Genomic DNA, 144,179 nt, shown 5'->3' on the forward strand with positions numbered 1-144,179 from the left:
ACCATGAAGGGAAGCATGAAGCGCCACATGCTACAACAGCTAACAATAAAAACCAGATACCATGCAGGGAAGCATGAAGCACCACATGCTACAACAGCTAACAATAAAAACCAGATACCATGCAGGGAAGCATGAAGCGCCACATGCTACAACAGCTAACAATAAAAACTTGATACCAAGGAGGGAAGCATGAAGCGCCACATGCTACAACAGCTATCAATAAAAACCAGATACCATGCAGGGAAGCATGAAGCACCACATGCTACAACAGCTAACAACAAAAACCAGATACCATGCAGGGAAGCATGAAGCGCCACATGCTACAACAGCTAACAATAAAAACCATATATCATGGAGAGAAGCATGAAGCGCCACATGCTACAACAGCTAACAATAAAAACCATATATCATGGAGAGAAGCATGAAGCGCCACATGCTACAACAGCTAACAATAAAAACCACAGGTACCATGGAGGAAAGTATGAAACTTCACATGCTACAACAGTAACAATAAAAACACAGGTACCATGCAGGGAAGCATGGCTATCTGGCCTTTGTATTGCTGCTTCCAAGCCGTTTATGGTATTTGGAGTCACGTTTAGCATTGATGTTCGAGTTCCATTTTGTTACAACACATGCTATGTTACTCAAAACACTGATATATGTTTACATATATTTAGTACCATGCACACATAATACTGCAACTCATCAGAAGATGACCTAAGAAGGTCGAAACGTTGTTCTCTACTTTATTTTAATAAGAGTTTAATACCCATACCAGTCGTCTTCAAATACATAGGTTCACTTCTGAACTAATTAAAAAGATGACAGACCTTTACAAAGTTGAGATAAATCTTCTAGATACAATAGTGTCTTTACCAGTCCCTCTCGGTACTTTGTTCAGACCTACTCTTTTCATTGTACATTTTTTGTTCGGACCTGTTTTCTTCATTGTACTTACTTTCTTTTATTACAGACTTGCTCTATAGTATTTTCTGCTATTAAATCCATCTTTTTTCTTGTATCCTTTGGTCAGACCTGCTCAACTTATATTCTTTGTTAAGACCTTGTTTGTTTATTGTGTGTCCTTTGTTAAGACCTGTTCTTCTCTTTGTTTATTTTATGTCCTTCATTTAACCTAATTATCTTCGTTGTTCAGAGTTACACAATGCTTTGCTGTTGTTTGTTTTGGAATTTCGCACAAAGCTACTCGAGTTTATCTATGCTAGCCGTCCCTAATTTACCAGTGTAAGACTAGAGGGAAGGCAGCTAGTCATCACCACCCACCGCCAACTCTTAGGCTACTCTTTTACCAACGAAAAAGTGGGATTGACCGTCACATCATAACGTCCCCACGGCTGGGAGGGCGAGCATGTTTGGCGCGACTCGAGCGCGAACTCGCGCCCCTCAGATTACGAAGCGCACGCCTTAACGCGCTAGGCCATGCCAGGCCCAAATGCTTTGTGTTTCTTAGTGTATAGTGGTTATTTCACATAAAACTTCTTACATATTTCTAAAACTGAAGAAATAGGTGTACTCCTCCACTACCTCTATTATCGTTTAGTGGTTTCTTTATATCTGCGCTGTTAAAAGAGATACCTCTATTTTATATCTGTGCAGTTAAGACAGACCTTTCTATTTTATATCCGTACAGTTAAATCACAGACTTCTATACAAAATTAGCCGTTGCTTGTGTTTTGAAGTAAACAGTTACTCATTAATTTAATGTGTGATTTCTCCTTGTGATTAGTAATAACTGTACAATGACGTATAAGTCATAAACCTCTCCACTGTTATTACGTTCAAGAACATAATAAGCTCATCCATTGTTCTGACGCACTTCCTTGTCTGTATGCGCGTATCGTCTTAGTTTGTTTCACTCAGTTCCTTGTGAGTTAAGGTCCAATTGGTCCAATACTGAAAGTTCATTTGTTCTTTTTTTATATAAATGATTGTGACTAACTAGCGCGTCAGTTAACTAACGATAGACAATGACAATTCCCTCAAAAAGTAGGTCGAATTTGTTAACAGATTATTACTGTATGTGTCGTTAGCGTGTTCAGACTTTCATAATAAAGTTTTTGAACATTTAATATAACTTTTCCTAATCATATAAAAAAAAAAAAAAGGAGTTCCCTCCAAAACTCATGTTTGTGAAACTCAAATCGCAAGTAAAATAGCTAATTGTTTTCTGTTCGGACAGGCGACACCTACATAAAGTATGTTCCGATTGAGAAGATACCAACTTAAAGTAAAAATGTATTCTAAAGTCGGCTGATATGGGTATTAAAACGTTTATTAAAATAAAATACAGAATAACGCATCGACCTTCTTAGGTCATCTTCAGGTTAACAGGCTTTCCAACTTGCCGTTACTTAGGAGCATTTCTTAGGGACGAGAGTATAAACGGGTACGAAATTTTAGGGGGCGTTGCAGTTAAATGTTACGTTATTAATTAATATAGACATAATGGTGTTTCTTTACATTGGTTCAATTTTTTAACTGTTGTATAAGGAGGGATTCTTTGATGTTGCGTTTGTTTATATTTATTTCCTACTCAGTATGTTGATGTTTTCTATGGTTATGTTGTGTTTATTTGATTTGCGATGTCCAAAAACGTGCAAAGCTATTTTCTTGTGTTCTTTGATTCTGGTTTTCATTTTTATTTTTGTTTTGCAAAACCTATATACAAATGAATGGTATAAATATGGGCAATCCCGTGTCACCAGTTCTAGCCAACATTTTTATGATACAGATTGAATCTTAAGCGATAATTTCAGCCTCACACTCTCCACTATACTGGTACAGATATGTTGACGATACAATTACTAGATTCATATCTACAGAATGCACACACTTAGTTTTTTTCCACCACGTTAACTCCATACACCCCAACATTATGTTCATCTGTGAATAGGGAAAAACTAGCCAAATAACATTTATCAACCTCAACATCAAAAGAACCTATACAAAATTTAAAATAGGAATCCACAGAAAAAACAAAATCACCCATAGTAGACTATACATTTCCTGGGACTCAGCACATGAAATATAAGAAAAATTAAACATATTAGGAAACTAAGTAAACACAGCCACGAAACTATCTTCACCTGATAACACTAACGATGAAATCAACAAAATAAAACAACACTTCATCAACATCAACATATTTTCCCCAAAAACCGTTCAAAATTTAAACACATATCTAGACCAACAACAAACAAACAACAATAAATCTCAAGATAAAATAAACTATAAAATCTAACATTGCCGCATACCATATGTTCCCAATATTAGGGAAAAAATAACCAAAATTTGAAAACAAATTCTATATGGGAGAAACAAGCAGAAAAATGAAAACCAAATTCAAATAACACAGGAAAACAACTTCGTACGTTTTTGAACATTGCAGATCAAATAAACACGACATAACCACAGAAAACACCAAGATAGTGAGTAGAAAAACACAAACAAACGCAAAATCAAAGAAGCCCTACTTATACAAGAACTCAGACCAAAATTAATCCCGTATAAAGAAATATCTTTATACGTATGTTAATTAATAACCTAATATCTAACTGCAACGCTTCCTATAATCTCCTAACCGTTTACACTTGCTCGGCAACCGTTAGTTTCAGACTGTTTGTTAACCTGAAGATGATCAAAGCATATTGAAACGTCATTCTGTTTGTTTTCTTATAACAAAGCCACATCGGCTGTAAGCGTTGTGAATCCGTAGAGTTACCGCTGTATCAGCGGGGTACAACGTTGTTCTGTACTTCATTTTAATTAAAGTTCTAATACCCATACCAGCGGTCTTTCGAATACATTATTCTCGCTATATTCATTATACCACATGCTTGATAAATGCACTTTCTCTTGACACTAAGACCGCGCTTTGAAACACAGACATTTTTATATTTTATAAATAAAAAGTAGAAGTTACGTGAGATCTGAATTTTTGCCAGACACCTTACGCAATGTTGAAAGACCACACCCATTTTCAAGTCACACCCACAGTAACGTAACTTATAAGTTTCATATAGACGTTATTTGTTAAAAAAGGATGAGGTCCATTGTGTCGACGCCCTCTTCTGTCCTGCTATACGTATCACATAAATATTTTGCTTCGCGACTTTAATTATTTCGTGAAACTACACGTTGCTCTGACAGCTAATGAACACGAAACCTTTTAGTTTATCAAAACAATACTAATCGTTGATAAAATTAAATAAAATTCAAATTATAATCAGTGATGAGCCGTTTTTACATATATAAAATTCAAATTAACTTCTAAAGTTTGGTTAACCATATTAAATATTGAGTTTTGGCTTTATTCACCTTACGCTTGTCCACGCCTGTTTTTACTATTTAAAATGTTATTTTAAACTTCCAATATCAATGAGCTGAAGTTCGTCGCACTGAGAAAACGCAAGGGATCTATGGATGAAATGAAATACTTCGATCTTACCAGTATATGCTAGGTTTGGTGACAATCTGTTCTGTTAATCGTTTGTTACAAGTGTACTAACATAGGTTTGGTAAAACAGTGGTTTAAGACAAATTATTTGCTAATTTATATGTAGAATCAAAGTTGCTTACCTACTGCAAATGAAAGAATAATTTGTAACTTTAAAATATTTCTCAGTCTTTAAGATACTACCAATAAGTAACAGTTACAAACCTATAGTGATGATTTACTGCAAAGTTTACTTTTGAATTAAAGAAAAAGAATTTCTATTCCTGTTTCTAAATTTGATCTTTGTAGCTGTATACAGTGAAAATGTTTGCCCACAAAGATATGTTGTTGGAAAACGCGTCAAACTTTTCAAAGCTCTGTTACTTATTTCAGGGTATTCCATGGCTATTTGAATCAAAATTGTGTAATTTCTTCCTGCTGAAATTTTGTTTTTAGAGCATAATCAGTTGAAATTTCTATAAGCTGTTCTTTCTCTTTCAAAGGCAAATCATTGATATTTACAGAGTTAACAAAGGGATTTTGAATCCATAATAATTTTTCTAAATGAGGAGGGAAGTTCTCCCCAGTAGTTGTACACAAACCAGATATGTGCTGCAAGACTGAAACTTTTGCATCTTCACTTAAGGAAATTTCATTCGTAAGTAAAAAAAAACACTGAGATTTTCGAAACAATCAGATTTTTCCATAAGTATACATTCACCCCAAAGTTTTAGCTTACGTTGAAGCGCTTCCATTTTACTCTGAGCTTTGAAGTACGTAACTCTGCATTGTAGCATTCACTTCATTTAGATGGGTAAATATGTTTGAAAGGTAAACCAATTTCTGTATCCAGCATTTGTCCCTCAATTTGTAGGTAAGTTCAAAATAGCATTCAGATAAAAAGAAACCTATCTCCTCACGCAGTTGGTAAAACCGAGCAAGCACTTTCCCTGAGAAAACCATCAGACTTCAGTATGAAGCAGCATATTTTTATGCAAACTTCCCATATCCTCACAGAGTAAACTGAAGATCCTCGCATTGAGTGGTATTGATTTGATAAAATTAACTATTTTTACGACATCACCCAATACCTCTTTTAAGTCTTCTGACATTCGTTTCATTGCAAGTGCATGACAATGAGGACAGCAGTGGATACTCGTGACGTCTTGGTTTTTCTGTTATATCTGTACCACTGCACCAGAACATTTTCCAGTCAGAGCTGCAGCCCCATCAGTGTAAATACTTGGATCTCTTGTTCTTCCATAAATAAACCGATCACTTTAAGTTTTTCTTCGTCTGTTGTTGAGCAGACAAATGTTTGCAGATTAGCATATCTTCTTCAAAACTAGATTCGTGAATATAGCGAACAAACACAAGCAACGTCGCATAACCTGCGACATATGTTGATTCATCCATCCGAAACTAAAAAGTTGGACTCCTTCTACTCGCCTTGTTAACTTCGTTAAGCAATTTGCTGACATATCCTTGATTCTCTGAGAAACCGAGTTGTCAGAAAGGGGCACAGAATTAATGTTTTTAAGAAATTTCTCATCGATCATGCACTCTACCAAATCTTTTGCGTATAGTTTTATCACATCTTCTGCTATTGTATGAGGTTCACCTGCTTTTGCAATGCGGTAAATAACACAATATGAAGCAATAAGAGAACTTTTGTTGTCCTGATGGACAAACTAGCGAAATGTGGCTTTTCTTGTATTTAATTGCAAACACTTTCTCTTGAAATATTGGGAAGTTGGATTTTTTTATTGGGAGTGTTTGGTTTCTAGATGCCGTGTTAACTTTGCTGGATGCAAACTACTGCTACTGAACACTGTTCCACATTCAACACACAAGATTCATCTTCATTACCTGTACATGTAAAACTATATTAAATAAAACTTTCATCATACTTTGTTTTCTTTCTTGTTTCAGTACTTCTTGCTTCATCTTGCGTTGAAGTGCTTACAGACGACGATAACGCTGATTAATTCGTATTAGGCCAGTGGTTCTTAACCTTTTTCAGTGTTTGCACCCCTTTCAAATCAGTAATCATTTCTCGCACCCCCTGGAAACTTAAATATAAAAAAAGCTAAAAATATAAAGCATACTTATGTAAAATATAGATTTGCTTTAATTATTCATGGGCATTATAGTGTGGGCATTAAGAACCCCTGTATTAGGCCAAGGAAGACTTTTACTTATATCATATTTATTACTGATATTCAACCACTTATACATTATAAAGCTGACAACTAATTATTAATTTGTATCAATATATCTCTGGCATTTCAAAAATACTTTCACGGACTTAAAATAGCTTTTTAATGAAAACTCGTTGAATTTGTTTGTTTGTTTTGGAATTTCGCACAAAGCTACTCGAGGGCTATCTGTGCTAGCCGCCCCTAATTTAAAAGCATAAAACTAGAGGGAAGGCAACTAGTCATCACTACCCACCGCCAACTCTTGGGCTACTCTTTTACCAACGAATATGGAATTGACCGTCACATTATACACCCCCACGGCTGGGAGGGCGAGCATGTTCAGCGCGACACGGTCGCAAACCTCAGATTACGAGTCGCACGCCTTACGCGCTTGGCCATGCCAGGCCAACTCGTTGAAGCATTTGAGTTTTATCATTGTACACGCTGACCTAACATCAATGTTGCCATAACGAAATCAGAAATCACGATTTGTTAAAAAGAGGCTAGGTCGCTAGAATCATATACTTCTCTAAAGGAAAAAGTTAACCTGTTATGTTTACATTTTTTTTTTTTTCAACAGAAATTTAAAAAGCCCCAAAACAAAATATTAAATAAGATATGACGTACGTCTAAATCTCGAACGAAATAAAACATGTCATGTGGGCGTATGACGTCATAGAGCTCATTGGAACCAAGTTTGTCTAATTAAACCGCAACGAATCTAACCTAACCTAACAATTACCAATTATAATTATACTTTATATAAATATATTTTGAAATTGAAACATCTAATTGCATCACAATGTTTCAAAATTGGACTAGTTTCAGCTATGACGTCATGTTTCATTTCGTTTGGGATTTAGCCGCACATTCAGATCTGGTTTTAAAAAGACAGTTGACATCACTACCCAGGACTGACCAATGTTTCATACGAAAATCAGCAGGCTATCTTGCATCTCCAATGGCGCATGCGATCTTGAGATGGTGCCACTGTCGAAGTTAATTCAGATAGTAACACTTTCATCACGAGAACTTCCCCTAGGCTAAATAAAATCGTCTGGCGTTAGACAGAATAAAATATTAAAATGCTCAATACGCGATAAACGTGTTATATTAGATACATTTTACTTTTTTGTACAGTGTATTCTCATTCAATTTTTTAGTTTTAGGAAAAAATATGAACATTCTAAAATTTCCTCGCGGAGCCCTAGATAACTATGGCAGAGCCCTTGGGCTCCGCGGAGCATACTTTGAAAAACCGTGATTTGGGATGTCTAGTCCACTGCCAGATACGAAAATAACAAAGAAGTAATAGTGGCTCAGCTAGTTAAGAACCAGTATATTTAAAGCAACTATAACAGTTACCTCAAGTCCTGAAGTCTACGTTAAAACAAGGAAAGTTATACCAGTGATAAATCAATTCATTTTTATACTTTTATTTATCTAGTCTGTTAGGTAAACTCTTAAATGAAACACATTTATTTATTTAAAAAGGGGAGAATTATGGTAGATTTCTTGATGTAGACTAGCACATTTAAACAGACCTTTGATACTTTATCACCTGTTCAGGATTGGTTCTTGGAACTTCAAATGAACCGGAAAGATGTATTCTGGAAACCACTAAATTTAATAGGTATGAGTACCATAAAAAAAAAAACAACACTAAAATGCAAAAATAATGCAGGATTTTGCAGTTCTTTCAAACAATTAGTACCACAAATTTAAGGGCTAATCAGTATAAGATAATGGTAGTAGTTTAATAACTGTCAATATCTTATTAACAGTAACAAGCAGCATCCAAATTCAGCTGTTAAGATCTTCAGTTATGTATTTTTTGATGGCTAAATATGTATTTCCTGAGATTTTCCAACAGGAACTGAATAACTTAATATCAGTTTTCAAAAATGAATTGCTTCCCAAAATGTGTTCTCAAGTTTAATATTCAGAAGATGGTAAAAGTTTTGATTCCTTCATGGTTAAATTATGATGCCTCAAAACTGGTACTGTACTGGTGTTCACTCCATTCAAATGAAAACAAAAAAAAGGATGTGATTATAAGACGAGTTTATCCACAAACTGAACCAAAATGTTTAAACATTCCACTCAGATTCAATTCTTTTATTAATATATAATACGATGTATTTCTTAAAACATCTCGGGTGATTTATGAATTCCACTACCCACTATTCGAGGGGGTTATGTTTGTTACTCAATAGAAATACTACAGAAATGTATAAAAATATAAAATAAAATGAGGTCTAAAGACAACTGAAGTACTATTAAAGATGCACTACCCATTCATATTTATAGAATGAGATGTCGTTAAGATTAAAAAGAAACTTCTGATCTGGTACATCATGATGCTCCAGAGTGATTAATACTAAATTGTTTAAAATATGTTTTTTTAGATGTTGTGAGAATGATGCTGCTTTGCAGAAAAATTTGGATTATTTGGGTGAATAAATTATAAAAATTCAAGGTAATGCATATAGGTGTAGCATAATTTGAATTATAAGTATAATTTTGATGAGAATACTCTGAATAATAATACGAAAGAAACAGATATTGATGTTATAGTTCAAGCAACTTGCAAGTCTCCTGCTGGTACAGCTGCAAGTCTTCATATTTAGAATGCTAAAATCAGGGGTTTGATTCCTCTGGGTGGACTCAGCAAATAGCCCGATGTGGCTTTGATAAAACACACACACTCAAGCAACATACATGTTGCTGATAATAGAACAGCAACTAAAATTTTAGGTTGTATCTACAGAATACTTAGTATAAAAAAGTTATAACTTAATTGTTTAGATCAGTGGTCAGTTAAAATTTTGGCCACTGTGTTCAATTTGGGCTTCTTACTTTACAAAGGGCATCAAATTGTTGTAAAGGCTTAGAGGTTGTCATGCAAGAAGAGGATATGACCTCTGACATTATTTTCCCTTGGAAAAAAAGAAGAGTTAAAGGGAGATGTAATTAAAGTGTTTAAGAATGTTAAGAATATTGATAGTGTTTAAGAATGTTAAGAATATTGATAGTGTTTAAGAATGTTAAGAATGTTAATAGTGTTAAAACATTTCTTTCATACATAATGGTGTGAATGACAGGACAAGGGGACACAAATACTAAACAGTGAGATTGGTAGAACTAGGGGACACAAGTATTTAACAGTGAGAATGGTAGGAACAGGGGACACACATACATAAATTTTGGCAGTGCATTCGTCAACTTCAAGAATTTTTTCTAACCGGATGTTTGGCCTTTGGAATGGGTTTCCATTAAATGTGATGGATGCAGTAAATTTATTGTAGTTTAACAGAAGGCTTTATAAATATTTTAACAAGTGTTGGTTTTGTGTTTTATTTCCATTTTAATGTTTAGTTTAGTGTTTGGGATGGTCTTTATGAACAAATAGGTTCTTTGGTATGCTTAAATTTTGTGTTTATACACAGTTTAACCTGGAAGTTTATGGATTTTTCTAAAGTAAAAACACCTGTCACTAAGTGGTACTTTAACTTTACAGCACAGACAGTAAAAACATAAAATCTATTTTCAAATCACTGATTTTTTTTTTTTTGAAGGGGAAAGATGAATTTTCCCATTATTTCACAAGTAGCATCCATAAACATTAGCACATTGAAAATTGGTCTGGATACATTAATAATATCTTTTCTATTCAGTGTATTAGTTATAGTATGTTTTCTAGGAACTATAGCAATAAGGCTTCAGTTAATTTTCATTCTAACAGTTAAAATTTTCTCTTGTCTCTAGTATTTTTCCTTGAAACAAGCTTTCATGAAATTTAAACTTCATTAAAACAAAAAAAAGCACGACTCTAGAAGATAACAACTTTTTATGAAAGAAATCTTAAGACCCCTTTTCACAAAAAAAACAACCCCTCTAAGTATTGCACCAAATTTTGAAATAAAATATTATGTCTCCAAAGGCACTGATTGGTAGAAATAAACTACTTGGTTCTACTGCTCAGAATCTTTGTTCAGATTTTAAATATGTGAAGCATAATAAAGATACAACTATATATGGCAGTAATGGTTTTAGAGGTTTCAGCTTTCCATCTTGTCCAGAATCAATATTGTACACCTTTCTTTTTGTTAACCAATTTTGATCTCTCAGGTCACTTGTCCTTTTCATTACTGTTCTTTCTCCACTTCCAATTAATGATTTACTTTATTTGAACATGAATCCATAGATAAGTAACATTAACAAACACTAGTCTCCTTTCTTCCTACATGTATGTTCCTATCAAAACATTTTACAGGTTTTACTTACAAGTATATTTATTGAATCAGAAAAAGCTTTTATAGATTGCATTATTGGAGTACAGTTATACGTAGTTTGGCACCTCCAATTCATTTTCAGTTCTGATGTATTTTTCCTAATTTAGGTTAGTTTTTTTGCAACCAGGGGTCTTAAACACTTAATTTATATGCTAGTTACTAAAACTGTTAAAATTACAACTAGGTAAAACAGGAATTGAACGTTGAAGCACGAGTCCTTGTGCTGAACTTTTGTCACAACTTCTACAATCCTCCTATTAAAGCAACCAGAACACGCTTGTAATCCCCAGTAGTATCTTCCTGTTATAAGTTAAATATAAATTAATAACACAGTGTAATAATACACATTCAACAAATACTTGTACTTACAAAAATATTATATATAATAAAGAAATTATGGAAATTTGATGCCTAAAAGCACATTAACAAAGGAACATGTCCTAATTCAATGTTAAATCTAGCTACACTGCATCTGTGATATAGATACAAAGACTAGTAACTAATAATAAAGTTGGTAGAACTATTTAGTGTTTAAACTCTTTCACTTACTTGTTAAGAGACTGTGTAATTATTAAACAGTTTGTCTCCTGAACTACAAAACACTTGAACAGAAATAATGAATGACAAAACTAAAAAATTATTTTAATAATATTTGATGTTACATTTATTTTAAACTTTTAGTCATTTCTGATAAGTATCATTTACAGATATAATTAACACATTTACCTGTATGTTATTAAAGATGGTTTACAACACCTAACACAATCTGTTGATCTTCAAATACGAATAATATAAAAGCATTTGAAGCATCTGAAATTAATTATAAGTCCCAAAACTGACGTTAAATGTATATATGTATATACTTTCTTTAACAAGACATAGCCTGTTGGGTATGATATATTTTCTTTAACAAGACATAGCCTGTTTGGTATGTTATATTTTCTTTAACAAGACATAGCCTGTTTGGTATGTTATATTTTCTTTAACAAGACATAGCCTGTTTGGTATGATATATTTTCTTTAACAAGACATAGCCTGTTGGGTATGATATATTTTCTTTAACAAGACATAGCCTGTTGGGTATGTTATATTTTCTTTAACAGACATAGCCTGTTGGGTATGATATATTTTCTTTAACAAGACATAGCCTGTTTGGTATGATATATTTTCTTTAACAAGACATAGCCTGTTGGGTATGATATATTTTCTTTAACAAGACATAGCCTGTTGGGTATGATATATTTTCTTTAACAAGACATAGCCTGTTGGGTATGATATATTTTCTTTAACAAGACATAGCCTGTTGGGTATGATATATTTTCTTTAACAAGACATAGCCTGTTGGGTATGATATATTTTCTTTAACAGACATAGCCTGTTGGGTATGATATATTTTCTTTAACAAGACATAGCCTGTTTGGTATGTTATATTTTCTTTAACAAGACATAGCCTGTTTGGTATGTTATATTTTCTTTAACAAGACATAGCCTGTTTGGTATGGTATATTTTCTTTAACAAGACATAGACTGTTGGGTATGATATATTTTCTTTAACAAGACATAGCCTGTTGGGTATGTTATATTTTCTTTAACAGACATAGCCTGTTGGGTATGATATATTTTCTTTAACAAGACATAGCCTGTTGGGTATGATATATTTTCTTTAACAAGACATAGCCTGTTGGGTATGATATATTTTCTTTAACAAGACATAGCCTGTTGGGTATGATATATTTTCTTACAATTTCAATTCACTGCATAAGTTTATGATCACAGTAAAAGTGAAACAACATAAAATGTTATTGTTCTTTGGAAGAGTTTTCATCTTAATATTCTCAAATATTTAAACGCAAACTTAAATCACATTCCAAACCTTTTATCATGTGAAGTTCATGTGCAGAGAAAACTGTTTAAAACCCTTTCTATCATATGAGCACATTTTGTGTAATTGTTCTCTATGTGTCAGTTTCTACTTGTGGAAAAAAAAATCTCTGATTTCACTTTGTAGCCATTAATTATGCAATGTTTTGAATGAAATATTAAACTACTGCTTTGGAAACTTCATGTATTAGGGTTTTAGTGTAGAGAAAGGTCAGTTATCAGAAAACAATAAAGAAACTTTATAATGCTACCTGGAAGCAAGTTACAAGTCAATCCTCAAGTAATCCCAAACTTATTTGTATGAAACTATTTATTCTGCCAGAAAGCTTTACAGTAATTTTAACTCTATAAGACTCAATATACCAATTCAACATAGGTATAGGATACTTCATTTCACTGTGTAGCACAAATGAACCACTGAATGACATAGTTTGAAACTTCAGAATTTCTCTTTTACAGGTTATGTAACTTATAAAAGTATTTTTACATGATATTTTTACGAAACAATATCTTTACGATTTTCAAATGTTTTTAAGTAACAATGAAACTGGGTTCCTTCACTGCTGATTGCAATTACTGATTTTCACGTCTACCTGAGGTATTTTTAAACGTTCCCATCTAATTGTAAATTGTGTGTTTTGAAACAATAATACTGTTCAGTTTCACTGTTTTTACAAATATAATAAACCTAGCTGTTTAACAACATAAAAACTACAACTACTGAGAGTTTTCTAAATTGTTAGCCCTAACTTAGTTTTCTGGCACTGACAGATGGTAGCACATATACGTTTATCAGTCTCAGTATTTGGCCAGCTTGTGTTAAACTGTTAAAACTTGTTTTGGTGTTAAAAAATGAACACGTTGTAATAATCAGCGTTAATGTCTTTTGTTTCAGAATAATAGTTTATTATTATTTAGACATTTTAAAACTAATGTTTTTATGATGGGGTCCCCTCAAACCCAGGAAGAACAACTATGAGAGATATTTAAAGAAGACCAATGCATGGTTAGTTAGAAGTTATGATTTAATATGTGAAGTAAGTTTCAATTTGTTTTTATATTCATGTGCATGTGTGTACATTTTATTTTTATATTCATGTGCATGTGTGTGTACACTTTATTTTTATATTCATATGCATGTGTGTGTACACATTTTATTTTTATATTCATGTGCATGTGTGTGTACACTTTATTTTTATATTCATGTGTGCATGTACACATTTTATTTTTATATTCATGTGTGTGTACACATTTTATTTTTATATTCATTTGGGTGTGTGTGTACACTTTATTTTTATATTCATGTCTGTGTGTACATATTTCATTTTTACATTCATATGCATGTGTGTACACATTCTTTTTATATTAATGTGCATGTGTGTGTACACATTTTATTTCTATATTCATGAGTGTGTGTGTACACATTTTATTTTTATATTCATTTGGTTGTTTTATATTCATTTTTATTCATATGCATATGTGTACACATTATTTTTATATTCATATGTACACATTTTATTTTTATACATGTTTACACATTTTATTTTTATATTCATGTGTGTGTACACATTTTATTTTTATATTCATGTGCATATGTGTGTACACATTTTATTTTTATATTCATTTGGGTGTGTGTACATTTTATTTTTTATATTCATGTGCATATGTGTGTACACATATTTATGTCTTTTATATTCATTTATATTCATATGTGTGTGTACACATTTTTATATTCATGTGCATATGTGTGTACACATTTTATTTTTATATTCATTTGGGTGTGTGTGTACACATTTTTATATTCATGTGCATATGTGTGTACACATTTTATTTTTATATTCATTTGGGTGTGTGTGTACACATTTTATTTTTATATTCATGCATTTTTATGTGTGTACATTTTATTTTTATATTCATGTGTGTGTGTGTGTGTGTGTGTTTTTTATTAAAAGTTGGTTGATTTAGTGTTTTATGGCACAAAGCAGCTAGGCTATTTGCACCAAACATCCAGTAAAAATAAAGTAAATATAGTAAAATTCATAAAAGGAAATTAAGGTAAAACATACCAAAAAACATAAATAGCATAACACTAAAGTTTACATCTAGTCTATAATGTTAAGAAAAAAACTACAGTAATACAAGTTATAAAGGACTTTCTGTAGTATAATTGTAATTATCATAACTTGCCAGGAAAACTCACAGATAAGTACAAAAACCACCATCAGTCACTTGAAAATGGCCTCGCAAGTCCTGGTTCTCAGTTATTTGACATTATGGACATTTTTGAAAAGTAAAGTAATAAAAGTTTTAAAAGACTTGGAGCAAAATGTTAATAATAACTCACAGGATGACTAATGGGTAGTTCAAACAGCAGCGTTAGTAATCTGAAGTTAGCCTTTACAGTCCTGGTTTCGAGTTATTTAAAGTTATGGTCATTTTCTAATTTCAAACTTAACTAGATGGACTGTGATTCCTAAAAGGGAATCACATTAAAAAAGGTCTGATGTATAAATTAAAAAAACTTAAATTGCATTAAAAAGATTAATGGCCTTTAAAAAACTAAAAATACATCGAAGGTGGACAGTGTCACCATCACCAATAACACTGTCTAACATTATCAACAATCCCTGGGACAGAATATGTTTAAAACAGTGCCATCGTTGAGAGTTGTAACGATGGCAAGAAAGTAAAATGTGGCTAACAGTGATTTGAATGTTGCACAGACTACACACTGGTGCATCAGTTTCAGATAAAAATAAACGATAAGTTAAATAACTGTGACCAATGTGTAGTCTAGTCAGAACACAACTTCCCCTTTCTGATCCTTATGGAAGCAAGAGGAACAAAGTTCAATATAAGGTTTATTTGGAAAAGCTTGTTTTCACGTTGCTCACTCCAAGTCGATTGCCAACAGGCATAGAGCCGAGTTTTGAATACAGGACCATAGTCCATGAATGGAACAGGCACAGCAGTGGTAGTGCCAGAGCAGATAGATTTAGCTGTGGTGTCAGCAAACTTGTTCCCATGAAAACCAACGTGGACAGGTATCCAGAAAAGCTGGATAGAAGCAGATGTTAAAGAGAAATGGGCCAGTTGGTTTTGAATATCGGTGAGAATGGGGTGTGAATCAACATGAAGTGATTCCAAATCCAGTATAGAACTAAGTGAGTCAGTATAAATAGTGCAGTTTGAGTACTGCTTAGCTTCTATATGATCCAGGGCAAGAGAAATGGCGTACAGTTCAGCAGCGAACACAGAAGCTGTAGAGGGGATTCTGTGTGTAACCACCGAACTGCAACAATTCATGGCAGAGCCCACAAAGTCAACTGATTTTGAACCATCTGTATAAATAGGAATGGAAAGATGGTTTGAAAGATGTTTAGCAAATAAAATATAGTACTCCCAATCAGGTGTACCTGGTTTTCTTAGATGACTTAAAGAAAGGTCACATTTGTGGACTGTAATAAACCATGGTGGGATGAGCTAACCAGTGAACACAGCAATGTTATCCAAGGACAGATCCAATTCATCCAACTGTGCCTGGATACGAAGGCCAAAAGGAGCAATGGCAGATCATCTGTTCTGAAAAAGTATGGCCCACCAAGGAAGGAAAACACAACCCCAGGTGAGATGCTTTGGTAAGGAATGAAGTTTTGAAGCATATAGTAAAGGTAGTTGCAAACAGCTTAAGTGCAAAGAAGGTTCATGAGACTATGTATAAGCTCTGAACTGGGGAAGTGTGGAAAACCCCAGTGCAGAGCCGAAATCCTTGATGATGAATGGGGTCCAGCATCTTTAAGGCTGAGGGTCTGGCAGAGCCATAGACCAGTGATCCGTGAGTCGAGTTTTGATCGAATACAAGCATGATATATCTTTAGCATAGAACATTGATCTGCTCCCCAAATGGTGGTAGAGAGGACATGGAGGATGTTCAGTGCTCTTGTACATTTGACCCATAGCTGCTTGATGTGTAGTATAAAGGTCAGCTTACGGTTAAAGATAAGCCTCAAGAACTTTGACTGAGGGACCACAGGCAGCATAACTTCACTGATACGGAGTTCAGGATATGGGTGAATACCTCGTTTGCAGCAAAAGTGCATGCAAACGGTTTTAGAGAGAGAGAAATTAAAGCCATTTGCTGTGGTCCACTTCAGTAAACGATTGAGGGCAGTCTGTAGCTGCTGCTCAATATATCTCATGTTCGACGACTGACATGAGATGTGAAAGCCATCGATATAGAGCTGGTTTGTAACAGTGAGAGGGAGTTGTTCAGTGATAGCATTAATTTTTATACTGAAAAGTGTGACACTCAAAACATAGCCCTGAGGGACTCTAAGTTCCTGAAGAAAAGAACGGGCAAGTGTCAAACCCACATGAACTTGTAATCTCCTGACCATCAAAAATTTTTTAATAAAAATGGGCAAATGACCACGTAACCCATATATACGGAGGTCTCGCAAAATGCCATACCTCCATGTTGTATCATAAGCCTTCTCAATGTCAAAAAATACTGATACAAGATGTTGTTGTTTGAGAAAGGCTTCTTTGATTGACGTTTCAAGTCGAATCAGGTGGTCCATGGTGGAGTGCTGTTGTTGAAACCTACACTGGGTGAGTGAGAGGAGGTTGTTTGATTTGAGGAACCAAACACAACAAGCATTAACCATCCTCTCTAAGGTTCAACAGAGACAGCTCATCAAAGCAATTAGATGGTAGTTTGAAGGAATCTTGTGATCCTTCTCAGGCTTAGAGAAAGGTAGGACAATAGCCTTGGTACCAGGCATCAGGAAAAACATTCTCCTGTCAGATCCGGTTAAAAACAATCAGAAAAATAGCAAGAGAAGCAGGAGATAGATGGTGCAGCATGTTATAGCGCATATCATCAGGTCCAACCGATGTACTGGTCAGTACATGAGGGGCCAGTCTGAGTTCCACCAGTGTAAAGGGATGATTATAGTCATAGAGATAATCGGCTTGAAAGGAAAGAGGTGATTGCTCTACCCGAGTCTTGCCTTGTGGATTATTGTCAACCCTCCATGAAAAATGGGAGTATAATGAAGGGGAGCAAATAGAGAGATCAATAGCAGTAAAGGACTGACTAGGTGCATGAAAATAAGTAGAAGAACCAGTACTGAAAAGAGAAAGGTTGTGACCAGAGAACATACTCTCTACGGAGCAACCCCTCATATCAAGATCAACACTTCCCCCTGAGAGAATAATGTCCATTAAAATACCCCAGGATTAAAAAGGGAAACAGCAACTGTTCAATGAGAGCATCAAGGTCTGATTGATCATATGTCTCTCCTGGTGACAGGTACAGAGAACAAACAGTGATGGTATGACCCAAGGAAACACAGATGGCTGCAGCATCCAAGGGTGTGTTGAATGACAAAGACAGGGTGGGCACATGCTGATCATCAACAATGCCACTCCCCATGCTCTCGTCATTCACACAGCCTGTAATTTCTGTACAAAGAAAACTGTATCTGCGGGTTTCAAAAATGTTTCTTGTAAGAAAAGACATACAAGATGGTAGGAAGCAATCAGTGTTTTGATGTCATCCAGATTAGAGTGTAAACCTTGATAGTTACATTGTATCAAGGTGGCCATTTTTAATTATGTGTAGACAAATTGGGTGAAGAACCCTTCTGTTTACGACCACATATTTTTTCCTTACTGTCCTTATTTAAGGGAGGTCTATCGAGCTCCATGGATCCTGCCCTATGTCAATTGGACAGGTCTTTGCTGTTGGAAGGGGATTCCAGTGACTAAGGACACGAAAAAATGATTGTTTTACATCTTGAGGTGGGAGAAGAAGATGTATCTGAGGAAATGCCTGTAACTGAAACCAAAGGATTTGGATCTTGGGGTTTGTTGGAATGTATGTAAGAGACAGAGATGGGTGTTGATTATTCAACTTTCTTAACCATGGAGGTCAAAAGGCTTTTCATTTGCTTTGAGAACGATTGTTTTGGAAGCACAGAAAGATCTGTCTGCACTCCCACTGTAGTTCTGGAATGAAGTGCAACAGCATATGTCCGAGATGAAGTGGTAGACAGCAATTTTCGAGCCTCAGGATAAGTGATGTTATGAATCATTTTCAAACGCTGCACCTCTTTTTCTTCCAACCATTTAGGGCAAGAATGAAAGTGAAATGGGTGAAAGCCATTGCAATTGATGCAATGAGGGTCCATTTCACACTCATAGGCATCATGGTCATTGCCACCACAACAAGTATACGTCAGGGAACCACAACATGACATCTTTGAGTGACCAAACTGCTGATATTGGAAACATTGGAAAGGGTTTGGAATGTATAACCGTACCTTGCAACTAAGATAACCTGTCTTGATGGTGGCAGGTGGATGTGGTGACGTAATTGTTAAAATGAGGATATTAGTCGGCATTGTAATTCCATCTTTGTGAATGGAGATACGCCTCACTGCAGAAACTCCTTGAGTCGAGAAACCAGCGAGAATCTCTGACTCAGGGATTTCTTCAAATCCTTCTTAACAATAACTCCTCATGATGAATTCAAAGTAGCATGAGGTGTAACCTATATAGGTATATCTCCAATTGCCTTTGAATTCAAGAGGAGTTCACTGTGTTGAGATGTGGATGTTTCCACCAATATGTCACTAGACTGAAGCTTCTTTACTAACTTTGGGGAGACAGCAAGTCCCTCTAGTCCCTTCTGAATGAAAAAGGGAGACATCTCCCCTAAAGGTTTGTTTGAAAAAGACTGTAGTATAAGAAAATGAGGTACAACAGGTGTTACAGGTGTTCAAGATTGCTGTTCAGAATCATCAACATGTGGCCGTTTACCTATGGACTGTTTTTCACTATTTTTTTTTAGTTTTTACTTGGAGGATCCATTATAAAACAAAATATTTTGGTGCTCACTGACCACATCCACCATGGAGTCCTACGAGGGGATGCACTACAGTGTCAAACAAGGACACTGCACCAAAGCCAGGGTTTCATGAGCTCTATACCCAAACACCAGCATCAGATACAATATCAACAAAACCTGTTGAGAACATCCAACACTGGTACTTGGTTGACATAAGCCCAAGTGGACCAGCCGATTGACCCTGGGGGGACCCCAAGGCTGCCCGTCTACAGGTATTCAAGGCCAAGGTGGTGTGTTAGGGTTGGACCCCTCAACCACCATGATCCTCTCCTCCCCTTCACAGGTCGCCACACACGACAAACACGTGAGTGGATGTTTAGATCCTAGAGGAGGTAAACTGAAAGAACAGAACCTTCCATGGGGAGTCCCCTCACCACGTACAGGAAGTATCGAGGGGTTTTAAAAATTGTTCAAAAAACACTTTGACTTTCTAGCAATACCTTTTATCTGACATCTATGACAATTTTTGATGAAGCAGAAGTCCTATAGGTTTTAACAGTTAAAGAGAATGAAAACAGTTCTCTCATGACATGTTTTGATCAATAGAGTGTAAATTATCAAAGTTAATATAAAAATAATTATATCATACTATGACAACCAAGACTAAGAAACAGTGAGAGGTTACAAATCAATAAAACTATGCTTGTACTGAAGTTATTTCAGGAGAACATTAGTATTAATTATTTTCAAAACCATAATGTGTTTATTTTATTAAAAACTACAAGATTCAAGAAATTAAAAAAAACCCAACAAATTTGCAGTAAATATGTTAAAATCAACCCAAAACCTGAAACTTAAAAGTTTTTATGTATAAAAACGAAACCATTTTTTAGTGATTAAATTTCAATTCTGGAGTTTTCTTTTTCAATAATTGACAATATGACTGACATTTTATTATTTTTTCAACAGTCAAATTTACTATCAGGACAGTTTGCACCCATCAGGGTGTAAAAATGTTGATACTGGAGAAATAAGAAAGAGTATTAGCTGCATTCTTACACCTAACTGTTGAACAGATAAGACAACTTACAGATATGGCCTTTTCCAGAGGTTTACCAAACAACTGCTCATATTGGTGCTTGACCTGTACCATGTCAATTTCACAACGACTTGTTACAAGACGAATCAATGCACGATCATCTGTTCCAATGCCCTACAGTAAAAACAAGTCAAATCAAATCATAGACCACATTAAAAAATTAGTTACATGAAAAAGTAACAACTGATAAAAATAGTATCGACTTCTTAACACACTTCGACTCTTAATTAAAACATATAAAAACATCAGGTCTATTTTATTAATAAACACAACAGTTTTACATACTTATTTCTGTGGTTTAATACTATGAAACAGTGAAATAGAAGACAATTAATTCTTAAATAATTTGATGTTTTTACATATCAAAACTCATAAGATATCAATATAAAACTCATTAGAAAATATGAATGATTGATTAGAAAGGTAATAATTAAAATATGCATAATTGGTAAAGGTTGGATTAAATACACATGGCTAAGCAGAAGTAAATGGGCTTAAAACACTAAACAGTGGGTTTTGATACATGTTGTGGGCAGAGAGAAAATTGTTTATTGTGAAGCTTAACAGTAAACAGAAAAATAAAAATAACCAAAATAATTATCTCAAACCCATTTACACTTTCAAAAACCAAATATTTCTCCAGTTATTCGTAATACCTAAAATAGTACATAAAGAGATTGGTTTAAATACAACACTTGTTCCAAACATCTTACAGATATAACAATATCATTTCTCACACATTTACATTTATTCATTCTTAATATTCTGCTATTCTTACAGCATCCATACACTCATCCATGTGACATTCACACACACATCCATACACTCATCCATGTGACATTCACACACACATCCATACAGTCATCCATGTGACATTCACACACACATCCATACACTCATCCATGTGACATTCACACACACATCCATACAGTCATCCATGCGACATTCACATGCATATCCATACGCTCATCCATGCGACATTCACACACACATCCACATGTTCATCCATGTGACATTCACACACACATCCATACACTCATCCATGCGACATTCACACACACATCCACATGTTCATCCATGTGACATTCACACGCATATCTATACACTCATCCATGTGACGTTCACACAAAGATCCATATGCTCATCCATGTGACATTCACACATCCTTATGCTTACTTATCCATGTGTCATTCACACATCCTTACGCTTACTTATCCATGTGTCATTCACACATCCTTACGCTTACTTATCCATGCGACATTCACACATCCTTACGCTTACTTATCCATGCGACATTCACACATCCTTACGCTTACTTATCCATGTGACATTCACACATCCTTACGCTTACTTATCCATGCGACATTCACACAGAATACCTGTGACATGTCTATAAGTCACATTTTATCTTCAAACATTCCTACCTAAACAATAAAAGATCTGACGGATAACCTATCAAGATATGATTAGTTTCTAACTTAATCTCTCCCTTACTATTACAAACTTACCTGCATGCTTTTGTGAAGTTTTTCTGCAAAGTAGGCTGATCTGTTCTGCATGCAGCGAGCTAATGATAGAAAAATAACAAAATGGATCAAAGTACTGTATTCTACATGCAGAGAGCTAAATATAGAAACATAACACAATGGATTAAAGTACTCTATTCTACATGCAGAGAGCTAAATATAGAAATGTAACACAATGGATTAAAGTGCTCTATTCTACATGCAGTGAGCTGAATGTAGAAACATAACACAATAGACTGAAACACTATTATACATGCAGTGAGCTAGATATAGAAATATAACACAATGGATTCAAGTACTCTATTATACATGCAGTGAGCTAAATATAGAAATGTAACACAATGGATTAAAGTGCTCTATTATACATGCAGTGAGCTAAATATAGAAATGTTACACAATGGATTGAAACACTATTATACATGCAGTGAGCTAGATGTAAAAACATAACACAATAGACTGAAACACTATTATACATGCAGTGACCTAAATATAGAAATATTACACAATGGATTAAAGTGCTCTATTATACATGCAGTGAGCTGAATATAGAAATATAACACAATGAATTAAAGTACTCTATTCTACATGCAGTGAGCTGAATGTAGAAACATAACACAATAGACTGAAACACTATTATACATGCAGTGACCTAAATATAGAAATATAACACAATGGATTAAAGCGCTCTAATCCACTTACATTGAGACATATACAGAAATATAACACAACAGATAAAAGTGCTGATGTACTGAACAACTTGATGTTTGTGAAATAAAATAATTCAATGATGAAAGACGTTTTTAGTATTTCCTTGTGATATTTTTACCAATATTTAAGTTTATCAGATCAAAAGATTTAAGAACCTTCCCAATAAATTAATATTGAATTATAACGTTTATTTCCTTAATTCAGAAGAACATTCAGAAATCAAATCCAATTTGTTAGTAACAAATAAATACAACTTCTGTTATTGAGTTAAATCATTTACCTATTAAGTACAAATTAGAATTCCTTTTCCTACAAAGCGTCTCATGATGTCCAGCTCATTTTAACCTTATTTAGCTTCTCATGATGTCCAGCTCATTTTAACCCTACTTAGCTTCTCATGATGTCCAGCTCATTTTAACCCTACTTAGCTTCTCATGATGTCTAGCTCATTTTAACTCTACTTAGCTTCTCATGATGTCCAGCTCATTTTAACCCTACTTAGCTTCTCATGATGTCCAGCTCATTTTAACCCTACTTAGCTTCTCATGATGTCCAGCTCATTTTAACCCTACTTACTAACTTTCTTTTACTTTCATTTATCAGCCTTACTGATAAAGTTAAACAGAACTCCATGAAACTTAAATGACTCTTTCACAGGAATTATATAGAACCTTTATTTTTACAAGACATTATTAAAGAGGAAAATGGTAGAATAGTTTTCATATTTATAAAAATAGTGACAGACCAATGGTTAGAAATCCAGTCCTAATATCACCAGAAAACTCTTTCTCTATAGCATGAGGTACAGTGTGTCCAGCAATCTGGTAGTACTCTTCAAACATAAGTTTCAGGTGAGCATAGCTTCGAGATGCCATTATAGCATTGAAAACTGAATCATCTGTTCCCCACTGTCCAACACCAGCTTGATAAAGCTTCTGTAATACAGTTACAATAAAAATTTTAATAAAGCATCAAATACTGTCTGAGGAACTCTAAATAATGTATAATTCAATAATAGAGATATTCAAAGAAACAAATTTTAATTGGAAAAATAGATAATACATATTTATTTTATATTCATGCCAAACAATTTCCTTTTTTATGGAGGTTATATTACACTGCACAACAATGTTTTTGAAAAATTTTGTTTCCTGAAAATTTTTGCTCATTGTGACAGGTACCTTGTGGGTATGCACAAATATAGTTTTGGTTTTGCTTCATCACGTAGGAACTCTGAGAAATAAACAGTTAACTGTTTACCGGCAATAACGTATTTAATTGCGTTTATGTTTCTAATACGCTATTAAGTTCAACATAATTAAAAGTGTTTTGCTCCTGATTTTCATTTGCATTTAATGTTCAGTGTATCACGTTGCAGTGTCCAACAGTAGTCAGTAGTCAGCAAGCATTGACAGATTCCAGTTGCCCTGATAACGTTTTTCCATTGTAGCAATGTCCTGGTGAAACCTTTCACTGTGACCGACACCAATCGTCCTGAAAAACGTCTATAACATCTAACTTACTTGTTACAGTGCTACTGAGGCAATGCTATATTCTGAAACAATACGTACACAATATAAGGTCTATATTAATCCAATGAACAGCATCTGTGTATGCAAGCCACTTTTATAGCCTGCTGAGACAGTGTCAAGCTGGCTCTGGCCTGCCCAGGCATGCCGGGCTGCATACTTCCACAGAACAGCTTCCAACCTGGCCTGATTTCATGCCTGGACATGTCCAGACTGCACAAAACATTGTTCATATGTCTCCTACAGAAACGAAAAGTTCTGGACACAAATTTAAGTAAAAACATGACAAAACTGACGATTTCGATGAAACGGTATGTGATGGGCAAATTTGGATGTGATTTTCGTGATCAGCAACCAAAAATCTATAAGGAACCCCCAACAGTGTTCAAGAAGCAAAAACTCTGTTGTGCAGTGTTATCTGTCAAATAGGTACTCCAAATTAGTACAGAAACAACACTAGAAGTACTGTGTAGAGCCTTAAGCCATTTAATACCAGTTACAGACACAACACTAGAAGTACTGTGTAGAACATCATGCCATTTAATATCAGTTACAGAAACAACACTAGAAGTACTGTGTAGAACATCATGCATTTAATATCAGTAACAGAAGCAACACTAGAAGTACTGTGTAGAACATCATGCCATTTAATATCAGTTACAGAAACAACACTAGAAGTACTGTGTAGAACATCATGCATTTAATATCAGTAACAGAAGCAACACTAGAAGTACTGTGTAGAACATCATGCCATTTAATATCAGTTACAGAAACAACACTAGAAGTACTGTGTAGAACATCATGCATTTAATATCAGTAACAGAAACAACACTAGAAGTACTGTGTAGAACATTAAGCCATTTAATATCAGTAACAGAAACAACACTAGAAGTACTGTGTAGAACATCATGCCATTTAATATCAGTAACAGAAACAACACTAGAAGTACTGTGTAGAACATTAAGCCATTTAATATCAGTAACAGAAACAACACTAGAAGTACTGTGTAGAACATTAAGCCATTTAATACCAGTAACAGAAACAACACTAGAAGTACTGTGTAGAACATTAAGCCATTTAATACCAGTTACAGACACAACACTAGATGTACTGTGTAGAACATCATGCCATTTAATACCAGCTACAGACACAATACTAGATGTACTGTGTAGAACATCATGCCATTTAATACCAGCTACAGAAGCAACACTAGAAGTACTGTGTAGAACATCATGCCATTTAATACCAGTTACAGAAACAACACTAGAAGTACTGTGTAGAACATTAAGCCATTTAATATCAGTAACAGAAACAACACTAGAAGTACTGTGTAGAACATCATGCCATTTAATATCAGTTACAGAAACAACACTAGAAGTACTGTGTAGAACATCATGCATTTAATATCAGTAACAGAAACAACACTAGAAGTACTGTGTAGAACATCATGCCATTTAATACCAGCTACAGAAGCAACACTAGATGTACTGTGTAGAACATCATGCATTTAATACCAGTTACAGACACAACACTAGATGTACTGTGTAGAACATCATGCCATTTAATATCAGTAACAGAAACAACACTAGAAGTACTGTGTAGAACATTAAGCCATTTAATACCAGTTACAGACACAACACTAGATGTACTGTGTAGAACATCATGCCATTTAATACCAGCTACAGAAGCAACACTAGAAGTACTGTGTAGAACATCATGCCATTTAATACCAGTTACAGAAACAACACTAGAAGTACTGTGTAGAACATTAAGCCATTTAATATCAGTAACAGAAACAACACTAGAAGTACTGTGTAGAACATCATGCCATTTAATACCAGCTACAGAAACAACACTAGAAGTACTGTGTAGAACATCATGCCATTTAATACCAGCTACAGAAGCAACACTATAAGTACTGTGTAGAACATTAAGCCATTTAATACCAGCTACAGAAGCAACACTAGAAGTACTGTGTAGAACATCATGCCATTTAATACCAGTTACAGAAACAACACTAGAAGTACTGTGTAGAACATTAAGCCATTTAATATCAGTAACAGAAACAACACTAGAAGTACTGTGTAGAACATCATGCCATTTAATACCAGCTACAGAAGCAACACTAGAAGTACTGTGTAGAACATTAAGCCATTTAATACCAGTTACAGACACAACACTAGAAGTACTGTGTAGAACATTAAAGCCATTTAATATCAGTAACAGAAACAACACTAGAAGTACTGTGTAGAACATCATGCCATTTAATATAAGTAACAGAAACAACACTAGAAGTACTGTGTAGAACATTAAGCCATTTAATACCAGTTACAGAAACAACACTAGAAGTACTGTGTAGAACATCATGCCATTTAATATCAGTAACAGAAACAACACTAGAAGTACTGTGTAGAACATCATGCATTTAATATCAGTAACAGAAGCAACACTAGAAGTACTGTGTAGAACATCATGCCATTTAATATCAGTTACAGAAACAACACTAGAAGTACTGTGTAGAACATCATGCATTTAATATCAGTAACAGAAACAACACTAGAAGTACTGTGTAGAACATTAAGCCATTTAATATCAGTAACAGAAACAACACTAGAAGTACTGTGTAGAACATCATGCCATTTAATATCAGTAACAGAAACAACACTAGAAGTACTGTGTAGAACATCATGCCATTTAATACCAGCTACAGAAGCAACACTAGAAGTACTGTGTAGAACATTAAGCCATTTAATACCAGTTACAGACACAACACTAGAAGTACTGTGTAGAACATTAAGCCATTTAATACCAGTTACAGACACAACACTAGAAGTACTGTGTAGAACATCATGCCATTTAATATCAGTTACAGAAACAACACTAGAAGTACTGTGTAGAACATCATGCATTTAATATCAGTAACAGAAGCAACACTAGAAGTACTGTGTAGAACATCATGCCATTTAATATCAGTTACAGAAACAACACTAGAAGTACTGTGTAGAACGTCATGCATTTAATATCAGTAACAGAAACAACACTAGAAGTACTGTGTAGAACATTAAGCCATTTAATATCAGTAACAGAAACAACACTAGAAGTACTGTGTAGAACATCATGCCATTTAATATCAGTAACAGAAACAACACTAGAAGTACTGTGTAGAACATTAAGCCATTTAATATCAGTAACAGAAACAACACTAGAAGTACTGTGTAGAACATTAAGCCATTTAATACCAGTAACAGAAACAACACTAGAAGTACTGTGTAGAACATTAAGCCATTTAATACCAGTTACAGACACAACACTAGATGTACTGTGTAGAACATCATGCCATTTAATACCAGCTACAGACACAACACTAGATGTACTGTGTAGAACATCATGCATTTAATACCAGTTACAGACACAACACTAGATGTACTGTGTAGAACATCATGCCATTTAATATCAGTAACAGAAACAACACTAGAAGTACTGTGTAGAACATTAAGCCATTTAATACCAGTTACAGACACAATACTAGATGTACTGTGTAGAACATCATGCATTTAATACCAGTTACAGAAACAACACTAGAAGTACTGTGTAGAACATCATGCCATTTAATATCAGTAACAGAAACAACACTAGAAGTACTGTGTAGAACATCATGCCATTTAATACCAGCTACAGAAGCAACACTAGATGTACTGTGTAGAACATCATGCATTTAATACCAGTTACAGACACAACACTAGATGTACTGTGTAGAACATCATGCCATTTAATATCAGTAACAGAAACAACACTAGAAGTACTGTGTAGAACATTAAGCCATTTAATACCAGTTACAGACACAATACTAGATGTACTGTGTAGAACATCATGCCATTTAATACCAGCTACAGAAGCAACACTAGAAGTACTGTGTAGAACATCATGCCATTTAATACCAGTTACAGAAACAACACTAGAAGTACTGTGTAGAACATTAAGCCATTTAATATCAGTAACAGAAACAACACTAGAAGTACTGTGCAGAACATCATGCCATTTAATACCAGCTACAGAAGCAACACTAGAAGTACTGTGTAGAACATCATGCCATTTAATACCAGCTACAGAAGCAACACTATAAGTACTGTGTAGAACATTAAAGCCATTTAATACCAGCTACAGAAGCAACACTAGAAGTACTGTGTAGAACATCATGCCATTTAATACCAGTTACAGAAACAACACTAGAAGTACTGTGTAGAACATTAAACCATTTAATATCAGTAACAGAAACAACACTAGAAGTACTGTGCAGAACATCATGCCATTTAATACCAGCTACAGAAGCAACACTAGAAGTACTGTGTAGAACATTAAGCCATTTAATACCAGTTACAGACACAACACTAGAAGTACTGTGTAGAACATTAAGCCATTTAATATCAGTAACAGAAACAACACTAGAAGTACTGTGTAGAACATCATGCCATTTAATATAAGTAACAGAAACAACACTAGAAGTACTGTGTGTAGAACATTAAGCCATTTAATACCAGTTACAGAAACAACACTAGAAGTACTGTGTAGAACATCATGCCATTTAATATCAGTAACAGAAACAACACTAGAAGTGCTGTGTAGAACATTAAGCCATTTAATACCAGCTACAGAAGCAACACTAGAGTGCTGTGTAGAACATTAAGCCATTTAATACCAGCTACAGAAGCAACACTAGAAGTGCTGTGTAGAACATCATGCCATTTAATACCAGCTACAGAAGCAACACTAGAAGTGCTGTGTAGAACATCATGCCATTTAATACCAGCTACAGAAGCAACACTATAAGTACTGTGTAGAACATTAAGCCATTTAATACCAGCTACAGAAGCAACACTAGAAGTACTGTGTAGAACATCATGCCATTTAATACCAGCTACAGAAGCAACACTAGAAGTACTGTGTAGAACATTAAGCCATTTAATACCAGTTACAGACACAACACTAGAAGTACTGTGTAGAACATTAAGCCATTTAATACCAGTTACAGACACAACACTAGAAGTACTGTGTAGAACATTAAGCCATTTAATACCAGTTACAGACACAACACTAAAAGTACTGTGTAGAACATTAAGTCATTTAATACCAGTTACAGACACAACACTAGAAGTACTGTGTGGAACATTAAGCCATTTAATACCAGTTACAGACACAACACTAGAAGTACTGTGTAGAACATTAAGCCATTTAATACCAGTTACAGAAACAACACTAGAAGTACTGTGTAGAACATCATGCCATTTAATACCAGCTACAGAAGCAACACTAGAAGTACTGTGTAGAACATTAAGCCATTTAATACCAGTTACAGACACAGCACTAGAAGTACTGTGTAGAACATTAAGCCATTTAATACCAGTTACAGACACAACACTAGAAGTACTGTGTAGAACATTAAGCCATTTAATATAAGTAACAGAAACAACACTAGAAGTACTGTGTGGAGAACATTAAACCATTTAATACCAGTTACAGAAACAACACTAGAAGTACTGTGTAGAACATCATGCCATTTAATACCAGTTACAGACACAACACTAGAAGTACTGTGTAGAACATTAAGCCATTTAATATAAGTAACAGAAACAACACTAGAAGTACTGTGTAGAACATTAAGCCATTTAATACCAGTTACAGAAACAACACTAGAAGTACTGTGTAGAACATCATGCCATTTAATACCAGCTACAGAAGCAACACTAGAAGTACTGTGTGTAGAACATTAAGCCATTTAATACCAGTTACAGACACAACACTAGAAGTACTGTGTAGAACATCATGCATTTAATATCAGTAACAGAAACAACACTAGAAGTACTGTGTAGAACATTAAGCCATTTAATATCAGTAACAGAAACAACACTAGAAGTACTGTGTAGAACATCATGCCATTTAATATCAGTAACAGAAACAACACTAGAAGTACTGTGTAGAACATTAAGCCATTTAATATCAGTAACAGAAACAACACTAGAAGTACTGTGTAGAACATCATGCCATTTAATACCAGCTACAGAAGCAACACTAGAAGTACTGTGTAGAACATTAAGCCATTTAATACCAGTTACAGACACAACACTAGAAGTACTGTGTAGAACATCATGCCATTTAATATCAGTTACAGAAACAACACTAGAAGTACTGTGTAGAACATCATGCATTTAATATCAGTAACAGAAGCAACACTAGAAGTACTGTGTAGAACATCATGCCATTTAATATCAGTTACAGAAACAACACTAGAAGTACTGTGTAGAACATCATGCATTTAATATCAGTAACAGAAACAACACTAGAAGTACTGTGTAGAACATTAAGCCATTTAATATCAGTAACAGAAACAACACTAGAAGTACTGTGTAGAACATCATGCCATTTAATATCAGTAACAGAAACAACACTAGAAGTACTGTGTAGAACATTAAGCCATTTAATATCAGTAACAGAAACAACACTAGAAGTACTGTGTAGAACATTAAGCCATTTAATACCAGTAACAGAAACAACACTAGAAGTACTGTGTAGAACATTAAGCCATTTAATACCAGTTACAGACACAACACTAGATGTACTGTGTAGAACATCATGCCATTTAATACCAGCTACAGACACAACACTAGATGTACTGTGTAGAACATCATGCATTTAATACCAGTTACAGACACAACACTAGATGTACTGTGTAGAACATCATGCCATTTAATATCAGTAACAGAAACAACACTAGAAGTACTGTGTAGAACATTAAGCCATTTAATACCAGTTACAGACACAATACTAGATGTACTGTGTAGAACATCATGCATTTAATACCAGTTACAGAAACAACACTAGAAGTACTGTGTAGAACATCATGCCATTTAATATCAGTAACAGAAACAACACTAGAAGTACTGTGTAGAACATCATGCCATTTAATACCAGCTACAGAAGCAACACTAGATGTACTGTGTAGAACATCATGCATTTAATACCAGTTACAGACACAACACTAGATGTACTGTGTAGAACATCATGCCATTTAATATCAGTAACAGAAACAACACTAGAAGTACTGTGTAGAACATTAAGCCATTTAATACCAGTTACAGACACAATACTAGATGTACTGTGTAGAACATCATGCCATTTAATACCAGCTACAGAAGCAACACTAGAAGTGCTGTGTAGAACATCATGCCATTTAATACCAGTTACAGAAACAACACTAGAAGTACTGTGTAGAACATTAAGCCATTTAATATCAGTAACAGAAACAACACTAGAAGTACTGTGCAGAACATCATGCCATTTAATACCAGCTACAGAAGCAACACTAGAAGTACTGTGTAGAACATCATGCCATTTAATACCAGCTACAGAAGCAACACTATAAGTACTGTGTAGAACATTAAGCCATTTAATACCAGCTACAGAAGCAACACTAGAAGTACTGTGTAGAACATCATGCCATTTAATACCAGTTACAGAAACAACACTAGAAGTACTGTGTAGAACATTAAGCCATTTAATATCAGTAACAGAAACAACACTAGAAGTACTGTGTAGAACATCATGCCATTTAATACCAGCTACAGAAGCAACACTAGAAGTACTGTGTAGAACATTAAGCCATTTAATACCAGTTACAGACACAACACTAGAAGTACTGTGTAGAACATTAAGCCATTTAATATCAGTAACAGAAACAACACTAGAAGTACTGTGTAGAACATCATGCCATTTAATATAAGTAACAGAAACAACACTAGAAGTACTGTGTAGAACATTAAGCCATTTAATATCAGTTACAGAAACAACACTAGAAGTACTGTGTAGAACATCATGCATTTAATATCAGTAACAGAAGCAACACTAGAAGTACTGTGTAGAACATCATGCCATTTAATATCAGTTACAGAAACAACACTAGAAGTACTGTGTAGAACATCATGCATTTAATATCAGTAACAGAAACAACACTAGAAGTACTGTGTAGAACATTAAGCCATTTAATATCAGTAACAGAAACAACACTAGAAGTACTGTGTAGAACATCATGCCATTTAATATCAGTAACAGAAACAACACTAGAAGTACTGTGTAGAACATTAAGCCATTTAATATCAGTAACAGAAACAACACTAGAAGTACTGTGTAGAACATTAAGCCATTTAATACCAGTAACAGAAACAACACTAGAAGTACTGTGTAGAACATTGCCATTTAATACCAGTTACAGACACAACACTAGATGTACTGTGTAGAACATCATGCCATTTAATACCAGCTACAGACACAACACTAGATGTACTGTGTAGAACATCATGCATTTAATACCAGTTACAGACACAACACTAGATGTACTGTGTAGAACATCATGCCATTTAATATCAGTAACAGAAACAACACTAGAAGTACTGTGTAGAACATTAAGCCATTTAATACCAGTTACAGACACAATACTAGATGTACTGTGTAGAACATCATGCATTTAATACCAGTTACAGAAACAACACTAGAAGTACTGTGTAGAACATCATGCCATTTAATATCAGTAACAGAAACAACACTAGAAGTACTGTGTAGAACATCATGCCATTTAATACCAGCTACAGAAGCAACACTAGATGTACTGTGTAGAACATCATGCATTTAATACCAGTTACAGACACAACACTAGATGTACTGTGTAAAACATCATGCCATTTAATATCAGTAACAGAAACAACACTAGAAGTACTGTGTAGAACATTAAGCCATTTAATACCAGTTACAGACACAATACTAGATGTACTGTGTAGAACATCATGCCATTTAATACCAGCTACAGAAGCAACACTAGAAGTACTGTGTAGAACATCATGCCATTTAATACCAGTTACAGAAACAACACTAGAAGTACTGTGTAGAACATTAAGCCATTTAATATCAGTAACAGAAACAACACTAGAAGTACTGTGCAGAACATCATGCCATTTAATACCAGCTACAGAAGCAACACTAGAAGTACTGTGTAGAACATCATGCCATTTAATACCAGCTACAGAAGCAACACTATAAGTACTGTGTAGAACATTAAGCCATTTAATACCAGCTACAGAAGCAACACTAGAAGTACTGTGTAGAACATCATGCCATTTAATACCAGTTACAGAAACAACACTAGAAGTACTGTGTAGAACATTAAGCCATTTAATATCAGTAACAGAAACAACACTAGAAGTACTGTGTAGAACATCATGCCATTTAATACCAGCTACAGAAGCAACACTAGAAGTACTGTGTAGAACATTAAGCCATTTAATACCAGTTACAGACACAACACTAGAAGTACTGTGTAGAACATTAAGCCATTTAATATCAGTAACAGAAACAACACTAGAAGTACTGTGTAGAACATCATGCCATTTAATATAAGTAACAGAAACAACACTAGAAGTACTGTGTAGAACATTAAGCCATTTAATACCAGTTACAGAAACAACACTAGAAGTACTGTGTAGAACATCATGCCATTTAATATCAGTAACAGAAACAACACTAGAAGTACTGTGTAGAACATTAAGTTATTTAATACCAGCTACAGAAGCAACACTAGAAGTACTGTGTAGAACATTAAGCCATTTAATACCAGCTACAGAAGCAACACTAGAAGTACTGTGTAGAACATCATGCCATTTAATACCAGCTACAGAAGCAACACTAGAAGTACTGTGTAGAACATCATGCCATTTAATACCAGCTACAGAAGCAACACTATAAGTACTGTGTAGAACATTAAGCCATTTAATACCAGCTACAGAAGCAACACTAGAAGTACTGTGTAGAACATCATGCCATTTAATACCAGCTACAGACACAACACTAGAAGTACTGTGTAGAACATTAAGTCATTTAATACCAGTTACAGACACAACACTAGAAGTACTGTGTGGAACATTAAGCCATTTAATACCAGTTACAGACACAACACTAGAAGTACTGTGTAGAACATTAAGCCATTTAATACCAGTTACAGAAACAACACTAGAAGTACTGTGTAGAACATCATGCCATTTAATACCAGCTACAGAAGCAACACTAGAAGTACTGTGTAGAACATTAAGCCATTTAATACCAGTTACAGACACAACACTAGAAGTACTGTGTAGAACATTAAGCCATTTAATACCAGTTACAGACACAACACTAGAAGTACTGTGTAGAACATTAAGCCATTTAATATAAGTAACAGAAACAACACTAGAAGTACTGTGTAGAACATTAAGCCATTTAATACCAGTTACAGAAACAACACTAGAAGTACTGTGTAGAACATCATGCCATTTAATACCAGTTACAGACACAACACTAGAAGTACTGTGTAGAACATTAAGCCATTTAATATAAGTAACAGAAACAACACTAGAAGTACTGTGTAGAACATTAAGCCATTTAATACCAGTTACAGAAACAACACTAGAAGTACTGTGTAGAACATCATGCCATTTAATACCAGCTACAGAAGCAACACTAGAAGTACTGTGTAGAACATTAAGCCATTTAATACCAGTTACAGACACAACACTAGAAGTACTGTGTAGAACATTAAGCCATTTAATATCAGTAACAGAAACAACACTAGAAGTACTGTGTAGAACATTAAGCCATTTAATATCAGCTACAGAAGCAACACTATAAGTACTGTGTAAAACATTGAGCCATTTAATATCAGTTACAGAAAGAACACTAGAAGTACTGTGTAGAACATCAAACCACTTGATAATAGTTACAGAAAAAACACACTCAAAGTACTGTCTGTAACATAAGAACTTGTCATAAAATATTCAAAATGGCCAACTGAACATGATAACAGACTTCATATTCACTACAAAAGAATAAATTAAAACAAAACTGTTTTTTTAGCTTGATTCTGTCCTGTCCGAATATGTATTCATACACGTCCCTTTATAAGAATATAAAATACATTAGATGTAGATAGTCAACAGTATGTGGACACCCCTTCTAATTAGTGGGTGTGGCTATTTTAACCACACCCATTGCTAACAGGTGCATAAAATGAAGCAAACATCCATGCAATTTCTATAGACAAACAATGGCAGCAGAATGGGTCGTACTGAAGAGCTCATTGACTTTCAATGTGGCAGTGTCATAGGATGCTACCTTTCCAACAAGTCAGTTCCTCAAATTTCTGTCCTGCTAGAGTTGCCCCAGTTAACTGTAAGTGCTGTTATTGTGAAGTGAAAACGTCTAGAAATAACAACAGCTTAGCCACGAAGCAGTTGGCCACACAAGTTCACAGTGCTGAGGTGCATAAAACTTGTCTGTCCACAAGTGCAACACTCACTACCAAGTTCTACACTAACACTGGAAGCAATGTGAGCACAATAACTGTTCAATGGAAGCTTCATGAAATGGATTTTCATGGCCAAGCAGCTGTACACAAACCTAATAAGATCACCACACACAATGCCAAGCATCAGCTGTTCTGATGTAAAGCACACTGCCATTGGACTCTGGAACACTGGAAACATGTTGTCTAGAGTGATGAATCATGCTTCACTATCTGGCAGTCTGACAGATGAATCTGGATTTGGCATATACAGGAGAACACTATCTGGCTGATTGCATAATGCCAACTGTAAAGTTTTGTGGTAGAGGAACAATTATCTGAGGCTGTTTGTCATGGTTTGGGCTAGGCTCTTCAGTTCCAGTGAAGGGAAATCTTAATGCTACAACATACAATGACATTCTAGAGAATTGTGTGTTTCTAACTTTGTGACAACAGTTTGTGGAAGGCCCTTTTTTGTTTCAGCATGAGAATGCCACTGTGCACAAAGCAAGTTCCATAAAGACATGGTTTGCTGAAGTTGGAGTGGAAAAACCTGACTGGCCTGTACAGAGCCCTGACCTCAACCACATCAAACACCTTTGAGATGAATTGGAACGTCGACTGCAAGCCAGGCCTTCTCACACGACACCAGTGTCCGACCTCACTAATGCTCATGTGGCTGAATGGGAACGAATCCCAGCAACTGCGTTCCAAATTCTAGTGAAAAGCCTTCCTAGAAGAGTAGAGGCTGTTATACCACCAAAGGGAGGACCAACTCTATATTAATAATCACGGTTTTGGAATGAGATGTTCAACAAGCACATTGGTTGGGTGTCCACATACTTTTGGCCACATAGTATATAAACATTTCCATAAGTATAAAGTTTACACGTTCCTTCCCTACATACCTACATATTTTTTTTCCATAAATTTCACAACAGAAAGACAAAATGATTTAATAATTCTTTCTTAAGCTCTATTTACAGATAAAAAAGCCACAATTATGCCTGAGTGTCAGCTGAGATGTGTACAAGATAAATATGTTTGAAATCATGAGTTTAACAAAACTAACATCATGTGATATGCACAGCTCAGTGTAACACACAAAATATTGTGTGCAGTTGTTTAAAACCATGTGATGTACATAGCCATGTCCAGCAGCATATCACATACACAGTTATGTTTAACACCATGTGATGTACACAGCTATGTCTAGCAGCATATCACATACAGTGTTGTTTAACACCATGTGATGTACACAGCTATGTCTAGCAGCATATCACATACACAGTTCTGTTTAACACCATGTGATGTACACAGCTATGTCTAGCAGCATATCACATACACAGTTATGTTTAACACCATGTGATGTACATAGCCATGTCCAGCAGCATATCACATACACAGTTATGTTTAACACCATGTGATGTACACAGCTATGTCTAGCAGCATATCACATACAGTGTTGTTTAACACCATGTGATGTACACAGCTATGTCTAGCAGCATATCACATACACAATGCTGTTTAAAACCACATCGTGTACACAGTCTGTAGCAGCATGTGATGTACACAGCTTTGAGTAACACTATACAGCACATAATGAATATAGCCATGACTGACAGAGCACGATAAGCATGTATCAAAACATTAAGTGATTTATGAAGTTATTCTCTCACCAATGCATCCTCTTTAGCCCTAGATGGGTCTGCCGGTCCTTCTTCTCTTCCACCCTGAAGTTACAATGATAACAAATTAATAGTATGTATTAGAGAAGATTTTTAAACTTTTAAGTTTTTTACATTTTAAAACACAATTAAAAAAATGTTTACATGTGTTTTGATGTAAACAGAAAATAACCTAATTCTTTACTCACCAGTTCCATCAGATTGCAGAATGAGGGCCTAGGAAATGTTCAAAAGAGACCAATTCATGCAATTTATTAATACGAGAAAGAAAACGGTTTCTGGTTTTTATATTCGATGGTTAAGGAAAAAAATTTTAATGTGCATGTGTACAAATGTGCAATTTCCAGGGGAGGGGTGTGAGGGCCACAAAAGGTTGGGAACCACTGCCTTAGTGTATACAGTTATTAGCAATTAAAACTTAAAAAGTGTATTAAAGATATACTTTTATTTTTAATTAATTTGTAACTAAATTTGGATAAAGAAAACTTCCAGTGTGTCTTCTAAGAAACTCATTCAAATTTTTTTGTTACCATAAACTGAGAGAAGAATATATAACCCTCTTTAAGACTATAATCTCAAGAAACATTTAAGTGAGCTAAATTTGACACATTACACAGAAATGAGTGAATTCTGAATGTGTCTATCAGGTGTCCAAAAAAGCTCTTAATTGTGAAACTCTGTTAGTATCACAGAAATGTGTAAATATTATATCTTAAATTACGTTTCAATATGTTACATATAACTTATTTAAAACATTAATTAAAACATATCAAAACAGAAAAACAAAGAATATTTTAAGGTTAACTTTGAATACTTTTCAACTTCCACATTTGGAAGTTTATGTGGGTACTAAGAACGAACACTAACTCTAAATTTAATTCAAGCTATGTATAATTAATGAGTGGTTAATTTTTAAGACAACCATACTATATATCTGGCTGCCAGATGGTGAAGTGGGGCTGACAAGTTATCTCTATAATACTGTTTCATCTTCCAACATGACAATTTAACTATACCTTACAGATAATTACGGTGGCTACTAACCCTGACAATGTAATTATACCTTACAGATAATTACGGTGGCTACTAACACTGACAATGTAACTATACCATGTAGATAATTACAGTGGCTATTAACCCTGAAAATGTAACTATACCCTATGGATAATTACAATGGCTACTAACTCTGACAATGTAACTATACCCTACAGATAATTACAATGGCTACTAACTCTGACAATGTAACTATACCCTACAGATAATTACAGTGGCAACCAACTCTGATAATGTAACTATACCATGTAGATAATTACAGTGGCTACTAACCCTCACATTGTAACTACATCATATTGATAATTACAATGGCTACTAACTCTGACAATGTAACTATACCATATAAATAACTACAGTGGCTACTAACCATCACAGTGTACATTTACTCTGTAGATAATTACAATTGCTACTAACCCTTACAATGTAGCTATACCATATAAATAAATATAGTGGCTACTTACCTTGATCATGTAACTATACCCTACAGATAATTACAGTGGCTACTAACCCTGACAATGCAAATATACCCTATGGATAGTTACAGTGGCTACTAACCCTGACAATGTAATTATACCCTACAGATAATTACAGTGGCTACTAACCCTGACAATGCAAATATACCCTATGGATAGTTACAGTGGCTACTAACCCTGACAATGTAATTATACCCTAGAGATAATTACAATGGCTAGTAACCCTGAAAATGTAACTATACTCTGTAAATAATTTGGCTACTAACTCTAACAATGTAACTATATCCTATAGATAATTATAGTGGCTACTAACCCTAATAATATAACTATACCATACATATAATTATAGTGGCTACTAACCCTAATAATATAACTATACCATACATATAATTATAGTGGCTACTAACCCTAATAATATAACTATACCATACATATAATTATAGTGGCTACTAACCCTAATAATATAACTATACCATACATATAATTATAGTGGCTACTAACCCTAATAATATAATCATACCATACATATAATTATAGTGGCTACTAACCCTAATAATATAACTATACCATACATATAATTATAGTGGCTACTAACCCTAATAATATAATCATACCATACATATAATTATAGTGGCTACTAACCCTGATAATATAACTATACCATACATATAATTATAGTGGCTACTAACCCTAATAATATAACTATACCATACATATAATTATAGTGGCTACTAACCCTAATAATATAACCATACCATACATATAATTATAATGGCTACTAACCCTGATAATATAACTATACCATACATATAATTATAGTGGCTACTAACCCTAATAATATAACTATACCATACATATAATTATAATGGCTACTAACCCTAATAATATAACCATACCATACATATAATTATAATGGCTACTAACCCTGATAATATAACTATACCATACATATAATTATAGTGGCTACTAACCCTAATAATATAACCATACCATACATATAATTACAGTGGCTACTAACCCTAATAATATAACTATACCACACACATAATTATAATGGCTACTAACCCTAATAATATAACTATACCATATAGACAATTACAGTGGCTACTAATCTCCTGTTGGGAATTAGTTTTTAGATGATTTAATATTTATTTTCCGATATATCATAACTAAAAAAGAAATGTTCCAGACCTGAGATTGAAGGAATTTTACTGTTGGGAAAAAGTTATTGTCTTGTATACATTAGCTGATATATAACTTTTTTAAACAAAGCATTCCATGTTAACTTTTTAAATAACAAAATACAAATTCACTTTACAGTTGTCATAGACACCAGCAGTCTCCTCAAAGGGCCTGAAGTGTCTCCAGTCAAGTCATCCTCTAATGAATGGTTGTACACTGTTTTATAAAGAAATATCAACAAAAATGATTACAACTGTATATTATTTGTGTTCAAACAAAGTGTTATGTTGTTCTAAAGCTGGTAGTGTTTTTTACAAAGTTGTATAACATTTGTTCAAGTATTTAAGAAAAAATAATTTCTATATTATATTATTCGTGTTAAAACAAATAGTGAGGTATGTTCTAAAACTGATGAGGTTTTTGCCAAAATTGTATAACATTTTAACACCTATTTAACCAGAAATTACATTAGCACATGCTCACAACAGACGAATTCTTCTCATTGAAGAAATAAGACAATATGTTTAGACGATTTTCAAGGACCTTTGTCAAAGTTATACAATACTTTTTTCAGTTATCTCAATGATGAAATATACATGAGCATAATGTGGAGGATGCACAGTAGTTATTTGGGTTAACTGCTCCATCCTGTCTGATAACTTTAGAGAAAGTACTCAGAATTACAAGACACTATATTTTAAGATCAAACAGTCCAAGTCCATGGTGATTTTAATTAATAACTACAAAACAATGAACAAACTTAAAAATGTATCACAGAACGGCTGGTATGGGTATTAACACCGTTACTAATAAAGGAGAGAACAATGTTTCGACCTTCCTAGGTCATCTGCAAATAGATTTCTCATCATCAAGAAAAACTTAACAATAAATGTGTGCTCTGAATAAATTTGGGAATAAATTTCAATAGTTACAATAATTATATGTTTCAGTGAGTCTTGTTAGGAATGAGGTAAAACCTGGAATGAATATGGATAGTATTGGGAATGAGGTAAAACCTAAAATAAATGGATAGTATTGGGCATAAAGTAAAACCTGGAATGAATGTGGATAGTACTGGGAATGAAGTAAAACCTAAAATAAATGGATAGTATTGGGCATAAGGTAAAACCTGGAATGAATGTGGATAGTACTGGGAATGAGGTACAACCTAAAATAAATGGATAGTATTGGGCATAAGGCAAAACCTGGAATGAATGTGGATAGTACTGGGAATGAGGTACAACCTAAAATAAATGGATAGTATTGGGCATAAGGCAAAACCTGGAATGAATGTGGATAGTACTGGGAATGAGGTACAACCTAAAATAAATGGATAGTATTGGGCATAAGGTAAAACCTGGAATGAATGTGGATAGTATTGGGAATAAGGTACAACCTGGACTAAAGCATCCATTAGTTTCTCAATGCTGATCAAATAAGACAAAACAAAACAATTAATCTTCCAGACATTTATTTGACTTTACTGATGTGTTATGTACTAGTATTTTACACTAATAATAACTTGGTAACTTTAGCAACACTCTTACTTTTCTTATAAGCTTCTGTTATCTGTTGAATATCATGGTTACTTCTTGTACAAAGAATCTCCATCAAAGTGTCTTCATTTGTACCCAATCCAGATATTGCTTGGTGTAACTCTGAAGCCAAATAATCTGGCAAAGGAGTCATTAGGGCTAAGATCACATCTTCGAACTTTCCAGAAAGTTCACTCTTCAAATCATGAACTAAGTCCTAGAGCAGTTAGACATGAACAATAATTCCTGTCTTACTTTATCTTATACTCACATGAACAATAATACCTGTCTCACTTTATCTTATACTCACACGAACAATAATCCCTGTGTTACTTTATCTTATACTCACACGAACAATAATCCCTGTGTTACTTTATCTTATACTCACATGAACAATAAAACCTGTCTTACTTTATCTTATACTCACATGAACAATAAAACCTGTCTTACTTTATCTTATACTCACACGAACAATAATCCCTGTCTTACTTTATCTTATACTCACACGAACAATAATCCCTGTCTTACTTTATCTTATACTCACATGAACAATAATCCCTGTCTTACTTTATCTTATACTCACATGAACAATAATCCCTGTGTTACTTTATCTTATACTCACACGAACAATAAAACCTGTCTTACTTTATCTTATACTCACACGAACAATAATCCCTGTGTTACTTTATCTTATACTCACACGAACAATAATCCCTGTGTTACTTTATCTTATACTCACACAAACAATAAAACCTGTCTTACTTTATCTTATACTCACATGAACAATAATCCCTGTGTTACTTTATCTTATACTCACACGAACAATAATCCCTGTGTTACTTTATCTTATACTCACACGAACAATAAAACCTGTGTTACTTTATCTTATACTCACACGAACAATAATCCCTGTGTTACTTTATCTTATACTCACACAAACAATAAAACCTGTGTTACTTTATCATATACTCACATGAACAATAATCCCTGTGTTACTTTATCTTATACTCACACGAACAATAAAACCTGTGTTACTTTATCTTATACTCACACGAACAATAAAACCTGTGTTACTTTATCTTATACTCACACGAACAATAATCCCTGTGTTACTTTATCTTATACTCACATGAACAATAAAACCTGTCTTATTTTATCTTATACTCACATGAACAATAATTCCTCTTACTTTATCTTATACTCACACGAACAATAATCCCTGTGTTACTTTATCTTATACTCACATGAACAATAAAACCTGTTTTACTTTATCTTACACTCACGTGAATAATAATACCTGTGTTACTTTATCTTATACCTACATGAACAATAATACCTGTCTTACTTTATATTATGCATTTATCTTTCAACAGAAAACACCTGTTTAACAGCTAATTATAAATGTTTGTTGATAAGGTTATCATAAACTCTGACCCAGTTATTCAGAAACTGGCATACACAGAAAGCTGTGTTCCAGGTGGATGGTGAAACAAGTGACGTGTTAAAGCCTCAGAGTACTAACTTATCTCATTACTGTTAAACAAAGAAAATGAAGACTACTTAACTAAAGCCAGTTAAATCTAATATCTGTTAATTTATACCATGTTTTAACTGAATAATTGCCATTTAATGTTTTTATGTATTCTCAAGACAACTGGTATGGATATTAAACTTTATTTTAATTAAAGTTTTAATACCCATACCAATGGGTTTCTTGTCATCAGGACTTAATGCTTGTATTCATAAACTTACCTTGCCAAACTGGGTTTTATATGACTTGGCAATTTGTTGCCTTTGTGCATTCACTCGCCTCGCTAGAATGTTTATTATGGCCTTTTCATCTGTTCCTATTGTTAAAAAGAAAACTTTGAGAAACAACAATATTGCAGAAAAGTATCTAAACAATCAGTTTCTGTTAAACATTTTGTGACAATTCATAAAATTCTAAAGGTATAAATTTAGCAACAGATTACTGTTTATTGCTTTTAAATTTTCAAAGATGCTATCATAATTATATCAAACTACTATCATAAGTTGCACGTGGTAAAATAACAGATTTAATATAATGGTATTATTGTAAGCTGTGTATTTGTAATGTAATTTATTTGTTTGCTAGAGAGGAGTATAGGACTGTTATGATCTAATAACTAAATAATAAAAATTACAGTGGAGAAACTATCTAGTTATCCTGGCACTTTTCATCAGAAAGTAGAGTGTAAACACAGGCCTAACTAATTTATAACAACTTTTAAATGATTTCAGCTTGTAGAAAAATTTAATGGAGGGAAAATATTGATCTTGACTCATTGAATGGACCAAATGCTCAATTATGTTTAATCAACAACTTAAATAATCCACAAACAAAGAACAACATTCTGATGGTATTACGTCAGTATTAATACTTCTAAGTGTTAAATTCAAGAAACATGATACAGACAAACAGGAAAATTAAAGTTCAGAACAAATAATAAAGTTACTGGTAAAATTACACTTCAAGTGTTAAATTACACATTGTTTTTGTATAGATACAAAGGTTTTATTTTTAATATCTCATATTTACCTACCATATAAAAATTATTAAAATTGTAAATTACATTTCCTTTAAACAACACTACTATTAAACTGAGATAATTGTTTGGGTTTCTACAAATTTCACAATCTTTACATGATGTCTGACAAATTTATTAACCTGATGTCACTTTTAAGAAACTGAAATTCCCCATTTTACCACAGTTAATAACAACACAGACATCTTTTGTTTCAAACTCACACATTTTAAGCATGAAGCCTTAAGTCAAAATCAGGTTACTGAAATTAGAAAGACAAACAGCAAGTCAACATTATATATAGTAGTTTAAACAGCAAGTCAACATTATATATAGCAGTAGTTTAAACAGCAAGTCAACATTATATATAGTAGTTTAAACAGCAAGTCAACATTATATAGAGCAGTAGTTTAAACAGCAAGTCAACATTATATAGAGCAGTAGTTTAAACAGCAAGTCAACATTATATATAGCAGTAGTTTAAACAGCAAGTCAACATTATATATAGCAGTAGTTTACACAGCAAGTCAACATTATGTATAGCAGTAGTTTACACAGCAAGTCAACATTATATATAGCAGTAGTTTACACAGCAAGTCAACATTATATAGAGCAGTAGTTTACACAGCAAGTCAACATTATATAGAGCAGTAGTTTAAACAGCAAGTCAACATTATATAGAGCAGTAGTTTAAACAGCAAGTCAACATTATATAGAGCAGTAGTTTAAACAGCAAGTCTACATTATATAGAGCAGTAGTTTAAACAGCAAGTCAACATTATATAGAGCAGTAGTTTAAACAGCAAGTCAACATTACATATAGCTGTAGTTTACACAGCAAGTCAACATTATATAGAGCAGCAGTTTAAACAGCAAGTCAACATTATATATAGCAGTAGTTTACACAGCAAGTCAACATTATATAGAGCAGTAGTTTAAACAGCAAGTCAACATTATATATAGCAGTAGTTTACACAGCAAGTCAACATTATATATAGCAGTAGTTTACACAGCAAGTCAACATTATATAGAACAGTAGTTTAAACAGCAAGTCAACATTATATAGAGCAGTAGTTTAAACAGCAAGTCAACATTATATAGAGCAGTAGTTTAAACAGCAAGTCAACATTATATATAGCAGTAGTTTAAACAGCAAGTCAACATTATATATAGCAGTAGTTTACACAGCAAGTCAACATTATATATAGCAGTAGTTTAAACAGCAAGTCAACATTATATATAGCAGTAGTTTACACAGCAAGTCAACATTATATATAGCAGTAGTTTACACAGCAAGTCAACATTATGTATAGCAGTAGTTTACACAGCAAGTCAACATTATATATAGCAGTAGTTTACACAGCAAGTCAACATTATATATAGCAGTAGTTTACACAGCAAGTCAACATTATATATAGCAGTAGTTTACACAGCAAGTCAACATTATATAGAGCAGCAGTTTAAACAGCAAGTCAACATCATATAGAGCAGTAGTTTACAAAGCAAGTCAACATTATATATAGCAGTAGTTTACACAGCAAGTCAACATTATATATAGCAGTAGTTTACACAGCAAGTCAACATTATATATAGCAGTAGTTTACACAGCAAGTCAACATTATATATAGCAGTAGTTTAAACAGCAAGTCAACATTATATATAGCAGCAGTTTAAACAGCAAGTCAACATTATATATAGCAGTAGTTTACACAGCAAGTCAACATTATATATAGCAGTAGTTTACACAGCAAGTCAACATTATATATAGCAGTAGTTTAAACAGCAAGTCAACATTACATATAGCAGCAGTTTAAACAGCAAGTCAACATTATATATAGCAGTAGTTTACACAGCAAGTCAACATTATATTGCAATATTTGTTTTGTCTTGTGTATTGATTATTATATTTTTGTCACTTTGAGTATGAGTTTTAGGCAGTTATGAAATTTATATATTTGATTTTAGAGAATATTAAGTCAAAGATATACATACTGAAAAACATATCTGATCTGTCCGATGTTTTTTTCTTTTTTCTTTTGAAGCTTTAAGAAGGATTTCCATTAAAACCAGAAACTTCTACAAATACTGTTTTTACAAATAAGTAATGTTTGAGAAGTATTATAAAAACTTAATAAAACACGTTTTTGGGAGCTACTGATGTTATACAAGTGAGCAATAACAGTATCCATTGAAGTTGCATAAAACTAATTAACTTCAAAAGTTATTGAACGTATCAATGTAGAATGGTCAATACTTACCCAACCCTTTCATGGCCTTTCTCAGAGCTTGGGCATCAGACTCAGGGTCAAATGGCTGATATGGTAACACTGTTCCTTGATCCTGCCAAGTTAAATACTTCTTGTGGGTACTTGTAATACTATGTGATACGTTATTAAAAAAAGTGTCACTTATGAAACACCTATTACCTTGAACAACCAAAGCGTTTTTTATATTTTCATCCTGACTGATTTTTGAAGTATCTGTGTAGATGTAATTAGCTATATCTAGAATTTAAAAGAATGACTCAAAACTTGAGTACATTTGAATAGTTGACTACTGTTCTTCAGTTCTGAGTTGTTGTGTTTTTTGAAAGTCATTCCTCACTTGTATGATCCTATGTGCTAACCCTAATCATCAAACTTTTAGAACTATGTTTAGAATTGAACTAGTTTCTTTGAAACTATCAGTATTTGAAAGATAGTTCTCCAATTGGGTGTCCACTTCCTCTTTTTGTTGAAATTTATGTGCAACACTTTCATCTTCACTACAGCTTCCTTTAATACACTGATGAAACTTTTCTGTCATGGAATCATGGCACACAAAGTTTGAACACGATTTTAGTACATGTAGATAATAAACTGCAAAATTTACCTTAGAAGTAGAGACAAGTAACTCTTTATCTTTCCTGAATACACTAGTTATAAAGAATAGTAATGGACTAAAATTAAAAGCAACCTGTACAAACAAACATCTTAACTTCAAACCCTGGATCTGTTAAAAACAGTATCAATGAAACCTTAGTGTATGTTGGAGCAACGAATACATAGAGACTAAACAGCTACGTCTTCTATAAGCTTTCACTGATGACAACTACCCCAAACAATTGGTGTAAAAATACTGACAAAAAACTCTTTAATGAGGAAAACCATTTCATTAGGAAAATAGACATAGAGGGTGACATACCTGCCATCTAGGACTTAAAAAAATAAAATTAATAATGAATACATTTAATGTTCAAATTGTTTTCAAGAAGCTAACACACAGAATGTCTTAATGTTTTTCAAACAGATAAGGGTTCAAAGGATATGTCATCTCGTTTGTTGACTTGCATTCATACTTTTATTGAACTGCTCTTTTATGACTTTACGTCAATAAGTTTGGAATCAAATTGTAGATTATAATTCAAACTTTAATATTATATATGAGTTAATTTCTTAAATTAAAAGTAAATATTGAAAGAACACATTTAAATATAGATTTTAGTGGTCATGTGGTATGTTGAATGTAACATTGTTTAAAATTAGATGTTTGCAATGTTAAAATACTAAGTCTATAGTTTCATACATATTAGGAACTCAAATTAGTAATACTGACAAGCTAGAATATAAAATAAGAACCTCATATCTTTTTATTTCACTGAGATATGGTTTATGTACTGAATCATATACAGTGACCCAGTAAAACTTGTTCTAATTTTTTAAATTGTCACTTTTGTACTATTACTAAAGTATACGGCATACGAATAACCAATCAACATATCAGAATTTCTCCAGAGTGGTTTTCTCCACCATTTTAATCTTTGAAAAGACTTCTGTTTTTTTTCAATTCAAGTTTTCAAGTGGATAGGTTGTGTTTTCAGTCTGTTCGAAATTTCATTTTATAAAATTTAAAAATATCTTAGTTACTAAGCTTAATAAATTATATTGTAATTCTATGGTATCAGTGTATTTATTTATGATATTATATTGTAATTCTATGATATCAGTGTATTTATTTATGATATTATATTGTAATTCTATGGTATCAGTGTTGTTATTTATGATATTATATTGTAATTCTATGGTATTAGTGTATTTATTTATGATATTATATTGTAATTCTATAGTATCAGTGTATTTATTTATGATATTATATTGTAATTCTATGGTATCAGCGTAGTCATTTATGATACTATATTGTAATTCTATGGTATCAGCGTAGTCATTTATGATACTATATTGTAATTCTATGGTATCAGTGTAGTCTATATTCTACGAAACTTCGTTCCTTACCAAAGCATCCCACCTGGGGTTGTGTTTTCCTTCCTAAGGGGCCTTACTTTTTCAGAACAGATGATCTGCTATTGCTCCTTTTGGCCTTCACATCCAGGTGCAATTTGATGAATTGGGTCTGTCCTTGGATAACATTGCAGTATCCACTGGTCAGCCCATCCCACCATGGCTTATTACAGTCCCCAAATGTGGCCTTTCTTTAAATCATCTGAGAAGAGCAGATACTCCCGATTGGAAGTACCGTCTTTTATTTACTAAACATCTTTTGAACAATCTTTCCATTCCAATTTATATGGATGGTTCAAAATTAGGTGACTGTGTGGACTCTGCCATGGTTTGTTGTGGTTTGGTGGTTGCGTGCAGAATCCCCACTACAGCTTCTGTGTTCACTGCTGAACTGTATGCCATTTATCTTGCCCTGGATCATATTGAAACTGAGCAGTACTCCAACTGCACTTTATACTGACTCGCTTAGTTCTCTACAGGCTCTGGAATCACTTCACGTTGGTTCACACCTTGTTCTTGCCGATATTCAAAACCAACTGGCCAATTTCTTATTAACATCTACTTCTATCCAGTTTTTCTGGATACCAGGTCACGTTGGTATTCGCGGGAATGAACTTGCAAACACAGCAGCTAAATCTGTCTGCTCTGGCACTATCACTGCAGTCCCTGTTCCATACATGGACTATGGTACTGTATTCAAGGCTCAGCTTCGTGCCAGTTGGGAATCAACTTGGAGTGAGCAATGCGAAAACAAGCTTTTACAAATAAAACTTTGTACTGGGCTTTGGCCATCTTGCTTCTGTAAGGATTGGAAAGAGAAAGTTGTTCTAACTGAACTATGCATTGGTCACAGTTTTTTAACTCATTATTTTCTTTTATCTGAAACTGATGCACCAGTGTGGAGTCTATGTAACACTCAAATCACTGTAAGCCACATTTTACTTTCTTGCCATCGTTACGACTCTCAATGATGGCACCGTTTTAAACATGTTCTGTCCCAAGGTTTGTCCATAACATTAGACAGTGTTATTGGTGACGGTGACACTGTCCACCTTGATAAAGTTTTTTTGTTTTTTAATGGCCATTAATCTTTTTCATGTCATTTAAATGTTTTATATTTATCCATTAAACTTTTTTTAATGTGTTTCCCTTTTAAGAATCACAATCTCTCTAGTTCGATTTGAAATTAGAAAATGGCCGTAACATTAAATAACTCGACACCAAGACTGGAAAGGTCAACTTCAGGTGACAAACCCTGCTGCTTGAACTATCTGTTTGAGCTACCCATTAGCCATCCTGGTGAGTTATAATTACAATTTTGCTACATGTGTTTTAAAGCTTTTATTACTTTACTTTTTGATAATGGCCGTAATGACACATAACCTGAAACCAAGACTGGAAAGGCCAACTTCAGGTGACTGATGGTGGTTCTTGTACTTAACTGTTAGTCTTCCTGGCAAGTTATGATAATTACCATTATGCTACAGGAAGTCCTTTACAACTTCTCTTGCTGTGGTTTCTCTCTTAACTTTGTAGACTAGATGTTAACATTGGTTTTATGCTATTTATGTTTGTTTTTTGTTAACTTTGTTTTGTTTTACCTTCATCTCCTTTTATGAATTTCACTACATTTACTTTAATTTTAACTTTTTACTGGATGTTTGGTGCAGATAGACTAGCTGTTTTGTGCCATAAAACACTAAATCAACCAACCAACCAACCAGTGTAGTCATTTATGATATTATATGGCAATTCTATGGTAACAGGGTAGTCATTTATGGCATTATATTGTAATTCTATGGTATCAGTGTAGTTACTTATGATATTATATTGTAATTCTACAGTATCAATGTAGTTATTTATGATACTATATTGTAATTCTATGGTATCAGTGTAGTCATTTATGATATTATATTGTAATTCTATGGTATCAGTGCAGTTATTTATGATATTATATTGTAATTCTACGGTATCCGTGTAGTTATTTATGATATTATATTGTAATTCTATGGTATCAGTGCAGTTATTTATGATATTATATTGTAATTCTATGGTATCAGTGTAGTTATTTATGATATTATATTGTAATTCTATGGTATCAGTGTAGTTATTTATGATATTATATTGTAATTATAGAGTATCAGTGTAGTTATTTATGATATTATATTGTAATTCTACGGTATCCGTGTAGTTATTTATGATATTATATTGTAATTCTATGGTATCAGTGCAGTTATTTATGATATTATATTGTAATTCTATGGTATCAGTGTAGTTATTTATGATATTATATTGTAATTATAGAGTATCAGTGTAGTTATTTATGATATTATATTGTAATTATACGGTATCAGTGTAGTTATTTATGATATTATATTGTAATTCTATGGTATCAGTGTAGTTATTTATGATATTATATTGTAATTCTATGGTATCAGTATAGTTATTTATGATATTATATTGTAATTCTATGGTATAAGTGTAGTTATTTATGATATTATATTGTAATTCTATGGTATCAGTGTTGTTATTTATGATATTATATTGTAATTCTATATACTTAATACTTGCAAATACTTAATATGTGCAAATGTGTAGATGAACTTGTGTATAATATACCTAACCTCTTGTGAAAGGGTTAACTGAGGTTAAGTTGCAGTGTCTGACTTCCATGTTGTCAATAATGTATCATGTGAATGAAAAAAACAAAACATTCTGTTAACATTAAGATAACAGAATACTCTATGGACGTTAAAGAAGACGTTATAATAGCAGCCCATGACTGTGGTCCTGCTACAGGTATCAACCAAAATCATGGATTCCTCCTTCATACTTGGTGGTTTCCATTCATTAAAGAAATCTAACCTTGCACTGACTCCAATGCTATTATAAAACTAGCATAAAAATGTTCTTTGGGTTTTCACTTTGTTAACCAAAAACACATAATTTTTTTTACTACTGACTGTATCTTTCAAGTATAATGTTAACAAACCACAGTAATGTTTCTTCACCTTGTACTATTATCTTATTTTAGCTCAATAGGCTTCAGACTTATTGTTGTAAACAAACATAGGACATGTTTTCATTTTCTACTGTTGCTAGGCGACTTGTAATTTAAATTGTTACATAGATTGTGTTGTTTACTAAATGTCCCTCACACGATGAAGGCTTAAGCAAGTGATTCAAGAGCTTGTGCATTGAAAAGCTGAACACACGTGGTGATAATCCCAATAAATTACATAAAACAAGTATAAGTACTCATATTAAAAGCCTGAAAAGCTAAATGGATTCTCTTTTAACAACTTCCAACCAACCTTTCTCAAACACCAAAGATCGTGAAATGGAATGTGTTACTTCTGTATTAGAAATAAGGTTCAGATTACAGTTTTTTTTTTATGAATATAATGATAGCTACTTTAAAATTATACTGACCTGATGACCAAAGCATTTCCATAATGTAATTGCTTTCTACTTTTGCTAACTGTAAGAGCTAGCAACTACTCAACAGGAATATAACATCAGTTAAAACACCTGGTTATAACGTCACTTCAAACGTTGGCTTGTAACTACATCACTTAAAGCACCTGGCTACAACAAAATCAATTTGAACACTTGGCTTGTAATAACATCTATTAGAACACAGGCTTATAACATCAGTTGGGACACCTGGTTATAACAACATCAGTTAGAACACAGGCTTATAACATCAGTTGAAACACCTGGTTATAACAACATCAGTTAGAACACAGGCTTATAACATCAGTTGAAACACCTGGTTATAACAACATCAGTTAGAACACAGGCTTATAACATCAGTTGAAACACCTGGTTATAACAACATCAGTTGGAACACCTGGTCATAACAACATCAGTTGGAACACCTGGTCATAACAACATCAGTTGGAACACCTGGTCATAACAACATCAGTTAGAACACCTGATTATAACAACATCAGTTAGAACACATGACTTGTAACAGCATCAGTTAGAACACATGACTTGTAACAGCATCAGTTAGAACACATGACTTGTAACAGCATCAGCCTGAACACCTGGTTATAACAACACCAGTTAGAACACATGACTTGTAACAGCATCAGCCTAAACACTGGTTTCTAACAACATCAGTTCCAACACTGGCTTCAAAAATATCAATTTTAACACTGACTTATAACAACATCACTTCAAACAATGGCTTGTAACAAAATAAATTTGAACACCTGGCTTGTGGTAACATCAGTTTTAATACTTGGCTTGTAATAAAATCAATTAGAACATAGGCTTATAACAACATCAGTTATAGCATCTGGTTATAACAACATCAGTTACAGCACCTAGTTATAAAAACATCAGTTCCAACACTGGCTTGTTACAATATTAGTTTGAAAACCTGGCTTGTAACAATGTCAGTTAGAACATCTGACTTGTATCAGTGTCAGTTATAATAAGAAATCAATGGGATATTTCTCCTTGGAATAATCCTCTATAACTGAATCACAGATATTTGACAAATACACGAATATTTTATACAGACAGATAAAGTAATTCAGTATACACTGTATTATTCCATTATTTGATTATAATGTTTTCAAAAAATATGAAATTTTCTTATTACTGTTATTATAAAATTTATTTTTAAAAAGATATTTGAGAGTTGATAATGAGGTTAATTATTTAAAACAGTAATAAAACTGAACCATTTAATTAAACTATTAACAAACTGGTTCACACATCATTTAATTAAATTATTAACATACTGGTTCACACACCATTTAATTAAATTATTAACATACTGGTTCACACACCATTTAATTAAACTATTAATGAAATGGTTCACAAACCATTTAATTAAACTATTAATAAACTGGTTCACACACCATTTAATTAAATTATTAACACACTGGTTCACACACCATTTAATTAAACAATTAATGAAATGGTTCACAAACCATTTAACTAAACTATTAACAAACTGGTTCACACATGACCCATTGGCGAGTCATGCTCTATTTTCTTTTTAAAAAGCCATTTATTGGCTGGGACTCAATGGATACATATACATTCTTCATAAAAAAAGTAATTGTAAAAAGACCCTGGAAAGTAACAGTAAAATAGGCTTGGGAGCCGATGTTTTAAGCATATAACAATAAATAAATAAGATTTTACTTCATCTTTGGTATTCAATTATTTACTGGTTTACATGGTACACTGAACTTTTTATATGTATAGATAATCAGGTAATAATTACATTATTTTAATTTGTAATTGTTTTTCATTCCCTTATTATTCAATACAATTTTAATTTGTATTTTAAATTTTTTTCACAATGATTTGGACAAAGACTCACACAACCAAATAAATATGAATTAATATACCCGCAGATACTCCTTCTAAAGAAACACATTGTATGTATATAAATATATGTATCATATTAAAATCACAAAAATTTAACAGAAAATAATTCAAATAAACCATCCCTTTACTTAATGAATACAATACCAAAATTACTTACATAATCTGACATTTTGACTGACTGAACTATTTAAGTGTGCAGTTTTCAGTTTAATTAGTGGGTGTCTGTTGTGAAGGTGGAGATACCGGTGTTAGTTGAAACTTGTCCTGATAGGAATAATAACCTAGTTTGGAGAGTACAAAAAAACATGTTTGCCATAACCCAGTATTCCATATACAAAATCATTTTACAAACAATACCAGTCTCACAAGGACATAAAAGATAGCTAATACTTATATATTTGTTAGAAAACCTTTATAATATGATCTAATCTGTACTTAATCTTAAGAACTAAAACTTACAAAATATGTTGGGTAAACATGAGCACTTAATTTATACTGTCAGTACATCATAGTAAATACACAATGAAGTCTCTATATCAGTTTTCACTTCATAGTTCTTTTTAATAATTAAACTAGAAACATATGTTGATGAATATTGATAAAATAATGGTTCTTGATATAATTATGGGTAAGTATATGCTTCAGTAACAGATTTAAAAGGATTTCAACATGATGATTTCAAGTGTTTAATCCGCTTTCAGGAATTATAATCCTATTCTCACATATTCAATGACATAAAATTATAAATGACCAATAAGTAAAGAAATAAGGGATTCATTTGCTCTTTGTTTTAATTATTTTGAGAACTGTTGTGTTGGATGTTTCTCTCTAACTTTAAACAAATAAAAGTTTATAATTTCAGTAAACTAAACACACCAGAGTTACAAAGTATTCTTCTAGAATCACCTTTTATTACAGTAAAAAGATCTTAATGGTATATTAGACATTAAGTTTAATTAAAATATGAATGTTAAAGTATTCATTATTGAAAGTATTCTAAAATACGTAAATTTGGTAGTTGGTACCTACACCCTTGACAAAGTTTTAATTTTTGCACTCTATCAACACAATTTCATTAAATAATCTACGTCCATAAACACATAATGTTAAAACATTAAAGATAATAACTTCACGTTACAGTTCAACATATGAGTACTCAGAACTGAGAGAAACGTAAATGTTAGTGTTATTACTATTAGTGTTAATCACGTAATAACAAAGTTGATGGGTGTGGTTGTTTCGTTTAATGAATAACTCACAACTCAATAAAACAAGTCTTTAAATATAAAAAATAAACATATTACTGATATCAATCGTTTGCTTATGTATTAATACTTACAGATTTTGTAATGAAGTGAGGTAATTCACTCTCTTCGAGCCGTTATCTTCCATACATCCCTTACTTGCTATAACAAACTCGGATGTGGGAAGACGCTGAACAATATGTACCATGGAAGCAAGGGACCATTCAGACACCAACTTATTGTCATGTGATAGCTATCGTATATTCTACTTAGAAGTAAACGTTGCTAAAAATAAACTACATCAGACGATATGAATAACTTCTAGTTTTTTGTCAAATTTGAGAATTTTGTTGAGAGGCATCCATTGCGCGAGTAATTTACTACACAAACCAACACAGAGGCAAAAAAACAAAACAATTTAAACTGAAGCTAAAATATTATAAACCTTTCTATTCTCTCTCCTCACAATCGTACAAATAAGAAAAAAAATTATGACTAAAAATCGATACATTTATGTTAAGTAGAAGTGAGAAATATGGTGTTTTTAGGAAAGTGTTGAAACTGTTAATGTTCTAAATATCAGGTTGATGCGAAAACGCCACATTTTGTGGGTTATTGCCATAACTGCATCTTTCCCAATGTGGCCTGATGGTTGCCGTACGAAACTGGAAATCCTAGGGCTTCAGGTACGGTTTGTTTATTTTGAATTTCGCACAAAGTTACAGGAGAGCAACCTGCGCTAGCCGTCCCTATTTTAGCAGTGTAAGACTAGAGGGAAGGCAGCTAGTCATCACCACCTACCGCCAACTCTTGGGCTTCTCTTTTACCAACGAATAATGGGATTGACCGTTACATTATAACACCCCCACGGCTTAAAGGGCGACCATGTTTGGTGCGACGGCAATTCGAACCCGCGACCCTCGGATTTCGAGTCGAAAGCCTTAACCCACCTGGACATGCCGGTCCCCACAATAGAAGGATTTTTTTTTTTTTTTTTTAATTTTGCGCAAAGCTACACGAGGGCTATTTGCGCTAGCCGTCCCTAATTTAGCAGTGTAAGACTAGAGGGAAGACAGCTAGTCATCACCACCCACCGCCAACTCTTGCACTATACTTTTACCAACTAATAGTGGGATTGACCGTCACATTATAACGCCCGCACAGCTAAAAGGGCGAGCATGTTTGGCGCGACCGGGATGCAAACCCGCGACCCTCAGATTACGACTCGCACGCCTTAACACGCTTGGCCATGCCGAGCCGTATGGTATAGTAAAATATACTTGTTTATCGTTAGTTGTTAAGGGTATATCTAAGAAAGATAAATGTATCTACTCACAGAGTGAAGTTAACTGAAGGATGTGTTACTGTCACTTAAGTCGATAAATGTTTCGCTCAATGTGTTCGTGTACTTTCATTTGACGTGTATTAGATATCACTCGTAGATAATTTGTCGTCTGGTTTCCATTCAGTTTTGTGCTTTGGGAGAAAATTATAAACAAAACTCGTATGTCACTGTTGTTATTGTTTGTTTATTGTATTTAAATCCGTGTGAATAATTACTTTATTTATAGTTTCAAAGAAGGTCCCTGTTTTGGTTACAACGAGACGGCACATTTATGTTTTTTTCTGGTGACAAGTTAACTTTCATCTCTACCTTCGGTATGCAGGAGGTCGTCGGTCTCAGAGGTTTGGTTTGTTTGTTTTGAATTTCGCGCAAAGCTACACGAGAACTATTTGTGCTAGCTGTCCCTAATTCTGCAGTTGCAGTGTAAGACTACAGCAGTGGCAGCGACAAGGGGGTCTTGAGCCCTCCCAAATGAATCAAGCCCCCGTCAGCCCTCCCAATATTGTTACCTACATATATTCATAAAATATGGAAAACACAATCGTCGTTATTGCTTTACAATTAACATAAAAGAGACAGATCTGTAAAACTCAACGTCTTCATTAAGACGGAGTGTGTGTCATTCGTCCTATAGCAACGTACTGAATGCACTGAAACTCATGCGCTGTATTGTCCTCTCTGTGTAATGCCATTCTATCTTGAGCTTTCACCAAATTTAGACAACCACGTTGATTTCAAGTTACAACAGATCAGGGATTTTACTTGATAAACCAAACGTTTCACAGGTATTTACCCATTAATTTCATCTATCTTTCATTGAAAAGTAAAACATAGCATGCATTTTTAAGTGTATTGTGTATAGGTCAAAACTATAAAGCATTTAGCCGGTGTTGTGTCCTCAGATCATTTTGCATTGTGTATCAGCCATCCAAAATTGTACTTATGATTGTGGCATACACTTAAAATTGTGACTTACAATCCAATTAATGTTATACTTATGATTAGATAATAACCTTATATGTTAACTGACCAAATGATATTTTTAAACGATTTTAAAATTGTCATTGGGCTATTTAGAAGTGCCTAATTTAATGTAATGTAGTAGGTACATTATTGTAGCAGGTGCTTGTCACACTTATGATAATAAGAACAATACCACAATCACAGTTTGATCTGTATGAATAATGTGAACTTATGAAGAAACCAGCCTTTCTGTGAAGGTCAACTGAAATTTAGACATTTTGTTGTGGTGCTACTATGACCATTCAATATCCAGGCCGCGAGTTTGCTTTGCACGAGCGCGCGATTCCCGCCTCGAACACCTTAAGCGTATGATCACCGAGCCGCTGACCATGGTGTACCCTCTGCGTACGACTAACGATCGGTTCAGCCCGATCGAGATCCAGATACCAGCTGCACGCCACCACCACCCCGTTCACTCCCATTAGCTGTCCACAGTTTTACAACATGCCCTATCAAAGCTGTGTTTGTGTTCCCTAATTAGCCCTGTAATTTTACATTATCACTACCCTCTACTTAAGTACTTGTGCAAAATGGTTAAAGATAAACACTTTCTCTAACAGTATTTCACGGATATGTTATGGATTTTCATGTGCTATTAATATAATTTGGTGATTTCAATGCTGTAGAGCAGTTGTTCGTAATGTTGAACTATGTTTAAACTATGTTATTTGTTCCTAATTCATGAAATGATCCAATAGTATGTATGTTATATCTTTTTCTTTATATTTCGATGTTTAAAATGAATATTCTTTGTAAGCCCTAATGCTAATATAAGGAGAGAAATTCCCATTCGTTTCATATAAGCTAACACAATTTGGAAGTAAGAAGTGATACTAGAAATCAGACGGCTCGGGGGGTCACTTTGACGTTCGCGCGCTCTGTATAAGGGAGTTATGTTTGTTTACGTGGCTCTCGCTCTCTCTGGTACTCGGACTCACACTGGAACACACACTCAGTTTGGATTAATAAAAGGAAATCAAAATCAGCGACTCATTTTCAAACAAGGACACCAACATACAAGACAAGAGTCAGTCTTCACCCACCAAAACATCAACCGGTCATTTGATAGGGTTGATCAGGCAGGGAGTAGATGGTCCTACAAACACATGTGGTGCAAGTGAGGAGGACGTTGATGATCTCGGTGGTGAGAATGTCGACACGACTAGTACGGAACCCCAGCCGCAAGAGGGCACCACTCACACCCAGGGTGAAAAACTCCCACCAGGACCCAAGGATCTGAGCCAGCTTCCAGATAGTGGTCCTGCCTGTCCAGACTTGAAGAGATACTCGGCCATAGAATACAGCGGCCTGTCAAGGTCATTCAACAAGAATTGGCGTGATCAGCACTCGTGGTTGGAATACTCTGTGACCCAAGATGCTGCATTCTGCTTCGCATGTCGTCTTTTCAGTCACACACACCTCAGTAAAACTGAAAAATTTTTCACCCATGAAGGCTTCTGGAACTGGAAGAAGGTGACAACATCACTGAAGTCCCATGATAACTCTGCAGGATACAAGTTTGCCATGCAAGCTTGGGCAGAATTTAAATTGCAGAAAACAAAGGGTGCAAGGATCCAACATGCTCTCGATGCTTTAATGGTAAATGAAACAAAGGATGTGAGCAAAAAAACAACAGCTGTTTATTGTGGTAAGGTACCTCCACCAACAGAGCCTTCAAGATGAGTTCCTGGACTTCACAGCTGCTGAGGGTCTGGATACAGATTCATTGCTCAAGAAAATCATTGAGACTCTGGCTAAATGTGGTATTGACCATAATGCCTGCATTGGCCAGTGCTATGACGGAGTTGCAGTCATGTCAGGGCACATCAGTGGCGCACAGGAGAGGTTCAGGAGAGAGGTGTCCACTGCTATGCACACAGGTTCAACCTTGTGCTAGTTGATTGTGTGCACAACATCCAGGCTGCAGCAGAGTTCTTTGTGACAATTCAGAAGCTGTACAAATTCTTCTCTACAACAGTTGTGCATGAAGAATTTCTGAAGGTTCAGAAGGAGCTTGAACTCGTGAACCAGCACATAGAGTTGAAGCGACTGTCAGACACAAGATGGGCCTGCCAACATGCTGCTTGTCTGGCTGTGAAAACAACTCTCCCTGCCATTGTGACAACCCTAAAGCGTCTTGTGGAGGGGGACAATGTCCACAGAGCCACTGAATCAAAGGGCCTGTGCATCCTCCTAGATAAGCAGTTTGTAACCAGTCTATTAGCCATATAAAAACTACTGCTGATGACAAAACAGCTATCAGACCACCTCCAGTCATCTGACCTGCAGCTGGCCTCTACAGAGGACATAGTACAATCTGTCATCTCTGGTCTCTCAAAAATGAGAACTGAAGCAGCATGGAAAGACTTGAAAGAGTCTGCTGAGGATATATGTAAGAAAGTGGTAATATGTACTGAGACGGTGCATCAAGGTGGACAGCGATCTGCCCCCAGACACCTAGACGAATTCATAATCACATCTAGTACTGGCCAAAGAGATGAACCAACAACAGATGCCAGGAAACACACCTTCTATGCCATCATAGATAGGATGCTCAACAAGCTGAATAGAAGATTCTTCTCTGATGCCTGTAGTGTTCTTATGGGTGCAACTGCACTGAACCCCAAACACTCCACATTTCTGGACAAACAAACACTCTTAGGAATTGCAGCAAACTATGGTGTGGCAGAGGATGACCTCGCAGTGGAAGTCCACCAGCTGAACCAGCTAATTGCCAGGAAGAAAGACAAGGGGCAGGAAGTATCCACACCGTTGGAACTTGCAACCATGCTGGAGCCATACAAGGATGCCTTCATGGATCTCCACAAACTTGTCTGCATCGCTGTGACCCTGCCTGTCACTTCAGCTGCCTGTGAGAGAAGTTTCTCATGTCTGAAGCTTCTCAAGACATACTTGTACAACAGCAGTGGTTACAACCACACCAGCAACCTGTCATATCAGTAAACTCCAGGAGGGCAAAACAACTCGATATTGATACTGTTATAGACACATTTGCTGCCAATCACCAGAACAGGTGTATTGTTTTGAAGTAATATTGACTATAAACACAACATGATGAAAGATAGTTAGCCTGATAGTGACCTTACTTTTCCTGAATGGGATAATTCGTTCCTGCAATGTAAACTATGTCTTTTGATTTGTAGCTTTACTCTTATTGGTATATTAAATGTTCAATCTAAGCTGATCTTGATTTTCTTTATTATTATGTATTACCTTGGGTGGAATTTAGGTGAGCTTCCTCTTTTACACATACGCATATTTTCATAAACAGATTATTTCTAATTTGTAATAATCAATTATTAATCAGAGTATGAGTTCCCAATCAAAACTGCATTGAAAACGTAGTTCAAAATAGCTCACCTTTCTGAAATGTACTTTGGTATTTACGTTATTATAATATACCATCTATACTTCATATTAATGGGATATTGGGAAGTCCCTCCACAGTTAAACTCAGTCCCCCAACGAAAATATCCTGGCGCCGCCACTGGACTAGAGTGAAGGCTGCTAGTCATCACCACCCACCACAAACTTTTGGGCTACTCTTTTACCAACGAATAGTGGGATTGAACGTCACATTATAACGCTGCCACAGCTGAAAGGGCGAGAATGTTTGGTGGAACGGTGATACGAACCGGCGATCCGCAGATTACGAGTCGAGAGCCTTAACCACCTGACCATGCCGGATCCGGTTTCAGAGGACAAAAATTACTAGATTTTAACATGGATTTAAATGACATTTTCTGAAACCTACCCAAACATAATTTGTAACTCAGCAGTATGAAATTAACAGCACATGATGCATATTCTAACGTGTAATTAACAAGATACTGGATGACAGCCAAAACCCAACAGATGGAGTCACCAGCACATAGTGGATGCTCTAACGTGTAGTTAACAAGATATTGGATGATAGCCACAACCTGACAGATGGAGTCAACAGAACATATAGGATGTTCTAATGTGTAGCTAGCAAGATACTGGATGATAGCCACAGCTTAACAGATGGAATTACCAGCACATAGTGGATGCTATAACGTGTAGTTAACAAGATACTGGATGATAGCCACAACCCAACAGATGGAGTTACCAGCACATAGTGGATGCTATAACGTGTAGTTAACAAGATACTGGATGATAGCCACAACCCAACAGATGGAGTTACCAGCACATAGTGGATGCTATAACGTGTAGTTAACAAGATACTGGATGATAGCCACAACCCAACAGATGGAATTACCAGCACATAGTGGATGCTATAACGTGTAGTTAACAAGATACTGGATGATAGCCACAACCCAACAGATGGAGTTACCAGCACATAGTGGATGCTATAACGTGTAGTTAACAAGATACTGGATGATAGCCACAACCCAACAGATGGAGTTACCAGCACATAGTGGATGCTATAACGTGTAGTTAACAAGATACTGGATGATAGCCACAACCCAACAGATGGAGTTACCAGCACATAGTGGATGCTATAACGTGTAGTTAACAAGATACTTTGGAGATATTCTTGTTTATTTATGGCCTATCAACTGTGTCTTTTAAGACATTCTTGTTTATTTATGGCCTATCAACTGTGTCTTTTAAGACATTCTTGTTTCAGTTATGGTTTATAACTTATTTTAAGAAATTCTTGTTTAGTTATGTTATATAAACTGTCTTTTAAGATGTTCACGTTTAGTTATGTTATATAAACTGTTTAAGATATTCTTGTTTAACTTACGATCTATAAACTTTTCTTTTACCTGTAATCACAAATTGTGTTAATCGCTGGTAATTACCTTATTTGTTTTTGTAAAAATAATGAATTTTGAAACGCAGAATTATTATTTTCCAATAATCATTCTGACATATTATAATCAATTACAACTAACCCTAACTTTACTAAACAGGAAATGTGTTTCTTATAACAAAGCCATAATGGTCTATCTGCTGAATCCACCAAAGGGAATAGAACCCCTCATTTTAGGTTGTAAACTTGTAGACTTACCCTTCTACCAGCGTGAGACAATTAGAAAATAAGCTGTAAATGGTATTTTAATCATTACAATAACCTTTGAACTGCTTCATTTTATAAAAACACAGTCATGAAATTTTGTTTATAGAAAGTTTTATGATCAAACAGGTGGTGTAACAATGGGTTGTAACCATTACTACCAACTGCTTAGCAGTGTTCAAATTGTTTCAATTTTGATTAAAAATATATTTTAGTGATTTATTTATACTCTTCAAACATAATTATCACGTTTGGAAATTTATTATATTTAAATGAAAGAAATCAAATTATTATTTTACTGTAAAGAAGATAAAGATACTGTATTACCATTTTCAGAGGTTAAACTTTTAAATCAAGAGACAAAATTATTCATGTTCCGTTGTCATAAACAAACTTTCTTTATACTTCAACTACAGAAGTTTTATATCTATTGTCAAAGAAAACCAGCATGAAGTTATAATTTTTATGTTGATCCACATAGCTTTTAAATTAATAAGGACAAAAGTGGCGTTCCACCTAGAGGTTGTTTCTTGAAAAGTTTATTAGCAACAACACAAGAAATACCTATAAAATGTAAACTAACCAAACACTAGTGTTTGGTGTACCAATATTACTTCGAAAGACAGTTTTAGTACTTATGGGTTGAATTCTATAATTCAATATCTTAAAATCTACATATCGTAAATTTTCACCGAGTTATTTTAAACCTCAGTTGCGCATTAAGCTCTTCGTGGTAAAAAACTCAATTCAAATACTACGGTGTTTTTCGTATTGTAATTTACATATTAACAGGTGGTACTAATTACAAACAGGTTTGTATCTGTTTCATGGTATACTGCCTAGAAGATCGAATCAAACTACGAAAATAATGCCAGTATTTCCCTACACAGTGACATAACAAAACACCTTGCCATACAAACTGAGCAGAGAATGAAATAAAACTGCAGATAATAGATAATTTATTAATTACACATTTGGAACTAAGTGTCAATACATATTCATCTTTTTAGATATGTTTTTAATCATTATTTTAAAACATTAATTACAAGACAAGCAGCAGATATGTTGATATAGTGTTTTAAGATGCATTTCACCCACACACTCATCTTATATTTATATAGAATTTAGAGAAAATCAATTGTTGTTACTAATTCAGCCAACAAGCTGTTAAAAATTAAAAAATAAATATGAGCCATAGAAATGATCTTAATTGTTACTTTATTATGTTAATTACAAGATAGGTAGCAGGTGTTATTTTACTTGTTACTTTATTATGTTAATTACAAGATAGGTAGCAGGTGTTATTTTACTTGTTACTTTAGTATGTTAACTTGTTACAAGACAGGTAGCAGGTGTTATTTTACTTGTTACTTTAGTATGTTAATTAGCAGGTGTTATTTTACTTGTTATAGTATGTTAATTACGATAGGTAGCAGGTGTTATTTTACTTGTTACTTTATTATGTTAATTACAAGATAGGTAGCAGGTGTTATTTTACTTGTTACTTTATTACATTAATTACAAGATAGGTAGCAGGTGTTATTTTACTTGTTACCTTATTACATTAATTACAAGATAGGTAGCAGGTGTTATTTTACTTGTTACTTTAGTATGTTAAGTACAAGATAGGTAGCAGGTGCTATTTTACTTGTTACTTTATTATGTTAATTACAAGATAGGTAGCAGTTGTTATTTTACTTGTTACTTTATTACATTAATTACAAGATAGGTAGCAGGTGTTATTTTACTTGTTACTTTATTACAAGATAGGTAGCAGGTGTTATTTTACTTGTTACTTTATTACATTAATTATAAGATAGGTAGCAGGTGTTATTTTACTTGTTACTTTATTACATTAATTACAAGATAGGTAGCAGGTGTTATTTTACTTGTTACTTTATTATGTTAATTACAAGATAGGTAGCAGGTGTTATTATATGTATGTAAAAACCTTTGTGAATCTGACGATGACCGAAGAAGGTCGAAACGTTGTTCTTTCCTATACATAGTGCTTTCTCTACCCATTATGCACTGATATTTTTTTGGAAGTAAACAATCTTAGTGAAGTCAAATAAACATCTCTTCACTATTTTTTTAATACTTTTATACTAAACAAGTTCAACTTACTTGTGAAATAACATAACTGCCATTTTAAAATTGTGACGGGTTATTTGTCTCACAGTTTTTAACTATGTCATATAAAAATATACTGATTTTATTATTCTTTAATAAATATTTAAATATAAATTAAAATGCCTCTAAATACACAAAACAAAACACTAGAAATCATCCTTTAAGTGTTTTATATATCAACACAGAGAACTGAAATGCCCATCACTAGTGTATTACATGAAATATGGTATCTTAGTCATAGATATATATAATAATACTGACTATGTGGTTAAACAACACTATATGAACCTCTTAAAACAACTTCTGATTGTAAAAATATCATACACATTTTCTTTTCATAAAAGTTTCTTTTATTTCTTATTAAATCAAAATCCATTATCTAAACTTACCCTATCTACACCAGTAATTATCTGAGTATATAAATCTTTTTCAAGTAAAAATACTGCATTATCAATGAGATCCTTTACTTTCATCCACATGGTTTCTCAACTTCACTCAAGTTGTCAACATTTCATTTTGCTATTAGGTAAATATAACTTCACCATTAAATGAAGGAAAAAATAATTTTTTTTTTTACAAAACTCTCAATATAAAGAAACAATTAAAACAGCAATTTTATAAACTACCAATGGACAGTAATAAAAACATTTCACAAAACATTTGATTCAATGTGAGATACCATTCTTCATTTTTAATTAAAACCTCAATATTTCTAAGAAAAAATAAAATTCTTAAACCTTGCATTCTAAAAACAATGCAACAGATGACAATAAATGTGACAGGGTAAAACATAAAAGCACTGTGAATAAACCAAACTTATTATAACTTTATTTAAATACTTCAGGCATCCAATAATGTTACACATGTAATAAAATAAACCTTAGACTTTACAAAGTGTAACTTTCTGTCGCAGGTGTCGATTAATCACACTGTTAAGAAGACCTTTTGATAGTAAAGCCATATGGAAATTATCACCCACAATGTCACTCCCCACAAGTCCACCAACAAGTGTTCCCAGTGTGTCTGACCCACTTGCCACGACCATGGAAACAGTTCACCAGTCAAAGAGTGTCCAACGTAGAGCAGAATAGAGTTCATTCCTGTATTAAACAGAGAAGTGTTTCATTTCTGTAACAACAAACCATACATCTGTATAACTTGAAACAAACATACTGTAGTACAGTTAAGAGAAGCTGGATTTACACAGGAACAATAAACCACACATCTGACAAATGAAAAAACTTAAAGAGCAGAAAGAGATGATCAGAGAGATTGTTTCAAGTTAACTGTTTTTTACCCATAATTTTCCATGTAGCTTAGATCTAAACATACAGTAATAAAAAGATGTCTGTTGTGCTAGTGTACTCACCAGGAAAATAGAAAGGTGCTCCAGTCCACCACTTCTTTACGTCAATTACAAAGTAACATGTGGAGAGCAATAAGAAGGCCATTCCTCCTGTGGCAAAGATGTATGAAATAGACCAGAGGTTTTTGTTTATTGGAATCCAACCATCATTTTTACTGCCCTTGCACAGTGTGATGGCTATTAACCCCTAATTGGAATAAAAGACAGACATTTGCAGAAAGAGAACACAATATTGTAACAGTTGGGAAAAAATACCACAAATAATGGGAAAAAAATATATATCAAAATTCTTGACATACTTATTTCAACCTATCCATTATCTTTTCCATCTCACCTTATCTTCAAAAGACAGTACTAGACTGAAGAAGACACAAACGTGTCGAAACTAGTTTCTCCTAAATTAAAAGTTCTCAAGGTTTTTCAAGTTATTGCGAGTTTTCACTGGTCGGAAATTAATTCTTGTTGCAATATCTTGGTACGAAATGTTGTATGTTAACCTTCTCATGATACCATTCTATTGTAGCAATACTTTGTTTTTTTTTTAAATGTGCATATGCTGTACTCTCATAATGTGCTTGTGTAAGCATTCAATGCAATAAACATAGACAAAATGTAAATATACTTCAATAGACATTTTGGACAATAAAATACTAAAAGTTTATCAAAGTTTAAGTTTTTAAAAATGTCTAACTTAGGTTGTAAACTAACATTATACATTTATTTATTGGTAGTACAAAGTACAGTGAAGTTAAGCCTAACTAAACTAAAGCAAGAAACACATACAAGTCACAGTGTTAATGTATCTCTTTTTCAAATACAGGCTGTAATTAATAAAGGCTTACATAAATATTAACTAATGTTAAATCTATAACAAGTGGACTTAACAGATTTTTATGTATGTGATTGGAATTTCTTGAAATTATTTTAGAAATTTTGTACTTAAATAAGTAATGTTGTGTTAAAGATAGTAATTTAACCGTAAATGTCTGGCAACTCACTAATGATTTTTATACTGTTACCCACTGTTGAAGTACACATTACACATTCAGTAATTTTGTTAGTGTAAGAAGCTGACAAAGAAAAAGAGAGATAGCTTATATTCTGTGTAAAATTATCATGAACTTCCAGCTATAATTAGTATATGTAACTAAAATGTGATGGTGTATTTGTTTACATTTTTATGTTTAACTCGTACACTGCAACAAACAAAGCCATGGACCTTCAAGCCATGTAGTGGTTAAACACTATACAAAAAAGTCCTTAACAAGCTGATGGACTTGAGATGGACTTTCATATGTATTCCAACACATTTCAAGGAGTTTTAATGGTAATTTAAGGAAAAAGCTTACAGTACTATTTATATGTGACCTACAAACACTTAATACACAGTGAACCGGTGGATGAATACAAAAACTGTACTAACTATAACTGCTCCCCAGATAAGCCAACGAATTATTCTTGGTTTCCACTCTTGGTAAGTCAACAGAATTTTTCCTGCCTGAAAAATATAAACAAACAAACTAAAGTATCTCAAAGATGCTGAAATATAGAACTGTCTTAAAAAACATGAAAAATTAAATTCCACAAATTAAGCAAACCTGTTAGAAATTATGTAGTTTTTTTGTGCAATGTCAAATTTCTTCAAATACAAACCTACAAAACTGTTAATAACAGCTCAAAAATTACCAATTATAAAAACCTTTTAAATAACCTTTAATATTAAAAGTATATGAAACTATGAAAATATTAAATTATATTCCTCCTATTGTCATCACTGATGAACATTATAAAGAAAAAAAAACTATTTGAAATATAAATCCCAAAAAAATTGTAACTGTGTTTCATATATAAAAACTTTTACAATAATTTCTGTCAATTTTCAACATATTCAATTAAATTACAACCATGTTAAAACAATCTAAACAAAAACACCATAGGTACAAAAAAAGAAAGAAATAAAGGAACAGCCAAAAAGAGTCGAGTGTGTGACTTAAAAGAATTAAATCGAAACACTTATAACATTAACAATAATGTTACATCAAATATTCATTCACTAGTCAGTTAGACCATGTATTTAGTTGTACCCATCATCATGCCTTTAGTTAAACAAAAACCTAGGCCTGGCTAACTAACCAATCACTGAATATTTGATGTAACATTCTTATCAATGTTTTGAGTTTAGAAACCAGTTTTATCACACCTTATTTTTCACATATATGGAATGTACTTCATGATGTTTGGTCATTGCAAACAACAACGTGTAAGAAAGTGATACTCGATGGTAACCAACGTTAGCTTAAGACAAAAGATGACAAATGGTCCACTTTTACTCTTAGATCAAGATGTTGTGAAAAATGTTGAAACGTTTTCCATTCGTGTGGGGAAAACTTGATCAAATCTGAGCATTTCTGTATAATAACTTCACACAGTTTGTCCTTCAACAAGAAAGGTCCACCTTATGAAGGTGCTTGGATTATAGGGTATTTTAATTCATTTGCATGCAACTTCCATTAAAGCCATATTAGACTCATAATTAGATTCAAAAGATCTATCAGTGTTTCATATCCACAAAAAGTAAGTATGTTTTTCTCTTGTATAAAGTTTCTGTATTTTGATCAAAAGAATAAAAAATGAAATATGCCTCAATTAAACATTTGAGAAACTACATTATTAATTTTAAATAGTTTGAATTTAAATATTGTATAAAGAAAAATACCATTATGGTGTGTCTGTAACCACTGTATTACAGAAACACTTGTTATACAAGTATCTTTATGATACTTGTAAAGAAACATTGTTATGGTGGAAGAATATATTATTATTGTATTAATGTAACATTTACTATATGAAATATCTTTATGATAATTGTAGAGAAACATTGCTATGGTGGAAGTATATGGTACTATTGTATTCATATAACATTTACTATATGAAATATCTTTACGATACTTGTAAAGAAACATTGTTTCGGTGTAAGTATATATTATTATTGTATTATAGAAACACTTATAAGTATCCATTATGACTGTTACAAAATAATAAATGATACAATTACATGTTCCATGTACAACTGTAGGAACTACTTCATACTTTTGACTATGTCTCTTTCAGATATCATACCATATCTTTTTATCTAAACTACTAGTACTTGCTTTCAAACTACACATCACATAAACATAAAAAGCAATTCACATAGTGATGAATATAAATTCAGTCTTTCTAAACATAAATAAAGATGTAGAAATATCAATTATATTTCCAGCTGCAGTGGGAATGTAAGAGAACAGCGACAAGACGTAATTAGCTGGGTTCTGTTTCATAAATTTCTCTCAAAATAAAATAAAATAAATATAGCTAACTGATGAAGAAATTTCATTATTTTAAATTATGTAATTAATTTAACTATTAACATTGTAACTGCAATAATATAACTGTTTACGTTGTTACTACGATACAACTTCTACACTGCTGACAAAAATCTTAAGGCCAATGAACATAAAGAAAAAATATGCATTTTCCATTGTTACACTCAACCACTTATTTGAGTAGAACTTCAGAAGATGAAAATAAGGAAAGGGAAAATAAAAATAAAATTTTTTAGCATTTAATAGGGAAAATATGAACACTATGAAATTAGTGTAAATACTAGCTGGTCGAAAGTTTAAGACCATACCAAAAAGAGGTTCTAAACAGGGTAGGAAATGCCCAACAAGAGGTCTCAGTAGTGAGTTGCACGGCCATTATTGTGAATAACTGCAAACATTCACTTTGGTATGGTCAATATAAGCGTTTGCAGAAGGCTGGCTGAAATGTTATTCCAAATGGTGAAGATGGCTTCACAAAGATCATGCACTGTTTGGAATTGACGTCCATTTCTATAGAATTCCCTTGACATCCAGCCACAAACATTTTCAATGAGGTTCAGTTCGAGCGAACATGCTGGATGGTCCAAAAGAATCACGTTATTCACCATGAAAAAGTCCTTTGTCCTGCAGGCATTGTGGATTGCAGCATTGTCCTGCTGAAAGATCCAGTCATTTCCACACAAGCGAGGACCTTCAGTCAATAAGGATGCTCTCTTCAACATGCCAATATAGCTAGCTGCTGTTTGCTGTCCCTGTATAACCTGAAGCTCCATTGTTCCATGGAAGGAGAAAGCACCCCAGATCATGATGGAACCTCCTCCATTGTGCCGTGTAGAAAATGTCTCCGGTGGGGCATCCTTATTGTGTCAATAAAGTTTGAAGTCATCTGGATCATCCAGGTTAAATTTTTTCTCATCAAAGAACAAAACCTTCTTCCACTTTTCTATGTCCCATGTTTGGTGCTTCTCAGCAAAGTTAAACCAAACTGTTTTGTGGCGTGGAAGGAGGCGTGACCTTTGAAGACGTTTATGATTTTTAAAGCCTTTCTCTCGTAAATGCTGTCTTATTGTTGTTGTTGAGCTGCATTCTGCCTCTGTAAGGGCCTTAATCTGGTTTGACAATTGGCTGGTGTCTTGCCGGACAACCCGTCGAATCCTCCTGCTCAATGCCGGCGAAATTTTCTTGGACTGACCACTTGAAATTCTCGTTCCGTATCCCTCAGGATCTTTTAATAAATTTGCAACAGCAGTATTACTACGCCCAGTCTCACCAGCGATGGCACGTTGAGAGACGTTGCTTCTGCAGCTCGACAATTCTGCCACATTCAAACTCTGTCAACTTTATAGCCTTTGCCACGCTTTTACCCAATATAACACAGAAGATGTCAGTGGGAGATGTTGACAACACTAATGCTTGGACACAAATGACTAAATTTTGTCACTTGTTTACCTATTAACGCTTCGTTTCAGCATGGTCTTAAACTTTTAACCACTTAGTATTTAGGCTAATTTCCTAGTGTTCACATTTTCCCTATTAAATGCTAAAAAAGTTTTTTATTTTTATTTTCCCTTTTCTTATTTTCATCTTTCGAAGCTCTACTCAAATAAGTGGTTGAGTCCAACAATGCAAAATGCATATTTTTTCTTTATGTTCATTGACTTTAAGATTTTGGTCAGCAGTGTTATTGAACATCTCATCAAACACAATAAAAGAATTTCTTTACATTAGTACACACACCTTCACATACAGAACATAAATTTGGTTTAATAAAATCAAGCATGAAATATGTTGAACTTCCAATATTTTTACTTATAAAGTAAGTTGTTCAGTAAAATATAGTCAGGCATTAACTGACTGCTGTGAATCCCACAAATAAACATCATGATACATGTAACTTAACACAAAGAAAATAACATTAGTCTTAAAACAAATTTACAGTAAATAGTGTTAGATAAAATGTGTTTCTGTATCAGTGCTTTTCTTACCCAACTCTACTAACTGACTGATCTATGTTGTGGTAGGTTAGACCTGTACTGTTTTCAACATTAAACATGAAAACCTGAATAAGGTATTGGTAGAGAAAAAGTATGATAATAAATATCCTGTTACTTTTCACAATCAAGAACTTACTTGTAAACCAAGGAAGACCAAAAAAATGGATGTCAAGAAACCTAGGATTCCTTCAGGATCATATGGAAGGTCAGTCAGATAGATGACCTATTAAATATAGCCAAACAAACAAGTAGAAGAATTAACACAGAGATTACAAGCTGAGTTGGAAGGTTGACGAGATAGATAACATTAAATATAACCAAACAAACAACTAGAAGAATTAACACAGATATTACAAGTTGAGTTGGAAGGTTGACCAGATAGATAACATTAAATATAACCAAACAAACAAGTAGAAGAATTAACACAGATATTACAAGTTGAGTTGGAAGGTTGACCAGATGGATAACATATAATATAACCAAACAAACAAGTAGAAGAATTAACACAGATATTACAAGTTGAGTTGGAAGGTTGACCAGATAGATAACATATAATATAACCAAACAAACAAGTAGAAGAATTAACACAGATATTACAAGTTGAGTTGGAAGGTTGACCAGATAGATAACATAAATATAACCAAACAAACAAGTAGAAGAATTAACACAGATATTACAAGTTGAGTTGGAAGGTTGACCAGATAGATAACATATAATATAACCAAACAAACAAGTAGAAGAATTAACACAGATATTACAAGTTGAGTTGGAAGGTTGACCAGATAGATAACATTAAATATAACCAAACAAACAAGTAGGTTACAATTTGAACAGGAAATAACTAAAGAAACACTTTCTAATAACACATTAAATACATTTTAAAGAAAAACTTAAATATATCTCAAAACATGCTAAGCACTTAACACAATACACCTCTTCAAAAATACTCAACAAAAACTTATTTATAAACACACAATGCACAGAGTAGTTTCCCAAATGTACTGTAAAGAGAGGAACTGTATCACATAGAGTAAATCCCTATAAAACACAAAGTATATACTACCTTCAAAAAGACACTGTATACATAGTACCTTTACAAAAAGTTCAGTACTGCCAAACTAAGTAAACCTCTACAAGAACACTGGACATATGGTAACACATCTCCAGTGACATTGGACATGCAGCACATGATGACAGTTACACTGGACATACAGTGCACGACTATAACTACACTGGACATACGGTGCGACTATAACTACACTGGACATGGTGCACGACTATAACTGCGACTATAACTACACTGGACACACGGTGCACGACTATAACTACACTGGACATACGGTGCACGACTATAACTACACTGGACATACGGACTATAACTACACTGGACATACTATAACTACACTGGACATACGTGCACGACTATAACTACACTGACATACGACTATAACTACACTGGACATACGGTGCACGACTATAACTACACTGGACTTACGGTGCGACTATAACTACACTGGACATACGGTTGCGACTATAACTACACTGGACGACTATAACTACACTGGACATACGGTGCACGACTATAACTACACTGGACTTACTGGACTATAACTACACTGGACGACGGTGCACGACTATAACTACACTGGTACATATAATACACTGGAATGACTATATCTGCACTCGACATACAGTACATATATAGAATGACACGGGGTACACAGAACTCCCTAAGAACCACAACATACACAAATCCTACATGTACACAACAGATGATTTATAACATACCTTTGCAGTTGGATGCTGATACATATGGGACTCACCCAGGACAATTCTATCAATATAACCTGCTGCCCCTCCAGTACAATTAAAGTACTCACCACCACTATGTAAACCACCAGGTCCAAGGTAACCTCTACAACATAACACAGTGTTAATATGTAATATTCAAATCAATCAAATTTACACAACAACTCACTGGTTTAACTTTAAATAAGATTTAGATTTTATGTCATAAGTAACATTGTGTGGATTATTTTATGTATTTTTATAGAACCAGTATTGAAAATAATACATTACTAAGAAAAGTAGTAATATATGCAATAATTATAATTAAAACTGTACATTTATCTAAGTAGACAAGTATAAACAGCAGTTACTATATTAATTATGATTAAATTCTGTTTATCTATGGATGTAAGCACAAATACATATTCACTGAGAGTCAAGGAAATAAAAACTTGCCTCGGACATCCTGGTACTGCAAGCAGAAAGGTCAAAAGAATATGAATCACCAGAATGACAAACATCGATAACCACTCCCCCCAATACAAGAAGATATCTCGAACAGGAGCCCACTTCTCATGCTGCATTAAAGTAAAGTATCGAAAAAATATTACACTATCAGAAGAATGACACTTAGATAATTGCTTTCTTTAGTTTTATTTTAGTATCAACATATTCAACTATGAAATAGAAACATATTGAATGTATTAAAAACATGAACTAATCACTACTGAATGTACTTTATTTCACAATGTAAACATACACATTTTAGTGGTATATTGTGCTCAATCTAGAATCTAGAATACATTCATAAGACGGTTAATGGATAGTGCTGTTATTAAAATTTTTAAAACAATCTTAAATAAAATAAAACCTAAATATAACCTGCTCTTTAAACCTTTCATTTAACATTTTGCTTTTAGTCACCATTCTAGCATAACTTAAATTAAAGGACCATAATGGACTTGTTGGTGCATATGGACTTGGATTTGCTATATGCAGTAGAATTGTTAGCTGCCACTCTGTTAGAAAAAATAAAACTGTCTTAGCTGATAACACCTATCATGACAAAATTCATATTTGTTTACTTTTATCCTAGAAACCATTCTGGTAACCTTCCTATGAAATCTTTCCAACAATTCTATGCACTTCTTACAATAAGGAGTCCATGATTGAACACTGTATTCCAAATTTAGGTCAACCAAAAATATTATAACCTCTTCAGACTTATATTTAATATTTTTGCAAGTACAATCTAAAATCTTATATGTTTTTTTAGTGGTAAAAACACACAGTTTGGATGGCTTCAAAGACTGGTCCATCTGAACCTCAAAAATCTTTATCTTCCATAACACTGTTAAAATTCTTCAAATATAAGTTATAATTCAAACTATGATAACCCACATGCAGTATTTTACACTTATTATAATTAAAAACCATCTGTTACTCATTTGGCCAAATCACCAAATGATCTAAATCCTTTTGTAAAGCAACAACTGAGACTTGTTTAAACATTCCTTGTCACTCGTGTAATGTTTAAAAAACTCACAATTATTTTAAACAATGATTATTTAATACACAATTCTAAAAATAAAGACAGTTTCTAATCTAAAATGTACAATAAAATACAAGTTATTGGTGTTCTATTTGAGACTGGAAACTGTCTTATGTCTAGAATTGTGTATTAAGTTATCATTGTTTAAAAAAATAATTGTAAGTTTTCAAACCAAGACCTTTATATCCACGTATTACAATCCTAGTCAGTTTTACAGTTGTTTCCAGTTCATAACTTATCTATTCTCTGTGATATTAGTCATTTTCCTTTCATACTGTTGAGGAAGTTTTGTTTATAAAATAGATTAAGTAGAAACACTAGTGTTTTCCTTTGTGGTGTTCTATTTGAGACTGGAAACTGTCTTATGTCTAGAATTGTGTATTAAGTTATCATTGTTTAAAAAAATAATTGTAAGTTTTCAAACCAAGACCTTTATATCCACGTATTACAATCCTAGTCAGTTTTACAGTTGTTTCCAGTTCATAACTTATCTATTCTCTGTGATATTAGTCATTTTCCTTTCATACTGTTGAGGAAGTTTTGTTTATAAAATAGATTAAGTAGAAACACTAGTAGATACATTCTTAACTTGACATTTGTATTTCATCAGTTATAATATTTTAGGTTACAACCATAAAACACAGATTCACTTCTTTAGAAATTTAAATTTAATTACTTCTTACCTGATGAGTATCATTAGGCTTAGCAAAAATTAGGTGAATGGAGGCCACAACAAAGTAACAAATTCCAAATCTCTGCAAGACACCAGGAATTCTGAGTTTCTCTAGATTATTTTCTGAAATAAAACCAGAAAACAGGGTATTATTACATCTCCTCTTTATAAGTTTAATGTAGACAACTTTCACTTCTTCAGTTGTACAATGTTTACATCTTACTTAATATTAACTTTTAATGAAAGCAATGTACCTGTATCGATAAGAATTAAAAATAAGTTGCATATAGCTCTGTAAAAATACTGTTCTTATGTTTAGTAAATTTAACCCTAGTTAAACAACCTGCTCTTAACTTTTAAGTGTAGTTTAGTGTTTAAATTTATTCACAGGTTTAAAATGTAAAAAATCATTAACTGAATAAAAGAGCATACCTTAAAACAACATTCTCATCTTATTCAGGTAAAATACAGTGTAGTAGTTACTGAGGTTCAGGACATCAGTTAAACTGTCTGTATTAATCAATCATTCATCGTGCCATACACACAATGATGGCTAATAAATGTCAAATATTATCTTCAAGAAATATTATTGTTCATAGAAACTTAAAAATAAATTCTCATCCTTGTTTGTTTTGTTGTTATTAAACACAAAGCTACACAATGGTCTATCTGTGCTGTGTAAAACATGGATATCGAAACCTAGTTTTAGCCTTACACGCCTTCAGGCGTAACTCTCAGTCACATTATGAAATTTTTAGCAATGCTACTAGCAACAAATCTTTATCAATTTATATAAACTTATGATTAAATTACAACTTAAACTCAGTTGTATTCTCTTGTATAAAATAATAACCAGGATTAACTAATCACTTCAAAAAACTCACTTCCACCATAAGTGTTCAAAATAATTCCAAGAGCAAACAGAGTACAGGAACGTTTCAAGATATTCCTGAAAATTCGTCTTCTTGGGACAGACTTTCGTAGCAAGGACCTCATAGTTAAAGCCAAGGATGTTCCCATTATCCACATAAACCTAACCAATAGAAAACTTACACGAATATGTCAACAAATAAACAAGCAGAGAATCTGTATAGGAAATTATTGAAAATAAAACTTTATTATGCAAAAAACAAAGCAATCTCAAAGTATTTCTCTTGATGCTAAAAATATATAAATATTTACACTATAAAATAAATTTATATTTCATTACATGCAATAATATACTGTAACAAAGTAAGCCAATAATATTATGTTAATTATGTTTCTCAAGATGGCTGGTATAGGTATCAAAACTTTTACTAATAAAACAAAGGGCAACATTTCAACCTTCCTAGGTAATCTTTAGGTTAACAAAGATGTTAACTCTACAGGTCCCACAATTGCATTCTGTTCAAAGAGTAAATAAAAACAAAATTATGAGTAATGAATATCTTGATTTCAGGTTCATATGTCATATCATAATGTAGCCTACAGTGTGTATAATTTTTCTCACGATTCATGGGATGCACATATTTAACTGGCATCACAACAGTAGAAACTGCAATGCTAAGAATCACTTATGGGACATTATCTTAGTGTTTACTGACTGACTGACAGAAAACACACTACTGTATAAATGGTTAAAACAGGTGGCCTTTGGCCTCCTTTCATAAAACTTAATAATTCAGGATTTTATTGACAGCTATTTTGAGAATATTTATAACTGATGAAGACATGCACACTTACGGTAAAAATGTGTTGACTGAATTTCATTTTCTGCTACTTAAGTCAAGTCAATTAGTTAATTTTCTTAAATTTTAAATAGCACATACTATATATGTCACCTTCAAGAAAGGATCAAATACTAACTAATCAACTAATACAACACTAAAATATGTTGTTTGTAATTTAATGACGTTTTACACAAAATATATTCAAAATAGCATACTAACTTCTCTTTATAAATAAATGTTGAATAAACTTAGCTCATAATAACAGAACTACAGTTTAGTGTAAACTACACATTGCTGCGTGTAAACATTTCAAAGTGGCAAGGCTACTCTTTACAAATAAACATTGTATAAACTTAGCTAGTAATATCAGAACTCTTAGTTGTGTGCAAACAACTTAGCAAGTTAGCAAATTAGCAAGACTACTCTCTCCTCTTTATAAATAAATGTATAAACTTACCTAGTAATAACAGAACTCTTAGTTGTGTGTAAACATTTCAAATTAGCAAGACTACTCTCTCCTCTTTATAAATAAACATTATATAAACTTAACTAGTAATAACAGAACTCTTAGTTGTGTGTAAACATTTCAAATTAGCAAGGCTACTCTCTCCTCTTTATAATTAAACGTTGTATAAACTTAGCTAGTAATAACATAACTCTTAGTTGTGTGTAAACATTTCAAATTAGCAAGACTACTCTCTCCTCTTTATAATTAAACGTTGTATAAACTTAGCTAGTAATAACAGAACTCTTAGTTGTGTGTAAACATTTCAAATTAGCAAGACTACTCTCTTCTCTTTATAAATAAACATTATATAAACTTAGCTTGTAATAACAAAACTCTTAGTTGTGTGTAAACATTTCAAATTAGCAAGGCTACTCTCTCCTCTTTATAAATAAACATTATATAAACTTAGCTAGTAATAACAGAACTCTTAGTTGTGTGTAAACATTTCAAATAACAAGACTACTCTCTCCTCTTTATAAATAAACATTATATAAACTTAGCTAGTAATAACAGAACTCTTAGTTGTGTGTAAACATTTCAAATTAGCAAGACTACTCTCTCCTCTTTATAAATAAACATTATATAAACTTAACTAGTAATAACAGAACTCTTAGTTGTGTGTAAACATTTCAAATTAACAAGGCTACTCACTACAAGACTCAACAGACTCTTCATATTCTTACTTGACATTTCTAAATTATTTGATTTGCAGTCTTTTTAAAGTGTTTAAACAGCTAGTTCTTAGAAATGTTTCACTGGGCACTAAATCCGTAACCTCTTTAACACAAATGAATAGAAAGGACATAAATACTGATTAGTTACAATGTACAATCAATAAAAATACACTGGTCATAAATACAACAGTGGTACTCTGTTGTAGAAGACTGATCATCTACATAAAAATGTTTTGTAGAATGAGAAAAACACCAACAGAGTTTTCTGTTTGTAAATATTGCTCTGTGATTCAGGTACTCATACTAGTAACAAAAATAAAGCTTATACCAATGACTATATACTTGTCTAATTGTACAAGTGCATACATGTAAATTGTCTCAAATAAATCTTCACTTCTCTAAGCCAATCAGAAAACTGTATCAAGCTCTAGACTTTGGTTTTCATAGAGGTTGCTGTGAATAATGGAACTACAAAGATGACATTTTCAGTCAATTTGCAATAATAAAAATGTAGTCCTACACCATTACATTTTCTTGGAAAGTACAAAATGTAGATATTTATAATGTGCTTTAAGTTAAGTTTTATAAAATAAATTTCAATTTTAAAGAGTTACAACTAACACTTTAGATTCTGTTAGTTTGTGAGTGTTTCCTTTCAAAGTTAACTTCTGATATTAAATATTTTCTACTTTAAAATTACATTAGACGTGAATTCCCAATTTCTTAGTGCTTTTTCTCTTTATGAGTCACGGACAAAAACAATGTCATCTTTTATAACCCTCTCACTTAAGATTATTCTGTACTTGTGGGTATTTCAACCTTAAAATAATACCAACACGTTACGATTGCATATTAAAACTGATTCTGAAAACAAAAAAAAATCTCCAACACCAATATATACATTGTAACACAAACCATGCAAAGGCAAGGTCTGCCAAGTGAAGCCCATTCCACGGAGTATGGTCAAAACACCGGTACTGGCCTGCCCCATAATTTACAAAGATCATCACCATTAATGCAATGCTAAAAAAAGAAAATCAAAAGAAGAGGAGAATGAGAGAGATATTTAGTTGTTAAACTAATAAAGAACTAACCATGGGAACACAACATCAGCTACCGTAAGGCCGTTCCAACGAGCATGGTGAAAGAAGTAATATCCACCTCCCTTGTAGTTGACAAAAATCATTATTACAATAGCCACTCTGTAACAGAACAAACAATAAACACAAAACTCACACACTGTGTAATATTCGTCTTCAAACAGATTCTTATTACCAAACACAAACTTACATTGGTAAACACGCACACACACTTGCTGAGAAACTTAGCTCTTGAAATACATTTCCACAACAGAAAAAGACAATTGTTAAATTTTATGTCATTAAAGTTTTGAAATCAATATGTTAAAATTCTATGCTTTTCAAGAACTGTTAGCTGTGATCACGCTTTTGCACCACTACAGATAAATATCTATCATTCTTAGAGAATTTACAAGTGATCAAATTTAAAGTTTTATAAAGTAAGACTATATGAAAGTCTTACAAGAATGCAGGAAGACAATAAAACCTACAATAAAGGTGAATGTTTTAGTTGTTTCTTGAGATGTATGACAATGACATTTTTAAATTTTTGATGGCTGTAAATTTAAATAATTATTGCATCTGGTTACCTCTACTTCATCCACCAGTTTCCCTGCTGTACAAAAAAACAAATCATACAACTGGTAAACTTAGAGCAGACCTATTTACTTTTGAAAATACAAATCAAAAAACGTTTTCAGTGCATTTTTGTTAGAATAGCATAACTTACAGTCTGCCTCATGCTTAACTGATATTAAACCAATAAAATTAGTACAAAAAAGTTGGTTTTGACCATATTTAACATACTGACCTCTACAAAATTAATTTATTTTTCACCATATTTAACGTACTGACCTACAACATAAGCGACCATTTTAACCATTTATGTAATTACAAAGAAAATTTAGATTAAGTTAAAAAAAAAAGAAATTATCATTACATTTATAAACATCAAGGTTTTATCCAACCAGCTGAAAGCACATAGAAAGTTTATGGAACACAAAATTACAAGCAAACTTTCATTTTTCTACTAAAATAATATTCATGCCACAAACACATTTTATATACAGAAGAAACAACTTACTGTTCTTAGCAGAAAGACAGAAATACCTACCCTCAAAGTACCTACCCTCTTACAGTGTCAAGAGAACGAAGCCTCTGCTTCTGGGGAGGTGACAACAGCTGAGTGTCCTCTCTTTCTCCATAACTGTCCTTCAATCAAGAAAAACATCCTCACACTGACCACAATATACTTTACCACAAACTATCTAAAGGTTTAAACAACATTTCTAAAATCAAACACCATACAAATGACATGCACTGATTTATGATTTTACAACTGTAACAACTGGACTCAACCCTCGTTAAAAGCATCTACTAAATTTCGAAAGTTGAAGTACAAAAATACATCTTTATATAATTAAAGGTAATGGCAAACTAAGGGTAAGGCTGTGTTCCAATCTGAAAATATCTTGAACGTTTGAAACACTTGAGCATATACGTTTGAATATATACATCTCAAACAACAGACTCAACTAAATGTAGTTCAAACAGAAATACAAACTCTTTCATTTTCATTTCAGTATCATGCTTGTGTATGTTGCTCCATCTGGTGTAAGATGCCTCTATGTAGTATCAGTGTATGTTGCTCCATCTGGTGTAAGATGCCTCTGTGTAGTGTCAGTGTATGTTGCTCCATCTGGTGTAAGATGCCTCTATGTAGTGTCAGTGTATGTTGCTCCATCTGGTGTAAGATGCCTCTGTGTAGTGTCAGTGTATGTTGCTCCATCTGGTGTAAAATGCCTCTATGTAGTGTCAGTGTATGTTGCTCCATCTGGTGTGAGATGCCTCTATGTAGTGTCAGTGTATGTTGCTCCATCTGGTGTAAGATGTCTCTGTGTATGTTGTTCCAGCTGGTGTTACTGTGTGTGTGTGTGTGTGTGCACACGTGCCAGAGAGTTCCAATTACACAAATCTGTTCATTGACAGTAAGTCTACTTTCCCCTTCAGAAAATAAACTAAACTTATTATGTATCCACAAACCACAGGTACAGAGATATTATGGAAGAACAACTGTTTACTTATATTTTTCCATGGACCTTTCCTTACAGTAAACTTATAACTTATACTTTAACTACAAGCTTTTCCTTACAGTAAACTTGTACCTTAACTAAGAGCTTTTCCTTACAGTAAACTTGTACCTTAACTACTATCTTTTCCTTACAGTAAACTTGTACCTTAACTACGAGCTTTTCCTTACAGTAAACTTGTACCTTAACTACTATCTTTTCCTTACAGTAAACTTGTACCTTAACTACGAGCTTTTCCTTACAGTAAACTTGTACCTTAACTACGAGCTTTTCCTTACAGTAAACTTGTACCTTAACTACGAGCTTTTCCTTACAGTAAACTTGTACATTAACTATGAGCTTTTCCTTACAGTAAACTTGTACATTAACTACGAGCTTTTCCTTATAGAAGCCATGTATTACAAAAAGTGTTTCCCTCACAACCACGTGAGCATAATTTAGTCTATTTGAGACGTAAAAAATTAAAACATTAATTAGAATTGTCTGTCACACATTTAAATTCACATTAGCAAAAACTCTAATGTGAAACAGATTTTCATTGGCAGATGTTACTGTCCATTTGAAAACTTTAATGTAAAGCAGATTTTACTTAGTAGATACTACTGTTCTACTGCAATCAAACATTATCAGAATAATATGAAAAGAATGAAAATCTCACTGCACTAATGTGTAATGGATCTAAATACATTACTAGCTTAACCAAAACAAAAATTACATAGATACATACAATTTCCTGTGTTTCATTCCTAAACAGTCGCTGGAATACCTGGTGTCTGAGGAATAAGAATACATATTAGATTAACAGGATGTAACTAACAAACATTTCATCATACATCAGAAGTGTTCTTCGAGCTTTAACAAAATGATGTTACATAAGGTACCATACAATCATGAAGCCCAGTTTCAAATCTGACTTCAAACTTTAGCAGCTATATTTTATAAACACCTGTCATATTCATTGTCAATTTTAACAAGTTGATTTCAAACTGTTGTTTCTACATGACAAAAAATATTTTCTCTTGAGGAAGTGTGTTTCTCTCCAAGGTAGCACTAACCCTTAAAACTGGGCAAATTTATATACTGAGAAAACACTTAAAATCTTGTTATAACCTTGAAGTTGAGGGCAAACAAAACTATGAGGTCAAAATGCAGGAAAGTACACTACGTTACATGAACAATTACTGAAATAAGAATAAACAAATACAACACATAATCTGTTTTAAAATCATAAATTAGCTTATGATAAAAAAATGATCTTCTGATTACAATGATACAAGTTTTAATTGACTTTCAGTCAAAAGTATTTTGATAAATAAAATTCCTCTAATTATCTCTCTTTCTCTCGATGAAAACTTTATTAAAGATTAAATACCTGTTGTAAAAACAGGAGCATAGATAACACATTTCAAAACACTCACCTTTTGTTTTCAGAAGACAAAAGATGAACGTCTTTCAAAACACCATCTCTACAATCATGTTCCTACAACAGGCAGTTGCGGTCAATTTAATTAAGTTTCATATGAATAATCTACCTAAACAATCTCTTAAGAGCTGTTTCTTGTTCTTTTGATCTCTATGTGTTTTTGCACAGACGTAATTTTAGGAAAGTTTAAACTGAAGTTTTCGATGCTAGTTTTACTGTTGGTGCTCATTACCACAAGCAGATATTAAAAAAGCCTATCATTGAAAATGAAGAGGATTTCATTTTTCAATTATTAATATCTAGCTTAAGTTTCTTTATTCATAAACAAAAGTTATATAAACCATAAATTGGAATAAGGAATCATATAGATTATATTTGTAGAAAAAGTTCTCTTGTACAAGCTATAAATAGTTTAGTTTTGTGTTTTATCAAATATTTACCACTGTTGTTTATAGTGCTCAACAAAAAATAACAACAACAAAGAATGGTGAATTTTGAAATCTCAAGTTCAACATAAAAACAGAAACACTGTAACACTTGTTACACATTTTGGGCTCTCAATAAATGTTTACATTTTTAAATCACAAAGACACTTAAAATAAGAAAAACAACAACTTCTCTGGCCTTACCTGTAAAGAAACTTGCCTATACACCAGAAAACTGCTAGTGACAAGTAGACAACTATTGCTACTAGGATAGCTAAAGAAGTGAACAAAAAACAAACCAAAAGTTAATGTGCACACAGGTTATTTATTATTACTTACCCTACATGAGTGTACATGTTATTTATTATTACTTACCCTACATGTGTATACAGGTTATCATTACTTACCCTACATGAGTGTACATGTTATTTATTACTACTTACCCTACATGATTGTACATATTATTTATTACTACTTACCCTACATGATTGTACATGTTATTTATTACTACTTACCCTACATGATTGTACATGTTATTTATTATTACTTACCCTACATGATTGTACATTTTATTTATTACTACTTACCCTACATGATTGTACATGTTATTTATTATTACTTACCCTACATGATTGTACATTTTATTTATTACTACTTACCCTACATGATTGTACATGTTATTTATTATTACTTACCCTACATGAGTGTACATGTCATTTATTATTACTTACCCTACATGAGTGTACATGTCATTTATTATTACTTACCCTACATGAGTGTACATGTCATTTATTATTACTTACCCTACATGAGTGTACATGTCATTTATTATTACTTACCCTACATGAGTGTACATGTCATTTATTATTACTTACCCTACATGAGTGTACATGTCATTTATTATTACTTACCCTACATGAGTGTACATGTCATTTATTATTACTTACCCTACATGAGTGTACATGTCATTTATTATTACTTACCCTACATGAGTGTACATCTCTATTATTACTTACCCTACATGAGTGTACATCTCTATTATTACTTACCCTACATGAGTGTACATGTTATTTATTATTGCTTACCCTACATGAGTGCACGTTATTTATTATTACTTACCCTACATGAGTGCACGTTATTTATTATTACTTACCCTACGTGCGTATACATGTTATTTGTTATTACTTACCCTACGTGCGTATACATGTTATTTGTTATTACTTACCCTACGTGCGTTTACGTGTTGTTTATTACTACTTACCCTATGTGCATATATGTGTTGTTTATTACTACTTACCCTATGTGCATATATGTGTTGTTTATTACTACTTACCCTACGTGTGTATACAGGTTATTTATTATTACTTACCCTACATGTGTATACAGGTTATTTATTATTACTTACCCTACGTGTGTATACAGGTTATTTATTATTACTTACCCTACACGTGTGTATACAGGTTATTATTACTTACCCTACGTGTGTATACAGGTTATTTATTATTACTTATCCTACATGTGTATACAGGTTATTTATTTTTACTTACCTTACATGTGTATACAGGTTTTTAAATTGTCCAATGAAAACAATAGCTTGCTTTAATAAATTTAGATACTTTTCATTTTCTTCTTTATATTCATATAAAATATAATATAATATTATTGTGACCTCAAACATCAAATACAAAATCCTATCTAATTTCAATTACCTCAAAAACTTTCAAGTACAACAAACAAAAAAAATGGACATAGTTTAGTAAAACCACGAGACATTCTTGTTTCAGGGGCTTACATAAACTCTTATAGGTTTTACTTAATTGAAACACAGCCACCTTACAAACACTAGTTATATAAGAATATATGTAAGTAGTTAATATATTTCATAGAATCTTTCATTATTCATGTAGAAATTCTTTGTACGTTTGTTGTTTAGCTAGTTATAATTTCATTTCTATTTTTAAGAGTGATTCCAAGTTTATTTGATGATAACAACAGTAATGTTGACATCTCGATGGACATTAACTTTTAGAAATGAAGCATTTCAACTACGACACTTAAAACAGATGTACATAGCATCACTTCATGATGTGACACAAGATGGTAATAAACTTCAGTTTCCATAACAATATAGGAAGTCAACTTACGGATATAGATGTTGACAGGTTCTTTGGTAATTATAATTGAACATCTTTTATTGTTTCGTTTGTCTTCTCCGACTTCCATTAAATAATTTCCAAATTCTCCAAAGCTGTAAAGCTGGCTACAAAAATATACACAAACCATAACAATTACTACATAACTTTGACATCTTATTATAAACACAACGTAATTTCTCAAAACACAACACTTTTCATAACTTCTATTTCTAACTGCAAAACTACAATAATAAAACTGTGTTTATCAGTACTGAAATACTACGGTAATAAAACTGTGTTTATCAGTAGTGAAATACTACAGTAATAAAACTGTGTTTATCAGTAGTGAAATACTACAGTAATAAAACTGTGTTTATCAGTAGTGAAATACTGCAGTAATAAAACTGTGTTTATCAGTAGTGAAATACTGCAGTAATAAAACCGTGTTTATCAGTAGTGAAATACTACAGTAATAAAACCGTGTTTATCAGTAGTGAAATACTACAGTAATAAAACAGTGTTTATCAGTAGTGAAATACTACAGTAATAAAACAGTGTTTATCAGTAGTGAAATACTACAGTAATAAAACAGTGTTTATCAGTAGTGAAATACTACAGTAATAAAACAGTGTTTATCAATAGTGAAATACTACAGTAATAAAACAGTGTTTATCAGTAGTGAAATACTACAGTAATAAAACTGTGTTTATCAGTAGTGAAATACTACAGTAATAAAACTGTGTTTATCAGTAGTGAAATACTACAGTAATAAAACTGTGTTTATCAGTAGTGAAATACTACAGTAATAAAACTGTTTATCAGTAGTGAAATACTGCAGTAATAAAACTGTGTTTATCAGTAGTGAAATACTACAGTAATAAAACCGTGTTTATCAGTAGTGAAATACTGCAGTAATAAAACCGTGTTTATCAGTAGTGAAATACTGCAGTAATAAAACCGTGTTTATCAGTAGTGAAATACTTCAGTAATAAAACCGTGTTTATCAGTAGTGAAATACTACAGTAATAAAACAGTGTTTATCAGTAGTGAAATACTACAGTAATAAAACAGTGTTTATCAGTAGTGAAATACTACAGTAATAAAACAGTGTTTATCAGTAGTGAAATACTGCAGTAATAAAACTGTGTTTATCACTAGTGAAATACTGCAGTAATAAAACTGTTTATCACTAGTGAAATACTACAGTAATAAAACTGTGTTTATAAGTAGTGAAATACTACAGTAATAAAACTGAGTTTATCAGTAGTGAAATACTACAGTAATAAAACTGTGTTTATCAGTAGTGAAATACTACAGTAATAAAACTGTGTTTTTCAGTAGTGAAATACTACAGTAATAAAACTGAGTTTATCAGCAGTGAAATACTACAGTAATAAAACTGTGTTTATCAGTAGTGAAATACTACAGTAATAAAACTGTGTTTATCAGTAGTGAAATACTACAGTAATAAAACTGTGTTTATCAGTAGTGAAATACTACAGTAATAAAACTGTGTTTATCAGTAGTGAAATACTACAGTAATAAAACCGTGTTTATCAGTAGTGAAATACTGCAGTAATAAAACTGTTTATCAGTAATGAAATACTGCAGTAATAAAACTGTGTTTATCAGTAGTGAAATACTGCAGTAATAAAACTGTTTATCAGAAGTGAAATACTGCAGTAATAAAACTGTGTTTATCAGTAGTGAAATACTGCAGTAATAAAACTGTGTTTATCAGTAGTGAAATACTGCAGTAATAAAACTGTGTTTATCAGTAGTGAAATACTGCAGTAATAAAACTGTGTTTATCAGTAGTGAAATACTGCAGTAATAAAACTGTGTTTATCAGTAGTGAAATACTGCAGTAATAAAACTGTGTTTATCAGTAGTGAAATACTGCAGTAATAAAACTGTGTTTATCAGTAGTGAAATACTGCAGTAATAAAACTGTGTTTATCAGTAGTGAAATACTGCAGTAATAAAACTGTGTTTATCAGTAGTGAAATACTGCAGTAATAAAACTGTGTTTATCAGTAGTGAAATACTGCAGTAATAAAACTGTGTTTATCAGTAGTGAAATACTGCAGTAATAAAACTGTTTATCACTAGTGAAATACTACAGTAATAAAACTGTGTTTATCAGTAGTGAAATACTACAGTAATAAAACTGAGTTTATCAGTAGTGAAATACTACAGTAATAAAACTGTGTTTATCAGTAGTGAAATACTACAGTAATAAAACTGTGTTTTTCAGTAGTGAAATACTACAGTAATAAAACTGAGTTTATCAGCAGTGAAATACTACAGTAATAAAACTGTGTTTATCAGTAGTGAAATACTACAGTAATAAAACTGTGTTTATCAGTAGTGAAATACTACAGTAATAAAACTGTGTTTATCAGTAGTGAAATACTACAGTAATAAAACTGTGTTTATCAGTAGTGAAATACTGTAGTAATAAAACCGTGTTTATCAGTAGTAACATACTACAGTAATAAAACCGTGTTTATCAGTAGTGAAATACTACAGTAATAAAACAGTGTTTATCAGTAGTGAAATACTACAGTAATAAAACAGTGTTTATCAGTAGTGAAATACTACAGTAACAAAACAGTGTTTATCAGTAGTGAAATACTACAGTAATAAAACAGTGTTTATCAGTAGTGAAATACTACAGTAATAAAACAGTGTTTATCAATAGTGAAATACTACAGTAATAAAACAGTGTTTATCAGTAGTGAAATACTACAGTAACAAAACAGTGTTTATCAGTAGTGAAATACTACAGTAATAAAACAGTGTTTATCAGTAGTGAAATACTACAGTAATAAAACAGTGTTTATCAATAGTGAAATACTACAGTAATAAAACTGTGTTTATCAGTAGTGAAATACGACAGTAATAAAACTGTGTTTATCAGTAGTGAAATACGACAGTAATAAAACTGTGTTTATCAGTAGTGAAATACTACAGTAATAAAACTGTGTTTATCAGTAGTGAAATACTACAGTAATAAAACTGTGTTTATCAGTAGTGAAATACTACAGTAATAAAACTGTGTTTATCAGTAGTGAAATACTACAGTAATAAAACTGTGTTTATCAGTAGTGAAATACTACAGTAATAAAACTGTGTTTATCAGTAGTGAAATACTACAGTAATAAAACTGTGTTTATCAGTAGTGAAATACTACAGTAATAAAACTGTGTTTATCAGTAGTGAAATACTACAGTAATAAAACTGTGTTTATCAGTAGTGAAATACTACAGTAATAAAACTGTGTTTATCAGTAGTGAAATACTACAGTAATAAAACTGTTTATCACTAGTGAAATACTACAGTAATAAAACTGTGTTTATCAGTAGTGAAATACTACAGTAATAAAACTGTGTTTATCAGTACTGAAATACTACAGTAATAAAACTGTGTTTATCAGTACTGAAATACTGCAGTAATAAAACTGTGTTTATCAGTACTGAAATACTACAGTAATAAAACTGTGTTTATCAGTAGTGAAATACTGCAGTAATAAAACTGTGTTTATCAGTAGTGAAATACTGCAGTAATAAAACTGTGTTTATCAGTAGTGAAATACTGCAGTAATAAAACTGTTTATCAGTAGTGAAATACTGCAGTAATAAAACTGTGTTTATCAGTAGTGAAATACTGCAGTAATAAAACTGTGTATCAGTAGTGAAATACTGCAGTAATAAAACTGTGTTTATCAGTAGTGAAATACTGCAGTAATAAAACTGTGTTTATCAGTAATGAAATACTACAGTAATAAAACTGTGTTTATCAGTAGTGAAATACTACAGTAATAAAACTGTGTTTATCAGTAGTGAAATACTACAGTAATAAAACTGTGTTTATCAGTAGTGAAATACTACAGTAATAAAACTGTGTTTATCAGTAGTGAAATACTGCAGTAATAAAACTGTGTTTATCAGTAGTGAAATACTGCAGTAATAAAACCGTGTTTATCAGTAGTAACATACTACAGTAATAAAACCGTGTTTATCAGTAGGGAAATACTACAGTAATAAAACTGTGTTTATCAGTAGTGAAATACTACAGTAATAAAACTGTGTTTATCAGTAGTGAAATACTACAGTAATAAAACTGTGTTTATCAGTAGTGAAATACTACAGTAATAAAACTGTGTTTATCAGTAGTGAAATACTACAGTAATAAAACTGTGTTTATCAGTAGTGAAATACTACAGTTATAAAACTGTGTTTATCAGTAGTGAAATACTACAGTTATAAAACTGTGTTTATCAGTACTGAAATACTACAGTAATAAAACTGTGTTTATCAGTAGTGAAATACTACAGTTATAAAACTGTGTTTATCAGTAGTGAAACACGACAGTTATAAAACTGTTTATCAGTAGTGAAATACTACAGTAATAAAAGTGTTTTATGAGCACTGAAAGTTTTCATTAATAAAATTACAATATATTTCTTATTAGCACAGAGACTATTGCATAAACCTTTGTAACACACTATGTCATGAAAACACCAACATCCAAAAAATACAATATATGAACCCTATCAGAAAAAACAGCATAGAAATAAGTTGGAAATTTTAGGATTAACCTTCTTCAAACACATATACATAAATATTCTAAACAAAGTTGAAAACCAATATATATTTTTCTAGTTTTACCCACACATGGTACTTTTAGTAAGATCAAAAATGGTAATCCTTACTGACTACATGTATTCTGCTACTGTAATAGTTAAAGTAATATATTTATATACCTGCAAAATACATCTTCTGCAGGCATTCTTGTGAGTGTCACATTAGTTTCTGTAGAACTATTAACTTTCAAAGTTACATTTCCCCCAGAAGTAATGTTTGTTTGGAATAAAACAGGGCACTGAAAAAATGAAAAAAAAACAAACAAGCAAAACAAACTTAACAAATTTGAAATCCCAAATAAGAACAACAAAAATGACCATTAGTAAGAATATAATGGTACTATACAACTAACATGACAGTCTTGATGAATTAAAGTTAAAACTGATAAGAAAATACCCTTTTCAACTTCTAAAAGACTTAAAAATTTACATAATACTCAAATAAAAATTTCTTAAACTGATTAGAGTGGTGCATTACAAATATTATACAAAAACAAGGATGACACAGAAAACTACATAACACAATAAACTAATTAAAAGAAGTCATACAGTCAAAATTTCAACATAAATAATATGAGCAGGTTTCAGGGAAAGTGCTAAGTTGATCTTAGGCCTACTTTACGAAAATTAATGAGGTTTAATGTACCTCATCACATAGGTTATCAAACAGACTTAAAGTATTGAACCAAGAGCATCAGGATCCCGAGTTTGAGCTCCATTCAAGAAATTTTCCTAACATTAAAAATTTTGATTAGCATTTTCTCTAGGCAATAACACTTTCTATCTTGACTGTATGTTGTTGTCTATGGCTTCCAACACATTGATATGCTATATTGATGTGACTAAAAAATATCTTCCATCCTGATTAATAAAACAGATGTGTGTTGTTTACAATTTGTTGTGGATCTGTTCTGATCAAACAATACCTTTCTTCCTCCTGACCCGTAATAGATATGTCGTACTGTTCTGATCAAACAATACCTTTCTTCCTCCTGACCCGTAATAGACATGTAGTACTGTTCTGATCAAACAATACCTTTCTTCCTCCTGACCCGTAATAGACATGTAGTACTGTTCTGATCAAACAATACCTTTCTTCCTCCTGACCCGTAATAGACATGTAGTACTGTTCTGATCAAACAATACCTTTCTTCCTCCTGACCCGTAATAGACATGTAGTACTGTTCTGATCAAACAATACCTTTCTTCCTCCTGACCCGTAATAGATATGTAGTACTGTTCTGATCAAACAATACCTTTCTTCTTCATGACCCGTAATAGACATGTAGTACTGTTCTGATCAAACAATACCTTTCTTCCTCCTGACCCGTAATAGACATGTAGTACTGTTCTGATCAAACAATACCTTTCTTCCTCCTGACCCGTAATAGACACGTAGTACTGTTCTGATCAAACAATACCTTTCTTCTTCATGACCCGTAATAGACATGTAGTACTGTTCTGATCAAACAATACCTTTCTTCCTCCTGACCCGTAATAGACATGTAGTACTGTTCTGATCAAACAATACCTTTCTTCCTCCTGACCCTTAATAGACACGTAGTACTGTTCTGATCAAACAATACCTTTCTTCCTCCTGACCCTTAATAGACATGTAGTACTGTTCTGATCAAACAATACCTTTCTTCCTCCTGACCCGTAATAGACATGTAGTACTGTTCTGATCAAACAATACCTTTCTTCTTCATGACCCGTAATAGATATGTAGTACTGTTCTGATCAAACAATACCTTTCTTCTTCATGACCAGTAATAGATATGTAGTACTGTTCTGATCAAACAATACCTTTCTTCTTCATGACCCGTAATAGATATGTAGTACTGTTCTGATCAAACAATACCTTTCTTCCTCCTGACCCGTAATAGACATGTAGTTCTGTTCTGATCAAACAATACCTTTCTTCTTCATGACCCGTAATAGATATGTAGTACTGTTCTGATCAAACAATACCTTTCTTCTTCATGACCCATAATAGATATGTAGTACTGTTCTGATCAAACAATACCTTTCTTCCTCCTGACCCGTAATAGATATGTAGTACTGTTCTGATCAAACAATACCTTTCTTCTTCATGACCCGTAATAGACATGTAGTACTGTTCTGATCAAACAATACCTTTCTTCTTCATGACCAGTAATAGATATGTAGTACTGTTCTGATCAAACAATACCTTTCTTCCTCCTGACCCGTAATAGATATGTAGTACTGTTCTGATCAAACAATACCTTTCTTCTTCATGACCCGTAATAGACATGTAGTACTGTTCTGATCAAACAATACCTTTCTTCTTCATGACCAGTAATAGATATGTAGTACTGTTCTGATCAAACAATACCTTTCTTCTTCATGACCAGTAATAGATATGTAGTACTTGGATTTTTGAGGGAAGGATAATATTATTATAATGTTAAATAAATATGTTATTAAATTCACAAAAGTCATGAAAATGGTCAGTCAAAATTTTGGTGTAACATCAAAAACTATAACAAGAATTAAAAATTTACCCCATAAATCATGTCAAACATTTACAAATGTATATTTTGGGTTTCAAGAGATCTTGAATTTTATCGAAGTCCTTTTTACACAGTATTAATTTGTTCAACAGAATTAAATATATATATATTCAAATTTTCAAAAACAAAAATCAATTAGAAATACGTGAAAGAAGGAAAAAAAAAAATAGTGTAAATGAAGTCAACATCCTGAATTATGTTCAACTTTTAACTAGGTTCTTCTTGCACTGAATTCCATACTCTAACAAGCAAAGTTAAAAATATAATCCAGTTACAGTTGAAATCACTAACTTTTGTAAATTCTTGGAGAAATAAATGAACAATTACATAGTTTCAGCTCGCCTCATTCTGCTTAAGTTTACCAATTGGTTAAAAAACATTTCTTACAATTTTAGATGAAATGTTAAAGACCTGCAACTTATGTTTACACTAAGAAATCTGTGTTAAAGAATTATATAGAAGCTCTGTCACATTGTTGATAATACCTGCTATAGAAGTCCTTGTACTTACCCCTTCACATTCTGAGCTTTGGGTCCAAAGAGTTAGCGGATTACTAACTGTTGACTGGATCGTCAAGCATGCTTCATCTATCTTTAGGTTTTCACAAGTATGACTGTTTGATTTATCTAACATTACATCAGTTTTCAATGTAGTTGATCCTAGTCTATCTATACCAGATGAAATATCACTTTTGTGGTCTTGCAAAACATCAATAATAAATGGAGGTTGTTGCCAACATATGGAACCTGGTAAACAGACTGGGGAAAGAAATAATTTAGAAATCATTCAAATTAAGTTAAAAATAAAAAGTCCACAATATTTTTAGCTGTATGTAGTATATAAAAACAGATGTTAGTAAACACAGTAAGGAAGAGATGAATAGAAAATGATTAGCAATAAAACTACAGAGTAAGAACTGTTAGATCTACAAAACATAATTGTTTACAAAAATGAAGGCCTTTTTCATATGAAATCTCCAAACAATTTTAATAATTTTCTACACTTCATGAAGGTCACATCTTACCTTTCTCTCCCTAATCTCTTTCTACTAAAAATAAAAGAAATGTTCAGATATCTGATATTTGATCTGTTTTTAAAACCGTTACATGTAAACACTCCAACAGATTTCTTATTACACAACAAAGAGAGGTCATAACTAACGATGTTTACCGAATAATATTAAACAGAAAGATGTTTACAGATCCACTTAGTAATACTAAATAAAGGTACCTTCACAGAATTGTTTATTTGTCACAATCCTCAATTTACATCCCATTGAAATGTAAACAGACAGAGTACATAAGCACTGGATGATCCAACCAGACAATATCAGATCATCTCAATACTGTTGAACTGGGAAGCTCAGGGTACCATTTAAAACTGTCCAACACCTGGCATACACACAAGAATAATAAAGAACCAAACAAGTAGATTTACAGCTATTTCATTTATTTACATATTTAGATTTAGAGGAAATTACTAATAAACCTGCCACCCATGTATAAAGGTGAAAGCATACCTCTTAACAACTTAATAACACCTAAGTAAGTTTTATATTTAATATGATTAAAGAACAAATAAGTTCAAACTCATGACAAGTTCTTATAAACATTGGCCTAGTAAAGCAAAGAGTGAGTGAGAATAGATTTCTTAACCTTCAGAACATAACTTATTGTTTTAATACATTAACCAATACCAACTTACAAATAAACCTCAAACACCTAAGGGTTCAATCAAGCAAGAACAAAAATAACAAAGGGCATTTTGGTTCAAATTCATGTACTTGACATCAAAGTCCAATAAATTTCAGCAATTTTTATAATGAACAAGGGCATCCATTAAACCTACAAACATCAAAATATTTGTTAAATTTCCAAACACAAATGTTACTTACCAACAAAACTATATACTGCTAAAATTCCATTCCAGATTTTATATTTTTTCTTTCCTCCAGACTTCATATTTCTGTACACAGGCATCCCTTCAAGTTATTGACAGACCTGAAAGCAGATTAGACTATGTTCTATTTCTTTCAATGAAAACTGTCTGTATTCATGTTGTGTATCACTGTAAAAAATTTCATTTCATATAATAAAACTACTTTTTGCAATGATCCAAAAAAACTCTGTACAGCAATTTGGAAGAGATTAGAAGCAGCCTGTCCTTACAGAATATCTTCCTAGGGTTAATGCTTTTAAGACCAATATTTTTGAAACTGAGCCATCAGATTTTCAAAACCTCAAATCTTAAACTCCTCACCTATAAATAGCTAAATATACCAATAGCTAATATATCAATACATTCTAATCATTATATGTTATTTTAGTCCCTAGTCAGAATGGTATATGAATTAACCTCATTTATTACTGGGTTAACTTTCATCTCCAATTGTTATGGGTATTTTCATTTGATCAGAACATAATGATAACCCTGTTTTTCCTATCATTAACGAGTGTTGTTTTATAATTTAATACACTACAGCCTAAAATTATTCAACACAGCACACATACTGTTCATAACTTAGCTATTAGTGTATCTTACTTTCATCTAAGCATCAGTAACTAAAACTATAAACAATCTAGCAGACTAAAAAGTAGTTATTAACTCTTGTTGACATGAATGAGTAAAAATAAAGATCTGTCCTTTTCATTTCTTCAACATTCCCGAGTCTAACTATAGACTGTGACGGCAGCTTTTTAATCCATTTAAAAGATCACGAGACTTTAGTATCCTGTTTATCACAATACCGTGAAGCTTATGTGAATATCGATTCCTGGCCTTTGTTCTAAAGATGTGATAAGCTATTTGTTTTATCTACCATGTCTGTACTTTAATAATTTAGGCTAGCTTAGGCAACATACTTACTGAAATGTAGAGCATTTAACACAAATACTAAACTACCTTTTATCCCTGCAAACTGTATTTTTTTTATTTTTAGCAATTTACTTTAACTGGATAACTATTGTGTTATTACTAACAGTAACAGCGAGACATAGTCATGGAGAGAATACCATCATTGGCTACGAAATAAAAACCAGAACCAACAAGTAGATAAGTATATAAGCACTTCAGAAAAAAAAAAAAAAAGGCTATTTCATAAACTCCCATAAAAGCAAACAATATAAAAGTTAACATCGTGATTTCTTAAAAAACAAATTAAAAATCAATCTAACTCCAAATATTTGACACAACTTGTACTGCCAGTACGAAACCAAAGGAAAAAAAAAAGAGTTTAAGAAGATAAAACATTACCGTCCCCTATTAATAGTTTACTATTTGTTTGAAACTAATATTCTCAGTCATAATAATTTATATTGAATATTTTACATAAAAACCGATAAACTAGGATGTGCGGTAAAGGCAAATGTTATGCTATAACAATGTAGCTAAGTAGAATACCTGACTGATAAATTAATGGATGGTAATCGTTATAGGCTTTACAATATCACATATTTCTAATCAATTTTTATGTAGACTAACTCAGTTTATTTATAAGTTACTTTTTAGTTTCAATCTATAGAGTTATCCTATTATTTATCAGAAGTTATTCATAATCCACCCAATCATGGTGTTGTTATTTAAAAAGTTAAAAAACAGCTCAGATATTTAGTACTGTTGTCATATCATTTTATGAGCCAGCTTCAGTTGTTTTTGTATAATTCCTTAGATGACAACAATGGAAGCGAAAAACAAATAAAAAAGATTGTGAATGCAACAATCAGACAAAAATACAAACGCATTAGCAATTTTTTTAAAAAAATTCTAAACTAGGTAGCCTCTTGAATACTACGACAGACGATTTACGATGCTCTAAGGAGACATTAATTGAAACTAGATAAACCAGCGCGTTAAGGCGTGCAACTCGTAATCCGAGGGTCGCGGGTTCGCATCCCCGTCGCGCCAAACATGCTCGCCCTTTCAGCCGTGGGGGCGTAATAATGTGACGGTCAATCCCACTATTCGTTGGTAAAAGAGTAGCCCATGGGTTGGCGGTGGGTGTTGATGACTAGCTGCCTTCCCTCTAGTCTTACGCTGCTAAATTAGGGACGGCTAGCACAGATAGCCCTCGAGTAGCTTTGTGCGAAATTCAAAAACAAAACAAACAGATAAACCAGAGAAATAAAATATGAATTAAACATACTGAAAAATAGTTGAGTTGATTAAAAGGAGGGATTTTACAGACAGTAAACACAACAGTACAAAATCAAAGGTACAAGTACCGCAATTTAATCAGAAAAATACTTACACCAACGCAAAGAGAAAATTTTAACAAAGGACTAAAATGTGGGATAAAACACGGCATTGTTCTTATCATAGAAATCAAAGCTGAACTAGAAGATTAATTCGGAAAACAATTAAAGAAAACCTAAGAACTAAAACAACAACAATAAAAAGAGCGCGTTATCTATCGAAATTAAAGAAACAAAGAGAAAAATACATTAAATGAAACCACAAAGACATTTCAAGGCAAGAATAACTAAATGTGTGTTGTTGTTTTTTAAATACCAAATGATAATAGAAAACTAAATACTTTAATCCTTAAAATATCCTGTAGAATTTAAGGATATGTACTTAAAAACCATAAAATTAAATAAAATATTGTGAAACGCCAAATGTCATTCCTAAAAGAATTGAAGAATAACACCATGTAACACAAATTTTGTTCCTGAATAGTATTTCTTACGACAGACGACTTACGATGCTTTAAGGAGACATTAATTGAAACTAGATAAACCAGCGCGTTAAGGCGTGCAACTCGTAATCCGAGGGTCGCGGGTTCGCATCCCCGTCACGACAAACATGCTCGCGCTTTCAGCCGTGGGGACATTATAATGTGACCGTCAATCCCACTATTCGTAGATAAAAGAGTAGCCCAAGAGTTGGCGGTGGGTAGTGATGACTAGCTACCTTCCCTCTAATCTTAAACTACTAAAATAGGGACGACTCTCACAGATAGCCCTCGAGTAGCTTTGTGCGAAATTAAAAAAAAAAAAGAGCTTGTGTTGTAAAAGTACAGAAAATGGCTATTCCTTTTGTGACCTGAATAATGAAATTTAAAAACGGGCAAAATTGCATATTTTCATTTACATGAGGTCTGAATAAAACAACATATGAATCAAGATTTACATGTATTTATACTAAAGTTATACAAAAATGTTTAAAAATGAGTAGTTTTTCGAGATTTGCAACCGTAATGTAAATCACTTTCATGTATCAGCCCCAAATATAGTGGGCCATCATGTCTTCGTTATATGCTTCTTGGTAGCGACATTCAAAGTCCAGTATATCTTGGTGGAAGCGCTCGCCTTGCTTCTCTGAGTATACTCCCATGTTCTCCTTGAATTTATCAAGATGAGCATCAAGGATATGGACTTTCAGGGACATACTGTAGCCCATTTTGCTGTAGTTCTTCACCAGAGCCTCAACCAGTTCTACGCAATTTTCGGCCTTGTGGCTAACCAAGAAGCCCCGAACCACTGCGACAAAGCTGCCCCAAGCTTTTTTTTCCCTTCCTACTAAGCTTATTGGGAAATTCTGTGCACTCCAGGATCTTCTTTATTTGTGGTCCAACGAAGACACCAACTTTGACCTTTGCCTCAGACGGCTTAGGGAAAAAGTTTCGAAGGTACTTGTGCAATGGTGGGAACAACACTTTCTAGAGGTCCACTATAGGCTAGCATTTGACACTGTGCCTCCCCACAGAAAACTCTGTCCGTTGTGACCAGTGCTTCCTGTTGTAGTGTACTGCGGTGTCCCTGCTGTCCCAAAGGCAAAGACAACAGGGAAACTTGGTAAAGCCTTCTTGGAAACCCAGCCATACTCTTCATATTTCAAGGCTTCTAGCAAGGTCTTCACGCTGTTGTATTCCTCTTTGAAGTGCACCGAAAGATATTTAAAAATTAAAAGGCATAACATTTGTACAATATAGTGTCTTTCTCTTGTTGTTGTTGTTGTTTTGAACTAAGCACAAAGCTACACAATGGGCTCTCTGTGCTCTGCCCACCACGAGTATCGAAACCCGGATTTTAGCTTTGTCAGTCCGCAGACATACCGCTGAGCCACTGGGGGGCGTCTTACTATTCAAGCAAGCAAATATTTTCCGTCTTATCTTCTAGAGCTTTTTTGCAGTACTCGCAGGTTAAATGTAGTACCCTGAAATTGTCTTGATCTCCAACAGCCACGTCAAAAGATGCTATCACAGAGTACTTTTTCGCTCTTGTCTTGATAAATTGGCCACATACATAGCAGAATGTGTCTGGAGAATGCTTGCAGCTTCTTGATGCCATCTCTGATAAAATCAGATAGATCTATGTGTTCACTTAGGCAGCTAGAACTAAACTGAAGTGGTGAGTGGTGAGCCCCTATATATATATATATATATATTACTATAGAAAGTTCTAGAAAATTCTAAAAGGTTCTTGAGAATTCTCGTAAGTTCTACAACATTCTAGAAAGTTCTCGAAAATTCTCTATCAGCTACTCAGTACTGTATCTACCTGAAATGTTCTGGAAAATGGGTAAATATGAAAATTTTATTAGCCAGGTCACACAAGCAAAGTTTGAAGATAAAAATAGGTCTTTTCCATTTACTTTAGGCATAAGCAATTGGGAAATAACACTTTTTGCTCAGGAACAAGAAAAAGTAAAAAATTTGTTACATAGTGCAATTCACAAGTTATCATGCTAAAGACTGGTAAGTGTGTTAAAACCGTAATTATGGAAACAGAAGATTATCATATCTTATTACAAACTAAAACTATTCATAAGCCTTAAAGAATATTAAGAAATACAATAGGATAGCCTACTTTTAGAATTGACAAAGAACAATGACATAAAAGAAGACATGTGTCTGTGCCCCTTGTTTGTTTGGTGGTCCGAAAATTAAAATAAAAAGAAAGGAATTGAGTTCCATTTTTGCAACTCAATACAGCTGCAATCTGATCAAACTATTGCATGACAACAACAGATACAAGATTAGAGGTGTTCTAACATTCCGAACCATATTAAACAATCTTAGCAACCATCACAAAATGTACAGTTTGATGGTTACAACGATATCGAAAGATGAATCAACAAGCGTAGCTCTTGAAATGATAAAAATATTACAACCTGTGCTTGGAAATTTTGAAAGATTAGATCCTCTTTGCACTAAAAATATGTTTCACAAGTCAAGGTAAAACTTGTGAACAAATAAACTGCCTAAACATGGGCAGTCACCTGGATTATGTGAATTGTTTATAAACAAAACAGAAAGTCAGGACATTAACACAGCTCTACATCCTTCACACAGTGGGTTCGATACGTCACCATTTGACGGAAACGAGCTTCAACAGTCATTTCTACGACACTTAAACCACGTTCACTCTAATATGAAATTCACTCATGAAGAAGAGAATAAAACCCAGGTTTTAGTTTACAGGGACATAACAATACTTAGAAAGTCCTACAGTTTTAACACGAACATATTCCATAAACCTGGAAATGTTAACAACTATACAAACAAAATTTATATTAAAAAAAACAACACGTCACAATGTACTTACAAGACAGTGTTTAACACATACAATAACGTAAATCTAGAGTCAATGTCTGACGCATTTATTAACAAATATCACTTCCATAAACTTATTGTCAGTAGAACCTTAGTCAAGTAAAAGAATAAAGTTAATAAAACAAAAAAGAAAGAGGAAGAATGATTTAAATTTTGCTCAGAGCTACATCAGAACTATTACATCACGACTATCACACCAGAACTATTACATCAGGACTATCACACCAGAACTATTGCAGCAGGACTATCACACCAGAACTGTCACAACAGAACTATCACACCAGGACTTCCACGCCAGAACTATCACACCAAAACTATCACAACAGAACTATCACACCAGGACTACCACACCAGAACTATTACAGCAGGACTATCACACCAGAACTATCACAACAGAACTATTACATCACGACTATCACAACAGAACTATTACAGCAGGACTATCTTCACCAGAACTGTCACAACAGAACTATTACATCACGACTATCACACCAGAACTATTACAGCAGGACTATCACACCAGAACTATCACAACAGAACTATTACAGCAGGACTATCACACCAGAACTATTACAGCAGGACTATCACACCAGAACTATTACAGCAGGACTATCACACCAGAACTGTCACAACAGAACTATTGCAGCAGGACTATCACACCAGAACTGTCACAACAGAACTATTGCAGCAGGACTATCACACCAGAACTGTCACAACAGAACTATTGCAGCAGGACTATCACACCAGAACTGTCACAACAGAACTATCACACCAGGACTACCACACCAGAACTATTACAGCAGGACTATCTTTACCAGAACTATTGCAGCAGGACTATCACACCAGAACTGTCACAACAGAACTATCACACCAGGACTACCACACCAGAACTATTACAGCAGGATTATCTTCACCAGAACTGTCACAACAGAACTATCACACCAGGACTACCACACCAGAACTATTACAGCAGGACTATCTTCACCAGAACTGTCACAACAGAACTATCACACCAGAACTACCACACCAGAACTGTCACAACAGAACTATCACACCAGGACTTCCACGCCAGAACTATCACACCAAAACTGTAACAACAGAACTATCACACCAGGACTACCACACCAGAACTATTACAGCAGGACTATCTTCACCAGAACTATTGCAGCAGGACTATCACACCAGAAGTGTCACAACAGAACTATCACACCAGGACTACCACACCAGAACTATTACAGCAGGAATATCTTCACCAGAACTGTCACAACAGAACTATTACATCACGACTATCACACTAGAACTATTACAGCAGGACTATCACACCAGAACTATCACAACAGAACTATTACATCACGACTATCACACCAGAACTATTACAGCAGGACTATCTTCACCAGAACTGTCACAACAGAACTATCACACCAGGACTTCCACGCCAGAACTATCACACCAAAACTGTCACAACAGAACTATCACACCAGGACTACCACACCAGAACTATTACAGCAGGACTATCTTCACCAGAACTATTGCAGCAGGACTATCACACCAGAAGTGTCACAACAGAACTATCACACCAGGACTACCACACCAGAACTATTACAGCAGGACTATCTTCACCAGAACTGTCACAACAGAACTATTACATCACGACTATCACACCAGAACTATTACAGCAGGACTATCACACCAGAACTATCACAACAGAACTATTACATCACGACTATCACACCAGAACTATTACAGCAGGACTATCACACCAGAACTATTACAGCAGGACTATCACACCAGAACTATTACATCACAACTATCACACCAGAACTATTACAGCAGGACTATCACACCAGAACTATCACAACAGAACTATTACATCACGACTATCACACCAGAACTATTACAGCAGGACTATCACACCAGAACTATCACAACAGAACTATTACATCACGACTATCACAACAGAACTATTACAGCAGGACTATCTTCACCAGAACTGTCACAACAGAACTATTACATCACGACTATCACACCAGAACTATTACAGCAGGACTATCACACCAGAACTATCACAACAGAACTATTACAGCAGGACTATCACACCAGAACTATTACAGCAGGACTATCACACCAGAACTATTACAGCAGGACTATCACACCAGAACTATCACAACAGAACTATTACATCACGACTATCACACCAGAACTATTACAGCAGGACTATCACACCAGAACTATTACAGCAGGACTATCACACCAGAACTATCACAACAGAACTATTACAGCAGGACTATCTTCACCAGAACTGTCACAACAGAACTATTACATCACGACTATCACACCAGAACTATTACAGCAGGACTATCTTCACCAGAACTATCACAACAGAACTATTACAGCAGGACTATCACACCAGAACTATTACAGCAGGACTATCACACCAGAACTATCACAACAGAACTATTACATCACGACTATCACACCAGAACTATTACAGCAGGACTATCACACCAGAACTATCACAACAGAACTATTACATCACGACTATCACAACAGAACTATTACAGCAGGACTATCTTCACCAGAACTGTCACAACAGAACTATTACATCACGACTATCACACCAGAACTATTACAGCAGGACTATCTTCACCAGAACTGTCACATTAGGTCTATCTTCAATAGTCATCTCTAATTTATCAGTGTAAGACCAGAGGGAAGGCAGCTAGTCATCACCACCCACCGCCAACTCTTGGGCTACTCTTTTACCAATGAATAGTGGGATTGGCCATAACATTATAACGCCCCCCACGGCTGAAAGGGCGAGCATGTTTGGTGCGAGCGTGATTCGAACCCGCAACCCTCGGATTAAAAGTTGAACGCTTTAACACACTTGGTCATGCCAGACCTTAATGTGAAGAAGCGAAGAACGTTTCGACCTTCTTCAGTCATCGTCAGGTTCGCAAAGAAAGAAAGAGGTAACTGATGATGACCGAAGAAGTTAGAAACGTTGTTCGCTTCTGTACATAATAAAAAATCTCAACCCATACCAGCCGTTTTTACATATATATATTTCTCTACAAGTGGTTTTCTGGTCATCACGGATTAAAATCTAATTTAAATCGAAACATAGATGTCGCACTATACGTTTTCTGAGTTGGAACAAAATGTTTGCGCAATATTTCACACAATAGGTGACAGTTACCTGATGTTGGCCACACGAGTAGTCAAAAGGTTGTAATAAAGTTAAACAAAAGATGAAAACAAACAATCACACAAAAGTTGTATTTCTGGACTTTTATTTAGATCGAGTAAAAGTACCAGCTTTGCATGGGTAAGTAGGTTTATATATTTTAACACGTGCACAAAATGCATCATGAAAGTAAAATCATCAAATCAATCTTAAACATAAATCGTTTTCAATAAAAAAAACAAACCTCTTTAATCAACTTAGACTCTAAATTGAGAAATCAACGAATATCATTCCAATTTTGTTATCTATACATTTCATTTTTTCACTTTCGGTACACAGACTAATAAAAAAGTTAGATTATACTTTTGTTGCTAAGCAGCATGGTATAAAAGCCATTGCTGGAACAGCACACTGGCTTTTCTGTATATTATAATTTGTTAATCATCTGATATACAACAGGGTATATTATGAGACGCGCATGTGTGCACTCACGTGGATAAGTAAAAATGCCTAGGTGCACACCCCAAGGGTTCACTCAGAAAGTGTGAAAATTTTCAGATTTCTAGGTTTTTCTTCCTCTTGGAGCTATGGTGGTCACACACACAGACACGCCCTTTTATAATTATTGATGAAATTATGTGTACTGTTTTCATATAGCAAACATATTATGTGAATAAATAACTTACGTTAACCAATTAAAAAATCACTTCGTTCAACTGGTTACAGAACCTCAATGGAACAATAACCTTACTGAAAACAAAATGTACACATTTTAAAGATAAATGTTTATGTATATTACAATGTTGGAAGCTTCAGGATGGCAGTTCAGTTTGACATCAAGTGTCTAAGAAGCTGAACCAAGGTTTAGTGCTTACAAATTATATTTTTAACCTATTCCATTTATTCATATATTTTTTGAAACAGTGTCCCTACGTGCAAAATGAACCTATGTATGAAAATCTATGATAAATCATCTCATCAAAAAAAACTAGTTATGAAAGTTATACTATTACAATCAAGTGTTTCATTTAAAACTAGTTATGAAAGTTATACTATTACAATCAAGTGTTTCATTTAAAACTAGTTATGAAAGTTATACTATTACAATCAAGTGTTTCATTTAAAACTAGTTATGAAAGTTATACTATTACAATCAAGTGTTTCATTTAAAACTAGTTATGAAAGTTATACTATTACAATCAAGTGTTTCATTTAAAACTAGTTATGAAAGTTATACTATTACAATCAAGTGTTTCATTTAAAACTAGTTATGAAAGTTATACTATTACAATCAAGTGTTTCATTTAAAACTAGTTATGAAAGTTATACTATTACAATCAAGTGTTTCATTTAAAACTAGTTATGAAAGTTATACTATTACAATCAAGTGTTTCATTTAAAACTAGTTATGAAAGTTATACTATTACAATCAAGTGTTTCATTTAAAACTAGTTATGAAAGTTATACTATTACAATCAAGTGTTTCATTTAAAACTAGTTATGAAAGTTATACTATTACAATCAAGTGTTTCATTTAAAACTAGTTATGAAAGTTGTACTATTACAATCAAGTGTTTCATTTAAAACTAGTTATGAAAGTTATACTATTACAATCAAGTGTTTCATTTAAAACTAGTTATGAAAGTTATACTATTACAATCAAGTGTTTCATTTAAAACTAGTTATGAAAGTTATACTATTACAATCAAGTGTTTCATTTAAAACTAGTTATGAAAGTTATACTATTACAATCAAGTGTTTCATTTAAAACTAGTTATGAAAGTTATACTATTACAATCAAGTGTTTCATTTAAAACTAGTTATGAAAGTTATACTATTACAATCAAGTGTTTCATTTAAAACTAGTTATGAAAGTTATACTATTACAATCAAGTGTTTCATTTAAAACTAGTTATGAAAGTTATACTATTACAATCAAGTGTTTCATTTATACACACTTTCACATTTCATGATTTCCTCATCGTTCTTGGTAAAAAAGTAAATTTTATACTCAACAAACAGTTAAAGCACAAACTTTATGTCAAATTTTGATGCTTAATTCGTATATTTATTCGACGTTTGGTGCTTTATTAACTGTTCAGATGAAGGATGAACAAACCTCGAGGGCCTAAATTAAACACTTATTACCGCACTTGATGCTGCCCACAAACTGTTTGCTTTTCGTGATGTTAACTAACCAAATCACCAAGACACGAAGTCGCTACCAACTTTCTAGATCAGGCATCAATTTCTCTAAATAACTACTTTAAGCCCAAACATTTAAAAATCTATCAGTTCAACAAGCTTGTTGGCGAAAGTAAATAAGAATATATTGCAATGTGTCATCAATAGTACATTTGCTATATTTAATAGCGATGAGGCCTTCTGTTTAATGCCAAGGCCCACCAGTCCAACTGGAATATGACAGACACAGTTGTGGTATAGGCGCTATTTATGTTAATACTTTTTATGAAACGTCGGTCATAATGAAAACTGGATTAAGTAAGTGAATTATAATTATTGTTCATTTTAGTTAAGTCATTTACAAATCATAATTTGAGGGTATGGATTAATAGCACAATTTTATTTATCTAATATATTTTTAATACCGACTATTTGTATTAGTATTTGACTTTATTCACACTAATAAGGACATGGAACATTTCTGTTTACATTGGACCTAACCAAACCTCAAAGTCGTGTAATCATTATCTATTTTTGAATTTCGCGCAAAGCTAGACGAGGGTTATCTGTGCTAGCTGAACAGTGGTATTGACCGTAACATTATAACGCTCACACGGCTGATAGGGCGAGCATGTTTGGTGTGACGGGAATTCGAACCCGCGATCCTTAGATTACGAGTCGAGTGTCTTAACCACCTGGCCATGCCGGGCCCTCATAAGAGGAAATAATCTAGGTTAATTAATAAATATCTTTACTTATCTTATATAACAAATTTAAATTAATTAATAAATATCTTTACTTATCTTATGTAACCAATTTACTGTGTAAATTCTGCCTGAAGTATATACAGGTGTACTCATACTGTGTATACATTTGTACTCTCACTGTGTATACAGTTGTACTCTCACTAGGCTTAATCCAGTATCTTATGTAAAATAATCTCAAGTATAGATCATTTGTTGTTATCGTACTGGCTATGAGCGTTATCTAGAAAAGCAAAACATTTGTTGTTTATTTTGGATAAATATATTTAAATTCATCATTGTGCTTTTAATTGATATTAGAACTTAACCATATCCATAGTGACCCAATATAATACCATTTGATTTTTCGTTGGGTTGATTGGGTTGGTACAAATAATTCGATGTTATGTTCATATAATAATAACAAAATACTTTATTCCTTCTTTAACGTTTCTAGAACTTTACACTGTTGTAACTCGTCAGCCTAAATTTACAGAAGACGTCCAAATGGTTCTACGACTAATATAACAGTAAACTTACTTGTGCAATTTAACTGTTCTAGAACGAGCAACTGAGTAAATGTGATATTTAACATTGATCCAAATACTTCACTGACTGAAGATATTTTACCAATTGATTGATTGACTGCTAGAGAGTGACTGTTCTTCTAGTATCTGTTCCTGATATCTCACTTCCAGATATTTTTGTAAGTTACTAGGTTCTTGTGACGTCCTTCAACACGTAAATGGTGATTTACCAATGAAGAAGAAGGTCGAAATGTTATTCTGCATAAATTATCTTCTCCACCCAAACGAACCGTTTTTACATATATATATATTTCTCTACAAGTGGGTTTTCTCGTCATCACTGATTAATGCTCCATAAAGAAGGAAAGCCAGCCAATAACCCAAATAGCTACCAACCAATCAGCCTGACCAGCTATGTAGGCAAAATTCTTGAGAGAATAATCAGTAACAGACTCTCCAGATTCCTGGAGACAACATCAAAATTACCAAAAGAACAAAATGGTTTCGCAAAATTCAGATGGACTACAGAACATTTAGTCAGATTAACTGAAGCAATTGTTGACAGTTTTAATAAACGAGAATGCACTGTTGCTTGCTTTCTCGATATTGAGAAAGCATTCGACACTGTATGACATTACTGTCTCCGGTTCAGAATGCTAGAAATGGGACTATTGCGGGAACTATTCGCTGGATGTCAAACTTTCTGGTAAACAGAATATGTAGAGTTAATGTTGAAGGGACCTTCTCAGAGTGTTTCACTCCAGAAGCTGGTGTCCTTCAAGGAGGGATGGTTAGCCCCATCCTATTCATCATGCACGTGATTAATATGCCTTTGAAAGATCCAAATAATGGATACTCGTCACAGTTCGCAGACGATGTGGCAGTCTGGAAAAGTGCACCAACACCAGCAGTAGCAGCCACAAATATACAACCACAATTAACTAGAATAAGTGAATATTGTAAAAAATATAGAAACAAAAGAAACAAAACTAGTACTATTCACAACGTTAACTAAACATAAAAAAGCACAACCTCAGATCTATATGAATGGAGCACTCCTTCAGACTACTACATTTGCAAAATTGTTAGGACTTACATTCGACTCAAAACTAATGTGAATAAACCACATAAATAATATTAGAACAAAATTTGGCAAAGAACAAACTATGCTAGGAGTTAACTGGCAAAAACAGTGGAGCTACGGCAGACAACATCATAAAAATATACAAAACATACATTAGACCCGTCATTGACTATGCAGCTCCTACATGGATAAACGTAAGCAAAAAACTACTTTAAACAAAACTACAAACAATACAAAATACACTACTTACAACAGCTTATAAAGTACCCAGAACAACATCATCTGAATTTATGTATAAATGCACACACGTAGAAACAATAGCAGATAGACTCCTACATAGTACAATAAATTATTTTTTACAAAAATGTTAGAAAAAAATGAACTAGTAAACGAACTTGACAGGTACTATATACAAGATGAAGATAGACCTAAACACCTTTCCCCAGTGAATATATATTTTCTAAATAAATAAATTAAACAAAAAGGCTACCTATAAACTAGACTCAACATTAGTTTAAGGGTTAGCTAATAAACATTGAAAGGGATTTATGTGAATATTTTATAGTTAATACCTAACTAATGAAAGTGCAAATAATTATGGAACTATTAAGAGAAATGATTCATTTGCACCAAGTGTATATGTAGATAGTACATGGACATTGCTCTGATAGAGGCCTGAGTAAGTGCGGGTTTCTCTGGCCCTCGTGTACAATGTATAAATATGCTTGACAGCTGCTGAAACAAATACAAAGAAAGAAAGAAGAGGCCGACGAAACCTGATCCTCCTGGTTATATAAACATTAATACTTAAATAACTATAAGAGAGAAAGTCAGGTTGCAAAACAGTAAGCAACGAAAGTTCCGGAACACTTTATAATGTTCTTGGTGTGAAAAATAGCCAAGTGGTATAATTTTTATTACACACACAAAAACTTATTTATTCATTCATTCTGAAAGAGAGTCTTAGGTTTTTATTTTGAGCGTTTAACTCAAGAAAAGTCGAGTTAATTTTTTCTATGAGGATTGCTTGTAATCCACACAATAGTTTGTTAGCAACAGCAATCTTTGTTCCATGAGATAGATTCCGGTTTTCTATAAAAAGACAAATCCAGATTCTCCTACCTGTCCTTAAGAACACGACAACACCTAAACAAATAATTTTATATCTGGCAGCCAGATAACTTGTATACATTTCTCACCAATGGCACCCAGATCTTTTACTGGTGATTTAGGCACCGTATTCATGAAGAAGCAAAGGCGAAAGCTGTTGTCAACCAGTTTTAATGATAATGAATTTCAATATATCTAAATTGGCAAAGTTTCCCTAAGTCTTTTATTTATTTCATAGCGATAATCCCGTTTGTTTGCTGTTAAGCACTAAGCGGCATAAGTGGATGCGAACTGTGCCCACCATGGGTACCGAAACAGTTTTAGTCTCATAAAATTTCAGACTTATAGTTGAGCCATGTGGATAAATTACCATATTTCTGAATATTTCGAACCCCCAATCTACGGTTAATATTTAATAACGTATTTTTAATAGGGAAGTGGTTGTCCCATCCCTCTAGCGGTGGAAATATTCATACGCTGTATTTCTTGTTTCACGATTTGTTTTTCTCTAATCGAACCATAAAGTCTTAAAACAATCTTTAAAACTGCAGATTCTGAGAATTAACTTGTTTCGTTTCCACGATCTCTAATGTTTGACTTCAAATGTTAAGATTTCTTCATGAACGTATGGAATACACGGAGATATGTAGAAACTCTGCTAGTGTTGGAGACTAGCTGCCTTCCCTCCAGTTTGTCACTCCCAAATTAGGGACGACAAATGCAGGTAGCGTTCGTGCAGGTTTGCGCAAATTTCAGAAGACCAAGCAAATTATTCTCATTTGCTATTTCCTGACCTTTTTAGGGAACTATCAAATAAAGTTATTTTTATTTTTTTATATTCCCTTGTTCACGTTAAACAACAACAGTTATGTTTAGATGTTAAAACATTGAAACAAAAAATGTTATTTTTAGATGTTAACCAGATTGTTTCAACACGACTTTCCGCTTCAAAGGCGGTAAACGAGTGACCTTCATAAGAAGACTTAAGTTCAATAGGACATTACCTCAGCTCTAAACCTTCTGTATTAAGTAGACTTAAGTCCTGTAGGACATTCTCTTAATCTAAACATTCATACCTTCTGTATTAAGTAGACTTAAGTCCTGTAGGACATTCTCTTAATCTAAACATTCATACCTTCTGTATTAAGTAGACTTAAGTCCTGTAGGACATTCTCTTAATCTAAACATTCATACCTTCTGTATTAAGTAGACTTTGGTTTAATAGGACATTCTCTTAACTCTAAACTTTCATACCTTCTGTATTAAGTAACTTTAGTTCAATTGGACATTCTGTTATCTCTAAACCCTTCATACCTTCTGTATTAAGTAGACTTTAGTTCAATTGGGCATTCTCTTAACTCTAATCCTTCATACCTTCTGTATTAAGTAGACTTTAGTTCAATTGGGCATTCTCTTAACTCTAATCCTTCATACCTTCTGTATTAAGTAGACTTTAGTTCAATAGGACATTCTGTTATCTCTTAACCTTCTGTATTAAGTAGACTTTAGTTCAATAGGACATTCTCTTAACTCTAAAACTTCATATCTTCTGTATTAAGTAAACTTTAGTTCAATAGGACATTCTCTTAACTCTTAACCTTCATATCTTCTGTATCAAATAGACTTTAGTTCAATAGGACATTCTTTTAACTCTTAACCTTCATACCTTCTGTATTAAGTAGACTTTAGTTCAATAGGACATTCTCTTAACTCTAAACCTTCATACCTTCTGTATTAAGTAGACTTTAGTTCAATAGGACATTCTCTTAACTCTAAACCTTCATATCTTCTGTATTAAGTAAACTTTAGTTCAATAGGACATTCTCTTAACTCTTAACCTTCATATCTTCTGTATTAAATAGACTTTAGTTCAATAGAACATTCTCTTAACTCTAAACCTTCATACCTTCTGTATTAAGTAGACTTTAGTTCAATAGGACATTCTCTTAACTCTAAACCTTCATACCTTCTGTATTAAGTAGACTTTAGTTCAATAGGACATTCTCTTAACTCTTAACCTTCATACCTTCTGTATTAAGTAGACTTTAGTTCAATAGGACATTCTCTTAACTCTTAACCTTCATACCTTCTGTATTAAGTAGACTTTAGTTCAATAGGACATTCTCTTAACTCTTAACCTTCATACCTTCTGTATTAAGTAGACTTTAGTTCAATAGGACATTCTCTTAACTCTAAACCTTCATACCTTCTGTATTAAGTAGACTTTAGTTCAATAGAACATTCTCTTAACTCTAAACCTTCATACCTTCTGTATTAAGTAGACTTTAGTTCAATAGGACATTCTCTTAAGTCTTAACCTTCATACCTTCTGTATTAAGTAGACTTTAGTTCAATAGGGCATTCTGTTATCTCTTAACCTTCATACCTTCTGTATTAAGTAGACTTTAGTTCAATAGGACATTCTCTTAACTCTTAACCTTCATATCTTCTGTATTAAGTAGACTTTAGTTCAATAGGACATTCTCTTAACTCTAAACCTTCATACCTTCTGTATTAAGTAAACATTAGTTCAATAGGACATTCTCTTAACTCTAAACCTTCATATCTTCTGTATTAAGTAAACTTTAGTTCAATAGGACATTCTCTTAACTCTTAACCTTCATATCTTCTGTATTAAATAGACTTTAGTTCAATAGGACATTCTCTTAACTCTAAACCTTCATACCTTCTGTATTAAGTAGACTTTAGTTCAATAGGACATTCTTTTAACTCTAAACCTTCATACCTTCTGTATTAAGTAGACTTTAGTTCAATAGGACATTCTCTTAACTCTAAACCTTCATACCTTCTGTATTAAGTAGACTTTAGTTCAATAGGACATTCTCTTAACTCTTAACCTTCATACCTATTGTATTAAGTAAACTTTAGTTCAATAGGACATTCTCTTAAGTCTTAACCTTCATACCTTCTGTATTAAGTAGACTTTAGTTCAATAGGACATTCTGTTATCTCTTAACCTTCATACCTTCTGTATTAAGTAGACTTTAGTTCAATAGGACATTCTCTTAACTCTAAACCTTCATATCTTCTGTATTAAGTAAACTTTAGTTCAATAGGACATTCTCTTAACTCTTAACCTTCATATCTTCTGTATTAAATAGACTTTAGTTCAATAGGACATTCTATTAACTCTAAACCTTCATACCTTCTGTATTAAGTAGACTTTAGTTCAATAGGACATTCTCTTAACTCTTAACCTTCATACCTTCTGTATTAAGTAGACTTTAGTTCAATAGGACATTCTCTTAACTCTAAACCTTCATACCTTCTGTATTAAGTAGACTTTAGTTCAATAGGACATTCTCTTAACTCTTAACCTTCATACCTTCTGTATTAAGTAGACTTTAGTTCAATAGGACATTCTCTTAACTCTTAACCTTCATACCTTCTGTATTAAGTAGACTTTAGTTCAATAGGACATTCTCTTAACTCTAAACCTTCATACCTTCTGTATTAAGTAGACTTTAGTTCAATAGGACATTCTCTTAACTCTAAACCTTCATACCTTCTGTATTAAGTAGACTTTAGTTCAATAGGACATTCTCTTAAGTCTTAACCTTCATACCTTCTGTATTAAGTAGACTTTAGTTCAATAGGACATTCTCTTAACTCTAAACCTTCATACCTTCTGTATTAAGTAGACTTTAGTTCAATAGGACATTCTCTTAAGTCTTAACCTTCATACCTTCTGTATTAAGTAGACTTTAGTTCAATAGGGCATTCTGTTATCTCTTAACCTTCATACCTTCTGTATTAAGTAGACTTTAGTTCAATAGGACATTCTCTTAACTCTTAACCTTCATATCTTCTGTATTAAGTAGACTTTAGTTCAATAGGACATTCTCTTAACTCTAAACCTTCATACCTTCTGTATTAAGTAAACATTAGTTCAATAGGACATTCTCTTAACTCTAAACCTTCATATCTTCTGTATTAAGTAAACTTTAGTTCAATAGGACATTCTCTTAACTCTTAACCTTCATATCTTCTGTATTAAATAGACTTTAGTTCAATAGGACATTCTCTTAACTCTAAACCTTCATACCTTCTGTATTAAGTAGACTTTAGTTCAATAGGACATTCTTTTAACTCTAAACCTTCATACCTTCTGTATTAAGTAGACTTTAGTTCAATAGGACATTCTCTTAACTCTAAACCTTCATACCTTCTGTATTAAGTAGACTTTAGTTCAATAGGACATTCTCTTAACTCTTAACCTTCATACCTATTGTATTAAGTAGACTTTAGTTCAATAGGACATTCTCTTAAGTCTTAACCTTCATACCTTCTGTATTAAGTAGACTTTAGTTCAATAGGACATTCTGTTATCTCTTAACCTTCATACCTTCTGTATTAAGTAGACTTTAGTTCAATAGGACATTCTCTTAACTCTAAACCTTCATATCTTCTGTATTAAGTAAACTTTAGTTCAATAGGACATTCTCTTAACTCTTAACCTTCATATCTTCTGTATTAAATAGACTTTAGTTCAATAGGACATTCTATTAACTCTAAACCTTCATACCTTCTGTATTAAGTAGACTTTAGTTCAATAGGACATTCTCTTAACTCTTAACCTTCATACCTTCTGTATTAAGTAGACTTTAGTTCAATAGGACATTCTCTTAACTCTAAACCTTCATACCTTCTGTATTAAGTAGACTTTAGTTCAATAGGACATTCTCTTAACTCTTAACCTTCATACCTTCTGTATTAAGTAGACTTTAGTTCAATAGGACATTCTCTTAACTCTTAACCTTCATACCTTCTGTATTAAGTAGACTTTAGTTCAATAGGACATTCTCTTAACTCTAAACCTTCATACCTTCTGTATTAAGTAGACTTTAGTTCAATAGGACATTCTCTTAACTCTAAACCTTCATACCTTCTGTATTAAGTAGACTTTAGTTCAATAGGACATTCTCTTAAGTCTTAACCTTCATACCTTCTGTATTAAGTAGACTTTAGTTCAATAGGACATTCTCTTAACTCTAAACCTTCATACCTTCTGTATTAAGTAGACTTTAGTTCAATAGGACATTCTCTTAACTCTTAACCTTCATACCTCCTGTATTAAGTAGACTTTAGTTCAATAGGACATTCTCTTAACTCTTAACCTTCAACCTTCTGTATTAAGTAGACTTTAGTTCAATAGGACATTCTCTTAACTCTAAACCTTCATACCTTTTGTATTAAGTAGACTTTAGTTCAATAGGACATTCTCTTAACTCTAAACCTTCATACCTTCTGTATTAAGTAGACTTTAGTTCAATAGGACATTTTCTTAACTCTTAACCTTCATACCTTCTGTATTAAGTAGACTTTAGTTCAATAGGACATTCTCTTAACTCTAAACCTTCATACCTTCTGTATTAAGTAGACTTTAGTTCAATAGGACATTCTCTTAACTCTAAACCTTCATACCTTCTGTATTAAGTGGACTTTAGTTCAATAGGACATTATCTTAAGTCTTAACCTTCATACCTTCTGTATTAAGTAGACTTTAGTTCAATATGACATTCTCTTAACTCTAAACCTTCATACCTTCTGTATTAAGTAGACTTTAGTTCAATAGGACATCCTCTTAACTCTAAACCTTCATACCTTTTGTATTAAGTAGACTTTAGTTCAATAGGACATTCTCTTAACTCTAAACCTTCATACCTTCTGTATTAAGTAGACTTTAGTTCAATAGGACATTCTCTTAGCTCTTAACCTTCATACCTTCTGTATTAGGTAGACTTTAGTTCAATAGGACATTCTGTTATCTCTTAACCTTCTGTATTAAGTAGACTTTAGTTCAATAGGACATTCTCTTAACTCTAAACCTTCATATCTTCTGTATTAAGTAAACTTTAGTTCAATAGGACATTCTCTTAACTCTTAACCTTCATATCTTCTGTATCAAATAGACTTTAGTTCAATAGGACATTCTCTTAACTCTTAACCTTCATACCTTCTGTATTAAGTAGACTTTAGTTCAATAGGACATTCTTTTAACTCTAAACCTTCATACCTTCTGTATTAAGTAGACTTTAGTTCAATAGGACATTCTCTTAACTCTAAACCTTCATACCTTCTGTATTAAGTAAACTTTAGTTCAATAGGACATTCTCTTAACTCTAAACCTTCATATCTTCTGTATTAAGTAAACTTTAGTTCAATAGGACATTCTCTTAACTCTTAACCTTCATACCTTCTGTATTAAGTAGACTTTAGTTCAATAGGACATTCTCTTAACTCTAAACCTTCATACCTTCTGTATTAAGTAGACTTTAGTTCAATAGGACATTCTCTTAAGTCTTAACCTTCATACCTTCTGTATTAAGTAGACTTTAGTTCAATAGGACATTCTCTTAACTCTAAACCTTCATACCTTCTGTATTAAGTAGACTTTAGTTCAATAGGACATTCTGTTATCTCTTAACCTTCTGTATTAAGTAGACTTTAGTTCAATAGGACATTCTCTTAACTCTAAACCTTCATATCTTCTGTATTAAGTAAACTTTAGTTCAATAGGACATTCTCTTAACTCTTAACCTTCATATCTTCTGTATCAAATAGACTTTAGTTCAATAGGACATTCTCTTAACTCTTAACCTTCATACCTTCTGTATTAAGTAGACTTTAGTTCAATAGGACATTCTCTTAACTCTAAACCTTCATACCTTCTGTATTAAGTAGACTTTAGTTCAATAGGACATTCTCTTAACTCTAAACCTTCATACCTTCTGTATTAAGTAAACTTTAGTTCAATAGGACATTCTCTTAACTCTAAACCTTCATATCTTCTGTATTAAGTAAACTTTAGTTCAATAGGACATTCTCTTAACTCTTAACCTTCATACCTTCTGTATTAAGTAGACTTTAGTTCAATAGGACATTCTCTTAACTCTAAACCTTCATACCTTCTGTATTAAGTAGACTTTAGTTCAATAGGACATTCTCTTAAGTCTTAACCTTCATACCTTCTGTATTAAGTAGACTTTAGTTCAATAGGACATTCTCTTAACTCTAAACCTTCATACCTTCTGTATTAAGTAGACTTTAGTTCAATAGGACATTCTCTTAACTCTTAACCTTCATACCTTCTGTATTAAGTAGACTTTAGTTCAATAGGACATTCTCTTAACCTTCAACCTTCTGTAGTAAGTAGACTTTAGTTCAATAGGACATTCTCTTAACTCTAAACTTTCATACCTTTTGTATTAAGTAGACTTTAGTTCAATAGGACATTCTCTTAACTCTAAACCTTCATACCTTCTGTATTAAGTAGACTTTAGTTCAATAGGACATTCTCTTAACTCTTAACCTTCATACCTTCTGTATTAAGTAGACTTTAGTTCAATAGGACATTCTCTTAACTCTTAACCTTCATATCTTTTGTATCAAATAGACTTTAGTTCAATAGGACATTCTCTTAACTCTTAACCTTCATACCTTCTGTATTAAGTAGACTTTAGTTCAATAGGACATTCTCTTAACTCTAAACCTTCATACCTTCTGTATTAAGTAGACTTTAGTTCAATAGGACATTCTCTTAAGTCTTAACCTTCATACCTTCTGTATTAAGTAGACTTTAGTTCAATAGGACATTCTCTTAACCTTCTGTATTAAGTAGACTTTAGTTCAATAGGACATTCTCTTAACTCTTAACCTTCATACCTTCTGTATTAAGTAGACTTTAGTTCAATAGGACATTCTCTTAACCTTCAACCTTCTGTATTAAGTAGACTTTAGTTCAATAGGACATTCTCTTAACCTTCAACCTTCTGTATTAAGTAGACTTTAGTTCAATAGGACATTCTCTTAACTCTAAACCTTCATACCTTCTGTATTAAGTAAACTTTAGTTCAATAGGACATTCTCTTAACTCTAAACCTTCATATCTTCTGTATTAAGTAAACTTTAGTTCAATAGGACATTCTCTTAACTCTTAACCTTCATATCTTCTGTATTAAATAGACTTTAGTTCAATAGAACATTCTCTTAACTCTAAACCTTCATACCTTCTGTATTAAGTAGACTTTAGTTCAATAGGACATTCTCTTAACTCTAAACCTTCATACCTTCTGTATTAAGTAGACTTTAGTTCAATAGGACATTCTCTTAACTCTTAACCTTCATACCTTCTGTATTAAGTAGACTTTAGTTCAATAGGACATTCTCTTAACTCTAAACCTTCATACCTTCTGTATTAAGTAGACTTTAGTTCAATAGGACATTCTCTTAACTCTTAACCTTCATACCTTCTGTATTAAGTAGACTTTAGTTCAATAGGACATTCTCTTAACTCTTAACCTTCATACCTTCTGTATTAAGTAGACTTTACTTCAATAGGACATTCTCTTAACTCTTAACCTTCATACCTTCTGTATTAAGTAGACTTTACTTCAATAGGACATTCTCTTAACTCTAAACCTTCATATCTTCTGTATTAAGTAAACTTTAGTTCAATAGGACATTCTCTTAAGTCTTAACCTTCATACCTTCTGTATTAAGTAGACTTTAGTTCAATAGGACATTCTCTTAACTCTAAACCTTCATACCTTCTGTATTAAGTAGACTTTAGTTCAATAGGACATTCTCTTAACTCTTAACCTTCATACCTTCTGTATTAAGTAGACTTTAGTTCAATAGGACATTCTCTTAACCTTCAACCTTCTGTATTAAGTAGACTTTAGTTCAATAGGACATTCTCTTAACTCTAAACCTTCATACCTTCTGTATTAAGTAGACTTTAGTTCAATAGGACATTCTCTTAACTCTAAACCTTCATACCTTCTGTATTAAGTAAACTTTAGTTCAATAGGACATTCTCTTAACTCTAAACCTTCATATTTTCTGTATTAAGTAAACTTTAGTTCAATAGGACATTCTCTTAACTCTTAACCTTCATATCTTCTGTATTAAATAGACTTTAGTTCAATAGAACATTCTCTTAACTCTAAACCTTCATACCTTCTGTATTAAGTAGACTTTAGTTCAATAGGACATTCTCTTAACTCTAAACCTTCATACCTTCTGTATTAAGTAGACTTTAGTTCAATAGGACATTCTCTTAACTCTAAACCTTCTGTATTAAGTAGACTTTAGTTCAATAGGACATTCTGTTATCTCTTAACCTTCTGTATTAAGTAGACTTTAGTTCAATAGGACATTTTCTTAACTCTAAACCTTCATACCTTCTGTATTAAGTAGACTTTAGTTCAATAGGACATTCTCTTAACTCTTAACCTTCATACCTTCTGTATTAAGTAGACTTTAGTTCAATAGGACATTCTCTTAACCTTCATATCTTCTGTATTAAGTAGACTTTAGTTCAATAGGACATTCTCTTAACTCTAAACCTTCATACCTTCTGTATTAAGTAGACTTTAGTTCAATAGGACATTCTCTTAACTCTTAACCTTCATACCTTCTGTATTAAGTAGACTTTAGTTCAATAGGACATTCTCTTAACTCTAAACCTTCATACCTTCTGTATTAAGTAGACTTTAGTTCAATAGGACATTCTCTTAAGTCTTAACCTTCATACCTTCTGTATTAAGTAGACTTTAGTTCAATGGGACATTCTCTTAACTCTAAACCTTCATACCTTCTGTATTAAGTAGACTTTAGTTCAATAGGACATTCTCTTAACTCTTAACCTTCATACCTTCTGTATTAAGTAGACTTTAGTTCAATAGGACATTCTCTTAACCTTCAACCTTCTGTATTAAGTAGACTTTAGTTCAATAGGACATTTTCTTAACTCTAAACCTTCATACCTTCTGTATTAAGTAGACTTTAGTTCAATAGGACATTCTCTTAACTCTTAACCTTCATACCTTCTGTATTAAGTAGACTTTAGTTCAATAGGACATTCTCTTAACCTTCATATCTTCTGTATTAAGTAGACTTTAGTTCAATAGGACATTCTCTTAACTCTAAACCTTCATACCTTCTGTATTAAGTAGACTTTAGTTCAATAGGACATTCTCTTAACTCTTAACCTTCATACCTTCTGTATTAAGTAGACTTTAGTTCAATAGGACATTCTCTTAACTCTAAACCTTCATACCTTCTGTATTAAGTAGACTTTAGTTCAATAGGACATTCTCTTAAGTCTTAACCTTCATACCTTCTGTATTAAGTAGACTTTAGTTCAATAGGACATTCTCTTAACTCTAAACCTTCATACCTTCTGTATTAAGTAGACTTTAGTTCAATAGGACATTCTCTTAACTCTTAACCTTCATACCTTCTGTATTAAGTAGACTTTAGTTCAATAGGACATTCTCTTAACCTTCAACCTTCTGTATTAAGTAGACTTTAGTTCAATAGGACATTCTCTTAACTCTAAACCTTCATACCTTCTGTATTAAGTAAACTTTAGTTCAATAGGACATTCTCTTAACTCTTAACCTTCATACCTTCTGTATTAAGTAGACTTTAGTTCAATAGGACATTCTCTTAACTCTAAACCTTCATACCTTCTGTATTAAGTAGACTTTAGTTCAATAGGACATTCTCTTAACTCTAAACCTTCTGTATTAAGTAGACTTTAGTTCAATAGGACATTCTGTTATCTCTTAACCTTCTGTATTAAGTAGACTTTAGTTCAATAGGACATTCTCTTAACTCTAAACCTTCATACCTTCTGTATTAAGTAAACTTTAGTTCAATAGGACATTCTCTTAACTCTAAACCTTCATACCTTCTGTATTAAGTAGACTTTAGTTCAATAGGACATTCTCTTAACTCTTAACCTTCATACCTTCTGTATTAAGTAGACTTTAGTTCAATAGGACATTCTCTTAACCTTCATATCTTCTGTATTAAGTAGACTTTAGTTCAATAGGACATTCTCTTAACTCTAAACTTTCATACCTTCTGTATTAAGTAGACTTTAGTTCAATAGGACATTCTCTTAACTCTAAACCTTCATACCTTCTGTATTAAGTAGACTTTAGTTCAATAGGACATTCTCTTAACTCTTAACCTTCATACCTTCTGTATTAAGTAGACTTTAGTTCAATAGGACATTCTCTTAACTCTTAACCTTCTGTATTAAGTAGACTTTAGTTCAATAGGACATTCTCTTAACTCTAAACCTCCATACCTTCTGTATTAAGTAGACTTTAGTTCAATAAGGCATTCTCTTAACTCTTAACCTTCATACCTTCTGTATTAAGTAGACTTTAGTTCAATAGGTTATTTTCTTAACTCTAAACCTTCTGTAATAAGTAGATTTATGTTCTATAGGACATTCCTTTAAAACATAAAAGTAATAAAAGTTAATTTAGATTCCATCATAAATTGTTCAATGGAACATGAAATGTGGCTGTTGTTACATAATTAAGTAAACTTTTAGAAGGATGGTTCACTCTATGTGAAGACTTTCAGAATATTAAATGTCTTGCAGTGAGATGTTAGTTTAAAGGTTCCAAATGAAAACTGGTTATACTTGCATTCTGTTTAAACTTGAAATTCGTCTTTGGAGTTGAGAACTCAAAATATGATGGGTAATACTTAGGGTGATTGTCATTTAGCCCTTTGTTTGCTAAGTAAACAAGAAACAACATGAACAGTTCATTTCCAGTATGGATTATCCAGTACTCAAAGTGTTTTGGCATTTGAAAATCATTAGTTGAAACCTAGGTGACTTAGATTATGATGTACTATTTTTCATTAATCAACCTTCATGTTTTACAGCAAATTTTATTTTTAATCAAAAAGAAATTGAAAGGAAGAATTTAATTGACAAAATAATACAGATGATTTCTGTATGTTTGTAACATAAAATCTTTATTGTATAAATATTCATATCTACACTAGTAAACCAGATGTCATGACATTCCTCTATCAGTGAGGTATAATGAAAAAAAGTTTCTAACCTCAATTTTATTTTGAACCAAATTTTTTTTCAAATAAATCAAACAAAAAAGGAACATGTGAAAGAGTGGAAAAAAATATATATACAAGATAATATTATACAGACTTTGTAACAAGTTTTAAATCAATTTTAGCTTAACCCGAAACGTTTATCTCGTGAATCAAACAAAATGACAAGTTAAAAACATGAAATAAATCTGTATAAATTGGACTGTTGAAAACAACACAGGAACTTTTGTTTTTATGTAGTGATTCAAAGTTTAGTAGAGTGAAGTAGAGTACATTATATTTTGTAGAACAAAGATGATAGAGATATTATGAACAAGTGAATCTATACAAATTTTACTACATTATGTACATTGTATGGTAAGACAGAAAAACTTCCATAATTTGTTCTTAAACCCAGCCTATAAATTCCTGATAACCACAAAATTAGTGAACTTTAGTATACTTCATTCTGATTGGACAGCATTATAGATGTAAGTTAAATAAAAAACAACACTGTAGAATCATTTGGTACATCATCTTCCAGTGCCAGCCAGATTTATGGTTAAATGATCATGGTTACATAGAATAACCTTGTAAGTAAGTGGGTAACTTGAAGTTTCTTTCCTAGTTTCTTTGGCCTTGAATAAGTAAGTGGCAGTATGGTGGATTTCTAGTCAAAAGACATATCTGAATTTGAAAGTGATATGATTATTGTTGTATGCATACATCTGCTTGCATCAAGTTTCTTGGTGGTTAACTTTCAAACATTAACAAAGTATCTTGAATGAATAAATAGACAATAAGAAACAGACACCACAATACACAACACTTTGACAGTATAATACATAATGCCAGCTGTCTAATAGCTATTAACAGTTATGTTTACAGTTACCAAACATGCATGTCTCGTGGCACTGAAAGCTCTTTTTCTTCCCTGGAACTTTGCATAACACTTGGGTGTGGTTTGTCTTCGAAGTGATAAATTCATACACAACAATCACTAACCACTTCATCATTGTTTGTTCCTACCTGAAGTAAGAAATTCTTTTGAGGTAATGAATACTGTTGTCATATAATGACACAAGCTCTGGCCAGCAAGCCTGCAACATTTTAACAGTGGACAGTAGGCATAGGAACTCAGTCTCGATTTTAATGTTTGTTATTCACACTTAGAAGAGTTCATTGTGGATACCACTCACAAGTATCACTTTCAAAACCCGAAAATGGGATTCTGTTCCTTGGAGATGGGAAAAGTTCTGATAAATATGAATATTCCACAAGTTTTCTATGCTCTCCTTTAATAAAACACTGCAACGTCTCAAAATATCTGTGAAAATAACATTTATGAATCAAAAAACGACAAGATGTCATCGCTTGTGCTGTTTGAGGTGGATGTTATGGTACAGTTGGTAGTTGTGATTCCTGAAGTGGAGTTCCCACCACTGCTTAACTCAGGAGGGTCTAGATAGGATAGCAGTTCCATGGGATCCACTACACTTTCTGGTAACAACTGGAATGAAAACAGATACTTTAAGTATGGTACCACTTAATACTAAAAATTGACCAAAATTCCAAACAATTCACATGCTGAAAAACCACCCTAACACATTACTAAGTGAGAAAACCAGCCGTTCAAAGTACTGGTTATGATATATTACGTGTATATGTACTAATACATTTTTGGTATAACAATTAAAAAATTTCTAAAGAAGCAACTTTTATATCTACTATCTATGTAATAGATGATGCCACATATGAATGGGACTGTTTTGTTTTTGAATTTGGTGCAAAGCTACTCAAGGACTATCTGCGCTAGCCATCCCTAATTTAGCAGTGTAAGACTAGAGGGAAGGCAGCTAATCATTACCACTCACTGTTGGGTTACTCTTTTACCAATGAATAGTGGGATTGACCGTCACATTATAATGCCCCATAGCTGAAAAGGTGAACATGTTTGGTGCAACCTTCAGATTATGAGTCGCACGCCTTAACCCACCTGGCCACACATAGAGATGGACAAACATGGAATAGTTTCTAAAGTATTTTATAAGATAAAAAGTAGACACAGAGTATTAAAAATCGTAAATGTTAAGATGAAGAAATTAAACACCATAATCAGTTTGTGACTGTGGTTTGTAAAACTTCTCAGAGGTACGTCTATACTGGAAGTATATAGATGCCATGTTTGTTCTATGAATATATAAAAATGAACAAATAATATGATATGAAAATTAAGATGTGAAAATAAAGTAGAAATCATTTATTATTTATAAAATAAAATATAATAATAATAAGTATCCAAAACAAACAAGTAAAGTAATACTAGTTGGACAGATTTTTAAATAACTGCTTCATTTAGGTATACCAATGATATCAGTTTTTTCAGGGTATAAGCAATGTTTCTAATCTTTATAGAGCTTAGAGAACTTATGTTTTACAATATTCCTTTGAAATGGCACAAGGAAGTTTCAATTCGACTGGCACGAGACTTTCAACTTTTTCCTTTTTTGCTATAAAATACAACAGTTTGTGCTCACTTTTCACTGTTTATTGTAAATACTTCTTGTATATACAGTTTAACCTTCTTGATGACAAGAAGTCCACTTGAAATAAAAATGTATATCAGAACAGCTGGTGTGGGTGTTAACACTTTTATTGACAAGGAGAGAAGCAGTTCAGTTCTCTGCTTATCAAAAAAAGTGTTAACACCCATATTAGTCATTCTGAAATACAGTTCAACGTTGTTGAAAGGTCACTAAATGACTCTTGGAATCTCATTATTTGCTGCAGATAACTCAATAGAAAATGTCAGAAGATAAAACTCAAAGCATCAGTAGATTAAATCCAATAAATCCACACTTAACAATGGACTGTAGTATACGTGCAATCATTTTGTAACACTATCCATGAGGCAAACAATGAGTTTTATTGTAATTGTAGTAATAACATGGCCAATGATTCACCTTCAGGAATTCCAACACTTGAAGATTTATGTAGTAAAACTAAGTTTCTTCTTTTTAAAACTCTATTGCACACTTTTTTGTTGAAGTTACATTCTGTTGTAAAGTACTGTATGGATTAGAAATTTCCTTTTTACAAACATTAATGTCTTCAACTTACATTTAGCCCTTCCTGGCCTTGACCTTCACCATCAATGACAGCAGCAGGGTCAAAGTTGAGGTCACTTAAATCAGCAGCATGAGAAAGTGGGTTATCAGTAGTCACTGATGGAGGTTGGCTATTAGCTGGATTGGAACTGTTGCTATTACTATTAATACCATTAGGTTCAACACCGCTTCCATTAGGTCCAACAGATGAAGACGGAGGAATACTTGGAGGTCCTCCATTACCTGGAGTGTGAGGAGTATGAGGTGTGTGTGGCGTATGAGGCCCATGTTGCATCATGCTTTGTGTAGAAGATGGGGTAGGTGGGGCATACTGTTGATGGCTGGAAGATGGTTGAGTTTGGCTGGTCCCAGGAGCAGAAGAGTTTGCCAGATGGGGCATCTGTTGGCTATTCTGATCACATATGTTATGAGGGCACATTTGCTATAAATGGAACAGAAAACCAAATTAGTTTAAGAAAGAAAAAAGAAGTGGATTCTTACAAAGTAAAACATCATCATTAAAAGTTAACCTACTGAGCAAGAAATGTATTGTGGAAAAACCAAAAGATACTTATAATATGGTCTCATATAGAAGTATCTATTGAGACTTTTATTATTCCATACTAAGGAAATCAACTGCACATTTATAATTCAGATATTGAGATTGAATGTAAGCTGATTTTATAAGTTTCAAAATACCAGAAATTTTAAAATACTATAACTATAACAATTTGTGGAGTACCTTCCATACAGAAACTGAGGAGTGTATTACATACAGAAACTGTGGAGTATATTCCATGTGGAAGTTGAGGGTGGGTGGGTGTTTTTGTTTCTGATTTAATTAATTTTCATTTGAATGTGATAAATGTTCCAGTTTGAGTCCATGACATTTCTGTAGTGAAGGTCTTTTATATACAGAACTGTTAATTGTATAATGCAGTATTCTCAAATTTTTGTCATCCATATCTCCTTTAATAAATAAGGTTTCTTGCACCCTATCTGTTTTTTTTTTTAAGTAAGTGGAAGAGTAAATGAAGTCATGAGATATAATACACAGATACCCATCTATATGTGTTGTTGTAATTACTTATTATTTTTGTGGATAAAAAGAAAATTAAAACATTCAATTCTACATTACTACACCCATTATTGACTCTACCCCAATTGCTCGCAACTCCTCCGAGAGATTATTTGTTCACACTGGGGAATACCACATCCATTTGGAAACTCTGATGTAATACAGGATATTTAAACTTCATAAGGCAAGAAGGTTCAGAATTTTACAAGTCAATTACCACAAGAAATACAAGTTTAGATAATATATTTAGGGCCATTTTGAAAATTAGTTGTTATAAACAGTAAGTAAATAGAGACAAACATGAAGTGGAAAACAGCTACCTGTTCATGCTGGTTTAAGGATTTTTCCATTGCAGCAAGAGGGTCTAATGAGGCGACACTGTCGTTAAGATGAGCAAGTGGGCTTCCAAAGTCAGAAGAAAAGTCATAACTTCCATTCATTCCTCTATAACTCATGCCATTTGGAAGAGTTGGGCCATTAGCAATAGCTGAATATGAAGGAAAAAGTAAATTATTTGTTCTGTAGACCTTATGAAGAAAATATGAATACACCAAAGAAAAGAACTGTTATGGCTTCATTTGCTGCTCATGTTTGAAACACCAAGAAACACAATATTTCAAATAACACTATGTAACAAAATTTTTTACTTTTTCTTGTTCCTGGGCAGAAAGTGTTATTTCCCAATTGCTTATGCCTAAAGTAAATGGAAAAAGACCTATTTTTCTCTTCAAACTTTGCTTTTGTGACCTGGGTAATGAAATTTTCATATTTACCCATTTTCCAGAACATTTCAGGTAGATTCAGTGCTGAGTAGCTGATTGAGAATTTTCTCGAACTTACAAGAATTTTAAAGAATGTTGTAGAACTTACGAGAATTTTCAAGAACCTTTTAGAATTTTCTAGAGCTTTCCATAGTAATACCGTGTTTCTCCGATAATAAGACCTACCCATAAAATAAGACCTAGTGTGATTTTTGGGGATAGTTTTAATATAAGCCCTACCCTTAAAATAAGCCCTAGTTAAGAGTGGCAGGAAGAGGAAAGAAATAAAAAAAAATTAATTTATTAATTAGTTTAATAGTTAGTTAATTAGTTTGTTTAAGTATTAATCAGTTAGTTTAATAGTTTTACTTTGTAACTTCATTTTTTTAATATATCAAAATAAGACATTCCCCGAAAATAAGCCCTAGTGTCATATTTTGGAGTGAAAATTAATATAAGCCCTGTCTTATTTTCGGAGAAACACGGTATATATATACAGGGGCTCACCACTACAGTTTAGTTCTAGCTGCCTAAGTAAACACATAGACCTATCTGATTTTATCAAAGATGACATCAAGAAGCTGCAAGCATACTCCATACGCATTCTGCTGTGTATGTTGCCAATTTATCACAATGGACTGAGACCTCTGTGGGGGAGGCACAATGTCAAGTGTGAGCCACTAGTGGACCACCAGAAGGTGTTGTTCCCATCATTGCACATAAAACTGGGTCTTATAAAACAGTTTGTCACAGTTCTTGATAAGGAGTCTGCAGCCTTCAAGACTTCTTCCCTAAGCTGTCTGAGGCAAAGGCCAAAGCTGGTGTCTTCATTGGACCACAAACAAAGAAGATCAGTAGGAAGGAAAAAAAAAGCTTGGAGCAGCTTTGTTGCAGTGGTTTGGGGCTTCTTGGGCAATCACAAAGTCGAAAATTGTGTGGAACTGGTTGAGGCTCTGGTGAAGAACTACGACAAAATGGGCTGCAGGTTGTCCCTGAAAGTCTATATCCTTGATGCTCATCTTGATAAATTCAAGGAGAACATGGGAACATACTCAAAAGAGTAAGGCGAGCACTTCCATCAAGATATACTGGAATTTGAACGTTGCTACCAAGTAGCGTATTATGAAAACATGATGAGAGACTGTATTTGGGGGCTGATATGTGAAAGTGATTTACGTTACAGTTGCAAATCTCAAAAACTACTCACTTCTAAACATTTTAGTATAACTTTAGTATAAATACATGTAAATCTTGATTCATATGTTGTTTTATTCAGACCTTATGTGAATGAAAATGTGCAAATTTGCACATTTTTACACAGAAAGTAGATAAATCTCTAAATTTCGTTATCCAGGTCACAAAAGCAAAGTTAAGGGAATAATGGCCATTTTCTGTACTTTTACAACATAAGCAATTAAGAAATAACACATACTATCCAGGAACAAAATTTGTGTTACATAGTGTAAAGAAAAAGTTAAAATTAACTTTATCACAATCCATCTATCACAAACTGTCTAAAAGATAAAACTTATCCTATCACAATCTAAAAGGTTAAAAGTAATTAAATCATTTGAAACATATATTAAGAGATAAACCCCACACAATAAGCTGATGGCTGTGGTTTTACACAAGTCTTCTCTCATTAGTTCAAACAGATCATTGTTAAATAAAAAAATTAGTTGGATGAGCTCTATAGGGGAATTTATATAGTTTAGAATGAGTAACACTTAGGTTGATATATTAGAGGTTCATTGTACAAATATATAACATTAAATGGGAGATAATTTAAAATGTAATTTTATCACGTAAATCACCCAAATTTTTATAAAACGTACAAAACAACAAATATTAACACAAGCATATAAATACAAAAGTATATTTTTTTGTGTAAACATCTGTCTTTATAGAAAACAAGAATAATGAATTAACTACAAAGAAAAATACTAAATTTATATGACTTTTTAAGACTTAAGTTCACAGTTTTACTACACCAAATTCTCACTGTTTCTAATTACTTACAGACCCAAGAACAACACAAGCAATTAGTGACATTTTACAAAGTATGTTACTACTGAAATATTAGCTGGGGGAAAAATTAATGTTTGAAGTCATTAAAAAGAATCTTCAGTTTAGTGTGGTGACTCTCTTATGAGAATTATATCCTATATCTTGACAAACAACTTAACCTAAGTAATGAAAAGTCTGTCACAAGAAATTAAGTGTTTTTTAAAAGCATGGTCTTTCAGTAATATTTTCAAAAGCAAAAGCTTACACTGCATATCTGGTGGGGGCATAGCAGCATATGGTGATAAAGCTTGTCCCATTTCCCAAGAGCTTGTTGTCGGCATTGTCATACTTCCGGGAGACATAGCTTTGAACTTCTTGTGGGCACCACACAGGTCTGTCCATCAAAAAAAATAAAATTTGAGTTACTACTGAAGGTAAAACAATAAACTCTGCAGCATTGAGAGCTAAAGTTAAATAACTTTAAACACAAATGTAGCACAATAAACACTTATTAACCTTTAAATTTATTTCATAGGATAAACTACACAGTGTAATAAAAAGAAATACAAAAAGATTAATAAAACTATTAAACTTGGAGAACTAATCTTTCTTGTTTTATATCAGAGAATATGTTCAAGACAAAAGAAGACTCCAGGTGTTGGTTTCCTTCCTTACATATTACAAATATTTTATAGTAGACTACGACATACATTGAATTTGATTATTAACAAATAATAATATTAGAAATGGTAAGTTAAAAAATATATTCACACACCTAAAATATTTATCATTCCTAAAACATAAACTGGTTAAAGTTATTAAGAAAAATATCTTTCAGTAAATTCCTCAACAAATCAGTTTCCTTTTATTTATAATTTACAATTATGAGTTACAAAATATGATATCAGATTTTACAAAGAATTAACCTCCAACTGTGTTTCTCCATCAGACTTTGTGAATTTTTACTTTATAAAATTCTACCTTGTTCATGCTCTAGTTTGAGAGAAACAGGCTTCCAGCAAGCGTTAGCACTCACTGTCACTTCCTCCACCTCGGAATTACTGAGATTGGTCAAGATGGCCCAAACATACTGGTCTACTTCTAGGCCTTCCAGGTAAGCTGTTTTACTGTAATGTTTTTTTATAAACTTGTTAAAAATAGAAAAACAATTTTATTTCTAATGACATAAATTATAGTTGTAGTAGTTAGTTTCATTTCTAAATGTATTGTATTTATTATTTATTTTTTACCATACATAAAATATATATCACACTTTTTTTAAAACGTTTTTGGGCTCAAATACAAAGTACATGAGGGAACAATAATCTTCCAGTAGTTTTCAGATAATATTTTCAGTCCAAATGTTACCTCAGATAAGCTTGGAATCCCAATGTATATTATAATTCAAACTATAATGTTATATATAATTTAATTTCTTAAAGTAAAAGTAAATATTGAAAGAACACATTTAAATATAGATTTTAATGAGTAACATGATATACTGAATGTAGCATTGTTTAAAATTTGTTGTTTCTGATGTTAAAATACTAAGTCTATAGTTTCATACATATTAGAAACTCAAATTAGTAATAGTGACAAGCTAGAATATAAAATAAGAACCTCATATCATTTTATTTCACTGAGATATGGTTTATGTACTGAATCATACACAGCAGCCCCATTCACCTCTTTCCATTTTTAAAATGGTCCCTTACGTACACCTACTTCAGTATGTGACATGTGAATAATCAATCAACAGCCGAGAATGTTTAGTGGTTTTCTCAGCTATTTTAATCTGAGAAAAGCCTACAATGTTCTTTCAAACCAAGGTTTCAAGAAGGTAGGTTGTGTCTTAGGTCTACTGAAAGTTTCATATTTTTATAAACATAGATACATCTTAGTTACTAAGCTTATTAGATTATATTGTAATTCTATGGTATCAGTGTAGATATTTATGATATTATATTGCAATTCTATGGTATCAGTGTAGATATTTATGATATTATATTGTAATTCTACAGTATCAGTGTAGATATTTATGATATTATATTGTAATTCTACGGTATCAGTGTAGTTATTTATGATATCATATTGTAATTCTGTGGTATCAGTGTAGTCATTTATGATATTATATTGTAATTCTATGGTATCAGTGTATTAATTTATGATATTATATTGCAATTCTATGGTATCAGTGTAGTCATTTATGATATATTGTAATTCTGTGGTATCAGTGTAGTCATTTATGATATTATATTGTAATTCTATGGTATCAGTGTATTAATTTATGATATTATATTGCAATTCTATGGTATCAGTGTAGTCATTTATGATATTATATTGCAATTCTATGGTACCAGTGTAGTCATTTATGATATTATATTGTAATTCTATGGTATCAGTGTAGTTATTTATGATATTATATTGTAATTCTGTGGTATCAGTGTAGTCATTTATGATATATTGTAATTCTGTGGTATCAGTGTTGTTATTTATGATATTATATTGTAATTCTATGGTATCAGTGTAGTCATTCATGATATTATATTGCAATTCTATGGTATCAGTGTTGTTATTTATGATATTATGTTGTAATTCTACGGTATCAGTGTAGTTATTTATGATATTATGTTGTAATTCTACGGTATCAGTGTAGTTATTTATGATATTATATTGTAATTCTATGGTATCAGTGTAGTTATTTATGATATTATATTGTAATTCTATGGTATCAGTGTAGTTATTTATGATATTATATTGTAATTCTATGGTATCAGTGTAGTTATTTATGATATTATATTGTAATTCTGTGGTATCAGTGTAGTTATTTATGATATTATATTGTAATTCTATGATATCAGTGTAGTTATGTATGATATTATATTGTAATTCTGTGGTATCAGTGTAGTTATTTATATTATATTGTAATTCTATGGTATCAGTGTAGTTATTTATGATATTATATTGTAATTCTATGGTATCAGTGTAGTTATGTATGATATTATATTGTAATTCTGTGGTATCAGTGTAGTTATTTATGATATTATATTGTAATTCTATGGTATCAGTGTAGTTATTTATGATATTATATTGTAATTCTGTGGTATCAGTGTAGTTATTTATGATATTATATTGTAATTCTATGGTATCAGTGTAGTTATGTATGATATTATATTGTAATTCTGTGGTATCAGTGTAGTTATTTATGATATTATATTGTAATTCTATGGTATCAGTGTAGTTATTTATGATATTATATTGTAATTCTGTGGTATCAGTGTAGTTATTTATGATATTATATTGTAATTCTATGGTATCAGTGTAGTTATTTATGATATTATATTGTAATTCTATGGTATCAGTGTAGTTATGTATGATATTATATTGTAATTCTGTGGTATCAGTGTAGTTATTTATGATATTATATTGTAATTCTATGGTATCAGTGTAGTTATTTATGATATTATATTGTAATTCTATGGTATCAGTGTAGTTATGTATGATATTATATTGTAATTCTGTGGTATCAGTGTAGTTATTTATGATATTATATTGTAATTCTATGGTATCAGTGTAGTTATTTATGATATTATATTGTAATTCTATGGTAACCTATGTCCAGCAAATCTAGTTCAAAGGTCATAGTGAGAAGAGATAATTGTTTGCTTTACTTCTTGATTTATTTTTCTATATTTTTATAAAAATAAGTTTAATAATTTATTTCTATATAGTAATAATCTACACACATATATAATACATAATAATTGAAATGTGACTATATATTACAAAATCCTAGTCCACTAAAACACAAGACTAAAGGTCAGTTTTATATTATTGGATAGATGACCTGAGTGCATGCACACTGTGTCAATGTAAGCTATCTAATGTGGGCTAGATATGGCTGAAAGGTCAGTATAATAACACAAATATATATTATGAGACTTGAGCGACTTAGACTAAACATTTGTATTTTCGTGTTATAATAACGAAGAATGCATATTTTATATTTATTTCCTAATCTTTTTTTATAATGGCTACAAGGTTGGTAAAAGTGACAGACCTCACATAGAGAAAAAAATAACATAAGATATAAAGAGTTACTGAAAACAAACATTTGAAATATATTTCAGAGGTTTTAGAGATTACACAAATAATATTGTAGATTTTTGGAGAAGAACATTTTTAATCATAACATGAAATCACTTTGCACTCAGACTAGCAAGGAAACAGATTTGATATTTTCACAAAAAAATCATTTGTAAAAATATTTCATTAAAAAATCTGATTTTTTGTGTATGAAAAACTTGTAATCTTTTCTAAAAATCTACCAAATTTTGTAAATGTACACATGCTGTATCAAAAGTTGTAGTGCAAATACTTAATATGTGCAAATATCTAGATGAACTTGTGTATATTGTACTGAGCCAATCGCAAAAGGGTTAAAACATATATATACACAAGTTAATAGTGATACTGAGTTAACTCTTTGTGTTTCATTAAATAATATGGTTAATTAACTGATAATTACTAACTGACACAAACTTACACCACGTTCAACACAAAGGCCAATCAGCTGTTGAAATTACTTTACATACAAAATATACATGGACATACTGATTTTTACTAGAATGTGAAGCCAGACTCTACTGTACACTACAAGCAGCATCACAGTATAATTATAAATGTAATAGACTTATTTAATTTAAATTCTTAGTTAAAATCTGAAATATATAATAAAGAAAAAATGGCACGTCAAGATTTTCAATATGCAGGTGTTTCTTCAGAATTTCTGGGTTGTTATAACAAAATTATAAGTGGGGAATTTATTTAAAACTTTTTGTAAGTTCCTATCAATAGCCTTCCCAGCTCACCAAAACAAGAGAGAGAAATATATACATGGTTCAAAGGGTGAAACATTAGCTTCAATTTTAATTCTATAATCACAATCTGAAGACACCTTTCACTGAATGAGTAATACAAGTAACTGTAGTTTTACTTCAGTAATACAAGTAACTGTAATTTTACTTCATATGTACAAACAACAACTTTTTAAATCACTGAAAATAATCTTATAAACAACCATGTCGTTCAGTCTATTAATTTTCTTACTTGCAAACTGGACATCTCCAAGCTCCTTTCTCACAATTCATTTGGAGGTAGGATTCGAGATCAAAACACTAGAATGTTGAATACAGATAATGTCACAACACAGATCGTATGAAAGGCAACAATAGAATGATAAAAATAAATCATTGGATCAATGTGAAGACAACTAATAAAACAAAACAACAACTAATCCAACTTTCACTCTTTTTATATGACTTAATAAACACACGCAAAAATATTAATAAAGTGAGACACTTGGAAGACAGCTGTGTTAATTCAGTGATTAAAATATTAATAAAGTGAGACACTTGGTAGAAAGCTGTGTTAATTCAGTGATTAAAATATTAATAAAGTGACACACTTGTTAGAAAGCTGTATTAATTCAGTGATTAAAACATTAATAAAGTGAGACACTTGGTGGAAAGCTGTATTAATTCAGTGATTAAAACATTAATAAAGTGAGACACTTGATAGAAAGCTGTTAATTCAGTGATTAAAATATTAATAAAGTGAAACACTTGTTAGAAAGCTGTATAAACTCACTGATTAAAACATTAATAAAGTGAGACACTTGTTAGAAAGCTGTATTAATTCAGTGATTAAAACATTTATAAAGTGAGACACTTGGTAGAAAGCTGTATTAATTAGTGATTAAAACATTAATAAAGTGAGACACTTGTTAGAAAGCTGTATTAATTCAGTGATTAAAACATTTATAAAGTGAGACACTTGGTGGAAAAGCTGTATAAACTCACTGATTAAAACATTAATAAAGTGAGACACTTGTTAGAAAGCTGTATTAATTCAGTGATTAAAACATTTATAAAGTGAGACACTTGGTAGAAAGCTGTATTAATTAGTGATTAAAACATTAATAAAGTGAGACACTTGGCAGAAAGCTGTGTTAATTCAGTGATTAAAACATTTATAAAGTGAGACACTTGGTGGAAAGCTGTATAAACTCACTGATTAAAACATTAATAAAGTGAGACACTTGTTAGAAAGCTGTATTAATTCAGTGATTAAAACATTTATAAAGTGAGACACTTGGTAGAAAGCTGTATTAATTAGTGATTAAAACATTAATAAAGTGAGACACTTGTTAGAAAGCTGTATTAATTCAGTGATTAAAACATTTATAAAGTGAGACACTTGGTGGAAAGCTGTATAAACTCACTGATTAAAACATTAATAAAGTGAGACACTTGTTAGAAAGCTGTATTAATTCAGTGATTAAAACATTTATAAAGTGAGACACTTGGTAGAAAGCTGTATTAATTAGTGATTAAAACATTAATAAAGTGAGACACTTGTTAGAAAGCTGTGTTAATTCAGTGATTAAAACATTAATAAAGTGAGATACTTGGTGGAAAGCTGTGTTAATTCAGTGATTAAAACATTTATAAAGTGAGACACTTGGTAGAAAGCTGTGTTAATTCAGTGATTAAAACATTTATAAAGTGAGACACTTGGCAGAAAGCTGTATTAATTAGTGATTAAAACATTAATAAAGTGAGATACTTGGTAGAAAGCTGTATTAATTCAGTGATTAAAACATTTATAAAGTGAGACACTTGGTAGAAAGCTGTATTAATTAGTGATTAGAACATTAATAAAGTGAGACACTTGGTGGAAAGCTGTATTAATTCAGTGATTAAAATATTTATAAAGTGAGACACTTGGTAGAAAGCTGTGTTAATTCAGTGATTAAAACATTAATAAAGCGAGACACTTGGTGGAAAGCTGTATTAATTCAGTGATTAAAAGATTTATAAAGTGAGACACTTGGTAGAAAGCTGTATTAATTCAGTGACTAAAATATTTATAAAGTGAGACACTTGGTGGAAAGCTGTATTAATTAGTGATTAAAACATTAATAAAGTGAGACACTTGGTGGAAAGCTGTATTAATTCAGTGATTAAAACATTTATAAAGTGAGACACTTGGTGGAAAGCTGTATAAACTCACTGATTAAAACATTAATAAAGTGAGACACTTGTTAGAAAGCTGTATTAATTCAGTGATTAAAACATTTATAAAGTGAGACACTTGGTAGAAAGCTGTATTAATTAGTGATTAAAACATTAATAAAGTGAGACACTTGTTAGAAAGCTGTATTAATTCAGTGATTAAAACATTTATAAAGTGAGACACTTGGTGGAAAGCTGTATAAACTCACTGATTAAAACATTAATAAAGTGAGACACTTGTTAGAAAGCTGTATTAATTCAGTGATTAAAACATTTATAAAGTGAGACACTTGGTAGAAAGCTGTATTAATTAGTGATTAAAACATTAATAAAGTGAGACACTTGGCAGAAAGCTGTGTTAATTCAGTGATTAAAACATTTATAAAGTGAGACACTTGGTGGAAAGCTGTATAAACTCACTGATTAAAACATTAATAAAGTGAGACACTTGTTAGAAAGCTGTATTAATTCAGTGATTAAAACATTTATAAAGTGAGACACTTGGTAGAAAGCTGTATTAATTAGTGATTAAAACATTAATAAAGTGAGACACTTGTTAGAAAGCTGTATTAATTCAGTGATTAAAACATTTATAAAGTGAGACACTTGGTGGAAAGCTGTATAAACTCACTGATTAAAACATTAATAAAGTGAGACACTTGTTAGAAATCTGTATTAATTCAGTGATTAAAACATTTATAAAGTGAGACACTTGGTAGAAAGCTGTATTAATTAGTGATTAAAACATTAATAAAGTGAGACACTTGTTAGAAAGCTGTGTTAATTCAGTGATTAAAACATTAATAAAGTGAGATACTTGGTGGAAAGCTGTGTTAATTCAGTGATTAAAACATTTATAAAGTGAGACACTTGGTAGAAAGCTGTGTTAATTCAGTGATTAAAACATTTATAAAGTGAGACACTTGGCAGAAAGCTGTATTAATTAGTGATTAAAACATTAATAAAGTGAGATACTTGGTAGAAAGCTGTATTAATTCAGTGATTAAAACATTTATAAAGTGAGACACTTGGTAGAAAGCTGTATTAATTAGTGATTAAAACATTAATAAAGTGAGACACTTGTTAGAAAGCTGTGTTAATTCAGTGATTAAAACATTAATAAAGTGAGATACTTGGTGGAAAGCTGTGTTAATTCAGTGATTAAAACATTTATAAAGTGAGACACTTGGTAGAAAGCTGTGTTAATTCAGTGATTAAAACATTTATAAAGTGAGATACTTGGTAGAAAGCTGTATTAATTCAGTGATTAAACATTAATAAAGTGAGACACTTGTTAGAAAGCTGTTAATTCAGTGATTAAAACATTTATAAAATGAGACACTTGGAAGAAAGCTGTGTTAATTCAGTGATTAAAACATTTATAAAGTGAGACACTTGGTAGAAAGCTGTATTAATTAGTGATTAAAACATTAATAAAGTGAGATACTTGGTAGAAAGCTGTATTAATTCAGTGATTAAAACATTTGTTTGATGTTGGCTGAAAATAGCTTTTAATGTCACAAAAGAACTTCCATTATTGAAATAAAATGTTATCTTTAGCCTGTGGTTCTTTATTTTATTAACTCATGTACTTAAGTGGACTTCCACACTCACATGTATATATTTACAGTCAGATGATTGTACAGTAGAGTCAAAATTAATTGGTGTCTCAATGTGTAGCTTACAGCAATATCTCTTAAATGAAGAAATAAAACAATTTATATATATATATATATACATGCATAAAAAAGTTGGTTTGGTATGCCAGAATAGCATTTCTCGTCTTATTACAACCCAAAACTTGGTCATCAAAGTGTGTGAAAATGACACGCAAAGCTTTAAAATTGGTGACACTTTATTTATCTATTTAGTAAGCCACATATTCACTGAGCTGCAAGTGACTATCAGTGTTTACAAACTGGTCCCAAGCCACCGACCTAGAATAAAATATAAAGTAAATACTGATTATTTGACACCTAAGAGACCTACTGCATTTCTTTCAGTCTATAAGGTTTGAGACTTTTTATGTTCTGAATCATATTCAGTCTCAGTGTGGTTTTCTAAGTCTATTAAATGTTTTGTATTACATGTACAGGAAGAAAAAACTGAAGTGTTTTAGATTCTGTTCTAACCTGTATGTATTTATAGACTTGAACTCTAATAGGCAAAAAAACCATATTAAAAGTAATAGAGCACTTTAGGGGATAAAGTGTTTTAGATTTTTTCTTACCTGTATGTGTTTACATTCTTGTCCTCTAGCAGGCAATGAAACCCTCTTGAAGGTAATCGGACACTTTAGAGATACTTTCATTGCTGTCTGTTCTACAGTATCTTCACAGTTCATTGCATTATTTGTTGCTGCTATACTGTTAAAGTTTCTTTTAATTTTGGAAATGCAATGTTCTGCAGGAAGAAGCCTGTTTCGTAAGAGTCCTTGAAGAACTGACCGAACTGTAGGTCGATGGACGAGATGTAACAAAAACAGATGAGACTGAGAGAAAGTGAACAATAAATGATTTAAGAATGCTTATGTTACAAAAATAAACTGAAGAATTTTCCTCAGTAAATACAAGATTCTATAAAACAACCTCACACTATCTTCAGTTAAACGTTAACTCTCCATTCTCGGGTGATAAATAAACTATTTAATTTTAACGATTCTTACAAACTATTATCAGAACTGCTATTGTAAAATATGATGCGACCATGAAGGGTAACAACACGTCATATACAGAAGATGGTTTCTGACGAGAGATAAAATTTCTTAACCACATTATTACTTACACAACAACAGGCTGTCACAGTAATCTGTATCGTGTTGCGACCTGACTGACACACTTCTTTGAGGTATAAAGGTTTATGTGATGTTTTGTTGTCTCCTCTGTTGATAGGTACTGGGGTCGCATTCACAGACACTTGAACTGATGCTGGCCAGTTGGTGTTCATTTGTTGGTCTTCGTGATGAAAACACTTTAACTGCAGCTCCAGGTCAGACCTCCACATCAAAGTTTGATAGACTGATGGTTTCAGTTGAAAGAAATGGTTACTCACAGCTAGGTTGTGTTCTAGTCTGAAGGGAGGAAGGATAATTCCATCCCTAACAGGAAATGTTAACCTGAGTTCATCATCTTCTGCAATGACAAATTTTGATTTATGTTGTAAAGTTTGGAATTCTTAGATAACACACATCAGATAAAATACTATCTCATATAGTAAAAATAAACTTATAAATTTTACATTTAAAGAAAACAGCTTAAAACCTAAGAACAAGCTCCAGGTACCCACTAGAAAGCTATGAATAGTTCCAGAATGTCACATCAAAAATATGAAAAAATTCCACTTATTCCAAACCAATGTCTCATGTAATCTTTGTCCATAAAACAGTTACCTTTCTCAGCTGTTAGACAGAAAGAAACAGATGACACTCAACACATAAGCTCACTGACTGTGAACCTAAAACAAAACTCAAACCAGGATGAACATACAAACCTGCCCTTTACCTTCAGAATTTAGCTCTAACGGTTATAAGGAGGAACCCTTAACCTCTTTAAATTTTTTGACCAAGTTATTGTCCATCTTTATAAACTAATGTTAATAATTATTTAATATTTTAAGAATATTTTCTGTATGTGTTTTAACTTACTTGTTTGAGGTACTGGTGGCTTTATGTCTGGATAAGTGGGTTTTATGTCCCCTGGATTTCCTGATATGTAGGGAGGCATGCTAGAAGCTGGGGTTAGAGGGGGTGTTGGGTTTCCGGGGATTGGTGAATGCTGATAACTAATATTTCTCTGAAATATGAAATAAAAAATTATATGATAAAACATGCTTTCAGAGATACTCTACTATCTTGAGAACATAATTACATAAACATACCTTAGATAAAAATAATTTATTTTTTTACCATATGACTAACAAAGTAATATATTTATAAATATGAAAATTAGAAGATGTTTTGATTCTAGAAACAGATATTTAAATACAGGTTATGACACACTAAGCACTTATATAAAATAGTTTAACATGAAGTTTTCATCCATCTATTTCTTACAATCACCAACATACAAACATGAAAGTGATGATGCATTTGGTTCTTTCTTTTTCCATCTCCCAAACATCTTACAACAACTCTGATGGAAACATATTACCAAATACAAGATTGAAGCTGAAATACATATATGTTAATTTAATTACATTAATAAATCACTGAAGTATATTTTAAAAGTTTGTTTTGGAGCAAAGCCACATTAGCATACTTGCTGCTTCGACTACAAGGAATCCAGCCTCGAATTTTAATTATAGTTCATAAAGTTCCCACCAGGGAACTTTTGGAAAAGATCCATAAAAGTAAACACACACACACACATATATATTTATTTATTTAGCAAGCATTTATTATACTCATATAATGAACTGCACACATCAAAAATTATACTAGACTATACCAATTTCTTAATATCCATAAAAATAATTAGTACATACATGTCATGTAATGAAAGTAAACAGACTGAAACTGATAAAACAATATAAAGATATTTAATATAAAACCTTACTGGAAACACCAGACATCAACATTAGTTCCCAACTGTTATCACAAATTTCTTAGTCTACCTGAAAATTTTGAGGTCCCATATACTGGTTGCCATTGTACTGTTGTTCGTACTGAGGATGTTGAGAAACTCCATTCATGTGGTTCTGTGGGTAACAGTGATCCTGTGGAGGTGCACATGAAGGTACCTGAAGTCTCACTGAAGGCCGTATCTGTTGTTGTGGAAGATAACCGCTGGATGGAAGGTGCTGCTGTTGGATGGATGGAGGAAATTGGGAATGCTGTTTTGGGTACTGAACTCCTTGCCCACCAGGAAACTGAAAAATGATTTATAAGTGAAATACATTAAAGTGATAGTTACACAAAAGAAACATCTTTAGCTAAACAAATTGATTCTATCAACACTACTCTTCAATGTTAGATTACTGTATACCATGTTATATCAATCAGAATGACTCTGTCATCACTACTGTTCAGTGTTAGTTTACTGTATACCATGTTATATCAATCAGACTGACTCTGTCATCACTACTGTTCAGTGTTAGTTTACTGTATACCAGGTTATATCAATCAGAATGACACTGTCATCACTACTGTTCAGTGTTAGTTTACTGTATACCATGTTATATCAATCAGACTGACTCTGTCATCACTACTGTTCAGTGTTAGTTTAGTGTATACCAGGTTATATCAATCAGACTGACACTGTCATCACTACTGTTCAGTGTTAGTTTACTGTATACCATGTTATATCAATCAGACTGACTCTGTCATCACTACTGTTCAGTGTTAGTTTACTGTATACCAGGTTATATCAATCAGACTGACTCTGTCATCACTACTGTTCAGTGTTAGTTTACTGTATACCATGTTATATCAATCAGAATGACTCTGTCATCAGTACTGTTCAGTGTTAAATTATACCATGTTATATCAATCACACTTACTCTGTCATCAGTACTGTTCAGTGCTAGATTATACCATGTTGTATCAAACAGATTGATTCTATCATCACTACACCTTCACTGAAGTTCTTTATAAGAAACAGATGTTTATTAACATATAGCTGAGACTTTGGTGACTGGAACAGATAGGAACCTCTCAATTCCTATTAATTACATTTACCTGTACAGTGCTGTATGGCTGTTGGGAGCCAGGCCCATACTGCTGGATGCCCAGGCTGTATGGATGACCCATTCCAGAATTGTACTGTACTTGCCGCTTCTGAGCTATGTATTGAGATGGGTTTGGGTATGGAGCTGACCGAGCCCTTGTCTGTGCTCCCATTACAGAAGGAGATATTGGATAAATGGGCTGTCCAGGACCTCCCATACTTTGTACTCCATGCATGCCACCTTTATTCATCCCTATTGGTCCATTCATAGCCATCTGGGAATTCATGTTATTAGCTGTATTCACAATAGAATTGTTCATAGGGATCATAGGACTGGCCATAGAACTCGTCATTGGTGGTACTGTACCTCCCATTGTATGGCTCATATGGTTACTCATGTGATTTCCCATGGTTTGACCAGAGGGAATTCGTTGTGGTGGTCCTGCTGGCATATATCCTTGTTGATACTGCTGGCTCGACATACTATGCATCTGTTAATTCAATTAAATAATGATAATAAGAAATATATGTTTAGGGTTAAAAATAAAATAAATAATATAAGGTTATTAATCTGACTATGAAATTTAGATCTGTACATGACTTAAATAACTTTATGATAACAACGTATTACCTACATAATCTATTTCACAACACAACAGTTATTGTCAATGGTATAAATAGAACATATACAGGATTAAAGGTTAGACAAATCACATTTAAAGGAACTCTGTATCTGAAATGGGTAAAGAGTAATCTAAACCCTGCAATGAAACTGGATTACATGTTCTACCAACTGAAATACTTGAATTTTAACTTGGATTTGTAAGTGTTTTTTATTTATTTATCACAAATTAATAGAAGAGAGTTAAGTATTCCTTACATGACTGTGGTGGTACTGACTGCCCATCACAGTTTCTTGCTGTTGTTGATCCTGTAAAGCCACCAAACTTGCAGTTGCTGTGGCCGTGGCAGTGGCAGCAGCTGCTGCTCTTGCTACAACAGCTGCTGCACTAAGAGCTGCAGATGACCCCTGGTAGTCTCCACCAGAGCCAGGGCCACCAGTAGGCATGGTTGGTCCAACTGCTACTGGTGTGTGTCCATAACTAGATACCAAATTTACAGTGGTCATTAGTTTATCAGGAGTTATTGCATAAACCTTATGGAATAGGTTTATAAAAGTGACAGTGCACATTTAAAGTATAATTTCTGAAATACTTAAGAAAGCTTCAACTTGCAATAATCTAATGTGGGATATTTCTAAAGAATGTCTCTATACTAGCAGTATCAGTCATTAATTTTAATACTAGTCAGAATAAAAATGTATACTCACTACATTAAATGTAAGAACCAAAGAACTCAATCCTTCCTACATGTACATGTGTTTATTCCATGTTTCTAAATACACTTTCATTACCTTTGCCACAGAAAGTGGACAGAGGTTATTTTGTGAACCATGCATGTATTTGTCAGCATGATTTACCAAAACCAGCTGAGTGGATATGGACAAAAGTTGGTCTTCATTTAGACTATGACCTAACTTAAAACTAATCAGTTTTTGGAGGATCGAGGTCATGAAAAATAAATTCCTGTTAACATAGGGACTGATTTTTCACACATAACTCAGTAAAAAAATGATTGGATTTAACAAAATTTGGTGGACATGTGTAAAATATTATTCCTCACTGTTCTTCCAAAGGTGCATGTCCAATGATAATGTTGGACACATAGATAAATTTGAGTGTTTTTTAAGAACCAAGTATGATAACTACTGCATGGTTGAGATATATTCTGAGTACCCCTCCTGTTTCTGTTTACTTTCATTGGGGACTATTCAGGGAGCAGCTAAGTTGAGAAAATTTACTGATAGTTTCTAAGCCTTTTCACATGTTAGTCCAAAACATTTAGTAAACTCTAATTATTATTAAAGAAACAATATAACTTCTGCACAAAGTGAAAATTTTAATCATCAAAACAAAGAAATGAAATATGTTTATTTCTGTGGTTGGAATTAACTAGCTTATAAGTTTAGTTCACAAGACAGTAACAGTTACCTGCTACTTGATATGTACTCACCCATTGTATGTTGGTGTTGCCTGTCTTGGAGGCATACCCTGAGGAGGATATGGTTTGGAATATCCATGCTGACTATAAGAATATGACCCTTGTACCACTGATGTACCTGTACCACTATATGTATTGTGAGCTAACGGCCCACTTTGGGTGGTGGGTGACATCCCCCAAACAGTAGTGACCACTGACAGCTGCTGCTGGGTGCCATGACCAGTGTGGGTTGCCTGCTGCCATCCCATGGCTGTCATAGTTGAATCTCTGCAAAGTTAAACAACGATTACTTCATAACTAACTGGTTCATACACATCATAAGGCAACATATGAATTTCTTTTTTTTTGTCCCATAGTCCTCAGTTTACAGTTGGGTATATTAAATATGTAAACTATCATTCAAATTTTAACTGATCAACCACTAACAGTAAAAGAAATTACCAGTTTTTTAGGCAAAGAGTTCCCCTTCCAAGAGCCAAGATGTGTCGTTATGAACAATATTTATCATTCTGTGCAGACATTTAATTTAATGTTACTCATTTAAAATATTGCACATGAGATTTAACAAAGTCATTTAGTACAAGACTTACATCACATTAATATAATTATCAATTTTATAGATATTGTGTAGTTTGATATCATGGTGTTTATTGTCCACCTGTATAAAAACAAAAATGGTACCATGTTATTTCTGTAACACTCCTGTTATCAGATCCCACATCAAATATAATAACTACAGAGCAATATGTTATCTGTGTTCTGCTCACTGTAGATGTCAGACCTTGTTGTTATAAGATCTTCTGACATATTGGTGAGTCGCAGGGGAGCACATATTACATGACAAGCATGGTTGACTACATATCATATTACAAAAACATTTAACTATGAGAATTTACATAATCTATTTGATTATAGCTTATAATCAACGTAATTTATGAAATAAACATTTTATAATACCAGGATTACTAATAATTAAATATTACAAATATAACATACAAGCAAATGTTTGTATATAATTAACATCATACAAGTAAACTCCAATAAGTCGACAGATTTACAATGCTAAAGTCAGGGGTTATAATTCCCCTCTGTGGGCTCAGCAGATAGCCTGATGTAGCTTTGCTATGTGAAAAACACACACACAAAGACACCCAACAGGTGGCATTAAAAATGTTATCTTTATTTTCAGAGAGCTAATTTATCAAACTGTATAATTTCATTAATTTTTAAAGTAAACTTTGCTACAGTTGTTTTGTTTCCCAAGTACAAAATATATTAAAGTAGTTCTAATGTTTCTGGATATCATTACTTCATTAAGGTATCAACAGTTTTTTAACATTTCAACATTACTTGTCACAGAATATTATATAAGCTACAATACCTTAATAATTAACAAAAAT

The 144,179-nt window shown here is 32.8% G+C and overlaps 4 protein-coding genes across 29 annotated transcripts in view; 1 reads left to right on the top strand and 3 right to left on the bottom strand.

Annotated features, from left to right (window-relative positions):
• Positions 1-10,206: 10,206 nt before the first annotated feature.
• Positions 10,207-55,662, bottom strand: LOC143256172 (annexin B9-like). Of its 2 annotated transcripts, none has more exons than XM_076513013.1 (11): positions 55,356-55,662; positions 54,174-54,297; positions 46,643-46,724; positions 43,591-43,685; positions 41,851-42,055; positions 40,440-40,519; positions 37,587-37,640; positions 23,768-23,957; positions 22,297-22,355; positions 20,780-20,902; positions 10,207-11,255 (listed from the first exon to the last, which is right to left on the bottom strand). In XM_076513013.1, the coding sequence occupies exons 2-11, from the start codon at positions 54,183-54,185 to the stop codon at positions 11,199-11,201; spliced, it is 957 nt and encodes a 318-aa protein (XP_076369128.1). In that variant the 5' UTR covers positions 54,186-54,297; positions 55,356-55,662; the 3' UTR covers positions 10,207-11,198. The 2 variants fall into 2 exon arrangements, with proteins under 2 accessions (XP_076369128.1, XP_076369129.1); XM_076513014.1 differs by having other exon boundaries at positions 46,643-46,761; positions 55,356-55,439.
• Positions 55,663-55,847: 185 nt separating this feature from the next.
• Positions 55,848-61,524, top strand: LOC143257723 (uncharacterized). Its single transcript, XM_076516755.1, has 6 exons — positions 55,848-55,946; positions 58,634-59,227; positions 59,298-59,508; positions 59,607-59,746; positions 60,047-60,388; positions 61,477-61,524. The coding sequence occupies exons 1-6, from the start codon at positions 55,848-55,850 to the stop codon at positions 61,522-61,524; spliced, it is 1,434 nt and encodes a 477-aa protein (XP_076372870.1).
• Positions 61,525-65,114: 3,590 nt separating this feature from the next.
• LOC143256170 (heparan-alpha-glucosaminide N-acetyltransferase-like) lies at positions 65,115-95,960 on the bottom strand. 10 transcript variants are annotated; one of them, XM_076513000.1, is made up of 17 exons: positions 95,619-95,960; positions 94,648-94,753; positions 93,264-93,511; positions 90,340-90,458; positions 85,581-85,696; positions 83,641-83,710; positions 82,316-82,361; positions 80,628-80,710; positions 79,514-79,621; positions 76,410-76,558; positions 75,536-75,648; positions 73,757-73,878; positions 73,301-73,427; positions 71,649-71,735; positions 67,577-67,651; positions 66,157-66,340; positions 65,115-65,887 (listed from the first exon to the last, which is right to left on the bottom strand). In XM_076513000.1, exons 2-17 carry the CDS (start codon positions 94,730-94,732, stop codon positions 65,712-65,714), a joined length of 1,908 nt encoding a protein of 635 aa, XP_076369115.1. In that variant the 5' UTR covers positions 94,733-94,753; positions 95,619-95,960; the 3' UTR covers positions 65,115-65,711. The 10 variants fall into 10 exon arrangements, with proteins under 10 accessions (XP_076369115.1, XP_076369119.1, XP_076369121.1 ...); XM_076513004.1 differs by having other exon boundaries at positions 95,927-95,947; XM_076513006.1 differs by lacking the exon at positions 79,514-79,621 and adding an exon at positions 79,335-79,442 and having other exon boundaries at positions 95,655-95,788.
• Positions 95,961-120,971: 25,011 nt separating this feature from the next.
• Positions 120,972-144,179, bottom strand: part of LOC143256173 (zinc finger MIZ domain-containing protein 1-like) — a 188,381-nt gene continuing 165,173 nt past the window's right edge. For 11 of the 16 annotated variants that reach the window (XM_076513019.1, XM_076513025.1, XM_076513027.1 and 8 more), the window contains 13 exons: positions 142,792-143,046; positions 141,599-141,821; positions 140,730-141,209; positions 139,667-139,921; positions 138,699-138,846; positions 137,840-138,186; positions 137,286-137,546; positions 133,089-133,156; positions 128,961-129,106; positions 128,245-128,373; positions 125,532-125,698; positions 124,147-124,575; positions 120,973-122,536 (listed from right to left, as the gene is read on the bottom strand). In XM_076513019.1, the coding sequence (XP_076369134.1) occupies positions 122,369-122,536; positions 124,147-124,575; positions 125,532-125,698; positions 128,245-128,373; positions 128,961-129,106; positions 133,089-133,156; positions 137,286-137,546; positions 137,840-138,186; positions 138,699-138,846; positions 139,667-139,921; positions 140,730-141,209; positions 141,599-141,821; positions 142,792-143,046 (3,076 nt within the window). In that variant the 3' untranslated portion in view covers positions 120,973-122,368. Of the gene's footprint in view, positions 122,537-124,146; positions 124,576-125,531; positions 125,699-128,244; positions 128,374-128,960; positions 129,107-133,088; positions 133,157-137,285; positions 137,547-137,839; positions 138,187-138,698; positions 138,847-139,666; positions 139,922-140,729; positions 141,210-141,598; positions 141,822-142,791; positions 143,047-144,179 lie in introns of all 16 variants that reach the window. The other 5 variants (XM_076513017.1, XM_076513018.1, XM_076513016.1 and 2 more) reach the window with 1 other exon arrangement.

Source organism: Tachypleus tridentatus, chromosome 7, assembly GCF_004210375.1.
Source record: "Tachypleus tridentatus isolate NWPU-2018 chromosome 7, ASM421037v1, whole genome shotgun sequence".
NCBI lineage: Eukaryota > Metazoa > Arthropoda > Merostomata > Xiphosura > Limulidae > Tachypleus > Tachypleus tridentatus.

Bases quoted from the DNA above. Each gene is read 5' to 3' on its own strand.
- LOC143256170 (XM_076513000.1), bottom strand. From the start codon at position 94,732: ATGCCTGTGTACAGAAATATGAAGTCTGGAGGAAAGAAAAAATATAAA. The intron at 82,362-83,640 runs GTAAGGCCAGAG...CTTATTCCTCAG, and splicing joins ATAGGCAAGTTTCTTTACAG to ACACCAGGTATTCCAGCGAC. The intron at 73,428-73,756 runs GCAAGTTTTTAT...GTTATGTTGTAG, and splicing joins GCAGTACCAGGATGTCCGAG to AGGTTACCTTGGACCTGGTG.
- LOC143257723 (XM_076516755.1), top strand. From the start codon at position 55,848: ATGCGAAAACGCCACATTTTGTGGGTTATTGCCATAACTGCATCTTTC. The intron at 59,228-59,297 runs GTAAATGAAACA...CTCCACCAACAG, and splicing joins ATGCTCTCGATGCTTTAATG to AGCCTTCAAGATGAGTTCCT. The intron at 59,747-60,046 runs GTGACAACCCTA...ATATGTACTGAG, and splicing joins AAACAACTCTCCCTGCCATT to ACGGTGCATCAAGGTGGACA.
- LOC143256172 (XM_076513013.1), bottom strand. The intron at 43,686-46,642 runs GTAAGTATTGAC...TTTTAACAATAG, and splicing joins AAAGGCCATGAAAGGGTTGG to GAACAGATGAAAAGGCCATA. The intron at 40,520-41,850 runs GTAAGAGTGTTG...TTTATAAAACAG, and splicing joins AACAGAAGCTTATAAGAAAA to TGTACAACCATTCATTAGAG.